The following is a 123,205-nucleotide window of genomic DNA, read 5'->3' on the forward strand; positions in this document are numbered from 1 at the left end:
TTTGACTATACAGACCTTTGGAAGCAAAGTGATGTCTGCATTTTAATATGCTGTCTTGGAGTAAATACACTGTTTAGGGCTTCCCTGGTGGCAGAGACGGTAAAGAATCCACCTGCAATTTGGGAGACCTGGGCTCAATGCCTGGGTTGGAAAGATCCCCTGCAGAAGGGAATGGCTCCCCATTCTAGTGTTCTTGCCTGGAGAATTCCATGAACAGGAGCCCCTGCAAGGCTAGAGTCCATGGGGTCACAAAGAGTTGGACATGACTGAGAGATCTTCACTTCTTTCAGGAGTAGAACTGGGCTTCCCAGGTGGCACTAATGATAAAGAATTTGCCTGCCAATGCAGGAGATGTAAGAGACTCAGGTTTGATTCCTGGGTTGGGAAGATCCCCTGGAGTAACACACACCAGCATCCTTACCTGAAGAATCCCACAGACTGAGGAGCCCCCTGAGGTGGCCACAGTCCATAGGGTCACAAACAATCAGACACGACTGAAGCGACTTAACACACACACACGAGTAAAATTGCAAGATTATAGGGTAGGATACCTTCAACTTCTCACCAACTGACACTCCTCTGAGAATTCACAGTATTCTATAATCTCGGTAACATTCAGCATGTGCTGTATGCTTAGTCGCTCAGTCAAGTCCAACTTCAGGCAAGAATACTGGAGTGGGTTGCCATAGCCCTCCTCCAGGGCATCTTCCCAACCCAGTGATCAAACTCTGGTCTCCCCCATTGCAGGCAGCGGATTCTTTGCCATCTGAGCCACCAGGGAAACCCAACATTCAGCATTGCCAATCTGGTAAGTGTGTAATAGTATCTCACTGGGCTTTTAATTTGCATTTTCTTGATGATTGATGTGTTGCATCTTCTCATGTGTATTGGTTATTTTGGATTTCCTTTCTTTTTTTTTTAATGAAGTGCCAGTTCAAGTCTTTTGTAATTTTCCATTAGGGTTTTTTTTTTTTTTCTTATTGAGTTTTAGGAGTTTTTTAATATACTCTAGATACAAATTGTCAGTTATGCATTACAAATATATTTTCCTTTTCTATGGCTTAATTTTTCACTTCCATATTGGGGTCTTTTGATAAGAACATAGAATATCATATTACTATGGTGATACATATCAAGCTTTTAGAATCTTTTGTGTCTTAAGAAGACTTTCTCTGCCCTGAGGTCATGAAGGTATTCCCCTGCGTTGTATTCCAAAACTTTCTCGCTTTTTCACATTAAAGTCTATAATTCATCTAGAATGTATTGCTGTGTTATTGTAAACTGGGAGGAATTTGATTTCATATTTTTCCTTATGGACACTCAATGATCCCAGAATAATTTATTGAAAAAAGGCCCCTTTCCCACTGCTCTGTTGTACTATATTTATCATAAATCACTGTCCAAGTATGTGTGCACCTGAATCCGGCCTCTCTATTCTGTTCTACTCGTATGCTTGTCTTTCTCTGTCCTAGTACCACACTGTCTTAATTCCTACAGCTTAAGAGTTGATAATAAACTTTAATATTTGATAGTGCTGGTCCTCCCACATCTCATGCCTAGGTATTTTTGAAGCTGGGATCGCCCATACACACAAATCCATTCAAATGTTTAAGCAGTGTGTGCGGTGGGTTGGGGAGGAAGGGTGCTCAGGATGAGAGAAGGGAAGAGCAGAGCGAGTATTCTGTTTCCATGGCATTCTCCCAAGGCGCGCGACCACATAATCACAGTGTCAGCCACCCCGTAGGGAGATCACAAATGCGTCAGCGGGCTCCCTCGTCACTTATTCCCGAGAGACAGACAGCTCTTAAAACCCAGATACCAAGCCAGAAGACAACACTCCATTCCCTTCTCTTCGCGGCTATCTCAGAGGTACAACCTTTCCTGCAAATCACGTGCGCGTGCTCGGCACCCAAATACCGACCCTGGGCAAATTCGCCGAAAAAGATTCGCTCAGCCTTGTGGGTGAATCCCACGGTGATCCCTAGCGTCTGCTTGGGAGAAACAGCCCATCGATACGACGAGAAAGCGCTAGCAGATAGCCTGACCGGCCGAAACGGACTGAAGAACGGATTCCTTGACTTAGGGATTTTTTTTTTTTTTTTCCGACTGAAAGACACAAACCACCTCGAAGTCTGCTCCCCGTGTGGCGGACAATCCAGACAGACAGACTGCAGTATCGGACCGGCTTCCGGGCGGAGCGATCCCCAAACGCCGGTTATTCCCTCACCCTCGGCTCGCTCGGGCCACTTAGTTCCCAGCTACCGAGCAGAATGTTTGGCACGTTAGCCAATGGGAAGAAGGATTCCAGGCAGCTTGCGCGGGCAGGGGGCGTCTCCCAGACCCGAAGCCTGCTGCGGTTCGCCGCCGGAAGCAGGATGCTGGAGACCCTGCGGGCGCCTTTGGCAGTGCCTGTGAGCTAAAGTCCCGCTCCGAGTCCCACAGACACGCTTACTTTTCCGCCCGGGCTCTTGCGCATGCGTGCGGCAACCTTCAGGCCGACCCTGAAATGGAAGCATCTTGAGAAAGACCGAGGGAGCCTAAACCCCGGTCCGACAGGTCACTGGGGAGAAGCCACAGCACGAGATAGGCACTACCGCCGGAGGCCTCCAAAATAGGAATTAAAGAACCAAAAGGCTTGGAGAGGTCCCACCGAGATTTGAACTCGGATCGCTGGATTCAAAGTCCAGAGTGCTAACCATTACACCATGGGACCTGCTGGCTTCTTTAGGCGGCCGGGAGTCTTCTCAAGCCACATAGCGGGCGCGTGAGGCTGCCTTTAGAAAGCAGCAGTAGATGCCTAGTGTCCGCCGGTGCTGAACTGTGGGCTCTCGGCCCCGAGCCGCAGGAGCGGGCCGAAGCGGAGCGGCGAGGGCTTCTGCATCCCCGGCGTCCCATACATTCCCGGTCCCGGGGTGTCATTTCTTGTCGCCTCTCTCTCGGCTGTCCCCCAGGGGTCCTCACCGGGTTTGGGGAAGCACGGAGTGCGCGGGCTGGCGGGATCGGTCTTAGCAATGCTGGACCAGAGAGGGCCGGCTCTGACCTCCAGCTCACGAGCAGGAGGCTCGGCGCTCCCACCCTGGGCTTCTTATTGTTTATTTATTTACACAAAGGGTGCTCTGGAGAGGTTATCTTGGCGGAGCCGGGAGGGAAGCCAACTGGCACGTGGGGCGAATGCGGTTCAAGGCCCTGGTGCCCCGAGCGCGAATCGCTGCCAGGAAGTGCGCCCCACCTGATTCCTTGGCGTTCCACGTGGCTAGAGCGCCAAGAAATTAGCCCAGAACGTCTCACTTCCATTTCCCTCTCCTGCTACTTGGTGGATGGTTCCTTCTAACAAAATTAGAAGCAGATCAGTGAAAGACTGTCGATTTTGGACTTTCTCATAAGTTTTAGTTAAGGTGTAAATGGATAATGTCTCTTAAGGTCGATCTGGCGACAGAGAATTTTATAGGCCATTTGGTTAGCAGTTTCACTTTTGGAACTTTATCCTTAGGGACTACTAGGATGAGTGCCAGTTGGTCAAGAATGGTCTCAGCTGTGTGGTTTATAATAGTAAAGAATAAAAATAAATGTCCATCGTGTGAAAATTGATTAAATAAATATTGACAATATCTATACAATACATACTGTGCAAGAATTTAGGGGGAAAATTATTGTATTGGCATGGAAAGATACACTGTCCTAAACAAACCAAAACAAAAATCTACTTACCAATTAGTGAGTATAATAAAATCTCACTTGCACACAAACAAGAGCTGAATGCATACAGATACAATGAGTATTTTCCCTGGGCCCTATGATTTCTTGAGGGATTCAACACTGGATGGGACTGGGTGACTGCAGAGCTGTGCGACATACTCTCTCTCCAGGCTCTTGGCTGCCATAGTGAAAGCATGTGTCCTTACCCTAGCCAATTGGACTTAGAATCCAGAAGCAGGAACATTTTAGAACTTAGCTGGCTGCTGGTGGTGGCTGTGACGCCGAGTCCCAGAGGCAGTGATGGCAGCCATGCCATGTCCACTGGCAGCAGAGGCGGCATCCTTAGTAGATGGTCTGGGATCCTGACCTTGCCAGGTTCCTGGTTGCCTAGTTTCCCTTCATTCTTGCCCATCTTTCTGAGTTTGCTTTCCCTCTGCTTTTATGAACTATGTAAGATCCTCCTAATAAGCCCCTTTTCTGTGTAAGGTACCTAGAGTCCTTTTCTGTTACATATAGTGAAGAACCTGCTTAGTCCAAATCCAAAAAGGTCTGTTGATGACAGTTATCTCCCGGGAATAAACTTATGAAGGCCTTTTCTTTTCTTTGTTTTGGTATATAACTCTTGTATATTGTTAGAAGAAACATTAACGATTTTCCTTTTTGAAGAAATAACCAAATTCCCATTGAACTTCTATGGTGAGATAAGGATATCCCTCTCTTGAGGCTGGAGTGACGTAAAAATATCAGCTTGACTTAACATCAAATGACTTGGGCAGCTCTGGACCTCAGCCTTCCCTTTCTAGTTTCTTCTTGAAAGGGTTCAGTACAGGCTAAAGTGTATTGCAAGTAATTTTTCAAAAGCTACTGCAGAAACTTCTAAAGGGTGATGATTATATCCTTGGAAAATATACGCATAGTTCCTCTCTCCAGTGTGAAGGAGGATTGACTGCCTTCCTATTCCCACTTCTCCCTGCTCTACTCCCTAGTTCTTCCCCCCGCCTTCTTTCTCAGCTTGAACAAAACCTTACTTCCTCATTCCCCAAGAGATGTAAAAGAATCATCTCGCTTACAACTTTTGTCACGACTCATTGGAATCATAAGAAATTTTGTTCTGTGTCTCGGTCTCTCCCATCTTCCCTCCCTCTCCTCCTCGTTCGGGCTATGAATTCCTTGGGACTTGCTTATCTTTGAGTGTGGCTAGTGCCTTAACAGACATGTTCCCTGAACCCCATTAGAGGGCACAGGGGAACTTAGGAGGAAGAAACGACAATCGAGTTTTATGTTCAGAGACCCTTTAGCATCACACACAGATACACACTATATGTAGATATATTTAATATATCTATTATACACTTAAAAAAATATATATATATATATGATAACAGAGACAACATGTAATCTCCCTGCCCCAGTATAATTCATGTCATCTTTGAGGACGGACTCTCAAGCCTCCACAAGGTGGCTCCTGAGCTAGGGGAGTTCAGGGCTCTGTCGGAGGTGGGGTTAGCGTAGCTTCAGCTGTGGCACCTGTGACTGAGGGCAGACTGTACCCCAGAAAGTACAATGAGGCCAGGGTTTAAGAAAACAGGGGTGAAGTCCAGGATTAGGAACTTTAAAGATGTTCTCCCATTTCTTATGAGCCTGTAAATGAACAGACCATGGAGTAGGGACGATAATGCTTTGAGTAGTTGAGGTGGAAAGTATTCATATTCACTCAAGGCTATGTTCAGTCCGTTTCCTGACCATGTTAGGATGCTCACAGTTAACTGGGATAGAATGAGCCTGGCTCTTTTCTCTGGCCACCCAGGATAGGTGAGATCTGCCACAAGTCACTGTCTTGCCTTGCGAACCCTGATTATGCCAGGGAAGCCACCAGCGTCGACTTGTGCAGGGTGACATGCCCTGAGTCTCCACTAGCCACATCCCATCCCGTCCTGTCCAGCCTCCTGCTCTGAGCCTGGCATTCCCCAGGCTCTGATGAGGAAATCTGAGCTATTTCACTCGTTTTGGCTGCCCTGGGTCTTCATTGCTGCATGCTGGCTTTCTCTAGTTGCAGCAACTGGGGGCTGCTCTAGTTGTGGTGTGCGGACTTCTTTTTGTGGTGGCTTTTGTTGCTTTAGGGCATGTGGGCTTCAGTAGTTGTGGTTCCCTGGCTCCAGAGTACAAGCACAATAGTTGTGGTATGTGGGTTTAGTCACTCCGTGGCGTGTGGGATCTTCCCAGATCAGGGATCGAATACGTGTATCCTGTTTTGGCAGGTGGATTCTTCACCACTGAGCCACCAGGGAAGCCCTCCATCTCACTTTTTAAAAATCATTTTATTGAGATATTATTTATGTTAAGAAAAATGCACATACCTTAACTGAAGAAATCAATTATTGCTTACAAACGTATACATTTGTATGATCGCCGACTAGATCAAGATATAAGGCATTTCCACCACTCCAGAAAGTTCTCTGATCCTTTTTTCCAGTCTTTACTGAAATCACTACTCTGGTTTCTATTGCCAGAAATTAGCTGTGCCTATTATTATAGCATACATATACTGTTTTGCAGTATCTTTTGTGTCTGGCTTCCCTGGTGGCTCAGATAGTAAAGAATCTGCCTGCAATGCAGGAGACCAGGGTTCAATCCCTGGGTTGGGAAGACCCTGGAGGAGGAAATGGCAACCCACTCCAGTATTCTTGCCTGGAGAATCCTATGGACAGAGGAGCCTGGCGGGCTACAGTCCATGGGGTCACAAAGAGTCAGAGACGACTGTGCAATTACCACTTCACTTCACTGTTGTTAAAGATTTTTTCAAGATTCATGCATGTCATTTTATATACTAGCAGTATGTTTTTCAGTGCTGAGTATTCCATTCTATGAGTGGACCACAGTTTGTTCATTCGTTTTTCAGTTGACGGACAGTTGGGTTGTTACCATTTTGAACCTAACGTATCTGGATCCTTTGTCAAATATTTATACTGAAGATATTTTCTTCCAGTCTATGGCTTGTCTTTCTACATTCTTAATAGTGTCTTTTTGGGGATTCCCTGGTGGTCCAGTGGTTAAGACTCTACCTTTTCACTGCTGAATGGCTGGGTTTGATCCCTGATCGAGGAACTAAGATCCCACAAGCCACACAACCAAGGAAAAATAGTGTCTTTTGTTTAGCAGAAGGTTTTAATTTCAATCAAGTCAAAATTATTCTTTTTATTAGTACCTGTGTTCTTGCATGCAGAGATCAGGGTTATTTCCAAGCACATGCGATAGAGGGGCTTGTGCAGTTATACAGACTACTCAATCACATAATGAAAACTTTGATAATATCTTGGTAAAATTTAAAGAGGTTTGAGGGATATAGGTTTTATATAGCAGACTTGTCTGAAGCTGGAACAGGGAGGCTGAAGGACAGAAAGGTAGCTGAAGCATCCAAGCAAAGGATTAAGAAAAAGAGCTGTATATAGACAAGAACACTGTGAAGGTCATTAGGTGTAGGTTTGAGCAGAAAAACTGGGGTTGACAGCAGTGACTTCCTTGGAAGCTGATCCTGAAATTGTTGCTGGGGTCCAGAACAGACTATGGGCCTAGCGAGACTGTAGGATATCAATAATGGCAAATGGTAGGAAAAAACCAGGATGTTGGCATGTGTTTGTGATTTTCATGCCGTCTTCATGACGGTCCTATGAGACAGAGGAGTTTTAGGCTGAGGCAGCCTGTCTTAAAGCAGGTGTATTATGGCTTTGCTAAGAGTGGCTTGCAATCCAAGTTTACTGGATGTCCTATAATGTGGAGCCTTCAGGACTAGAAAAACTGAAATCTCCCACCCAAGAGAAAGCACCAGCAGAGACAGAGGACTTAGCAGCAGACCAACTGGAGCAAAAGCCTAGCCTAGTACATTGCAATCCTTTAAACATTTCCTACCCATGAAGAGGAAAAACCTGGGGGCAAAGAGATTATAGACGGTCTCTCTTGTACCTTTCAGTTCAGTTCAGTTCAGTTCAGTCTCTCAGTTCTGCCTGACTTTTTGTGACCCCATGAATTGCAGCACACCAGGCCTCCCGGAGTTCACAACTCCCGGAGTTCACTCAAACTCATGTCCATCGAGTCGGTGATGCCATCCAGCCATCTCATCCTCTGTCGTCCCCTTCTCCTCCTGCCCCCAATCCCTCCCAGCATCAGAGTCTTTTCCAATGAGTCAACTCTTTGCATGAGGTGGCCAAAATACTGGAGTTTCAGCTTTAGCATCATTCCTTCCAAAGAACACCCAGGACTAATCTCCTTTAGAATGGACTGGTTGGATCTCCTTGCACTCCAAGGGACTCTCAAGAGTCTTCTCCAACAACACAGTTCAAAAGCATCAATTCTTTGGCGCTCAGCTTTCTTCGCAGTCCAACTCTCACATTCATACATGACCACTGGAAAACCATAGCCTTGACTAGACGGACCTTTGTTGGCAAAGTAATGTCTTTGCTTTTGAATATGCTCTCTAGGTTGGTCATAACTTTCATTTCACGGAGTAAGCGTCTTTTAATTTCATGGCTGCAATCACCATCTGCAGTGATTTTGGAGTCCCAAAAATTAAAGTCTGACACGGTTTCCACTGTTTCCCCATCTATTTCCCATGAAGTGATGGGACCAGATACCATGATCTTCGTTTTCTGAATGTTGAGCTTTCCAACTTTTTCACTCCTCTTTCACTTTCATCAAGAGGCTTTTTAGCTCCTCTTCACTTTCTGCCATAAGGGTGGTGTCATCTGCATATCTGAGGTTATTGATATTTCTCCCGGCAATCTTGATTCCAGCTTGTGCTTCTTCCAGCCCAGTGTTTCTCATGATGTATTCTGCATAGAAGTTAAATAAGGAGGGTGAGAATATACAGCCTTGCCGTACTCCTTTTCCTATTTGGAACCAGTCTGTTGTTCCATGTCCAGTTCTAACTGTTGCTTCCTGACCTGCATACAGATTTCCCAAGAGGCAGGTCAGGTGCTCTGTATTCCCATCTCTTTCAGAATTTTCCACAGTTTCTTGTGATCCACACAGTCAAAGGCTTTGGCATAGTCAATTAGATGACTGTAACTTAGATGACAGCATCACAGCAAAGGCCATGTGTGGAGACCTGTGGTTACCAGAATGGGTTTCCTAGTCTCCAAGACTATGTTTAGACAAGATGTCTGGACTGAAATGAAAGGAATTGCCAATGAGATCTCATTGGCAATCAAGTTTCCTTTAAAATCTGATGGATAACAGCTAGTGTGTTTCAACTCCTGTGGCCAATTCTGGGCTTGTGAACAGCACTAGCAGGAAGTAGGCAGTTATGGTTGTGGAGGCCTCAGAAAGGTCACCCTGCCCAATGCTCAATCAGATGGGGAACAGGAAGGTAATGGACAAGGTGGCTCCTCTTAGAAGAATCTGGATTGTCCTGGGTGGTGCTAGATGGGCTAAGCAAGGCACCCCCTCCACTGCCAGGGCTGGGAATCCCTAACGCCTATTCCTATCAGTGACAGGAAACCTGTGGTCTGCTCCACCTCCGGGCTTCAAACTGTATATGAGACAGTTTAAGACAGTTTGGGTCAAGTTTCTGGTACATGCAGACAAATGCATTCCCATAGATACCCTTTATAGTGGCTTGTTCTATTAGTACAAATCACTAGAAGTTTTCAACCATACATAATTTAAAAACATTCAATTTAATGGCTTCTCGTCCTTTAATGTAATCTGATAGATTTATTTTTTCCCCAACAAAAACCAACAGGATTGAGACCAGAGTTTAATTGTGGTGTGATATACATAACATAAAACTTACCATTTTTAATCAGTTTTAAATGTACAGTTTAGTGCAGCATAAGATTTTAAATTCAGTTGTGTTTCCTCTTAGTTATTTGTCTCTGTTATGTTTTCAAGGTGAATTATTTTTTAGCATTTGTGACAAGAGGCGAATAACACTTGTAGGTTTTTTAAGAGGACATTAAGGTGGAAGTCGGAGAAGGCAATGGCACCCCACTCCAGTACTCTTGCCTGGAAAATCCCATGGATGGAGGAGCCTGGTGGGCTGCCATCCATGGGGTCGCGAAGAGTCGGACACGACTGAGCGACTTCAGTTTCACTTTTCACTTTCATGCATTGGAGAAGGAAATGGCAACCCACTCCAGTGTTCTTGCCTGGAGAATCCCAGGGATGGTAGAGCCTGGTGGGCTGCCGTCTATGGCGTCGCACAGAGTCGGACACGACTGAAGCAACTTAGCAGCAGCAGCAGCAGCATAGTGGCTTGTATATATTGTTGGTCAATCGATAATCAAAAAACAGTTGGGGAGATACCTTCTTGAGTCAGGGAGAGTATCCAAAAGGAGGCAAACCCCAGTCCCATGAAATGGACAAACCTCATGTATGCAAGAAAAAGGCCACTAACCCAGTAGCCAACAGGATTCCTCTTTCTGAAACTCATGGAAATTTTCCTTTCCAGTGCTGGGAAATGGACTGGACCTGAGCTCCCCCTGGAGGTCCACACAATTATTTGCACCAATTTGTCCCCAGGCTTTGCAGGTGGGCTAGTGGTAAAGAACCCACCTGCCAATGAATGAGACCTAACAGACACAGGTTCAGTCCCTGGGTCAGGAAGATCCCCTGGAGGAGGTTATGGCAACCCACTCTGGTATTCTTTTTTCTTTTAATATAAATTTATTTATTTTAATTGGAGGTTAATTACTTTACAATATTGTATTGGTTTTGCCGTACATCAACATGAATCCGCCACAGGTATACACGTGTTCCCCATCCTGAACCCCCCTCCCTCCTCCCTCCCCGTACCATCCCTCTGGGTCATCTCAGTTCACCAGCCCCAAGCATCCAGTATCATGCATTGAACCTGGACTGGCGATTCGTTTCATATATGATATTATACATGTTTCAATGCCATTCTCCCAAATCATCCCACCCTCGCCCTCTCCCACAGAGTCCAAAAGACTGTTCTATACATCTGTGTCTCTTTTGCTGTCTCGCATACAGGGTTATTGTTACCATCTTTCTAAATTCCATATATATGCGTTAGTATACTGTATTGGTGTTTTTCTTTCTGGCTTACTTCACTCTGTATAATAGGCTCCAGTTTCATCCACTTCATTAGAACTGATTCAAATGTACACTCTAGTATCCTTGACTAGAGAATCCCATGGACAGAGGAGCTACAGTCCACAGGGTCACAAAGCATCAGATACGACTGAAGCAACTTAGCACGCAAGCATGTCCATCAGTCCAGGAATTTGTAATTTAGCAGGAAGTAGCAGAGGCTCTTCACTGTCCTGAAAGGATACCTTTGTTATTGGTTTGATCCAGGCTGCTCTTGGATCAAATTATGTCTGAAATTTAAGACTGGAGGGAGGCCCATGCAGGGGTTATTCTCTATGACCTGATTTTTGCTTCCAAACTACCCAAAAAGAAAACATTTTATTTATGCCTGTTTTGAAAACACACAGATACACAGGATAGTTGTATTATTTAGGACACTTTGCTTGTAAGTCACAGGAACCAACTCAAGTTAAGGAAAAAGGAAAATTATAAGGATATAGTGTTTCACAAAACCCCAGGGCAGGACCATAGCCAGACCTCAGGAAAGAACCAGAAGGCTGCCAGAAGTCTCTCATTTCAGCTTCTCTTTGTGCTTATGTTGAATTCCTTTTCTCACTGCAGACTAGCCTTTTCTGCTCCCCAGTCCAAATAGCATATGGGAGCACTCTGCTGTCCAGTCACCCACTTGATGGTTTCAGGTCTGATTCACATTCCAAGAGAGACAATTGCCTTGGGTAGCGGTTCAGCTTCTCTTGGTCCAGTATAGTAAGACCATGATGTGGAGTCACACACTCTCTGGGAAGTTGATGTATTCCTAGAGAAATTTTCTTGGAGAACTGGCTCATGGTTTAAGCAAACATCCTCCATTTTAAGAACTCCTCTTGGAGTCTTGGCTGGAGTAGATGGTTCCAGATCTTGGGAACAGGGAAGATTTTCCTGGAACCTACTGATGGTAACTGCAGCACATCACAACAGTCCCTGCTGGAGGATACTGAAAGATGCTACAGTTGCCATGACCTCTATCTCCCTGTATCAAGAATGCAAGAGACCTACCTGGTGGTCCACTGGTTAAGACTCCATGCTTCCACTGCAGGGGACAAAGTTTTGATCCCTGATCAGGGAACTAAGACTCCACATGCCATGCTGCAAGCAATTCATGAGAAAGACAGACTTTTTGCAGGGGGGTGGGGAACCAGGCCTGGGACAAATTAAATATGTCCCAGTATTTAAATATTAAGTATATTTTAATTATTTTTATATATGTAAAAGCTATAATAACTAAAGCTAGCAAACTGTTAAAGTAAATGTTTTCCAGATAGCTCAGCTGGTAAAGAATCTGCCTGCAGGGCAGGAGACCCTGGCTCGATTCCTGGGTCCAGAAGATCTGCTGGAGAAGGGATAGGCTACCCACTCCAGTATTGTCTTCCCTTGTGGCTCAGCTGGTAGAGAATCTGCCTGCAATGTGGGAGTCTTGAGTCTGAGCCCTGGGTTGGGAAGATCTCCTTGAGAAGGGCAAACCATAACTCCAGTATTCTGGCCTGGAGAATTTCATGGACTGTATAGTCCATGGCGTTGCAAAGAGTCAGACATGACTGAGTGACTTTCACTATCCTCTTACTTTGACAAATTTATCTTTAAAAGGCAAAATCCAAAATATTGTAAAGCTGTGGTTTTTATATTTAGATTTAAGTTTTGAAAACTTAACCATGATACAGCTAGAACCACATGTATAAAAATTGAAGAGTAATAAAAATTGCTTACTATTTTCAAATGTTCTGGGCTTCCCTGGTGGCTCAGAGGTTAAAGCGTTCTGCCTGGGATGCAGGAGACCTGGGTTCGATCCCTTGGTCGGGAAGATCCCCTGGAGAAGGAAATGGCAACCCACTCCAGTACTCTTGCCTGGAGAATCCCATGGAGGGAGGAGCCGGGTAGGCTACAGTCCATGGGGTCGCAAAGAGTTGGACGCGATTGAGCAACTTCACTTCACTTCACTTTAAATGTTCTTAAGCCACACATGCAGTTGTGAACAGCACACTAATTTTCTAGTACTTTTGTAACCATGCATTGAAAGGCAAGAAAATACACACTAGGTGGTGAGCAAGACTTTATTGTTATTTATTTTGAGAGGAAGAATTTGACAAATTTTAAAATGTGTCTTTTTCTTTTACCTAAGCACTTTGCTGCTCAAATCGTACCTACGTTTCAAAGTACTGTCCACAGACTTTCAGCGCATTTGGATGCAACTGTCTTTTGTTTTGAGAACACAGGGCAAGAGGAATAGAGAAGCATTTCTCTGGGGCCTGGACAGTGTCTAGTCTCAGAGGAGATGTTTAGGGAAACAGGTTATGCTGTCCTGGTGCTGAGCACTAGATCCCGAGTGACAGAGATGCTCATCTTGAGTAAACACATGTGTTTGTTCTTTTTCCTTCAGCTTTATTGAGATATAACTGACCAACAGCACTGTAATAGTTGAGGAAAGTAGGGAAAACCACTAGGCCATTCAGGTACGACCTAAATCAAATCCTGTACAATTATACAGTGGAAGTGACAAATAGATTCAAGGAATTAGACCTGATAGACAGAGTGCATGAAGAACTATGGCGGAGGTTCATAACATCACGCAGAGGTGGTGATCAAAACCACCCCCAAGAAAAAGAAACACAAAAGGGCAAAATGGTTGTCTGAGGAGGCCTTACAAATAGCTGAGAAAAGAAGAGAAATAAAAGACAAAGGAGAAAAAGATATCCATCTGAATGCAGAGTTCCAAGGAATAGCAAAGAGAGATAAGAAAGCCTTCCTCGGTGAACAACGTAAAGAAATAGAGGGAAACAATAGAATGGGAAAGACTAGAGATCTCTTCAAGAAAATTAGAGATACCAAGAGAACATTTCATGCACAGATGAGCACAATAAAGGACAGAAACGATATGGACCTAAGAGAACCAGAAGATAATAAAAAGAGGTGGCAAGAATACACAGAGGAACTATACAAGTTCATTAAGATCTCTTAATGACCCGGATAACTACAGTAGAATGATCACGCACCTAGAACCAGACATCTTGGAGTGTGAAGTCAAGTGGGCCTTAGGAAGCATCGCTATGATCAAAGCTAGTGGAGGTGATGGAATTCTACCTGAGCTATCTCAAATCCTAAAAGATGATGCTGTTAAAGTGCTGCGCTCAACATGCCAGCAAATTTGGAAAACTCAGCAGTGGCTACAGGATTGGAAAAGGTCAGTTTTCATTCCAATCTCAAAGAAGGACAATGTCAAAGAATGTTCAAACTACCGCACAATTGCATTCATTTCACATGTTAATAAGGTATTGCTCAAAATCCTTCAAGCTAGGCTTCAGTAGTCTGTGAACCCAGAATTTCCAGATGTACAAGCTGGTTTTAGAAAAAGCAAAGGAACCAGAGATCAAATTACCACAATCTGTTGAATCACAGAAAAAGCAATAGAACTCCAGCAAAATATCTACTTCTGTTCCATTGACTACACTAAAGCCTTTGACTGTGTGGGTCATAGCAAACTGTGGAAGATTCTTATAGAGATAGGAATACCAGACCAACTTACCTGCCTCCTGAGAAACCTGTATGCAGGACAAGAAGCAACAGTTAGAACTGGACATGGAACAACGTACTGGTTCCAAATTGGGAAAGGAGTATGTGAAGGCTATATATTGTCACCTTGCATACTTAACTTACATGCAGAGTACATCATGCAAAATGCTGGGCTGGATGAAGCACAAGCTGAAATCCAGATTGCCAAGAGAAATATCAATAACCTCAGATAGGCAGATGACACCACCCTTACGGCAGAAAGTAAAGAGGAACTAAAGAGCCTCCTGATGAAAGTGAGAGGAGAGTGAAAAAGCTGGCTTAAAACTCAACATTCAGAAAACTAAGATCATGGCATCTGGTCCCATCACTTCATGGCAAACAGAAGGGGAAACAATGGAAACAATGACAGACTTTATTTTATTGGGCTCCAAAATCACTGCAGACGGTGACTGCAGTCATGAAATTAGACACTTGCTCCTTGGAAGTAAAGCTATGACAAACATAGACAGGCATATTAAAAAGCAGAGACATTGCTTTGCTGACAAAGATCCACATAGTCAAAGCTATGGTTTTTCTTCTAGTCATGTATGGATGTGAGAGTTGGACCATAAAGAAGGCTGAGTGCCGAAGAATTAATGCTTTTGAGTTGTAGTGCTGGAGAAGACTCTTGAGAGTCTCTTGGACTGCAAGGAGACCAAAATAATCAATCCTAAAGGAAATCGACCTTGAAAATTCATTGAAGGACTGATGCTGAAGCCGAAGCTCCAATACTTTGGCCACCTGATGCGAAGAGCCAAGTCATTGGAAAAGACCCTGATTCTGGGAAAGACTGTAGGCAGGAGGAGAAGGGGACAACAGAGGGCGAGATGATTGGATGGCATCACCAACTCAATGGACATGAATTTGTGCACACTCTGGGAGATGGTAAAGGGCTGGGAAGCCTGGTGTGCTGCAGTTTATGGGGTGGCAAGGAGTTGGACACAACTGAGTGACTGAACAAAAACATCAGCTACAACTGTTTAAGTTTAAAACGTAGAACATAATGACTGGACTCCCATATATCATGAAATGATTATCACCATAAGTTTAGTGAATATCTATCATCTCATATAGATACAAAATTAAAGAAATAGAAAAATAATATTTTTTCTTGTGATGAGAACTCTTAGGATTTACTCTCTTAACTATTTTCATATATAACACACAGTAGAAGGAAATGGAAACCCACTCCAGGGTTCTTGCCTGGAGAATCCCAGGGACGGGGGAACCTGGTGGGCTGCTGTCTATGGGGTCGCACAGAGTCGGACACGACTGAAGTGACTTAGCAGCAGCAGCAGCGTTACTTATATTTATCATGCTGTACACTACAGCCCTCGTACTTATTTATTTTATAACTGGAAATCTATACCTGCTGACCACCTTCATCCAGTTTTCCCTTCCACCACCTGCCTCTGGTAACTACAAATCTGATCTCTTCTGTGAGTTTGTTTGGTTTTTAAAATAAATACATGTGTCTGTGATATGCAGAGTTCTCTAAAGCACAGGCAGGGGCTCATCTTGCCTGGGTCTAAGGACAGTACTGAATAGACCAAGCCAACATTGCCTCCCTTTATAGCTATGATGTTAAACACAAAATAAATATACTATTGTACTAAATGGTTATGCACGTTAATTAAAGTTATAAAACTTTTGCAACAGAGGCATTATGATATATACAATGGAATGAGGTATGTGCTTTATATTCGTGTTTGGGAGAACAAAAAAATGATGGCCAGTCAGTATCCATATCTGAGAAATGCTGAATAGACGTTAAGTCAATTTCTTCACAGCAGGACTCCTCAGAGCCTTGAATATACTAATTTGAATTGTGACTGTCAAAGAGGGAGATAGAGCATGCAGTACTTTTTAAATTTATTTGACTACCAAAACATGTTTCATGAATTAACATCTCACACATTTTTCAGAGATTTTGACCTACCGTGGCTGTCTTTAGTAGGAAAGAGTAGAAGCAAAAAGGCAGCGCAGCAGTGGGAGAATCCACTGGCTCCCAAGGTGACAGAGAAAACCCCCGTCATCATGATGGCTCCATTCTGCAGATGACGGCAGTCTTGAGTAGTAAGCAACTGATCTTAAGGCCCTGGAATTTAGTGGCTTGGCCACTGCGCTTACAAAGTACAAGGTCCAGGTTCAATCCCAGGCATTCTGGAATGTGTCTTTATGGTAGGTATCTGATGCCAGGGAAAGCTTTATCCCAGCACTGAGTGGACTACCCCAGTGATCTCTGCCCTCCACCTTCTTGCATCCCATCCATGTGCTGGACTCCAGGTGAGCTGACTCCACAGAGCCCTCCTCATCTGCCTGGGCCCTTGTGAGTTCTCCCCACGCTCTGATCCTCTAAGCCTGGCTGCCCAGTGCTACTAGTGGAATGAACTGAACCAGACTGCCACTTCCTCAAGGAAAGGACTCTGGGTTATTCACATTATTTGAGTCCACAAAGTAGGACCAAATCAAAATTTGTGGATGACAGTTGATGCTAGAGATGATCTGTGATGTAACACCCACCAAATAACTCTCAAGGACCCAGAGGATACCGATCCTTTTGATCCTTTTGATCAAGGATACCAGTCCATCATGTGCTCTTTTGCATGAGATGATGTGAGACGAAAGTTGGACACGACTTATTGCCTAAACCACCACCACCACCATTATATGTACAGTTCACTTGTACAGTTCAGTCACTCTGTCGTGTCCAGCTCTTTGTGACCCCATGAACCGCAGCAAACTCCCGGAGTTTACCCAAACTCATGTCCATCGAGTCGGTGATGCCATCTAACCATCTCATCCTCTGTCGTCCCCTTCTCCTCCTGCCTTCCATCTTTCCCAGCGTTAGGGTCTTTTCTAATGGGTCAGCTCTTCATATCAGGTGTGTACAGTGATTCCCAAATGGTAAGACACCAAACAATAATTATTATTAATACAATCGCCATTGCCCTGATCAGTGATTGGTCCATTTCTAATGACCTACAGTAACTGAGCCAGACCTAGCACTCTGCCAAAGTCCAAGCATCTTTATGTGGTACATTGGAGATGGTTCTTGAAGTAGTGGAGAGCTAGCTTGAACTGGACCTTATCATTGGTGTTGGCCCGGTATCTGCGGTAGGTCTTCTCCAGGGCTGCCAGCTCTGGGTCCGCCACTGAAGAATGGGGCTGGTGACCTATAATCACATCTGAGCAGGACCCCACGAGCAGACTCCCGAGCCCATCAATAAAGAACTCTGCCAAGAGAGGGGAAGCATGAGAAGGAAATGTGACCTTCAAGCCACAGACCTAGGGCCCTATTGCAGGTCCGGAAGGAAAGTCAGGGGGAAGGGACACGGTTTACATCCTTGGGGTGGTTCCACCCGTGTGGAGCCACCTGCCCAGGCTAATGAGTTGTAAGGACAGACAGACACAGATTAGCTTCCAACTAAACGGAACTGTGGACTCCAGGACTGAGGGCAATTTAAGACAGGAAGTTCACCAGCTGCAGTTACAGAGGAAAGGAAGTCTGGAAATGCAGGTGCAGCAGCAGGTAGGGGCCAGAGCTGTGGGGAGAGGAAGGGGAAGGGTATCTCAGAAAAGTAGGAACAGCCTGACGGAGGCAAGAAGGCAGAGAGAGGGGAAGGAGGCAGGGGAAACTGGGGGCTCCCCAATTTGGGGAGAATGGGCAAGCTGCCTGATCCGTGGCACACGGCCCTTCCTCCCAACCCCCTCGGGGGAGAGCAGACTTCTGAGGTCAGTCCACAGCCCAGCTCCCTCTTCACTCTCCCAGCCTCCCCACCTGAGTGAGCCACTCGATGCAGGCGGGGGTCAAAGCCAACTCTTTGGAGCCGCTCTGTGTGGGCCAGGAAGAAGTTAACGACGCCGCTGGTCACCACGCAGTTGGGGAAGCCGTCCAGGGGCCCGAAAGATCCTGTCCGCCGATGGAGACAGTCCCCATTCTTGCTGTGCTCCAGGAACAGCTTAAACTGGAACACATTTCCAAGCACACTGCCACCTACCTAGCCAATGGACAGAGAAACCTGCATTAGAGAACAGACGATATCCATGTAGCCCCTGCCAGAAAGCCTTACTGAATTGAACCTGTTATGACAAGAATGACTTCCCTGGTGGCTCAGATGGTAAAGCATCTGTCTACAATGCGGGAGACCTGGGTTCAATCCCTGGGTTGGGAAGATCCCCTGGAGAAGGAAATGGCAATCCACTCCAGTACTATTGCCTGGAAAATCCCATGGATGGAGGAGCCTGGAAGGCTACAGTCCATGGGGTCACAAAGAGTCGGACACAACACTTCTTCATGACAAGAATAACACCCTTTCTCTATCTACCCTTCATACTAGGCCTACCCCAAGTCAAAAGGGCAGACAACTCTGCTGTGCTTACCCTCCTGCAAGCTCACTCTTTCCACGTGGCTCACTCCCTTCCGGTATGAGGAGCAGTGTTTGGGTGCAGGTGAGAGGCAGCCTGCCTATGCAAGCGTCCCTATATGGACTTCCTGCAGCCAGCCGTCTGTCTCAAGCTCCTTCCTCCCATTCTCTGTTCTTGGCTCACCTCTCTGCGCTGCCTGTCCCTGCACTCATGGGAGATGAGTGCATCTCTATGTTGGAGCCTAGGCAAAACAGGACAAGCAAGTATATCTGTTCCTGAAACATCATAATCACCCAGAAGGACACAGCAGTCTGCTGTCCCCTGTTCTTTCTCTCCTCCTCTTAGTAAATGGACTGAGTTTTGATGGACTAAATTAAGATCTAGCTACTATCCCACCAAAGTTGAAAATTTCCCACTTCCCTTGCAAGTTTTGACCATGTGTCTAAGTCCTGGCTGAAAGGATGTGATTTAGAACAGATGCTTGCCACTTTTATAAATGTCACACTCTTAAAAGAAAACTGCTTGTCTTTCAATTCCCCTCTTTCCCCATTTCTTCTGACCATACAGCCGAGGACAACAAAAATGGACGAACAACGGGGAATGGAGCTGGTCCAGGATGCCTCTGGAAGGAGAGTCCAGCACCAGCTCTCATTACAGGGGCAGGAACTGCACTCTCTATGTCATTTACGCTACTGTGATTGGGTCTCTAGAGACATCTGAGTCAAGCCAGATGCTTTGGGGACTGTCCACTTGGAGTAAGAGATAACCATGGTCACTGTGGTGCTTCTTATCCATTTTCTTTCTTTTTAGCAGCTTTTTCTTTGACATATTAAAATTGTATATTTTGAGGTTATACATCTTGATGTTTTGATGGATGTATACATTGCGAAAAGATCACCACACTCAAGCGAATGAACAGATCCATCAGCTCTACACAGTATGGTTATCTCTGCAAATTTCAAGATACAACGCAGTATTATTTCCTGTCACATTTTTCTTCTCTTTCCTGTATGTGAATGGATTTTTGATGTTTTTGTTATTTTTTCTAACTCTCATTAAGGCTACATGTGCTTTCGCAGCTTTGTCCCATTTGCATGTTTGTAAGGGTGTGCGACAGAACCAGAGCCCCGCTTGCCTTCTCCCATCACTGCAGGGAGGAAGTCAGAAGGGATGCATAAACACGACATTTCAAAGACGGAACGATGGTGCGTTTGGGGATGGGGGTTGGTGTAATTTGCTCAAAGAAAAGTAAGAATGGCGGCAGAAGCAGAACTTGCACATCTGACTCCCATGTGAAGGTCTCAGCCCCAGCGGCCCCTCATCTCCTCCTGCACTGCCCCCCACCCCGCCTCCCCTGAACACTTGCCTCTCTGCCCTTCTCCTTCCCTTCCCCTCTGGCTTGTCACACAGAGGAGATAGAACCAGCAGCTCCCCCTTACCACATCCAGTTCGGTCTTCTCTAGGACATCCACCAGCACCTCAATCTTGGTCTTGTCATTGAAGAGAAAGTCATCGTCCACCCAGAGAACGTATTTGGTGGTAACCTGAGATATGGCCAGGTTCCTACCAGCAAACCAACCCTGTGAGTAGAGTGAGGTTAGATGGTGGTGGCCTGCCCTGCTACCTATCAGCGTCGCTTGGCAGCTTTCTCAGTTGCCAAGAGCCACGCTGCACTGCACCCCAAACAGTGCTTAGGAACCTCTAGGTTAAAGGGAGTCCATGCCTCAGAGACACTGGGACAAGGCCAGGGGCTCTCTGGGTCAGACTGAGACCAAGAAAGGTGAGAGAGTCCCTCCTTGGCCCTGTGGCCAATATGGACTGATGGAAGTCTCTCTTCACCTGACAGAGTCTCTGGGGCTCTCAAGCCCTTTCCCCTCATGGAGCCTGGAAGCTATTGCGGGGGAAGGGGCACTCTGGTGAGTGTCACGTCCACCTCCTCCTTTGTCTGAAGGAAGGTGAATGGAGGAGATGCGTCAGAGAGGGTGAAATGATAGGGATGAGCGGTTTCTCTGCTCTTGGACCTGCAAGCCAGGAAACTAGACTGTCAGACACTGCAAGTCACTTAGAAGGATCCCAATCAATTTCGAAACCACGCATGAGAAAAGGTGGATTAACCACCCTGTTAATGCAGAAAAGGGAAAGTGACCTGATTTCTCTGTGAATTTGAAGTCAGCAAAAGGATTCAGAGGAGAATCCCACACCCTCCCATGCCAAGATCTTGCTGCCTTGCGAAGTCTACTGAAGCTGGCCCCTCCGGGGTAAGGACCTGACTCTGACTGAGGCCCTCTTGTCCCAGGATTCAGGTGTCTCCCCACCCAGGAGGGACATACCTTGCCGTAGGGCATGGTGTAATACTCCACGTAGCTGTCATTAATTTCCAGGGGCTCCTTGCTGTCATCAGCGACGATCACGGTCAAGTCTGGGTAATACACACGAATGCTCTGGAGCATGGTCTTGAGCTTGTGGGGACGGAGGAAAGTTTTGGTGGCAATGGACACCAGGTTTCTGAGCTTCCTCTCTGAGCAAGAAAGGGTAGACATCAGAGTTCTGTCTTTGGGAAGCCTCACTGTCTTGACTTGCGTCATTCTGAGGGTTTCTCCATATCATGACCTCTCAAGTGTTTGTGGACCTCAGGTCTCTTGTATATAGTTAGTGCTTAATAAGAGTTCGTTAGTTGGATTAGAAAAATATATTTAAACATACCCTATTTGTTTTTCATGGCATCTGGTTCCATCACCTCAAATAGATGGGAGCAAATAGATGGGGGAGAAGTGCGAACAGTCTTGGGCTCCAAAATCACTGCAGACAGTGACTGCATGAAAGTAAAAGACACTTGCTCCTTAGAAGAAAAGCTATGACAAACCTAGACAGTGTATTAAAAAGCAGAGACTTCACTTTGCCAACAAAGATCTGTATAGTCACAGCTGTGGTTTTTCCAGTAGTCATGTACAGATGTGAGAGCTGGACCATAAAGAAGGTTGAGCACCAAAGAACTGATGCTTTCAAACTGTGGTGTTGGAGAAGACTCTTGAGAGTCCTCCCTTGGACTGTAAGGAGATCAAACCAGTCAATCCTAAAAGAAATCAACTCTGAATATTCATTGGAAGGACTGATGCTGAAGCTCCAATACTTTGGCAACGTGATGCTAAGAGCCAAGTCATTGAAAAAGACCCTGATGCTGGGAAAGATTGAGGGCAGGAGGAGAAGGGAATGACAGAGGATGAGATGGTTGGATGGCATCACCAACTCGATGGACGTGAGTTTGAGCGAGGTCCAGGAGATGCTAAAGGACAGGAAAGCCTGGCGTGTTGCAGTTCATGGGGTTGCAAAGTGTCAAACATAACTTAGCAACTGAAAAACAACGATAATGATTTGTTTAAATTTTGTCTGTTTTCTATTCTAAACTCTCTTTCCTGGTTCTGTTGGTTCCATTCTGGTGTTTCCTACTATCTACCTGGACGTTTCATTTTATGCTTGCCTGTCTGTACTGGGCTTGTATCCTGCTTTCATGCTAGGAGCTGAGATGCATAGAGCCTTGCCCATCAAGGGATTCGCTATGTAGAGTCACAGGTCCCAGGAAGAGGAGAAAAGCTCTAAAGGAATTGAGACCTGCTCTGTCATCAGCTGCACTCCTACGGAGAAACTTGCCTGATCTTTATCCTCTGGAAGATGTAAGAGGAAACAGGTCCACTTGGAGATCGGAAGAGGGGTAGACCAGGTTGTATGATTTATAGAAACAGTTAGAGAAAGGACAGCCTTTCTATGGAAATGACCCTTGGGTCAAACAACAGTAGCTGCTGGTGTGTTTAGGAGATCTAGCCACAGAATGGAGCCATGCCAGCTGATAGGCAGGTGGGTCGTCTGGTGGGGTGGGGTCAGCTGGAGTAAACACAAGCTGACCGTCACACCCCACCAACTGTTTGTGCATGAGTGCAACAGAACCCCACTGCAGAGCCACCTTCTCAGAATGACAGAAGTCAGAGGTCATTCTGTTGCACCATTACCCAGCTCCTCCTGAGTCTTTGGGAGTGAGTGAAGTAAGACAGGAAGACAATAGTACAGTCACTTCAGAAAAAGACTGGCCTTGGGCAGAACAAGCCTTGCAAACTAAAGAACAAAGGCCCTTGGGGTCCAAGTCCCGGGGGGGAGAAACCAGGATCACAGAAATAAAAGATTAACATTACTTCTGGTCCACTACTGAGTATACCTAGTTGCCACAAGACAAGAAGCTCAACTGTAAATTTTAACCATATCTGTTCCTGGGCTTTCTTGCAGAAAATTCTCATGCATTTCTTCCCTTGCACAGAAACACTCTCTATTCCTGACAGCCATCATGCAGCCACCTGCTGCTGATCCAAGAAATTTGATGATTTCTGGAAATTATCAGTGATCATGAGACAAACCATCCCTTTTGCTATAAAAGCAACTCACCCATTTTACCCAGGGAGCTGGCATTTTCCCTGCCTTCTCTCTTATGCACAAACTATCTCTGTGAATAAAAGGCTTTGCATGCTGAAGAGTTGTGGAAGTGATATTCATTTCTGTGGGGTGGTATGGTATGGTCTGAGAATCTGGAAAGGGCTCAGTAACAGAAAGAGTCATGTAAATCAGGTTCAAGAGTGTGTCGAATGAAAGCTCTACCTTTTCTCTTCTCAGGCCACGTGACAAGTTTGGTTCTTTCATTACAGTAAAGACAGGATCAGGAGCCTGAGTTACCATCGGAGGTAGTCAAGATGGGAGACTCCTGGCCAGGTGGGTGGTATAGCATTCTACTTTGATATTCTTTATTGATCCAAACACAGAGCAATGATGAAGAAATATGCAAAGACAGAGCCATGTTCAAAAACAAATGACATTTCTTCCAAGGAACAGGAATCAAAAGCAGTGAGCAGAGCTGGAGCTGGGTTTGCTGCTATCTGGGGTCAGAAGATCAGAGGCTGGGAGGCAGAGTTTGATTGTTAATGGAATAAAAGTGTCTCACGAAGTATGTGGGTCCACAACCAGGCTTTTTGCTAGAAACCATGGACTGGAGCCAGGCTGTACTCCCTCCAGCTCTCATGACATATAACCCACTGGGCAAGGAACCTCAAAGAGCCATCATCCCCAAACACATCTCTGGGTTCAGAGATGACACCATCTCACACAGCCATGTCCTGTGCCAAGCCACCCTCAGGCCCAGCAACTGGCTCTTTGGTGATGCCCATATCACTAGGGGACAGGGACTCCAAGACTGTTGTATATAATGATGGGCTGAGAATCTGTGGCAACTGTAAAGCTGTGAGATGGGAAGGAATCAGGAGAGAGAAAGAGGAGAAAACAAAACAAGCTTGTAAAGCCTCGTATTCAAGATGAGCCACCAGCATAAATCCCAAGACATTCAGAGAAAACTAGTTTGAAAGAACAGCCGGCAAATCCACCCTGTGCTAGAAGTATCCACTCTAGACAGATAAACAACAGATGAATCTGAAAGGGACTTAAAGTGAGAATTTAAAATCTTTAAGGTGATAAATTAGAGAATGACATATATGAAAAAGAAAATATGAAACAAAACAGGCATAAAAGAAATGAGAATATTTAGATATGAAACCAACTTAAAATTATTTAAGATATATACAAAAAATCAAAAGAGAGACATGACTTAAGATATTTAAAAAATTTTTAACAAGCATAAGAGAATTCTATGAACAACTTTATGACAAAAAATAGACAATTTACATTAACTTTAAGACAACTTTATAGAAACATTTAAAAAATTGACTCAATGTACATATAGATCAATAACCATTGAAGTGGTAGAACTGTTAGTTTTAAATTTCTTCCCTTTCTCTCACTCTTTCCCATTCACATTCCTGCCCCAACCACCTTCCCCAAAACTTGGACCAAAAAAAAAAAAAAAAAAGACAAAAGGACAGACAAGTTTTAATAAAACCCCAAGAGACATTGCTGCTGCTGCTGCTAAGTCACTTCAGTCGTGTCTGACTCTGTGTGACCCCACAGACGGCAGCCCACCAGGCTCCCGCGCCCCTGGGATTCTCCAGGCAAGAACACTGGAGTAGGTTGCCATTTCCTTCTCCAATTCATGAAAGTGAAAAGTGAAACTGAAGTCGCTCAGTCGTGCCCGACTCTTAGCGACCTCATGGACTGCAGCCTACCAGGCTCCTCCATCCATGGGATTTTCCAGGCAAGAGTACTGGAGTGGGGTGCCATTGCCTTCTCCAAAGAGACACTCCTATTTTATTACAATTCAATTCATTTCAACCAACAGTGAACAAAAGAAAGGTATCTAACTTGTCTTATGAGACTTGTATAATATTGATAACAAAACTGAGCAAGGACATTACAGAAAAAGACAGTCTCAGTTTTGAATACAGATATAAGAATCATCTATAAAAAGAGCAACAAATTCAATTCAGCATTTAATCAAATAACCCACTGCAATCAAGATGGGTTAATCCCCAAAATGCAAGAACAATTTCAACAGCAGAAAATCAATGTGGTGGATTAATGTCAATGTATGGCAAAACCAATACAGTATTGTAAAGTAAAATAAAGTAAAAATAAAAAATTTTTTTAAAATAAATAAATAAAAAGAAAATCAATGTAAGTCACTCCGTGAACCGAGTTAAAGGAGAAAAATTATTTCTGTGGGTGCAGACAATTTCTTTGATAAAATTCAATACTTATTCATATAAATATGAAAACTCTCAGCAAGGAAATAGAAAGTAGAAATAGAAAAATTCTTAGAACAGAAGGAAAGAAGGAAACTTTCTTACCCTGACACCACACTCCTGCCCAGCAAACGAGAAAAGTGGCATAACATTGGAATGGTCTTAGAGTCAGGAACAAGCGAAAGCGTGTGCTACCACTGCTACTAGTCAACACTGTACTGAAGATTTTACCAAAACGCATTAAGACAAGAAAAAGAAACAAATGATGAGAATTGTAAAGGAAGAGATAAAAATCATTATTTGTTTAACAGACTCTATGTGTTAAAAAAAAATCACTACTATGTGTGCAAGAAGGATGCCTATTAAGTCCAACATTCAAAAATCACTAATGTCTTATATACTAACATCAGTTAAAATGTAGAACAAAATCCAATTTATAAAAGTAAAATTAAATATAAACTACCTAAGACCAAATCCAATAAAATGTACAATTCCTTTACAAATAGGACTACAAAATAAATTACTGAAGAACCTGTGAAGAGACTATGACATGGAGAGATACAGCAGATTCATGGTTGTGAATATTCAACCTCATAAAACTGTCAGTTCATCTCTAATTAATCAACAAATTTTAGAAAATTCTAATCAAAATCTCAAGGCATTTTGGAGGATCTTGATGAGCTGATGCTAAAACTCCAATGAAAAAGTAAATGACCAAGAAGAGCTAAGAAAATTTCACTAAATGAAGTACAGTCATCCTGCAACACAGAATTTATCTGCACTAGATAGAAAACCTGCTATAAAGCATATGGAAATGTAAAATGAGCCCCAGGATACAGATCAATGTGCCTCAACAAAGGCTGGTTCAAACTCCTACATGCAAGAAGCTGCGTGTGTGAGGGGCTGGCTGTTCAAGCGGGACAAGGCTGGACCACTTGGTCCATGGTGGCGGGACAGTAGGTGCTCCATGTGTAAAATATTAGGTCCCTATCACATGCCATGCATAAACATAACTTCTAGGTGGATTAAGTATCTAAATGTGAGAATAAAGCATAGGTAACTTTTGAAAAAAAAATACAGGAGAATATCTTTACGGCTTCAATGTAGGGAAGAATTTCTTGAATTAAGGCAAAAGAGCAAAAGCTAGAAAAAAACAATGAATCCATTTTATTAAAGGATAAAGTTTTATAACACAAAAGACCCCAGAAGCAAAACCAAGAGACAAGCCATGGACTAAGGAAAGGCCAGAAACTAGAATTTTATGCCATACAACGTGATAAATTTTATGAAAAGTTCAAAAATGCATGGTACCACACTGTATGCTCTGTGTGTGCACATGTGTGTAGAAATAGAAATCTACATATTAAAATGTACAGAAACCAGGAAAAGAAAGACCATGACTGTTGGAAGGAGAGGGGGAAATAGGACTGTGGAGATTTCCATTTCATGGGTAATACTTCACCTTTAAGATAAATCTGAAGCCAAAAAAGCTTTTCTGTGAACTTCTTGTGCTGATTTATTTTTGAGATAGTTATGATGATATGAAGCACATACTGTAAATTCCTCTCTGTAGATATTTAATCCTATTGCTTTTAAATAAGTTATATTTTTAATAGAATCTATCTGAATACGTTACATTTTGAATATATAGGAAATATCATCAAAAATGCCAATGAGCTCAAAATTCCAAATATACTGAAAGTTATACCATGAAAATACTTCTTCCCATCTCTGTCCTCAACATTTTGGTTCCTCCCCAGGAGATTACCAGGTATTACTAACTTCTTGTTTATTTTTCTGTAATCAAGCAGTTATGTCTTCTTTACCCCTTTCTTTTCACAGAAATAGTAGCTTACTTTTCACTCTTTTCTGTATCTTGCTTACATCTTGGAAAGCATTTTGTATCAGTATAAAAAACACTTGCGGCTCATGTTTTCCTCCTCTGTCCTTCTGAATGTCATTGCGTGGCACTTCATTATACCCATGGACCACACTTGATTTAAGCCCTGGTGACTCAGATGGTAAAGAATCTGCTTGCAATAAGGGAGACTCAGGTTCGATCCCTGGGTCGAGAAGATCCCCTGGAGAAGGGAATGGCAACTCACTCCAGCACTCTTGCCTGGAGAATCCCACGAGGTTGCAAAGGGTCAGACATGTCTGAGCAACTAACACACACAACCATTTTTTAAGGTTTTTGTCATTGCAAATAATGCTGCAATAAACAAACAAATGTCTTTTCACACAGATGCAAGCATCTATAGGATAACTCATACAAGTGGAATCGCTGACCCAACGTGCGTATACGTTTAAAATGTTGACAGACGTTGCTAAGTTGCTCCAGAAGGGTTGTGCCAATTTATATTCCTACTGGCACTTTAAAAGAATGTTTCCTCACTCCTCCTCCAATACTTTTTGATATGGATGTAGTTTTCATTTGCACTTAGTGTGAGACGGAACATATATTTTAATGACTGAAAGTATTCTTGAATTTAACGTTTTGTGAACTGGCTTATTCTTCTCTTATTTGTTCTTTCCTTATTGATTCACAGCATCACCGATTCAGTGAACACGAGTGAGCAAACTCCGGGAGACAGTGAAGAACAGAAAAGCCTGGCATGCCGCAGTCCATGGGGTCACAAACAGTCAGACATGACACAGCGACTAAAAAACAACCTACCTGATAGGACTACAGTGAGAATTTCTTTACATATTTGGCCACACTGTGCAGCATGTGGGATCTTAGTTCCCTGACCAGCGGTCAAACCAGTACCCCCTGCACTGTGAGCATGGAGGCTTAACCGCTGGATAGCCAGGAAAGACCTCACAAGTGCTCTTAAGTAAAATTAGATCTTTGACTTTGTCTTGAAGGTATTTTTCCCTCAGTTTGTCCTTTGACTTTGCATATGGTAGATTTCTGTCCAAAATAAAAAAGGTATTAAAAATTGGGAATACCCTGGCAGTCCAGTGGTTAGGACTCCATGCTGTCACTGCTGAGGGACCAGATTCGATCCCTGATCAGAGAACTGAAATCCCACAAGCCGTGCCAGAGGCCACAAAAAAAGAAAAACAATTAAAAATTGTTATGTATGTTTCCAGTCTTTTATGGCCTTTGGGTTTTGTGTAACATTTAGAAAAATCTTATAATCCAAAGTTATTTTTAAATTCCTTTTTTTTTTTTTCTAGCTATTGTGTAGTTGCTAACTCTTTGGGACCCCATGAACTATAGCCTGCAAGGCTCCTCTGTCCATGGGATTTCCCAGACAAGAATACCGGAGTGGGTTGCCATTTCCTTCTCCAGGGAATCTGCACAACCCAGAGATCAAACCAGGGTCTCCCGCTTGGCAGGTGATTCTGAGCCACCAGGGGAGCCCTTTTTTTGAATACTTATAAAAAATTAGGATTTTCTCTATTGGGAATTTATCTTGATGTGAGCTGTGAGATATATTCAACTTGACATTCTCCATATAGCTACACAGTTATCCCACATGATTTCTTGAATAATCCATCTTTCCCCCACTTTAATTTGAAAAATTACCTTTATCATATGGTAAAATTTCAACTTGTCTATTTCTAGATTTCTAATTTGATGCTTTGATATATCTATTCCTCCTCCAGTACCACTCTGTTTTTATAATTATTCTCCCACTCTGTCTCAGAGAGGATCCCTTCGGAATTTCATCAGTAGTCTATAGGACCCCCTACGGAGCCCCAGGAACAAGGGCCTTACCTGGTCCAGGGTCATATAACTTAGGCATAACAGGAAAGCGGATGGTCACTGGAAACTTGGCCACTGAGGAGTTGGACTCCAGACTCACTGGAGGGAGAAATAAGGTCAGAGTTGTGTACTGTGTGTGGGTCACTCCCTATGCTGCCCAGGAAGCCAGCGAGATGGGGGAATGAGAGATTGGTGGGAGGAGATTGAGGACAGCGTAGAGACTATGGCATTTGAGCTTCTGAAATCACTGTGTGTCCCTGGGGCAACCCACTGACTGCCTCTGAAACTCATATTTCTTCCCCGTGCAGCTCTGTAGGGTGAAGTGGGCTTGGAATCAGAGGGGTGGGTTAAGTTTGACTTTGTTATTTATTATCTGAAATACCTTGCGTAAATCATTCATCTCCTTCACCATCTACAAAACCAGGAAAACTCTACCTGCCTCATTTGACCTCTCAGGGTCATTCTGTGATAAGAAACATTTGAACACCTGAAGATGGAGGGAACTCTCTCCCTAGTCTGTGTTCCTGGGAAATCTGTCCCACAGTTCATTCTGTGTGTGTGTGGGTGTCCTGAGAATGCATCCTGTGGAGCTGCTCAAAATGGGAAACAGTGCCTTTAATTCATCCAGAAAGAAATTGGGGCTGCACTTAGTGTCAGCAATTATTCTCCCAGGAATTCTGGGGCTGGGATGGGAGGAGGAAGACAAAGCTTCTGCCCTCCCCACTGCAGATTTCCTCACGCCCCACTTTCCGGTTAGTGCCCAGGACAAGACGCTGGGGCACAGACTGCACCCTCTCTACTGCAGCTGAAATCTTCAGCTCTGCTCGCTGCCGAGAATGAGGAACAGAGCTGGGCACACAGCAAGAACGATCTGCCTTCATGGAGAGACGAGCGGGCATTTGCCTGTCCTGTGGGGTCAATGGCAATGGGCGGATATTACTGGATACAGTAATTGGAAAGTTCAGTGTTTAGAGTTAGAAATAGAAGCCAGGGAGGCAGGCTTCTGGGAGGAGGAAGACTTTGAGAGCTGGTGGTGTTTTTCTGGGTCCCTAAGCATTTTGTCATCCAAGGAGAGGCTCTCACCCACATCCACCCTGGGGTGCTGGTACTCTGTGCTGGTGTATGTCACGTGCTGGAGGATGAAATTCAAAACCGTCCGGCTACTGGTCAAAATGGTCAGCTCCTTCTGGCCTCTGCCCTGCACCACAGTGTCTGGGGTGTCAGCGAGGGTGTTCAGTGTCCCCAGAGAAGCTTTCAGGGTGACCTAGGGTGGACGAGACGCCAAGACTAAATGCAAAGAATAGCACATACCCAGGATGGCCAGCAGGGGGCAGAGCACATAAGGATGAGAGGATAGATAGTGCCCCTGAAATTTAGGGTCTGTCTCTGCAGGAGTTACTGCCTCAGCTTCAGTAAGGAAGAATCTAGACCTAAGACTTGGTATGTTCAAGGGACACTTCTGAAACATTCTTAACTCTTGCCGTGCAGGATACCATGTTTTTTTTTTTTTAACTAGTTTATTTTTATTGTAATTAAGTATTTTTGCCTGCGCTGGGTCTTTGTTGCTGGGCGTGGGCTTTCTCCAGGTACAGCAAGTGGGGGCTACTCTTCGACGCTGTGGGTGGGCTTCTCACTGCAGTGGCTTCTCTTGTTGTGGAGCACGGGCTCAGTGGTGCACAGGGCTTAGCTGCCCCGAGGCATGTGGGGTCTTCCCAGACCAGGATCAAACCAGTGTCCCCTGTATTGCAAGGCAGATTCTTAACTATTGAGCCACCAGGGAAGCCTCAGGATACCATCCTTAAAGATTTCTTCCTACCCTTGTTGGCAGCTCCTTGAATTCTGCTTGCTAATTCCTCCTCATCCATCAGACCTCCAAAGAGAGTTTTTCAGGGCTTGGTTCTGAGTCCTTTTCCCTTCTTTATCTTTTCCCTTCTTAACTTTTCTCATTTCAGTTGGGCTATTCCAAATTCTAAAAGATGATGCTGTGAAAGTGCTGCACTCAATATGAAAGCAAATTTGGAAAACTCAGCAGTGGCCACAGGACTGGAAAAGGCCAGTTTTCATTCCAATCCCAAAGAAAGGCAATGCCAAAGAATGCTCAAACTACTGCACAATTGCACTCATCTCACATGCTAGTAAAGTAATGCTCAAAATTCTCCAAGCCAGGCTTCAATAGTATGTGAACTGTGAACTTCCAGATGTTCAAGCTGGTTTTAGAAAAGGCAGAGGAACCAGAAATCAAATTGCCAACATACACTGGATCATTGAAAAAGCAAGAGAGTTCCAGAAAAACATCTATTTCTGCTTTATTGACAATGCCAAAGCCTTTGACTGTGTGGATCACAATAAACTGTGGAAAATTCTGAAAGAGATGGGACTATCAGACCATCTGACCTGCCTCTTGAGAAACCTGTTTGCAGCTCAGGAAACAACAGTTAGAATTAGACATGGAACAACAGACTGGTTCCAAATAGGAAAAGGAGTACGTCAAGGCTGTATATTGTCACCCTGCTTATTTAACTTATATGCAGAGTACATCATGAGAAACGCTGGACTGGAAGAAGCACAAGCTTCAGTCAAGATTGCCGAGAGAAATATCAATAACCTCAGATATGCAGCTGACACCACCCTTATGGCAGAAAGTGAAGAGGAACTAAAGAGCCTCTTGATGAAAGTGAAAGAGAAGAGTGAAAAAGTTGGCTTAAGGCTCAACATTCAGAAAACGAAGATCATGACACCTGGTCTCATCACTTCATGGGAAATAGATGGGGAAACAGTGAAAACAATGGCTTACTTTTTTGGTGGGGGCTCCAAAATCACTGCAGATGGTGACCACAGCCATGAAATTGAAAAACGCTTACTCCTTGGAAGAAAAGTTATGACCAACCTAGACAGCATATTAAAAAGCAGAGACATCACTTTGCCAACAAAGGTCCATCTAGTCAAGGCTATGGTTTTTCCAGTAGTCATGTATGGATGTAAGAGTTGGACTATAAAGAAAGCTGAGTGCCAAAGAATTGATGCTTTTGAACTGAGGTGTTGGAGAAGACTCTTGAGAGTCCCTTGGACTGCAAGGAGATCCAACGAGTCCATCCTAAAGGAGATCAGTCCTGGATATTCATTGGAAGGGCTGATGTTGAAGCTGAAACTCCAATACTTTGGGCACCTGATGTGAAGAACTGACATTCGAAAACACCCTGATACCAGAAAAGATTGAGGGCAAGAGGAAAAGGGGACGACAGAGGATGAGATGGTTGGATGGCATCACTAACTCAGTGGACATGAGTTTGAGTAAACTCTGGGAGTTGGTGATGGACAGGGAGGCCTGGGTGCTGCAATCCATGGGGTCGCAGAGAGTTGGACACGACTGAGCGACTGAACTGAATTGAACTGAACCTTTCTCACTAGAGGCGTTGGCTTTAATACCATTCATATGCTGATGCTTTGAAGATGCACACCTTTAGCTCCTATCTCTCTGAGATCCAGCTGCCTGGCTGATTGCTCTGCTAGGAAGTTTCATGATCTTCAAAACTTGAACTAATGATTGTTTTCAATAAACCTGTTTTCCACCCCATCCATGGTTTTCCCTACCTTGTGAATAGCACCTTTACCCACTCAGCTGTTCAAGTCCCCAACAGAAGTCATTCCTGTCCTGCTGTTTCCCTGACACCTGCAGTTTCCCTGACACCTGAAATCTATGCGTGAGTCCTGTCGGGTCCACTTTCAACATGTAGCTAAAATCCATTTGCTTCTCTTCATCCCCACTGCTATTCTCTTCCTTTGCCTCCTTGTTTTCTGCAACAGCCAGTTATCTTTAGGAAAAGTAACCTAGATAACTTATATGCAGAGTACATCATGTGAAATGCCAAGCTGGATGAAGCTCAAGCTGGTATCAAGATTGCCAGGAGAAATATCAACAGCCTCTGATATGCAGATGACACCACCCTAATGGCAGAAAGTGAAGAGGAATTAAAGAGCCTCTTGATGAAAGTGAAAGAGGAGAGTGAAAAACCTGGCTTAAAACTCAACATTCAAAAGATGAAGATCATGGCATCCCATCCCATCCCTTCATGGCAAATAAAAGGGGAAATAATGGAAACAGTGACAGATTTTATTTTCTTGTGCTCCAAAATCACTGCAGATGGTGACTGCAGCCATTAAATTAAAAGACGCTTGCTCCTTGGAAGAAAAGTTATGACAGACCTAGACAGCATATGAAAAGGCAGAGACATCACTTTACCTACAAAGGTCTGTATTTTCAAAGTTATCGTTTTTCCATAGTCATGTACGGATGTGAGAGTTGGACTGTAAAGAATGCTGAATGCTGAAGAATTGATGCTTTTGAGCCGTGGTGTTGGAGAAGACTCTTGAGAGTCCCTTGGACTGCAAGGAGATCCAACCAGTCCATCCTAAAGGAAATCAGTCCTGAATATTCATTGGAAGGACTGATGCTGAAGATGACGCTCCAATACTTTGGCCACCTGATGCGAAGAGCCAAGTCATTGGAAAAGACCCTGATGCTGGGAAAGATTGAAGGCAGGAGGAGAAGGGGACGACAGAGGAAGAGATGGTTGGATTGCATCATCGACTCAATAGACATGAATTCGAGCAAACTCTGGGAGATAGTGAAGAACAGGGAAGCCTGGCGTGCTGCCGTCCACGGGGTCACAAAGAGTGGGACATGACTGAGCCACTGCTCAACAGCAACCTGGATAATGTCATTCCTGCTGAAAATGCTTTAGTCAATCAACAGATACTCTGAGATCCAAACTACAGGTGCTGGGAAAAGAGAAGACTGACTTCCTGCCTTCAAAAAGCTCACGTTCTAGTGGGGAAGAGTGGCAATAAACACATCATGACACATATAAAGTACTCCGAGTATGATAAGAGCCATGAAGAAAATGACACAGTAGAAAGCGACGAAGGTGGGGGAGGGAGGAGGGAGGTGAGGGTACTTGGGAGCGAGGTGGGCAGAGGTGTCTTCTGGAGAACAGAGCAGCTCCATCACCGCCCATTCCGGCCTCTGCCTGGGAAAACTAAAACTACACTTCCCAGACTCCTTTTCAGTTAGGGTTCTGGATGCAATTTGCATCCCACCCCTCAAACATATTTGCAGAGACCTTAATTTGGAGCTATGTTAAGCAGCGAAAGAAGGACAGGCCACAGAGCATCCACCTTGCTGGTGCTGACCCAAACAGAGGCAACACAGCCCAGCTGTGGTAGCAGCTTCCCCTTGGGCTGAAGCCAGCAGGAGCCTTGGTGGTCACTTCTTTGGAAGTCCTCCCTGGAACTTCGACCACCCCATGGCTGGAAAACTCATGACTTCTATAGGTACCCTTCCCCCACTCCCCACCACGGACCCATGTCTTATACTTAATCAGGATAGAGGTTCTGTCAAAATCTGAGACCAGCCACCACTGGGGGAAGAAAGCATAGGTAGTGAGCCGAGGACAGGATGCCAAGAGCTAAAGGAAGCTGGGAAGGGGACTCTTGCCTTATAGATGGGAGCGTCTGGTCCTTCAAACTGGAGACCTGGAGGACACAATGAAAAGGACAATCAACACCATTTGAGAGGATGCCCTCACCTCCTGTCCGACTCCTACATGTCCCTCCAGAGTCATCTCAAGTGTCACCTACCCAGAGTGTTTGCTGGCCACCACCCTTCCCAGGACTCCATTAGATGGTGTCCCATGGTCCTCCTCAAACTCTGGTGGTGCTAAAGCCTCTGCTGCCCACCATCAGTTTTGGATGGGTGCTGTGAATTAATCCAATCCCTTCCAGATATCTCTGATACTGAAGGGAAGAAAGCGATAGATGAATAATGAATCATCCATATATGAGTTTCCCTAAAGAGTCAAATTCAGAGAGACAGAAAATAGAACGGTGGTTGCCAGGGGCTGAGGGGGGAAAAGGGAGTTAATGTTAAATGGATACAGAGTTTCAGTTGGGAAGGTGAAACATTCTAGAGATTGAGGCTGGTTGGAGAACAATGTAAATATACTTAATGCCACAGAACTGGACACTTAAAAATGGGTAAAATGGTAAATTTTATGTTATGGGTATTTACCCACAATAAAAGAAAAAGAACTATACAAAATGGCAAATCCTTTTTAAGTGACTATTCAGACACACTAGCAATTTATCCCAAATGGTTTTCACTTTAGCATCTACCTCTGTTCTTATGACTAATTCAAGTTCTAATTCAAACATATCCTCCCTATGCGCTTTTAGATAACTTACTAAACTCATCTGTGAAGTTGGCAAAATAATATTTGCCTCACAGAGAAGTGATGCTGAGCTAACTAGAAGAGCGTGTAAAAACCACTCGTGGAGGGGAGTTTTAACTGGCATAGACGTCCTTTTCCTACTCACTCCGTGGAGACGCAAAGCGTGGGCTCATGCTTTGATGCTGGAGGACACCAAGCAGTCCATTACGCCCTAAGGTTCCTCAAGGCACCTAGGTTTCTGTCCTCTTCTATGTTATCTCAGATCCCCATGGAGGTCACAGCTACTAAGGGTGATTCCCAGTGATGGAAAGAGTGAGACCAAGATGAAATGAAATCATGTCAAGCTTGGTGCATTGTGCTGGATACACAGCGTGGATGACTGTTGCCTTCTGCTCCCACCTTTTGCTTGAGAAGGAAGAAGAAGAAAGTTGTTTCAGTCTTCCGAATGGAGAGGCACCTACCTGGGATGGGAATTGTGTGCAGGGGCATCACTTCCACCCCGTGGATAGGGTACCCAAAGGGGAGGTTGGCCTGAGCCAGCAGGGGCGGTGGGCGAGGCAGCCCTTCTCTGTAGGGAAACAAAACCATTAGCAGCTGCCTTGACACCTGTCCCTGGTTAGTTCTTAAAGTGATGTCTGTACCCAGAGCTTTGTGCTGCCAATGGGGAGGAATCATTCATAGACGCTCCCAATCTGCCCTCCATTCTCTCGCCTCCTTTATTCCTGCTCCTCTCTCCAACCTCTAACTCCACAAAGAATTGAAGCAGATTAAAACAAAGCTCCTTCAAAATCAAAACCACAACTAGCAGGACTTTCCTGGGGGTAAAGAATCTGCCTGTCAGTGCAGGGGACTCGGATTTAACACCTGGTCCACGTGCCACAGGGCAACGAAGCCCATGTGCCCCAACTACTGATTTCACACTCCCTAGAGCCCATGCCACCACAATAAGAACCCCACACACCGCATGTAGAGAGTAGCCCCGCGCACCGCAACTAGAGAAAACCCCATGTAGAAATGAAGAACCAACACAGCCAAAGCAAAACAAAACAAAGAAAGGTGAAAGGGAATTCCTTGGTGGGCCACTGGTTAGCGCTCTCAAACTGCCGATGGTCCAGGTTCAACCCCTAGTTGGGGAAATAAATTCCACACGCCACCAAGAATGGCATAATAATAATATGAGCACTCAGCATTTGCAGCTATTACTGAGGTATCATCACCGATGCAATGAACACGAACTTGGGCAAACTTCAGGAGATAGTGAGGGACAGGGAGGCCTGGTGTGCTGCAGTCTATGGGGTCGCAAAGAGTTGGACACGACTATGTGACTGAACAACAAAAATTCCTGAGGCAGCAGGCATCCCAGGCAGTATCAGTGGCACCACCAGGCTCCTTTCCCGGGAACTACACACAGCATCTCTGCATCAAGCTGCTGCAGCTTTGGCATCTGTGGTTTATCTCAACTTATTTCGTGCATTCCATTAGCAAGATGTGTCCAGAGGTAGTTGTTTCTTTGCTTTACACCATTTCATTTTATGAAAAATTTCATAGAAACTATCTACATTCAGATAGCAAGGGAAACTTGTATATGTATAGAAGGATATTGTTGTTGTTTAGCCCGTAAGTCATGTCTGACTCTTTTGTGACTTCGTGGACTGTAGCCCACCAGGCTCCTCTCTCCATGGGATTCTCCAGGCAAGAATACTGGAGTGGGCTGCCATTTCCTTCTCCAGGGGATCTTCCCAACCCAACGATCCAACCCAGATCTCCTACATTGCAGGCTGATTCTTTACCGTCTGAGCCACCAGGGAAGACTCCTGAGAAGCCAGGGAAGCCCATAGAGAATGGTACCTTTGGTATAAAAGAAATATTCTCAACCACAGATGAGATTAAGAAAGGAGGGGAGAATTAGGAGTAGATAGAAAGAAAACTAAACAAATGAAAGAATGAGACTGTTAATTCCAGGCAAACCGAAACATTACATACAAAAGGAAATGTAAGAAAGGAAATGCAATTATAGTACAACAACCTCAGATAAGCAGATGATACCACTCTAATGGCAGAAAGTAAGAGAAACTGCATAGTCTCCTGATGAAGGTGAAAGATCAGAAGAGTGAAAAAGCTGGCTTAAAGCTTAACATTCAATTCCTTGAAGGAGGGCATGGCAACTCACTCCAGTATTCTTGCCTAGAGAATCCCCATGGACAGAGGAGCTGGGTGGGCTCCAGTCCATGGGGTCACAAAGAGTCAGACATGACTGAGTGACTAAGCGTGCGTGCACACACACACACACACACTTTTTCCTGTAGTCATATACAGATGTGAGAGTTTGACCATAAAGAAGGCTGAGCGCTGAAGAATTGATTCTTTCAAACTGGTGCCAGAGAAGACTGTTGAGACTCTCTTAAACTTCAAGGATGAAATCAGACCAGTCCATCCTAAAGGAAATCAACCCTGAATATTCACTGCAAGGACTGATGCTGAAGCTCCAATACTTTGGTCATCTGATGTGAGGAGCTGACTCACTGGGAAAGACCTTAATGCTTGGTAAGATTGAAGGCAGGAGGAGAAGGGGACGGCAGAGGATGAGATGGTTAGACAGCATCACCGACTCGACGGACACAAATCTAAGCAAACTCTAGGAGATAGTGAAGGATAGGAGAGCATTCCATGGGGTCACAAAGAGTCTGACGTGACTTAGGACTGAACAGCAAACAGCAACAACATGTGGCTTAACTGGGAGTCCTGGTCATTCAGTCATAAAATGGAAATATTAAATGTTGAATTAACCAAAAATTATGTGGAGTGTGAGAATGTACAAGAGGAGAAATCAAGAACTGAAGGGGGCTCTATGTTCATCTACTATAACAAGTAAAATGGATAATGTCTAATGTTGAGAAATTTGGAGTTAACGGTATAAGCTTTTTACTTAGAAATATGGTGGTAATTCCAGAGGAAACAGCTCAAAATGTTAGATGAGAATAGTGGCCTCTGAGGAGTAGGGCTGGGAAGTAGGGAGCGGGGTTGGGCCTTTTAGTATCATTTGCCTTGAAACAGTATACACATATTATTTGACTTTTAAAAAATGCTTTTTAATTAAAAAAAAAAAAAGGAAAAGGAAAGGAGACTCCATACTAGCAGTAAAAGCTAGCAGAGTGTGAAAAAAATTGGGGAACCCCCTTTTGTTCTCACTTTGTCAAACCACATACTATGACCCTAATTTCATCAAAGACTGCACAGAGGGGAATATTACTGGCAATTATTTGACCACATCCTGAAATGTCTTGGTTTTTTAAAAAAACAGAACAAGGTCTTAGCTGATGGTCCAGTGGCTAAGACTCCTCATTCCCAATGCAGGCGAGGGGTCTGGGTTTGATCCCTGGTCAGGGAATGCTGCAACTAAAAAAAAAAAAGAATCCCACATGTGGCAACTAAGACTCCACGCAGCCAGATAAATAAATATATTTAAAATAAAATAAAAATAAAGCAGAACAAGAACTTAAGTTGGGTTCTCCAGGAAGCAGACGCCGAGCAGCTTTTGAGGACATAGTGTTATTGGGTGACAATTCTAAGAAGCATGGGTAGAGGCAGGGTGAGGGGAGGAAGCCAACAAGGGTGAGTTATGAGCTGATGGGGCTGTTGCGGGCAGTTGGATTCAGTCCTGAACAGAACCCGTCTCAGAGTTCTCCTAACCACGAATGAGACAGCTGGGGTATTTATCCACTAACTCCCACCCACCATCAACTGAGGGCCACCCCCAGATCTGTTCATTCCCAACTGTTGCCCGTTTTTGGCCTGCCCCAAGGAGGCCAGCACGCTTCCACAGCAGAGCCGGTCTCAGTGGGAGGGTGCAGGTGTGTGAGGTAAAGAACTGTCGGTGTGGAAGGGAAGGTCCATGAGGGCAGAGTGGATGTGCAGGGGATACAGGGGAGTGCTGACACTCTCTGCCTCAGGACTGAAAGGAGCAGAACCTGCCTTTTCTTTGTCCAGGGCTGGTTTCTCAAGAAGGGGCTGGGACGCCCTGTACTGTGTGTCCTCCAAGAGGGAAAAGGGGAGAGAATTGAGGGGGCAGAGGAAGCTGAGTGAGAGGCACCGTCCACGTTAAACACCCTCCCGTCTAAGGCCCAGGTCGGGAACACCCTTCCCTTGTATGGTCTGAGGGAACACACAAGACAGGATTACTGCGTGCTTTTTCCCACTCTGCTGCTCTTTCGAGCTCCTTTCTTCATTGTGGCCTGGTGTGTGTTTCGTGAAGGGAAGACAGGACCATCAGCAGACAGGGGTCTTCTGTTGCTCTTGTTTTCAGTCACTCAGTTGTGTCTGACTCTTTGCAGCCCCATGGACTGCAGCAGGCCAGGCTTCCCTGTGCTCCATCATTTCCCAGAGCTTGCTCAAACTCATGTCCACCAAGTCGGTGATGCCATCCAACCATCCCACCCTCTGTCATGCCCTTCTCCTCCTGCCTTCAATCTCTCCCAGCATCAAGGTCTTTTCCAATTAGTCAGCTCTTCTCATCAGGTGGCCAAAGTATTGGAGCTTCAGCTTCAGCATCAGTCCTTCCAATGAATATTCAGGACTGATTTCCTTTAGGATGGATTGGTTGGATCTCCTTGCAGTCCAAGGGACTCTCAAGAGTCTTCTCCAATACCACAGTTCAAAAGCATCAATTCTTCAGCATTCAGCATTCTTTACAGTCCAACTCTCACATCCATACATGATTGCTGGAAAAACCATAGCTTTCACTAAACAGACCTTTGTTGGCAAAGTGATGTCTCTGCTTTTTAATATGCTGTCTAGGTTGGTCAAAACTTTTCTTCCAAGGAACAAGCATCTTTTAATTTAATGGCTGCAGTCACTATCTGCAGTGATTTTGGAGTCCAAGGAAAGAAAGTCTGTCACTGTTTCCATTGTTTCCCCATCTATTTGCCATTAAGTGATGGGACCAGATGCCATGATCTTAGTTTTTTGAATGTTAAGTTTTAAAGCAACTTTTTCTCTCTTTTCTTTCACCTTCATCAAGAGGCTCTTTAATTCCTCCTGGCTTTCTGCCATTAGGGTGGTGTCATATGCCTATCTGAGGTTATTGGTATTTCTCTCAGCAATCTTGATTTCAGCTTGTGCTTCATTTTGCATGATGTACTCTGTCTATAAGTTAAATAAGCAGGGTGATAATATACAGCCTTGACATACTCCTTTCCCAATTTGGAACCAGTCTGTTGTTCCATGTCCGGTTCTAATTGTTGCTTCTTGGCTTGCATACAAGTTTCTTGGGAAGCAGGCAAGGTGGTCTGGTATTTCCATCTCTTTCAGAATTTTCCACAGTTTATTGTGATCCACACAGTCAAAGGCTTTAGTATTCTCAATGAAGCAGAAGTGGATGTTTTTCTGGAATTCTCTTGCTTTTTCTATGATCCAAGAGATGTTGGCAATTTGACGTCTGGTTCTCCTGCTTTTTCTAAATTCAATTTGTTCACATACTGTTGAAGCCCAGCTTGAAGAATTTTGAGCATTACTTTGCTAGCATGTGAAATGAGTGCAGTTGTGTGTTAATTTAAACATTCTTTGACATTGCCCTTCTTTGAGACTAGAATGAAAACTGACATTTTCCAGCCCTGTGGCCACTGCTGAGTTTTCCAAATTTGCTGGCATACTGAGTGCAGCACTTTCACAGCATCGTCTTTCAGGATTTGAAATAGCTCAACTGGAATTCCATCACCTCCACTAGGTTTGTTTGTAGTGATGCTTCCTAAGGCCCACTTGACTTTACACTCCCAAGATGTCTGGCTCTAGGTGAGCGATCACACCATTGTGGTTATCTGGGTCATTAAGATCTTTTTCGTATAGTCCCTCTGTGTGTTCTTGCCACCTCTTCTTAATATCTTCTGCTTCTGTTAGGTCCATACCCATTTCTGTCTTTTATTGTGCCCATCTTTGCATGAAATGTTCCCTTGGTATCTCTAATTTTCTTGAAGAGATCTCTAGTCTTTTCCCGTTCTATTGTTTTCCTCTATTTCTTTGCATTGTTCACTTGAGAAGGCTTTCCTATCTCTCCTTGCTATTCTTTAGAACTGTGCATTCAGATGGGTGTATCTTTTCTCTTCTCCTTTGCCTTTCACTTTTCATCTTTTCTTAGCTATTTGTAAGGCCTCCTCAGACAACCACTTTGCCTTTTTGCATTTCTTTTTTCTTGGAGATGGTTTTGATCACTGCCTCCTGTACAGTGTTGTGAAACTCCATCCTTAGTTCTTCAGGCACCCTGTCAGATCTAATCCCTTGAATCTGTCACTTCCACTGCATAATTGTAAGGGATTTGATTTAGGTCATATCTGAACGGCCTAGTGGTTTTCCCTACTTTCTTCTATTGAAGTCTGAATTTTGCAATAAGGAGTTCATGATCTGAGCTACATCTTCAACTCTGTTAGCCTTTGCCCTGGTTCATTTTGTACTCCAAAGCCAAACCTGCCTGTTACTCTAGATATCTGTTGACTTTGCCTGTTATCCAGGTATCCTACTTTCAAATTCCAGTCCCCTATGATGAAAAGGACATTTTTTGGGGGTGTTAACTCTAGAAGGTCTTGTAGGTTTTCACAGAACTGTTTAACTTCAGCTTCTTCAGCATTAATGGTTGGGGCATAGACTTGGATTGCTGTGATATTGAATGGTTTGCCTTGGAAACAAACAGATCATTCTGTCATTTTTGAGATGGCAACCAAGTACTACATTTCTCTTTTGTTGACTATGAGGGCTACTCCATTTCTTCTAAGGGATTCTTCCCCATGGTAGTAGATATAATGGTCATCTGAATTAAATTCGCCCATTCCTGTCCATTTTAGTTCACTGCATTGCTAAAATGTCGATGTTCACTCTTGCTATCTCCTGTTTGACCACATCCAGTTTACCTTGATTCATGGACATAATATTCCAGGTTCCTATGCAATATTGTTCTTTATAGCATTGGACTTTACTTTCACCAGTAGTTACATCCACAACTGGGACTGTTCCTGCTTTGGCTCAGCCTCTTCATTCCTTCTGGAGCTATTTCTCTGCTCTTTTCCAGTAGCACATTGGACACCTACCAACCTGGGGGGTTCATCTTCCAGTGTCGTATCTTTTTGCCTTTTCATACTGTTCATGGGGTTCTCAAGGCACAAATGCTAAAATGGCTTACCTTTCCCGTCTCCAGTGGACCACATTTTGTCAGAACTCTCCACCATGACCCATCCATTTTGGGTGACCCTGCACGGCGTGGCTCATAGTTTCACTGAGTCAGACAAGGCTGTGATCCGTGTGATCAGTTTGGTTAGTTTTCTGTTTGGTTAGTCTTCTGGTGAGATAGCCAAATTTCTAGGTTGAATACCTGCTAGTTACCCCTTGATAGTGTCAGCTTTGCCTGAGGACTTTCTTCTGTCACGGCCACGAGGCAAGTACAGCAGTTCCAGGCATAAATTCCAACAACAACACCCAGAGTAAGAATGTTTGTTTATCCTTTCGATCCAAGGTGGGGAAGATCCCTTGGAGGAGGAAATGGCAACCTGCTCCAGGCCTGGAGAACTTCATGAACAGACGAGCCTGGTTGGCTACAGTCCACAGGGTCCCCCCAAAAACCAGCTGCCAATGCAGGGGGACACATTTTCCATCCCTGATCTGGGAATTTCCCACATGCCTTGGAGCAACTAAGCCCCTGTGCCGCAACTACTGAGGCCACGTGCCTAGAGCCTGCACTTCACAAGAGAAACCACCACAATGAGAAGCCTGTGCATTGCAACTAGAGCGCATATGCCCCGCCCTCCACAACCAGAGAAAGCCCACATGCAGCCACAAAGACCCAGCACAGCCAAAATTAATAAAAATTTTTTAATTAAAAAAAATCACAACCAATGAAAAAGAAAAAAACGATTAGGTCATATCAGTCAAGCCAGTTTTTTTTTGAAATACCAAAGTCACATCGAATTTCCTGGTAGCCAGGGTACAAAGTAATTGACAATCAATGTGCTGGATTTATTATCAAAATGACAAAGCAGACCAACTGAATGGGGTCAAACGTCCTGGCACCGAACTAAAAAATAAAATATGTCACAAACTTTATCTCAGAGTTGATGATGTCTAAATATGTTCAGAGCAAACACAGTGACAATTTTCAGATGGTTTTGTTGTCAAGGACATAACACAACCTTCAGTCAAGGATATAGGACAGCCCAACGATATTGACTATTTGAGGGACTAAGGTAATACAGTTGAAATGGAGGCTTCAGGGATCCGCTTAAACATGGAAATCATCGAGATTATCTGGAAGAAAGATTAGACTACTTAAGTATTTACGAGAACATGCAAAAGCCAGAATTTAAAAGGTGAAAGAGATAGAAATAGGTAATTAACAGAAGAAGAAATACAAATGGCCAGTAAATATATGGAACACATTCAGCTTTAATATTAGTCACGGAAATGAAACTTTAAGAAAACAACAAGGCAGGCTCCCCTGGTGGCGCAGTAGATAAGAATCTGCCGACCAACACAGGGGACAGAAGGTCCATCCCCGGTCCGGGAAGATTTCACATGCTGCAGGGCAACTGAACCTGTGAGCCGCAACTGCTGAACCTGTCTGAACCTGTACGTCACAACTACACAGCAACACCCGTGCACTGCAACAAAGAGTAGCCCGCACTAGCCATAACTAGAGAAAGCCCCACACAAAGCAACAAAGTCCCAGCACAGCCCTAAATAAATGAATAATTTTTAAAAAAAGAGGACTTCCCTGATGGTCCAGTGGTTAAGAATCTGCAGAGGATATGGGTTCAATCCCTAGTCAGGGAACTAAGAACCCATGCCATGGGGTAACTAAACTCGAAAGCAGCAACTACCGAGCAGGCACATTATGGAGATGGTGAGTCAAATGAATAAATAAAAACCAGTACCTTTTCCTTGAAGTTTTAAAATTTGATAATAACGAGTGTTGATTAGGTAGAAGGTATATATATAAACCGGAGAAGGCAATGGCACCCTACTACCAGTACTCTTGCCTGGAAAATCCCATGGAAGGAGGAGCCTGGAAGGCTGCAGTCCATGGGGTCGCTGAGGGTCGGACACGACCGAGTGACTTCACTTTCATGCATTGGAGAAGGAAATGACAACCCACTCCAGTGTTCTTGCCTTGAGAATCCCAGGGACGGGGAGCCTGGTGGGCTGCCGTATATGGGGTCGCACAGAGTCGGACACGACTGAAGCAACTTAGCAGCAGTAGCAGCAGCAGCATATATATAAACAGGGCTTCACAGGTGGCGCTAGTGGTAAAGAACCCGCCTGCCAATGCATGAGACTTAAGAGACGTGGGTTCCATCCCTGAGCTGGGAAGATCCCCTGAAGGAGGGCATGGCAACCCACTCCAGTATTCTTGCCTAGAGAATCCCATGGACAGAGGTGTCTAGCGGGCTACAGTCCATAGGATCGCAAAGAGTCAGACACGACTGAAGCGATTTAGCCTGCAAGCATGTATATAAACAAGGCACTACATTTACCAACTCTTCATGAAAGTGTCAATTAATATAGGTCCTCTTGAGGGCAATCTGGCCATATTTACTAAAAGCAGAAATAAGCATATCCTGTGGTTGAGCAATTCAGATGCTATAGGTAGCGGGAGAAACCTGCAGTTGTCAACAGCAGGACATGCATAAAAGGAGGTTTGTTTCAGCACTGTCTGAAATGAACATCCTTATACACATCTTAATTAATGAAGGAAAGAATGTAAGTACAATGTAATGTCATAAATTATGAAATTGTATTCATGAAAATTTTATAAAAATCGGAGTCTCTTTCAATAGGGCAATGGCTTAATAAAATTCAATGCATTCATACTCATAGCTGTATAGCAATTAAAAAGAACAAACTAGATGTACAGATAACGCTTAAAAATATATCAGACTCTCCTGGTGCTTCTTACTTCCTCTTTTGTGAAGCAGCAACAGGAGACTCAGAGCTGACCCACAAAAATCCCAAGGAAGGAGTCAAAGCTGAGAACTGGCAATCATGTGGTTTGAAGGAGGCGGGCCGTTTGAGACGAAGAGGCACACACCACTCAGCAAACCAGTGGAAGTTTATGTGACTGGCAGGGTTTGTCCACAAGGCAGATCAGATTCTGATTTGATGGGCAGCCAGTCAATGAGAAAGACGCACACAGCTGGATACAGAGGCTGGAGATACCACTGAAGCGTCCCAGTAGCAGACAGGGGCTGTCCACTAGAAAGGAAACCTGCTGCTTTGTTCCTCCAGACCAAGGAGCCATTGCAGAAATCAGAGAAACTGCAATTTGGTTCTACCACCTCCTGATCACTACAGTACTGTTTTCTTTATTCTTTCATTTTCCCCTTCCCCATTCCTGGTGTGTGTGCTCATGCACACTTACTTATTTGTTTGCTTGTTTGTTTATTGTTGAAATGAGGGGATTGTGGGATCTTAGTTCCCTTACCAGAGATGGCACCTAGGCCACTTTAGTGGAAGTAAGAAGCCCTAACTACTGGACCACCCAAGGAATTCCCCCGTGTTGACTTTTTAAAAACTAAATAGCCAATAGCATGTTTTGATCAACATCAAATGGAGATGGGATGGGGGAATACTGGTTATGAGAAAATATCCCTTTCTCCATTAGCAGCAGGCTCACTCAGCTCTTGTCTTTATATTCAGTAAGTTATTTTGCTTTCGAAGTTTAACACAACAAGATAGAAGTCGTTGCATACTTTGACCTATTAGAGAATTTTATTTTTTAATTTTCATTGATTTGGCTGCGTCGGGTCTCAGTGGTGTCATGCAGGATCTTTGTTGTGGCACGTGGACACGGACTCGCTAGTTGTGGTGCACGGGCTCAGTAATTGCGGCAAGCGAGCTTAGCTTCTCTGCAGCATGTAGGATCTTAGTTCCCTGACCAGGGATTAAACTCATGTCCCCTGCATTGCAAGGTGGATTCTTAACTGCTGGACTACCAGGGAAGTCCTCTATTGGAGAATTTTAATGTTTTCATTTATCATCGTAAAACCAAGGATAATTTTATGATTCTTTTATACATAGCTGTTACAGGTAGAGCAATCTGTATTTAAGGAAGGATGAATCACTAGAAAAGAAGTGAATCTTGGATAGTTTTCCACAAAGTCAAATATCTTGTTGTTTGTTTTTATTTATTTATGGTTGTGCTGGGTCTTTGCTGCATTATGGCGCCTGGGCTTAGTTGCCCCGTGGCATGTGGAATCTACCTAGACCAGGGATCGAATGCATGCCCCCTGCATTGGCAGACAGCTTTTTAACCACTGGACCATCAGGGAAGTCCAGAAATCTTATCATTTAAATAAACTTCCTGTTTAAAATGGAAAAAAAAATCATTAAAGGAAAAAGCAAATTTTAGAGTGATTTGTTCTTATGGTACTAATTACATTAAAAATATACAACTGAGCCCTAGAGCTGCAACTGATGAAGTCTGGGCACCTAGAGCCTATGCTCTGCAACAGAGAAGCCACTGCAGTGAGAAGGCTGCCCACTGCAGCCAAGAGTAGCCCCCACTCACTGCTGCTAGCAAACCTGGAAGACTCGGCAGTGGCCACAGGGCTGGCAAAGGTCAGTCTTCATTCCAATCCCAAAGGCAATGCCAAAGAAAGTTCAAACTACAGCACAGTTGCACTCATCTCACACGTGAGCTGAGTAATGCTCACAATTCTCCAAGCCAGGCTTCAACAGTACATGAATGGAGAACTATCAGATGTTCAAGCTGGAGTAGAAAAGGCAGAGGAACCAGAGATTAAATTGCCAACATCTGTTGGATCATAGAAAAAGCAAGGTAGTTCCAGAAAAACATCTACTTCTGCTTTATTGACTATGCCAAAGCCTTTGACTGCGTGGATCACAACAAACTGGAAAATTCTTCAAGAGATGGGAATATTAGACCACCTTACCTGCCTCCTGAGAAATCTGTATGCAGGTCAAGCAGCAATAGCTAGAACCAGACATGGAATGGACTGGTTCCAAATTGGAAAAGGAATACGTCAAGGATATATATTGTCACCCTGCTTATTTAACTTCTATGCAGAGTACATCATGAGAAACATTGGGCCGGAAGCACAAGCCGGAATCAAGATTGCTGGGAGAAATATCAATAACCTCAGATACACAGATGATACCACCCTTATGGCAGAAAGTGAAGAACTAAAGAGCCTTTTGATGAAAGTAAAAGAGGAGAGTGAAAAAGTTGTCTTACAACTCTACATTCAAGAAACGAAGATCATGGCATGTGGTCCCATCATTTCATGGCAAATAGATGGGGAAACAATGGAAACAGTGACAGACTTTCTTTTCTTGGGCTCCAAAATCACTGCAGATAGTGACTGCAGCCATTAAATTAAACGATGCTTGCTTCTTGGAAGAAAATTTATGACTAACCTGCTGCTGCTAAGTCACTTCAGTCTAGTCCGACTCTGTGCGACGCCATAGATGGCAGCCCACCAGGCTCCCCTGTCCCTGGGATTCTCCAGGCAAGAACACTGGAGTGGGTTGCCATTTCCTTCTCCAATGCATGCAAGTGAAAAGTGAAAGTGAAGTCACTCAGTCGTGTCCGACTCCTAGCTAGACAGCATATTAAAAAGCAGAGACATTACTTTGCCGACAAAGGTCCTTCTAGTCAAAGCTATGGTTTTTCCAGCAGTCGTGTATGCACGTTAAGAGTTGGACCATAAAGAAAGCTGAGCACTGAAAAATTGATGCTTTTGAACTGTGGTGTTGGAGAAGACTCTTGAGAGTCCCTTGAATTGCAAGGAGATCCAACCAATCCATCCTAAAGGAAATCAGTCCTGAATATTCATTGGAAGGACTGATGCTGAAGCTGAAACTCCAATACTTTGGCTACCTGATGCGAAGAACTGACTCATTGGAAAAGACCTTAATGCTGGGAAAGGTTGAAGGCAGGAGGAGAAGGGGATGACAGAGGATGAGATAGTTGGATGGCATCACCAATTCAATGGACCTGAGTCTGAGTAAGCTCTGGGAGCTGGTGATGGACAGGGAAGCCTGGCATGCTGCAGTCCATGTGGTTGCAGAGTCAGACAGGACTGTGCAACTGAACTGAAACGAACTGAACTGCAACTAGAGAAAGCCTGCACAAAGCAACAAAGATCCAGTGCAACTAAAAATGAATAAATATATATATATATATACGGAGGCAAGAATATACAATGGAGTAAAGACAATCTCTTTAACAAGTGGTGCTGGGAAAACTGGTCAACCACTTGTAAAAGAATGAAACTAGATCACTTTCTAACACCGCACACAAAAATAAACTCAAAATGGATTAAAGATCTAAATGTAAGACCAGAAACGATAAAACTCCTAGAGGAGAACATAGGCAAAACACTCTCAGACATAAATCACAGCAGGATCCTCTATGATCCACTTCCCAGAATTCTGGAAATAAAAGCAAAAATAAACAAATGGGATCTAATTAAAATTAAAAGCTTCTGCACAACAAAGGAAAATATAAGCAAGGTGAAAAGACAGCCTTCTGAATGGGAGAAAATAATAGCAAATGAAGCAACTGACAAACAACTAATCTCAAAAATATACAAGCAACTTATGCAGCTCAATTCCAGAAAAATAAACGACCCAATCAAAAAATGGGCCAAAGAACTAAATAGACATTTCTCCAAAGAAGACATACGGATGGCTAACAAACACATGAAAAGATGCTCAACATCACTCATTATTAGAGAAATGCAAATCAAAACCACAATGAGGTACCACTTCACACCAGTCAGAATGTTTGCGATCCAAAAATCTGCAAGCAATAAATGCTGGAGAGGGTGTGGAGAAAAGGGAACCCTCCTACACTGTTGGTGGGAATGCAAACTAGTACAGCCACTATGGAGAACAGTGTGGAGATTCCTTAAAAATTGCAAATAGAACTACCTTATGACCCAGCAATCCCACTGCTGGGCATACACACCAAGGAAACCAGAATGGAAAGAGATACATGTACCCCAATGTTCATTGCAGCACTGTTCATAATAGCCAGGACATGGAAACAACCTAGATGTCTATCAGCAGATGAATGGATAAGAAAGCTGTGGTACATATACACAATGGAGTATTACTCAGCCGTTAAAAAGAATTCATTTGAATCAGTTCTGATGAGATGGATGAAACTGGAGCCGATTATACAGAGTGAAGTAAGCCAGAAAGAAAAACACCAATACAGTGTACTAACACATATATATGGAATTTAGGAAGATGGCAATGACGACCCTGTATGCAAGGCAGGAAAAAAGACACAGATGTGTATAACGGACTTTTGGACTCAGAGGGAGAGGGAGAGGGTGGGATGATTTGGGAGAATGGCATTCTAACATGTATACTATCATGTAAGAATTGAATCACCAGTCTATGTCTGACGCAGGATACAGCATGCTTGGGGCTGGTGCATGGGGATGACCCAGAGAGATGTTATGGGGAGGGAGGTGGGAAGAGGGTTCATGTTTGGGAACGCATGTAAGAATTAAAGATTTTAAAATTTTAAAAATAAAAAACTAAAAAAAAAAAAAAAATATATATATATATATATATATACACACACACAAAACCTGTAGCCTACCAGGCTCCTCTGTCCATGGGATTTTCCAGGCAAGAGTACTGGAGTGGATTGCCATTTCCTTCTCCAGGGGATCTTCCCGACCCAGGGATCGAACCCGGGTCTCCTGCATTGTAGACAGACAGAGTTGGTCTGAGCCACCAGGGAAGTCACAAAACCCCAGTAGTATATATTTATATATGTATACACACACATAAATATGTGATTATGTGTGCTTATCTGTGTAACGATATAAAAATTATATGGAATAACATCTTTTCTATTACCCAGCTCCCCCACAGCACCCCCAGAAAAATCTCTACGTGCTGTTACCAAAGAGCTGTAGAGTCCCCTATTTCCGTCGGTGTGCTGGGACAGAAAGTCTTTGGGGAACCTGACCTTGGGCAGACAAGTTTGTACTTGCTGCATTGAGAGAGACAGGTTTCTAGCCTGAAGATGACAAATGAAACTCAGAGGAAGAGAGTGTGTGAAACAGAGAATGTGAAAGCAATGCTTGCTAACTGATGTGTTTTGCTACAAACAGGGCTAGGAGGATCTGGGTAGGCCCTTAGAGTGTCTTTGTCCAGGCTCCTAGCCTGAGAGTCGGCTGGTCCCACTCAGCTGATATCTACTGGAATGCAGTACCCAAGTTCTGATAGCTTGGCTTACGCCCGTATTGATACATTAAAAACCCGGGACTGAGTCCTATCCATCCCACAAGCTCCAGACGTGCCTCATTCCAGCAAGAAGCCACTGGACTGTCAGCAGTGTGGAAAGGAACAGTGAGACAGCAAGTGCCTCTGCCAGTAGTTTATCCAGAGTGTAATTACAACTGAGGCTGGGGGGGTGGGAATCCCTCAGGCTGGAGGGGAAAACAAGCCCTTGAAGGACTTGGGCGAGGAGAAGGACACTGTTAGCCTCAGGCAGGATCTTTCTTTCTGAGGGGATTGAATAGCAGGAAACTCTTCCCAGAGTTGGGCCTCTTGGATACCCCTAAATTGGTAGCCAGCATACCGGCCACTGAATACGAGTGCCTCAGTGACTTGGCCCAGTCCACTGTCCATCAGGAAGCTTGGAAACTGTGTGTGAAAAGGGCTTGTGAGGCAAAATCACCTGCCTACCACAAAGGGACACCGAGCCATTGATATTCATGTGTAACAGTGGTGTGGGAGAGCCGGCCTGTACCCACACAGTGCAGTCAACTGTTGAATTTTCAGGAATTTTGCAAGCCAGCTTTTAAATGCAGTCATTAACAAAAATTAAATTATGGGAACACAGCTGAAAAGCAGTCAAAACTCACCACTTCCTAATTATTTTACTACATCTTCCTATTATCTCTGCTCTGCAGGTTATTTTCATCTATCGTATCTAAATGGTGGAGATATTTTATAACCAGAATCCAGTGATATCTTGTCCATAGCTTGAAATCAGCCACAGTGTGACTGTTGAACCACAGAAATTAGCAAACGCTACAAGCTACTATCAAAAGCCCACTGTTACACATCATCACTGTTCACCCTTCTCCCTTCAACATATATAAACATGTCTCCGCACACATACAGTCACAGAAACACTCCCTCCTCCTTTAAACACAAATGTAACACACTGTACAAACCGTCTGCATCTTGCTTTTTTGACTAAAGAAATGAAGGGAGCTCTTTTCCCTTTCTCATTTAATGCCTGAAGCTTCATCCTCCAAAGTGCTTTTCTTCCCTCAAGGAGTGAGCCACACTCAAAGCTTGGTCTAGAGTCACACATCACCACTTGCCTCTTATTCATTTCTTCCTTGACTTGCCCAGCCTTGTGCTAAACCCAGGACAAAGATATCAGTAAAGTCCCTTTCTGGGAAGGGTGAGAACCCAGAGCCAAAGTCCAATAACTAGAACACAATGTTATCGGTTCAGTAAAAGAGGGCAGGCCAGCTTGAATGTCACCTTCTTCCTGAATGTTCTTTTTTTTAATTCTCAGACCTCCCTCCTAAACCCTACCACATCCCTCCCTTTGACTGCTATTATCATTGAGCTGGGGATGGAACTCTTGAGTTCCATGCAATTTGCTGAAAACGCTCCCCAGGCCACAGACTGTGCATGTGCACTCAATGCTGTGTTCTTCGCACCCAGATAATGGTGGTGCAGGGAGGCTGAAACTCAGAGAGTAGCCACTTGACCCCAGGGGAGGACACACTCTATAATCCTCTATAATCCTATAACTTCAGTGACAGATGTTAAAGCAGAGACATTACTTTGCTGACTAAGGTCCGTCTAGTCAAGGCTATGGTTTTTCCAGTAGTCGTGTATGGATGTGAGAGTTGGACTGTGAAGAAGGCTGAGCACTGAAGAATTGATGCTTTTGAACTGTGGTGTTGGAGAAGACTCTTGAGAGTCCCTTGGACTGCAAGGAGATCCAACCAGTCCATTCTGAAGATCAGCCCTGGGATTTCTTTGGAAGGAATGATGCTGAAGCTGAAACTCCAGTACTTTGGCCACCTCATGCGAAGAGTTGACTCATTGGAAAAGACTCTGATGCTGGGAGGGATTGGGGGCTGGAGGAGAAGGGGACGACAGAGGATGAGATGGCTGGATGACATCACTGACTCGATGAACACGAGTCTGAGTGAACTCCGGGAGTTGGTAATGGACAGGGAGGCCTGGCGTGCTACGATTCATGGGGTTGCAAAGAGTCGGACTCGACTGAGTGACTGACCTGAACTGAACTAAACTAATCTTTGTACATGACTCAGTGCCTTGCCCTGCGCTGAATCTCCCCACCCAGCTACTTCCTTCCTGGCCTGAGACCCAGTTCACGTCAGTTATCATTATCGGACCATTTTTGTTCATACCTGGATTGCCAGGTATAATCCCAAGAGAGCTGGGCATTTCAAACAGGCAAAGGAGGGGAAGGTGAGAACACAGCCAGTCCTTGCCCTTTCCTGTTTGGAATCTGTTCCTTCTGTGATTCCTTCAGCACTGATTCCTCCAGACGAGCCCACACTCCCAACTAGTACCTCCTCTTATCCCTTCCTGTCCCCATCTTACCGGCTCTGATCTCTTCAAAGTTCCCTTCCTGCTCTCCCTTCCCCCACTATGCACTGTGAGCACCTGGAGCCCTCTCCTGAGGGCTCTGTGACTTCTCCCTCTTTCTCTCTCTGCAGTCCTGTGCCGTCCCAGACAGAGATGGAGCCGTCTTACGTGTTTCCCCTCCCACCATCCACTAATTCTACAGATGCCTGATAGCCTTGCTCTGTGCCAGGAGCTAACAGTCCCTGAGCACAGGGACCTCACAGACAGTGACACTCCCTTACTACCCTATAATTTCACTGCGGTTGTTCAGGCCTTTCATGGATCACCTTACTAAATGTCAACCTGAGGCGCTATCACCATTCCACCCCGTGCCTCTGGCCCCCCCACAGAGGAAGTTAAACTGCTTGCCCATGGTCGCCGATCTGAGACATGGAGGACGCAGCTGGTCTGCCTCCCTTGGCAGCACTGTTAACCACTGAGCCCCACGCTCCTCGCATAGCCGTGGGGGCCCAGGGCTCAAACCCCAGCCAGGATCACCTGCACACTGCACTGGCTTCCTGACCTCCAACACTCCCTTCTGCTGCTCTTCCGTCTTCTGGGGAATTTTCCGTTTGTATGGAGTCTGGGGTAGCGGCTCATTCTAGAAATCAAACCTGCAAGGGCGAGAGTCCCCTTTTCCCTTCCTTAATTCAAGACTTAGGCTCAGTCAACTGAGCAGTAAAGCCTGGGGACTGGTCATTAAAGTGGCACATATAATTGTCGCAGCAGTAGAAAATGTTTAGCTTCTTCCCAGAACCTCAACTGATGTCCCTGCCTTCCCTTTACCTTCCCTCCAGCTTATCCTCCACAGAAAAGCCACAGTGGTATTTTACATATGAAAGTATTTCATAGAATGGGCTGGTGGTGGTAAAGAACCTACCAACACAGGAGATGTAAGAGACACAGGTTCAGTCCCTGAGTCTGGAAGATCCCCTGGAGGAGGCCATGGCAACTCACTCCAGTATTCTTGCCTCGAGAATCCCATGGACAGTGGGGCCTGGCAGGCTACAGTCCATGGGGTCGCAAAGAGTCAGACACAACTCTGAAGCAACTTAGCATGCACCTGTCTCATAGAATAAGTTGCCAGTTTTAAAAACTGTTCAAGGATTTCCCTGGTGGTACAGTGGTTAGGAATCCACCTGCCAGTGCAGGGGACACGGGTTGGATGTCTGGTCCGGGAAGATTCCACAGGCAGCAGTGCAACTAACCCTGTGCACAACTGTTGAGCCTGTGAGCTGCAGCTACTGAAGCCCATGCGCTCTGGAGCCCGCACTCCACAACGAGAAGGCGCCACAAGGAGAAGTCAGAGCAACGAATAGCACCTGCTCACCGGAAATAGAGAGTGCCTACACGCAGCAAGGAAGACCCAGTGCAACCCAAATAAATTATAAGCAAATAAAGAAAAACTGTTCAATTCTTTGCGTTACCCAGAAAGCAAAATGCACACTCCACCTGCTGGCTTACCATGGCTGCCACCAATGGCCTCTCTGGGCTCATACCTCAAGCCTCCCCTTGACATGCTAGGCCATAACGGTCCTGGCATGCTTTCCTGTCATGCAGCCATCAGGAAAGGACTGTTTTCCTGTCATGTAACTCACTCTGGCTTTGGACATTGTTAATTCTTCCTTCTGGAATGCTCTTTTATGGGGGATCGTGATAGACAATAAAAGATAACACAAATCGGAGTTCAAAGTAACCTTCTTTCATTGTCCCATTAAACTTTATGCCATCGACCATAATATTTTAATTTACCTCCCATAGCACTGATAACAATCTACTATTTAGGTTATTTATGTGTTTTGTTTCTTTTTGGCTATACTGCACAACATGTAGGATGTGGTCTTAGTTCCCAAACCAGGGGTCACACATGTGCCCCCTAAAGTGGAAGCGTGGAGTTTTAATCACTGGAGCATCAAGGAAGTCCCTCTTACTATATCCTGTACTGCCCATGAAGAACTGTAAGAATAATAATGTCAATAATAAACCAAGCAAAACAGGTAATATTTTTGCAGAGCTTCTATGCGTCAGGCCCTGTATGAGTTGCTAGCTGCATGTGAACAGTTTTTCTGACAAATAATCTATTACAGTAATAAACTGTTATTACTGTAATAAACTCTGTTATTACTGCAATAAACTGTTACAGTTTTTCATATGAAGATACGGAAGTCTGTGACATTAAGCAACTTGCCATCCAGCCTGTTCCAGAGTTCAAGTCCTTAAATGGTATTATTTATTACAGTACACTTGCCACTGTAACTCACAAATGATTCCTAGGGGAAAAAAAGAGAAAACCTGCCCAGCCATTCTGTGCTCCCCTGGGTCTTGATTTCCCAACCTGGTCATCCTACCACCTATGGATATGGGAAGGTACCAACATCTTTTCTACAGATTCCCTCTTAACATAACCCAGCCAGAATCCATTTCTCCTGTTTTCAACCAACAATCCTGGTCAACACATCCCCAAAGTTTAACTCTGGGCTTTGCACACAGCAGAGGAACAGTACATTCTCAACATATAAATGAATCAGATAGTGCAACGTGGCGAGACTAAAGGCTCTGATGGCCTGGGTGCATGGAGGCTGTGCCACCAACATCGCACTGATGTTTCAGGCTTTTCCTTCCTTTACTCTTTCTTTATTATGAGATGCTTGAGACATGTCAAGTGTCTTGGGGCTTCTTTGGTTTGTGTGCTTGTTATTGGCCTCACAATGTAACTTGTAGCCTCTTCGCTCCCCAGCCAGGGATCAAACCCAGGCCCCAGCAATGAAAGTCCCCCACTAGACTGCCAGGGAATTTCCAAGTTTTATAAATATTCACTGAAGGACTATTTCCCCAGTTCTCTTTACTTGGCTTATTCTTAGGAGTTCCTTCCAGGGACCCTGCAAGAGTGGGAGTGCCTTTCTTCTGTCCCTGGCCCTACACCCTCAGGAGAGAGCAGGGAGAGCTTCCACACCATCTCAGGGCCCAAGAGCCCCCGTGATCTGCATTACCTTCTCTGAAAGTGTTCAAATTCAGCTTGTCTCCTCATTTTCACCGCAGGGAGTTCAGTCTGGCCATAAGCATTTTCAAAGTAATAGCTTTGCTGAAGTTTCCAGGCTTCACATTTGCACTGGTTTTTCGGGAAGAGCCTAAAACAAAATGAGGATTAAGATCGCAGACTGGGTGGGCTGGTAGGTGAGGCAGGCACTTGAAGTCTAACCCACTGTGCTGTTCCCCCCAGACTCTCCTTTCTCACAGCCACCATCCAGGTTGGGTTGAGACTCTAGAATCCCAGCAGTAGCCATTCCCAAAGACACAGTGAGGGGAAGGGATAAGAAGGCCCCCTCTCAAAACCAACTTATAGTGATCAAAGCAGACATGTGGCAGGAGGAGGGATAGGAACTTGGGATTAACATACACACACTACTGTATATAAAACAGATAACCAACAAAGACCTACTGTATGGCATAGGGAAATCTACACAATATTATGTAATAACCCACATGGGCAAAGAATCTAAAAAAGAAAGAATATATGTACATGTATAGCTGAATCGCTTTGCTGTACACCTGAAACTAACCCATCATTGAAGGTCATTATACTCCAATAAATTGTTTTAAATAATAAAAAATAAATTTTGCAATCCAAAAAAAAAAAAAACCACCCCTCTCTTAAATCATCTCCTGCACCAAACTTCTACTTGAGATCCCACAAGCCATGTAGCTTGTGCGATCTTAGTTCTCTGATCAGGGATTGAACGCAGGCTCAGCAGTGAAAGCTCCAAGTCCTAACCACTGGGCTGCCAGGGAATTCCCTAAACTTCTTTATGTGTGTGTGTGTGTGTGTGTGTGTGTTTAATAATTTTCATTTATTTATTTTTGGTTGTTGCTGGGTCTTCATCGCTGTGCAGGCTTTCTCTAGTTGCGGCAAGTGGGAGGTAACTGTAGTTGCGGAGCAGGGGCTTCTCATTGCGGTGGCTTCTCTTGTTGCAGGGCACACGCTCTAGGCGCGTGCGCTCAGTAGTTGTGGCTCGCAGGCTCTAGAGCACTGGCTCAGTAATTGTGGCACAGGCTTAGTTGCTCAGCGGCATGTGGGATCTTTCTAGAATGAGGGATCAAACCCTTGTCTCCTGCATTGGCAAGCAGATTCTTTACCACTGAGCCACCAGGGAAGCCCTCTCCAAACTTCTTTAAACTTGAGAGTCACAATGGCATCTCAGTCCCACCCCCCTGAAGAGGAGGCCAAAGGGACAGAAAGGCAACATCTTTCCTGTAGTTTGGGTTAAATGGGCCCTCCAAAATCACCAGGGACTTTGCTGGGTGTTGTAGGGAATAGAGTCTCTGCCCTGCAGACCGAGAGCTTTTCTGGTCCTGTAGTTTGGAATCACATTCACAATCAGCACAGGTGCAGGAAGGTACGGAACTGGCTGTAAGGTGGGCACAATAGGACACTCAGCCACAGGAGGAGGGAGGGGGAGAGGTCAGACCAAGGGGGAATAACTGGCTGTCTCACCAGATTCCATCGTGGGTAAAGAGGCTCTTGATGTGTTTCTCAGGGAGAAGCTTCAGCATTCCGGCAGCCACACTAGGCTGAAGGAGTGGTGCTTTGTAGATGCTGAATTCTGAATACAGGGACACACTTCTGAACATAAATAATACAATGCCCAGGGCCAAGAATAAGACGGACATCTTGAGGATCCACAGATATCTAGAGCTGTTAGGACACAAAAGAGCAAATGCTGTGTAAATCTTTTTTCCTTGATTACATAGGACCTGATTGTATAATATAGATGGGAACAGTAACTGCAGGGAAAAGGTCAATTAAACCTATATCTTCTACTACTTGCCAAGACTGATTTCTGATAAACAAAAGAGAAAAGAATTAAGTTGCAACAGACACTCAGAAAAATCACAAATAAAAGAATGTGCTAAAGCCCAAGGAGGGAGAGTGGAAGAGTAAGGCTTGCAGTGTTAATGTCGACATAGTTGAATTTGAAGCCAAAAACAAAAAAATTAAATGGGGCTAAAAGGATCACTTACTGTGATGTCATGAGTGATCTACAAAACAGATGTAGATCGTGTAGTGGTCATGAACGGTATCCACTAGAAAACAGCATTATTTAAGCAAAGAAAATGGCAGAATATGGGAGGAGAAAGATTACAAATCCAAAGGTGGTCATGGAGTCTAACATCTCATTCCCTAACAAATCAAGTCTCAGAAATATATAAAGCAAGAAAGCAACTAATTTTTTTTAAATCGATGTATTTTATTTATTTGGGGTTGCACTAGGCCTTCATTGCTGCAGGAAGGCTTTCTCTAGTTGCGGCGAGTGAGGGCTACTCTTCATCGCAGTGTGTGTTTCTCATTGCGGGGGCTTCTCTTGTTTCAGGGTGTGGGCTCTAGAGCTTCGGCTCAGTAGTTGCGGGTCCTGGACTCTACCGCACAGTCTCAACAGTTGTGGTGCACGGGCTTAGCCGCTCCGTGGCATGTGGAATCTTCCTGGACCAGGGGTTGAAACCACATTCTCTGCATTGGCAGGCAGATTCCTATCCACTGTACCACCAGGGGAGTCTGCAGCCAAATTTTAGATCTCATATTCTGTTAAAGAGCTTTTAGGACATTTACAAAAGTTGGCCACTTATTTGAACACAAAGAAAATCATAATAAAGTAGAAGTCATTCAGATTATACACTCCACACACTGACAAGTGCAATCAAAATGTAACTGACAGGGGCTTCCCTGGTGGTTCAGTGGTAAAGAATCTGCCTGCTAATGTAGGAGACACGGGTTCGATCCCTGGTCAGGGAAGATTCCACATGCTGTGGAGCAATTAAGCCCGTGCACCACAACTAGTGAGTCTGCGCTCTAGAATCCAAGAGCCACAACTAGTGAAGCCTGCGTGCCCTAGAGCCTTTGCTCTGCAACAAGAGAAGCCGCCACAATGAGAAGCCCACGCTCTGCAAGGAACGGTGGCCCCTGCTCACTGCAGCTAGAGAAAAGCGAAGCGAAGGAGACTCAGCACAGCCAAATATAAATACATAAATAATTTAAATATAACCCATAAGAATAGTAAGCCCCCTCTTCCACAACTTGGAAAAAACGATTTTAAGCTTTCCAAAGCAACGGTTTGAGTCAAGGACAACATCAGAACAAAATTATAAAGATAATGAAGATACTACATACAAAACTATGGGCAACACTAAAATTATGCTGAGTGGAAATTTACAAATTTCAGATCACAAGACATAAAATTAATAAACAATCAAATAAGTTTGAAAATGGATAGCAAAATGAATCTAAGAAAAGTAGAAACAAGAACCTAATAACAACGCAAATGGAAAGTGGCAAATTAGAAAACATCTGAAATGGAATAATTATTAAACCCAAGCATGGAGGAGACAACTTTTGAGATATCTGCCTACTTAATAACCTCCCTGCTCTAAGACTCTTCTCCTCCCTGACCCACAGAGGTCACACCTATGAGCTGGTTGTATCACATGATTCTCCCCTGATCATTGGCTGATTGGACCAAAGGCGAACACCTCTGAGGTGGGCCAATCAGCCAGAATTTCTTTCCCTGGAATTGGTAAGCAGAGATCAGCTAAATCTGGCCCCTTGAACTGAGAATAGAGGAAAGGAGAGAAGGAAGAGAAGATAGAATAAGGTAAGAGACACAAGGAGAAGCCTAGATCTTGAATACCTAGATGAAAGAGATGATATAAACAGATCTACTAGAGTGAAAAAAAAAAACAAGGAAGTTGTCAAAGGCCTCACAAAATCCGAAATCCCTATTTTATAAGTAAACAATTCCACGCCAATTTACAGAAACCAGTTTTACAGTGATGCAAGTATAAGTACTGAAAATAATGCTGTAAGTATGCTGAACAAATATTAGCAAATAGAGTGTAATGGCATGCTAAGTGAAAGATTCATCACTAACAAATGAAGTTCTTCTAGGAGAGCAAGGATGACTCAGTCCTATGGTGTGGCTGAACCACTCTGACTTTATCCTAGGCCCACAATCCTACCTCTTTTCTTTTTTTTTTTTTTGAAGAATAACAGTGTCCTCAAGTTCATTACACAATTTTCAACCTAACAGAAACAAATCAAGAACAACAGAGGGATGTGGTCTTGGTCTTTTTGAGGGTTTGTGTCTTTTCCTTCTGCTAGCTGGAGAAGGCAATGGCAACCCACTGCCTGGAAAATCCCATGGACGGAGGAGCCTGGTAGGCTGCAGTCCATGGGGTGGCTAGGAGTCGGACACGACTGAGCGACTTCACTTTCACTTTTCACTTGCATGCACTGGAGAAGGAAATGGCAACCCACTCCAGTGTTCTTTCGTGGAGAATCCCAGGGACAGGGGAACCTGGTGGGCTGCCATCTATGGGGTTGCACAGAGTCGGACACGACTGAAGCGACTTAGCAGCAGCAGCAGGAAATGAAACTGTGTGTCATTGAGTGAAAACAAAACAAAATGAGGAGAAAAAAATTCTCTGGGTAAATGACTTTTCTTGTATTCCATATAATTTTTTCTCCTTAAACTGCTACCTGCTCCCCTTTCTGCAAGACGGAGCTTTAGCCTACTCACAAGAAATGTGCCTAAGCCAGGGGAGTTTCCTTAATAGTTTTCCCCTGGCCTTCATCTGACATGAAAACTGGAAGAATGCCTTTCGCTGATGTGAATGGTTAATGGTCTCATGAGAACCTCCCCCTAACATACACAAAGGGAGTGAAAAACACCCGTTTCCCATTGATATGGACGTGATTCTCCCTAGTAGTCAGATGTTATTTTCAGCTTTGGTCTTTTAAATCTTCCGTACCCTTTTCTGCAGCTTTGAATGCCTCTGGATTGTCTCCCAGCTCCTGCCCATGTGCAAGTCACCCACAATAAACTTCAGAATTGTTCTTTATGCAGTTGCCTGTTTTGTTTTTGGGTCTCAAAGTTCCTTCTCAGTTAGGAGGATATTATTCCATATCTCTGCCTTCCAATAATTATACAATTTATTAATAAATTTCACCACGTGGAAATTCAGGTCAGGAGAACACCCAATATGATTATATTGACAGATGATTTTTAAATCATTTAATAAAATTATCCATTCTTTTTTAAAATTGTATTTACTTTTTAATTGAAGGATAATTGATAAGTGATCAGAATTTTGTTGGTTTCTGCCAAACATCAACATGAATCAGCCAGTGCAGGAGACTCAGTTTGATCCCTGGTCGGGGAATTAAGATCCCACGTAGTGCTGGGCAACTAAGCCCACGCGCCACAACTACTGAGCCTGCACGACACAACTAGAGAAAGCCCACATGCTGCAACAAAGGCCCAGCACAGTCAAAAGAAAAAAAAGAAAAAGAAACTAAAAATATAGCTACCATACGATCCAGCAGTCCCACTCCTGGGCATTTAGTCACACAAAACTATAATTCAAAAATATATATGCACCATGTTCACAGTAGCATTATTTACAATACCCAAGACACGGAAGCAACCTAACTGTCCATGAATGGATAAAGGTCTGGTACACCTTTATACAGTGGAATATTACTCAGCCATGAAAAGAAAATAATGCCTTTTGCAGCAAATTGGATGGACCTAGAAATTATCATTGGAGAAGGCAATGGCAACCCACTCCAGTACTCTTGCCTGGAAAATCCCATGGATGGAGGAGCCTGGTGGGCTGCAGTCCATGGGGTTGCTAAGAGTCAGACACGACTGAGCGACTTCACTTTCACTTTTCACTTTCATGCATTGCAGAAGGAAATGGCAACCCATTCCAGTGTTCCTGCCTGGAGAATCCCAGGGACAGGGGAGCCTGGTGGGCTGCTGTCTATGGGGTTGCACAGAGTCGGACACGACTGAAGCGACTTAGCAGCAGCAGCAGCAGCAGAAATTATCATACTAAGCAAAGTCAAAAAGAGAAAGACAAATACCGTATTATATCACTTATATGCATAATCTAAAATACAACAAATGAACATATCTACAAAACAGAAAAAGGCACAGAGAATAAACGTGGTTTCCAAGGGAGGGAGGGTGAGAGAGGGAAGAACTGGGAGTTTGGGATTAGCAGACATACACCATTAAAATGGATAAACAACAAGGTCCTACCCTATAGCACTGGGAACTATATTCCATATCTTGTGACAAACCATAATGGAAAAAATAGGAAAAAGCATATGTATATAAATATGTATAACTGAATCACATTGCTGCACAGCAGAAACTGACACACAGTAAATCAACCATGCTCCAACAAATTTTTTTTAAAAGGGAAGAACCTGGAAGAAATGATACCACACTAATAATTATGAGCCACATCTAACATCTGGATCTTGGTTTACATTCAGCATTCCCCTCTAAAGAAAATCAGAGCCCCTTACAGAAATGGCTGATTCTGGCTTTGGGTAAGGAAAATTCAAAGCAAGTCTAGAATATCCTGTGATGCCAGAAGGGAAGGGGGCGATCTAAGAAGTCCACAGTTATATCCATGAAAGAGGAGCCAGTTTAAAGGGTCTTCTACCAGTCATATTTGAGATAGTTGATACATCAACAAGAACAATGACTATAATTAACTATAACATATTAAATAAAATAAAACCCATAAAGTTAATGATACTCCAAGGGAAAAATGCAAGGGGTGATCAGGGTACTTAAAAAACTTTTTAATTATAGAGAAAAATCCAAAGTACATACAAAAAATAAAAAGAACAATAAAATGAATTTTATTATACCCATTACCTACCTTCTACTCCTGGACAAAATGGATTTATCTGTTTCTTCACCTATTCCCTCACTTCTCAAATCATTTTGAAGAAAATCTTGACATCTTATCATTTCATCAGTAAATATTCTATCTTTGAAGGGTAATGTGGCAGTTTCGTACTCAGATGAACCAAGCTGGAATTCCCTTCCCTGTGTAATGCCACGTTAGGGATGGCCACAGAGAAATTTGCATGAGATTCAGAGGCAGTGCAGACGCTGGCAAGTTCTAGCCACCTGGTCCTCTTTTCCTAAATTCTGTGTCTAGCCCTCCTTCCCAACAACTGGCCCTGCTGACCAACTACCTCAGGTTCACTATAAGAACTTTCTCTGAGAACTCACAGTAGTGGTAACCATGAGGAACAAACAACCTTTCATAGACGTCCCCAGCAACTCTCTTTGTGGCTGTACTCCAGAAAACAGATGTTTCTGAATTCTTCCCAGTTCCAGCTCATTCACCTGTGATGAGTCACCTGACTGGTGACTTTTCTCTAATTTTTTTTTGTTTTTTTGGAATTCATCCCCAAATTGTGTTAATTCCTATAATAAATTTCTTATTGTGCAATCCTCATTGAAGTTCTGCTTCTTGGCTTAAAGCTTGGGGGATTCAGATAAAGTTTCTTACACACACAGAGACACCCAATACCATTATCAGCTAAAAATCTAACAATCAGTCTTTATTACCATCACATGTGCACAGAGTTCCCTTCTGTCTTTTTTTATTTTTTATTTTTGTACAGACTGAAATAAGTCGGAAGGAGAAAAACAAATACCGTATATTAAGGCATATATATGGAACCTAGAAAAATGATGCTGATGAACTTATTTGCTGGAGAGGAAGAGACTCAGACATAGAAAACAGACTTGTGGACACAGAGTGGAAGAAGAGGATGGGACAAACTGAGAGGGTAGCATTTGGCATATATAGAGAACCATACATAAAATAAATAGCTAGTGGGAAGCTGCTGTATAGCACAGAGTTCAGCCTGGTGCTCTGTGACAACCTAGAGGGGTGGAGTGGGTGTGGTGGGGTGGGAGGCAGGCTGAAGAAGGAAGGGATATATGTATACATAGAGCTGATTCACGTGGCTGTACACAGAAACTGACACTACATTGTAAATCAATTATACTCCAATTAAAAACAGAATCAAAGCAGAATCTAAATAAGAGCCACACAATGGTTGATATGTTTCATCAGTTCCTTTTAATACAAACATTCCTCTGTATCTCTTCCTAGCAACATACTTGTTTAAGGAACCACGTTGTTTATCCTACATAATTTGGATTTTCCACATCTGGACTGTGCTGATTTCAGCGCCCTCCCTCCCCTTCCCCCCCCTTCCCCGAGCCATGTTCCTTTGTTCCCTGAAATATCTATAAATCTGTAGTTATATCAAGAGGCTTGATCAGATCCAGGTTTGATTTCTGAGAAAATCCCTTCATAGGTGATGGTGTGCGCCCCTCCATCAGAGAGGCTAGGCACAGCATTTCTTTTGCGGAATATTAGTAGGCATTTGATGACTGCCCAGATCACTGGTTCTGAGTATTCTGGGGCTCAGGATCTGTATTCTTTATAAAAAATTGTTTTTGATGTAGACCATTTTTAAAGTTTTTATTTAATTTGTTACAATATTTCTTCTGCTTTATGTTTTGGGTTTTTAAAGCCATGAAGCATGTGGGATCTTAAAGCCTCCACCAGGGATCACACGCCCTGCACTGAAAGGCCAAATCTTAACCACTGGACCGTCAGGGAAGTCCCTGGACCTCTTCATAATCTTAAAAATTACTGAGGACTCCCAAAGAGCTTTTGTTTTTGTGGGTTATATCTGTCAATGTTTACCATTTTGGAAATTAAATTTGAGAAGTTTTTAAAAGTATAATAAGTTTTAAAAGTCTTGAAACATAATAAGCCCATTAAAAGCTAACACAAATAACATGTTTTTATGAAAAATAATTACATTTTTCCAAACAAAAAGTAGTGAGAAAAATGGCTTCATTTTACATTTTCGCCTATCTCTGTAATATTTAGCTTAATAGATAAAATGAATTCTTATATTGTTTCTGCATTCAATCTGTTACGCTGTTTGGTTGAAACATGTGAGGAAAATACAACCCCACACAGATATACAAGTAGAAAAAAGATAATTGTGGATATTCATCTTTGATACCATGCAAAAAACCAAATAGTAGCAGTTTAAAGGTTAACAGCAATGTGGAATCTGAAACCATATCAATGAACTTTTTTCATTGGTATGATTTGGACTTTGAATGGGTCTTTTACCTACACTTGATTTTATAACACCATGCATCATTCATATGGAAAATATCGGTTCATTGAGCTATGCTGAGCCCCCAAATGCATTCTTAATGCAATACAGAGAATTCATTCATTAATATCAACACCAGTCTCATCAGAAAGGTCTCCAAATAATATGACTTTCACACTCATTGCAGTAGAAATAAGTTTTACAAAGTTCTAATTTTTTGGAAAGCTTGAATTTTATGATTGGTAACAAATACTACCAGTTGTTTTCTTCAAATGGACAAGATCACTTGGTTCATTTTTTAAAAAAGATATCTACCAAAAACAGAAGTCTGAATAACCAGCTTATTCTTCATTTTCATTCATTCTTTAAACAAAAAATATTTCAATTAAAAAGCAGCTAGTTCAACTTGATGGCATAAATCAAAGCAAGATCCTCTGTGATCACCTCCTAGAGTAATGGAAGTAAAAACAAAAATAAACAAGTGGGACCTAATTAAACTTAAAAGTTTTTGAACAGCAAAGGAAACTATAAACAAGGTGAAGACAACTCTCAGAATAGGAGAAAATAACAGCAAATAAAACAACTGACAAAGGATTAATTTCCAAAATATACAAGCAGCCCATACAAGTCAAGACCAGAAAAACAAACAACCCAATCAAAAAGTGGGAAAAAGATCAAACAGACATTTCTCCAAAGACATACAGATGGCTCACAAACGCATGAAAAGACATTCAACGCTGCTCATTATTAGAGAAATGCAAATCAAAACTACAATGAGATAGCACCTCACACCAGTCAGAACTGTTATAATCAAAAAGTCTACAAACAATAAATGAGGGAGAGGGTGTGGAGAAAAGGGAATTCTCTTGCACTGTTGGTGGGAATATAAACTGATACAGCCACTATGGAAGATGGGATGGAGATTACTTTAAAAATCTAAGACTAAAACCACCATTTGACCCAGCAATCCCACCACTAGGCATATACCCTGAGGACACCAAAACTGAAAAAGACAATGTACCCCAGTGTTCATTGCAACGTTATTTACAATAGCTAGAACATGGAAACAACCTAGATGTCCATCAACAAATGAATAGATAAAGAAGCTGTGGTACATATATGCAATGGAATATTCCTCAGCCATAAAAAGGAATGCATTAGTCAGTTCTAATGAGGTGGATGAACCTAGAGCCTATTTATACAAAGTGAAGTATATCAGAAAGAGAAAGATAAATACTGTATACTAACACATATATGTGGAATCTAGAAAAATAGTACTGATGAATTTATTAGAAGGGCAGCAATCGAGGAACAGACAGAGAGAACAGACTTATGGACATGGCGGGGATGGGGAGGAGGGAGTGGGTGAGATATATATAGAGTGTAACATGGAAACTTACATTACCATATGCAAAATGGATAAGCAATGGGAATTTGCTATATGACTCAGAACTCAAACAGGGGCTCTGTAACAACTTAGAGGGCGGGGTGGGGAGGGAGGCTCAACAGAGAGGGGACATACGTATACCTGTGGCTGATTCATATTGATATGTGGCAGAAAACAACAAAATTCTGTAAAGCAATTATCCTTCAGTTAAAAAATAAAATTTTAAAAAGTGGTTATTAAAAAAAAGGCAGTTAGTTCAGCTCCCTGCTCAAATTGCACAAGCACTTTTTCTTGAGGCAACAACTGCACTTCAGTCTGTAGTAGGAATGTTTTACTGTTCATCAAAAAATACATCTTAAGTTGTTTGTTTTTTTCTTCATGCCACATGCAGGATCTTCGTTCCCCCACCAGGGACTGAACCCTCACCCCCTGCAATGGAACTACAAAGCCTTAACCACTGGACTGCCAGGTAAGTCCAAATTGGTATTTTTTTTTTTTAAATCAATTGATTTAACCATTTCATCAAGGATATTCTGAAGTTTCCCCTGGGTGTGGTAGGAAGAATGCAACTCCCACCAGTTCAAGCGAAGGTACCAGCAGCAGTTTTCCATCATTGCCCCTGCATCATCAGTGTCCAAGTCAGCATAGTGAAAAAGGCAACTAGTATCTTAATACTATCATGAAACAGTTCTAACCTTACAGACTCCCTGAGGAGGTCATTGGGGCCCTCAAGAGTCTCTGGCCCACAATTAAAGAAGCCCTGCTCTAGCCTTTTCTTCTACAGGGATGTCAGGGTTCTCTCCCTGATTTTAGGAGCTCTTGATGTTCCTGTAACAGAGCAGGAAGAGCACAGCCCTTAGCAGGTAGCCATTGCTGTGCCTTATTACTCTGCCCCCCCCCCCCCCCCCCGCCCCCCGTGTGACTAGGCATCAGGTGTTGCTCAGCCATTGCTCTGTGCCTCAGTGGGCCCTGCCCACAGCAACCAACCATCAGTGAGTGACCGTTAGTTATCTTGCTCAGCTATTGGTCAGGGCTGCAGTGTGCCCCGCCCACTGGTACCTGTCAATCATTGTGGAGGTGACTGGGTCAACAGCGATGGTGTGGTGGTCGTCTGGTGGAGAGTGACATAAGAGGCAGATTCAGGCCTTCTCCTGGAGGCCCTCCAGCTTACCCAGACTTGGGCCAGAAGGTGAGTTGGACAGCCCAGGGAACAGACTGGGGACTATGTCCTGTAGGGCTCCAGAGCTCTCACTACGGCCCCTTCCACTAGCCTTGGCTCAGCCCTTGAGGCAGCAGTGAACCTCTCCCCCATGTCTGTCTCTGCAACCTAATAGCAGTGGCCATCTGTGTGAGCTGCAGTCTGAGAGACCTGGTATCCCCATTTGGGTGGCCTGAGCAAACTGAGGGCCAATTGGGTTGGATGCCTGGCTCCCTCAGGGGTGACAGCTGGGCAGGATGTGGGAACCTGGCCCTGAAAGAGCTGCCAACTGAGATCTGCCTCCTCTTAGCAAGGACTGGGGCTTTGGGGTGAAAGTTGTGCCTTGGGACTTTGTCCTTTCTTGTCAGGACAGACAATAACATTTATCTGGTAAAGATTTACAGGAACATAGTTACCTGACCATGACTGGGCCTCAAGAGCAAAGGATCTGACAAGGAGAAGTCTGCAACAACTAACCACACCCATCCCTCACCTTTTGCTTTTAAAGGGACTTGCTGAAAGCTTTCAGTAACTTTGGGGATCTTAGGGCATGAGCCACTCATCTCCTACGAATCTGTAATAAACCTTTCTCTATTCCAAACTCTAATGTTGGATATTGATGGGCCTCACTGCGCATCAGGCATATCGACTTGCAATTTCAGTAACAATAGCTTTGACTATATGGACCTTGGTCGGTAAAGTGATGTCTCTTTTTAAAATGCTATCTAGGTTGGAAACAGCTTTTCTTCCAATGAGTAAGTGTCTTTTAGATTCATGACTGCAGTCACAGTCCGAAGTGATTCTGGAGCCCAAGAAAATAAAATCTGTCACTGCTTCCCCACTTTTCCCCCCATCTATTTGCATGAAGTGATGGGACCAGATGCCATGATATTAGTTTTCTGAATGTTGAATTTTAAGCCAACTTTTTCACTTTTCTCTTTCACCCTCATAGGGGGCTCTTTAGTTCCTCTTCACTTTCTGCCATTAGAGTGGTATCATTTGCATATGTGACGTTTTGATATTTCCCCCAGCAATCTTGATTCCAGCTTGTGCTTCACCCAGCCCAGCATTTTGCATGATGTGCTCTACATATAAGTTAAATAAGCGGAGTGACAATATACAGTCTTGAGGCCCATCAATATCCAACATTAGAGTTTGGAATAGAGAAAGGTTTATTACAGATTCATAGGAGATGAGTGGCTCATGCCCTAAGATCCCCAAAGTTACTGAGAGCTTTCCTAATTTTGAACCAGGCTGCTGTTCCATGGACGGTTCTAACTGTTACTTCTTGACCAGCATACAGGTTTCTCAGGAGGCAGGTAATGTGGCCTGGTAGTCCCATCTCTTTAAGAACTTTTCACAGTTTGTTGTGATTCACACAGTCAAAGGATTTAGGGTAGTCAATAAAGCAGAAGTAGTTTTTTTGTGGAATTCCCTTTTTTTCTATGATCCAACAGATGTTCTCAATTTGGTCTCTGGTTCCTTTGCCTTTTCTTTTTTTTCAATATTTATTTATTTTATTTATTTGGCTGTTCCCAGCCTTAGCTGCAGCATGTGGGATCAAGTTCCCTGACATGGGATTGAACCCTGACCTCCTGCATTGGGAGCACAGAGTCTTAGCCGCTGGACCACCAGGGAAGTCCCTCCTTTGCCTTTTCTAACCCCAGCTTGTACATCTGGAAGTTCTCAGTTCATGTACTGCTAAAGCCTAGCTTGAAGGATTTTGAGCATTACCTTGCTAGCATGTAAAATGAGTGCAACTGTGTGGTAGTCTGAACATTCTTTGGTATTGCCTTTCTTTGGGATTGGAATTAAAACTGACCTTTTCCAGTCCTGTGGCCACTGCTGAGTTTTCCAAATTTTCTGACATATTGAGTACAGCACTTTCACAGCATCATCTTTTAGGATTTGAAATAGCTCAACTGGAATTCCATCACCTCCACTAGCTTTGTTTATAGTAATGCTCTCTAAGGCACCCTTGACTTCACACTCCAGGATGTCTGGCTCTAGGGAGTGACCAGACCATCATGATTAGCCAGGTCATTAAGACCTTTTTGTATAGTTCTTCTGTGTATCCTTACCTCCTCCTCTTATTCGCTTCTGCTTCTGTTAGGTCCTTGTTGGTTCTGTCCTTTATTGTGCCCATCTTTGCATGAAATATTCCCTTGTTATCTCCCAGTTTTCTCAAAGAGATCTCCAGTCTTTTCCATTCTATTGTTTTTCTCTATTTCTTTGCACTGTTCACTTAAGAAGGTTTTCTTATATCTTTGCTATTCTCTGGAACTCTGCATTCACTTGGGTATATCCTTCCCTTTCTCCTTTGCCTTTTGCTTCCCAAACAAAAAATTGGAGAATATAAAAAGAAACAGAAATTTTAGAAATAAAAAAAATAACAGTACTGAAAACTTAAGTAGATCAATTTAACAGAGAATTTGACAAGACTGGAAGATAGGTCAGACTATAACTACCAAGGAAGGGGACAGATAAATTAGGAACTGGGATTAATAGATAAACACTGTTATATATAAAATAGGTAAACAGCAAGGATTTACTGTATAGCACAAGGAACTATATTCAGTATCTTGTAATAGCCTATAGTGGAAAAGAATCTGCAAAAGAATAGATACATATGCACGCTAGTGCTAATGCTAAGCTGCTTCAGTCGTGTCTGACTCTTTGCAGCCCCATGGACTATAGCCCGCCAGGCTCCTCTGTCCATGGGATTCTCCAGGCAAGAATACTGGAGTGATTGCCATTTCTTACTCCAGGGGATCTTCCCAACCCAGGGACTGAACCGCATCTCCTGTGTCTTCTGCATTAGCAGCTGGGTTCTTTCCCACTAGAGCCAACTGGGAGGCCCATTACAGGCCCTTCATAACCTAATGCCCAAGCTACCATTTTCTAAGCTAATCTGCATCTACTACCTCCAAACATTCTCACAGAGCTTGCTATGACATTCTTAGGATACCAGTTTATCTACCTTGGGATTTCTCTGATAGCTCAGTTGGTAAAGAATCTGCCTGCAGTGCAGGAGATCCCAGTTTGATCTCTGGGTCAGGAAGATCCGCTGGAAAAGGGATAGGCTACCCACTCCAGTATTCTTGGGCTTCTCTTGTGGCTCAGCCTGTAAAGAATCTGCCTGCAATACAGGAGACCTGGGTTCAGTCTCTGGGTTGGAAAGATCCCCTGGAGAAAGGAAAGGCTACCCAACTCCAGTATTCTGACCTGGAGAATTCCATGAACTGTATAGTCCATGGGGTTGCAAAGAGTCGGTCATGACTGAGTGACTTTCACTTCACTCCACTTATCTACCTTATTGGTTTTCCAGCTCTACTTTTTTATGTATGTATATGTATTCAGTTCAGTTCAGTCGCACAGTCGTGTCTGACTCTTTGCGACCGCATGAATTGCAGCACGCCAGGCCTCCCTGTCCATCGCCAACTCCCAGAGTTCACTCAGACTCATGTCCATCGAGTCCGTGATGCCATCCAGCCATCTCATCCTCTGTCGTCCCCTTCTCCTCCTGCCCCCAATCCCTCCCAGCATCAAAGTCTTTTCCAATGAGTCAACTCTTCGCATGAGGTGGCCAAAGTACTGGAGTTTCAGCTTTAGCATCATTCCTTCCAAAGAAATTCCAGGGCTGACCTCCTTCAGAACGGACTGGTTGGATCTCCTTGCAGTCCAAGGGACTCTCAAGAGTCTTCTCCAACACCACAGTTCAAAAGAATCAATTCTTCGGTGCTCAGCCTTCTTTACATTCCAACTCTCACATCCATACATGACCACAGGAAAAACCATAGCATTGACTAGATGGACCTTAGTCGGCAAAGTAATGTCCATTTTGCTGTATACCTGAAACATTGTAAATCAACTATACTTCAATAAAAAATAAAATAAAATAACTGCCAGAATGGATAATATAGGAACAAAAGATCTCAAATTACTAAAAGAATCAAAGACACAGAGGAAACAGTAAGTATTCGAGTACTGGAGAAGAGAGACCGGGACAGAGGAATACTTGAAGAAAGATGACTGAAAATTTTCAGAATTAATGAAGGAGCTTTTGTGAAGTTCTATTTAAGCCACAAGGAAGAAAATTAAACATAAATACACATCAAAAAGCATTATAGTAAAAATTAAAACACAAGGAGAATCAGGGCTAGAGTCACGCTTGGGTGTCAGTTACTGCCTGAGTGCAGTGGAGTCCTCCAAAAGTAACTGCTGACCTTAGTTACTGGCTGTGGCCCTCATGACACAGTCACCAGGTTAGTGACGTGCATCAGACTGACCTACACAACTATTAGATCCATGCATGTCTGCAAATTAGGGGGAGGTTTAGGAGACCTCTGTTACAGGAGTAACAGCTGTAGAAGCTATCAAGGGACCTGAATTCTAGCCTTGGCACTGCCTCTGATCTTCTCAGTGACTTACTCTGGTTCCATGAAAAAACTAGTCTTTTCCACTTGATAGCTTCAGTGGCTTTTTAGAGATTTGTTTTATTTGAAAAGTGGAATAATTGCTATGTCACTCTTTTGCATGAATGAGCAACTTACACTGTAATGGGGGAGATAGGCTGTGAAGATGATAAACATAGCTTTTTAATCTTAGTGAAGTAATGAAAATGGTTGCCTTCTCTCCCCAGTCACGCAAAATTGGTGAGGCATTATTACTTAAAGAGGAACCAGAGCTTCTGCCCAACTGTCAACCTTGATAAAACGTGGATCTCAGTCAGTGAGCAGACACAGGTAAACGCTGCCAAGAACAAGACTGGGGTGAGTCCTAGCATGGATGCGGTGCAACTGGGCTACTGCCCCCTTCTGGGGAAGGGGAAGTTCCCAAAGCAGCCTGTCATAACGGCCAAATTCTTCAGCAGAAGAGCCAAGGAGATTTAAGATGTGGGTGGGGCTTTTGTCCTGGTAGCTTGAAGCCATATGGTGGGAGAGGCATACAGTTACACAAGTGCTTTTCAAAAAACAAATAAAATACAAGAAGATAATCTTAAAAGCAGCCATAAAAGATTACCTTTAAAAGAAGTTGCTGGTTAATTTTCCAACAGAATATATGGGAAGCCAGAGATACTGAAATATCTTTGATATCACCAGGACTATTCAAAAATGAAGGTGCCCATAAAGGTGTTTCTAGACAAGCAACATTTGAGGGAACTGATCACCAGCATACTTGTACTAAAATAACTACTAAAGGTAGATTTCTCCAGAAGGAAGATCATAAAGAAATAAGGAAGAGAAATAAAACTGAAAAGTGGGTAAGTCTAGATGCTACTGACTATATAAAATAATACTGTTTTGTTTAGTACAAAACAATAAGAAAATAATAAAACACAACAGAACCAAAAAAGGGTAAAGTAATGACACGTAAGTCAGGAAAGGAGTAAGCAGACTAAAAGTGTTCCAAGGTCTTTACATTTCCCTGGGAAGAAGATTAAAAAAAACAAGTGAGGACTTCCCTGGTGGTCCAGCGGTTAAGACTCTGCTCTTAAAATGTAGGCAGCATAAGTTTGATCACTGGTTGGGGAACTAATATCCCACATGCCACACGCCACAGCCGAAAAATGAAAATAAATAAAATAAGAATGAAATAATTTTTAAAAACAACATTTTAGACTTTGATAGGTCAAGAATCTTATAATCTATAGTGTAACTATTGCAGAAATAAAATACAAATAATAAAGCTAATAGACAGGAAAATGGGATAATAAAAAAAAATTCCAAAAGTGCAAGAAGAGAGAAAAGAATATAGACCAGGCAGAACAAATAGAAAGCACTCACTGAGATGTTAGATTTAAACCAACTATATCAATAATTGTTGCTATTCAGTCACTAAGTCGTGTCCAACTCTTTGTGACCCCCATGGACTGCAGCACGCCAGGTTTCTCTGTCCTCCACTACTCCCCAAGTTTGCTCAAATTCATGTTCCTTGAGTCAGTGATGCTATCCAACCATCTCATCCAATAATTACATAAATTGATTAAATGCTCCAATTAAAACCTAAGGTAATCAGACTAGATGGAAAAAAGAAATCCAAATATATGTGATTTGCAAGAGATACATCGAAACGATATAGAAATGTTGAGAGTAAAAAGGAAGTTAAATACACTAACTGTAACCAAGATAAAGTTGCTCTCTATATTAATATTAAAGGAAGTTGACTTAATTAATATCAAGTGAAGCCTACTTCATGTGACATTAATATAGAGATATAAAGCAAAACCACAGATAGAGGAATACCTCAAGTTATAAAATACTCAGCTCACAGAAAGAGATAACAATTCTTTATTCTAATAACATACCCTTAAAATATTTAAGGCAAAATACTGAAAGAATTACAAGGAGAAACAGACGTATTCACAATCATGGTGAGAGAGATTTTAACCTGATCAACAAAGCAATCAAAAAATTAATAAGCATTTAGATGATTTGAAGCAGACAATCAGCAAACTTGATATAAATGGACTATATAAAACCCTACATATAATGACTGCAGAATATGAATTTCTTCCAAACATACACAGAACATTTACAAAAACTGAACATATGCTGGGTCATAAAACAAGTGTCCAAAATTTCAAAGAATTTCAGTAATATAGAGTATATTTTCTAACCCTGATGCAATTAAGTTGGCAGTGAACAATAAAAAGATAACTAGAAAATCCTTGCTTTTAAAAATTCAGAAATGCCCTTCTAAATAACCATGGGTCAAAGAAAACATCACGATGGAAATTAACTTTAATTTGAACTACATGACAGTGAAAATACCACAAATCAACACCACTGGAAAGCAGCTAAAAAGCAATACTCACAAAGAAATTTACGCCTTTGAATATCTCTATTAGAAAAGAAGAAAATCTGAGAGTCAGAAAGTCAAGCATCTACCTCAGAAATTAGAAAAAGATCAGTTAAATTAGGCTCAAAATTAGAAAAATATCAGTAAATTAGGCTCTAAATAAAGTAGGAAGAAGAAAATAATAAATATGAGAGCAGAAAATAATGTAATAGGGAACATATACTTTAAAGTATCAGCGAAGCCAAAAGCTGTTTTACTTTAAAAGTTAAAGTGTTAGTTTGACTCTTTGTGACCCCCATAGACTGTAGCCCACCAGACTCCTCTGTCCATGGGATTCTCCAGGCAAGAATACTGGAGTGGGTTGCCATTCCCTTCTCCAGGGGATCTCCCCTGGATCGAACCTGGGTCTCCTGCACTGCAGGTGGATTCTTTACCATCTAGCCACCAGGGAAGCCTTTATAAAAGGAATAAGCTCATTGGAAGGAATTGAGATAAAAACACAAGCAGGCGCAAATCACCAAAGTCAGGAATGTCAGGAGCATCGCTTGAAACTTAAGACTACTAAGGAAGTAATAAGAGAATATAAATGAGTAATTTTATGACACTAACCTTGAAAATTTAGAGAAAATAAGCAAGTTCTTAGAGAAGAATACAGCTTTTAAAAACTGACACAGGGAAAAATAGGAAATTCTGAATAATTCTATAAGCCAAATTTTCATTTTCAGTTGACTTCCTATTCTTCCAAAGACTAGGGAAAAAACTACAACTTAGGAAACAGCATAAACATTTCACCAAAACCTTACAAAGGTATAAGAAAGAAAGAGGGACTTTCTTGGTGGTCCTGTGGCTAAGACTTTAAGCTCCCAATGCAGGAGACCCAAGTTTGATCCCTGATGGGGGAATGAGATTCCACACGCCACAACTAACAGCACTAATGTCACAACTAAGGCCCAGAGCAGCCAAATAAATAAAAGCAAATATTTTTTAAAAATTTTTAAAGAAAAAAATCACAGGCAGTCTCATTCATGAAAATAAACACCAAAGTCCCGTGGTAGCCAGTCTCCTGGGTGGCCTTTGGATGGTCTCAGCTTCCAAGCAGTCACACCTTTGTGTAGCCCTTTCCACCCTGGCCAAAACAGCACAGAGTGGAAGAAGCCCCTTCTCACACGAGTCTGGGTGGCCAATATGAAAACAACATAGGTCACTTCTGAGACTGCTAATTTGACTATCACCTTGGTGACACATTCTCAGAGGATCTGCTCTGGAAAAGCCCACTGCTATGCTGTGAGTTGCCCATGCAGAACCACGTGGAGAGGAACTAAAGTCCCCAGCCTACAGGCACTTGAGTGAGCTAGGAAGTAGATCCAGCCATCAGCCCCAGCAGAGTCTTCAACTCATCACAGTTGTTTCATCAAAATCTGTTATGTTTCCATTGGATAGGTTTATGATTATTATTTTTAGTGGCTTTATGTATTTTTAGATTTTTCACAGCTTTAATTTTTAATATGGTGATAGGAATAGATACAACCTACCTAAACAAAAGTTCTCTGGGGTCCTCAATAATTTCTAAGCATTGAAAGGGTCCTGAGACCAAAAAGATCAAGAACTGCTGATCTAAGTTCTAAGCAATTACTATGGTTCTTGATAATATAGATGAGCTTTTACAAGGACTTATAGTACAATACAGGGAATACAGCCAATATTTTATAATAAATATAAATGGAATATAATCTTTAAAATTCGTCAGTCACTATAGAAAAGACCCCTGATGCTGGGAAAGATTGAAGAAGCGGATGACAAAGGACAAGATGGTTGGGTGGCATCACCAACTCAATGGACATGAGTCCAGCAAGCTCTGGGAGGTAGTGAAGGACAGGAAAGCCTGGCATGCTTCAGTCCCTGGGGTGCGAAAGAGTCAGACACCACTGAGGAACTGAACAACAAAATGTTGCACACTTGAAACTTACTGTACATCAACTATAGCTCAATAAAAATTTTAGTAAGACAATAATAATACAGATGAGCTTCAAATTAGCACATTACTTATCCCTTAATAAAAGTTATGTTCTATGTGCAGGTTAATCTGAAGAACTCACAGGCACAGGCACAGCTGGTTTCCAACACATACCTGGCTCAGCTACATAGATTCACAGGAGTAAACGTGCAATCAGAATAAGTATTCAGAATTGCTCAAGCCCATTTCTTCATTTAAGCAACAGACATAAAATAGACACTAATAGCACAATGATTTTAAAGACTCAACCAAGCGTCTGGTTACTTCTATCTTTAGTGGTGACCACTTGAGTTTTCCATTTCTGTTTAAAATTTGAAATAGCAAAAACAGTGCAAACTGCCAAGTATATCTTGTTTGGTATGAATTTACCAAAACTAAGATCATGGCATCCGGTCCCATCACTTCATAGGAAATAGATGGGGAAACAGTGGAAACAGTGTCAGATTTTATTTTTGGGGCTCCAAAATCACTGCAGATGGTGATTGCAGCCATGAAATTAAAAGACGCTTACTCCTTGGAAGGAAAGTTATGACCAACCTAAGTAGCATATTAAAAAGCAGAGACATTACTTTGCCAACAAAGGTCCATCTTGTCAAGGCTACGGTTTTTCCTGTGGTCATGTATGGATGTGAGAGTTGGACTGTGAAGAAAGCTGACTGCCGAAGAATTGATGCTTTTGAACTGTGGTGTTGGAGAAGACTCTTGAGAGTCCCTTGGACAGCAAGGAGATCCAACCAGTCCATCCTAAAGGAGATCAGTCCTGGGTGTTCTTTGGGTGCTAAAGCTGAAACTCCATTACTTTGGCCACCTCATGCGAAGAGTTGACTCACTGGAAAAGACTCTGATGCTGGGAGGGATTGGGGGAAGGAGGAGAAGGGGACGACAGAGGATGAGATGACTGGATGGCATCACCGACTCGATGGACATGAGTTTGGGTGAACTCCGGGAGTTGGTGATGGACAGGGAGGCCTGGTGTGCTGCAATTCATGGGGTCACAGAGTCAGACAGGACTGAGCGACTGAACTGAACTGAGTTAATTCATATATAAATTATTTTACCCAATTTGAATATCTTAAAAAATTGTTGTTTATTTTTAATTGTCGGCAAATGAAAAGAAAGCAAGACAATAGTAATTATCATTGGTATTATATATTATTACTGAAGATAATTCTGTAGAGAAGGGTATTAAAAAATGATCAACTGATGATGTCAAATATGCTAGAGTCATAACTTCTCCAAGAGGTCAGGACAATTGTATTCCCCGTACCTGGTATAATGCCTCTCACATGGTAAGATTATCAAACTTTTGTGGAATGAAATGCTATGAATAAATCAAAAAAGTACTGACTATCCTCAGAGTTAAGAGTCCAACCTGCTCCTTTCAATGTAGCCCTTGGACAACCTTTAGTCTCCATTTCCACAACTGTAGTTTGGACATGACACTTCAAAGAGAGCTGAGGTGAACGCTAGTGGTACAATCTAGAACAGAGCCTATTGATAACAAATAAGTGCTCCACAGTGGATGAAAGGAATTTACCGACCCACATTTCCTGAGTTTTACCACAGGCTGCTATAGCAATTGTTTCTTGGGTAGGTAGGGTGTGTTGGAGTGAACTATCCTATCACAGAGGGACAAAAATCAGAAATATCTATTTCAGAATCAGGTCTTTTTTAAGTAAAAAAGAAAAAAAGGCAAAGAAAAGGTTAAAAGAAAGTTTCTTCTGAGGAAGAAACTTAGTTCCCCAAGGCCACACGAGTCAGCAGCCTTACGATTACAGAGATATAAACATAGCAAAAATATCAGGCAAAACCCATACCTTTTGTTCACAATTCCAGCGGTCCATATGTGAAGGGAAAGTCAAGTTTGTTGAGGACTTGCCAGCTTTAAATTTCTTGGCACCAGTTGGGAGCCTGGTGCCAGGGCTCCTTCTCACTCATCAAGGAATGTGGGATGAGGGAATCCTCTGGCTAAGAAAGGGGAGAGGTCTTTCTGCGATGAAAGGGCTACCTCCTCCCCTCGATCAGCCACAAAAGTGAACCTAAAATTGTTAGTCACTCAGTTGTGTCCGATTTCTTGCGACCCCCATGGACGAGGCTCCTCTGTCCGTGTAATTCCCCAGGCAAGAATATCGGAGTGGGTAGCTATTCCTTTCTCCAGGGGGTTTTCCCCACCCAGAGATCGAACCTGGGTCTCCAGCATTGAAAGCGGATACTTTACCATCTGAGCCACCAGGGAAACCCTTACAAACTGTGCTTCATGTTAATGCCAGTAGAACATCATCCCACCAACACGTTTTTGCATTGCCGGGAGACGCCTTCCTTGCTAGCATTAAATGATCGTTTTAGTTTTGAAATATACAAAGAAAGTAAACTTTGGGGATAAAAAGGCACAAATTGTATTTCTGATCCTTCTTCCTGGTTTATAAAAACTAAAGGAGCCCTCCAAGTCTATTTTTTCCCCTGCTAATTATTAGGCTATTCCTTAGAGGATTTAGCACCCGGAGCCACAAAACAAACACTCTGCTTCGAGACTGTCGCCTGGATCTGAGAACCGACTTTTCAAAATCTCCGACTCCTAAACCCCAGGCTGTTTTCTGAAGCTGCGTAAGGGACGCAGCCGCAGTTTCCGACAGCACAGAGCTGGCGCTTTCCGCGCCGGGGACCCACACCTTCAAGCCCTGATCAGAGCCTTCGGGTTTCCAGGCCGCTCCCGCATGCTGGCCAACACCGCGCTACGCACTCCAGGCTCGAGAAGCAACCTCCACGTCAAATTTTCCATTTCCACCTCTAAAACCAGTGTTCCCCAGAGCGCAGCGGTCGAGAACAAGCAAGGGTTCTCATCAGCGTCCCCAGGCACTGTCTCCTAGTCGCCCCGCCTAGGTAGGGGGCGGAATGGACTTAATTTAGAGACCGGCTGCCCCCTCCCTTGACCCTGGCATCCGCGGATCCGGCACTTGGCCGCTCTCCGAAGGCGCGTCTGGCTGGCCAAGACTGCCCTCTGCTCCGGAGACACTCACCCGAACGAAGTCATCACGAATCCCGCCGCCTCGGACGCCCTGGGCTGGTGGAGCCGGGCAGCCTCCCAGCCGATTGTCCAGCCCTAGGCACCAACCCGGGGTAGAGAAAGCCGCGAGAGCTTGGGTCGAACCCGCCCACTTCACCGCCAACCCCCGCCCATCTCCTGGGTCTCGTCCTGAGCACAGCTTGGCGCCAGCATCTTTGGGGGACAACTGAACCTTTTAGGATCTTAGATCCCCGATCAGGGATGGAACTCAATGTCCCTTCCAACGGAAGCTCCAAAGTCCCAAACACTGGCTGCTGTGCTGCCAGTCGCTTCAGTCTTGTCCGACTCTGCGACCCCCTAGACCGCTGCCCACCAGGCTCCCCCATCCCTGGGGATTCTCCAGGCAAGAACACTGGAGTGGGCTGCCATTTCCTTCTCCAATGCACGAAAGTGAGAAGTGAAAGTGAAGTCGCTCAGTCGTGTCCAACTCTTAGCGACCCCACGGACTGAAGCCTACCAGGCTGCTCTGTCCATGCGATTTTCCAGGCAAAAGAGTACTGGAGTGGATGCCATTGCCTTCTCCGCCTAACCACTGGACCACCAAGGAATTTCCGAGGTGACAGTAACGACATAGTCCCTGCCTATGATAGATATTAGGCACAAACGCTTTATTTACGTGGTACCATTTATTTGTCACAACAGCCCTAAGAGACCAGTGCAGTTATTAGCCCCACTTTTAGGACGGGGAAGCTGGGGCGAAGTAGGGCGATCAGTTGAATGGAAGAGCTGGGATTTGAACGGAGTCTGGGTGACTCGGAAGCCCCTGACGAGTGGTGCAGTTTCTGTCCCTTGGACGCGGAGCCCCCAAGCCGGCCAGACTTCATCTTGTTGGCCCGAGTTGATTAAAAAAAGGGGGGGCTCTCCATGGAGAACCGCGTGGACTCAACGATTTTTGCCCGTGGCACCCGCACTCCCCTTCTGCCAAGGTCACCTGCCCCGGGCTGTCGGAGCCGGTCCTCGCACCGCGTCCCTCCCAATCTCTCACTCCCGATCTCTGTGACCCTTCTCGTTGGGTAAACGGAGCTCCGTCTCCACCAGAAAGAATAAAATCCCCGCGCCCACCTCCAGCCTCCCTACGACCGCGGCCTCCCACTTTCCGCCTTGTTGAAACGGCATCCATCCACTCGTCCGCGAGCCTCACAACCTCCCGCGCAGCTCACGTTCGAGTTCGCGGAGATCCGCCTTCCCCCACCTCCACCGCGCTCCGCACTCCACACCCCCGCTCCACCTGAACTGTTCTGGCGAAAGGTCGCGGGAGGAAAACTGCAGTTGGTCAAGTCCCTTTAACACTCTTGTACAGCCACGTAATGCCTGTGTCTGGAAGAGTCTGGTGGATTTCAGGTGAAATTAGCATTTGCCCATCCCTTTTCAGACAGGTGCGGTGCTGGGCGGCTCCTTGTAGTTCACCTCAAGTGTGATTCTCTTTTAGTATGATCCAGTATTTAAATCACGAACGTAACCTTGTTTTAAACTAGACAAAACAATGGCATTAATAATGCCATTGCAAAATGATCGATTTTCTGTCCATGTAAGTTCCCAAAAGGAATTTAAGACAGACATAAAATCAAACACACCCAGACAATCAGTGAAACCCAAAAAGTCTGGGAAGAGATCTACAACCAGAGAGGTCTACAGCCTTGGTGTAGCTGAGTCCCAAAGTCAGCTCAAAGCTTCTCAGCAGCCAGCAAAAAAGAGAAACCCTGCTGGAGGGAGTTCTGGAGGGAGTTCTGGAATGGCTCTTGCAGATAACTTTCCCACCAACGTTGCAGGAAGGGGGCTCCTTCCAGGGCCCGAAAATGGGCTCTTGTCTAACACTTGGAAGTGAATTGTCAGAGGAGACAGTGCATACTGACAAAGCAAGCGACTTTATTGGGAAGGGGCGCCCAGGCGGAGAGCAGTAGGGTAAGGGAACACAGAAGAACTGCTCTGCCTGGCAGCTCAACTCGCAGTGGCTCAGCTTGCAGTCTTGGCTTTTGGTAAGGGGGTTAGTTTCCGGGTTGTCTTTGGCCAATCATTCTGACTCAGAATCCTTCCTATTGGCTCAGGCATTGCTCAGCCAAGATGGGTGCCAGAAAGAAGGCTTCTGGGAGGTGGTAGGGCACATAGTGTCTCCTTTACCTTTGTGGATCTCGTCTGGTTGGTGGTGGCTTATTAGTTCCTCCTTCCTTTCTAGAACCTCCTATCTTAAAATACCTCATGCATATTGTTACTATGGTGCCCAGCCTTGGTGGGCGGTTTCAGTCAGTTTGCTTCAGTTAGAAGAAATAGCTGTAAACCGGAGACAAGAGTAATCAGCAAGACATCGTAGCGCTTGCAGGTACATGAAGTAAAAACACCCCATTGTTTACCAAGGGCTTTCATATACATTGTACTCCTTAATTCTACTCAACTCTCATAATGTACCGCTTTGCGGTTGTGAAGACCCAGCCTGGGAGAGATTTCACGACTTGTTCAAACTTTCGTTGCTAGCATCTGAGTGAAGACTTGCACCCTGGCGTTGTATCTCTAAGGTCAGTGCACCGTACCGCACCTGCCCCCTGGTTGTGTCTAAGAGGAGAGCTCTTCTGACTTAGACATGAAAGTGAAAGTGTTAGTTGCTCAGTCATGTCCGACTTTTTGCGAGCCCATGGACTGTATGTAGTCTGCCGGGCTCCTCTGTCCATAATATTATCCAGGCAAGAATACTGGAGTAGGTTGCCATTTCCTTCTCCAGGGGATCTTCCCAACCTAGGGATCGAATCCAGGTCTCCTGCATTGCAGGCAGATTCTTTACCACCTAAGCCACCAGGGAAGCCCGACTTGGAGATGGGACCAGGTTTATTTAGCCATGACTCTTGCCTCACAGAAATATTATGGAAACTGAGCAGGACCCTGTGGAATCCTCCTGGGCACAAAAGCCTTTTTGGGTCCCCCATTTCTGTCTTTTCTTTTTAATTTGTAATTATTTTATTTTATTGGAGTATAGTTCATCAGGTCCCTTTTTTCTGATTTGCAGGATAAAGTCTTCAGCCTCTTGATCTTCCCTCAGTACCAAAGGACAGATTCAACAAGGAAATAGCGAACGCAAAGACAAAGGAGGGACAATCAGGAAACTATAGTGCTGATGAGCAAGGTCCTGGTTCCTCCTCAGGGAATATACTCAACAATCACCTTTCAGTTCTTCCGGAACTAAGGCCCCACCCAAGTGAAGGTGCAAATGGTGACTGCAGCCGTGAAATAAAAAGACGCTTACTCCTTGGAAGAGAAGTTCTGACCAACCTAGAGGGAATATTAAAAAGCAGAGACATTACTTTGCCAACAAAAGTCCATCTAGTCAAGGCTATGATTTTTCCTGCGGTTATGTATGGATGTGAGAGTTGGACTGTAAAGAAAGCTGAGCACCGAAGAGTCGATGCTTCTGAACTGTGGTGTTGGAGAAGACTCTTGAGAGTCCCTTGAACTGCAAGGAAATCCAACCAGTCCTTCCTAAAGGAGATTAGTTCTGAATGTTCATTGGAAGGACTGATGCTGAAGCTGAAACTCCAGTACTTTGGCCACCTGATGCAAAGAACTGACTCACTGGAAAAGACCCTGATGCTGGGAAAGATTGAAGGCAGGAGGAGAAGGGGTGACAGAGGATGAGATGGTTGGATGGCATCACTGACTCAATGGACATGAGTTTGAGTAAACTCCGGGAGCTGGTGATGGACAGGGAAGCCTGGCATGCTGCAGTCCATGGGGTCGCAAAGAGTCAGACACGACTGAGCAACTGAACTGAACTGAACTGATCAGTGAAGGTGGTAACTTCAGAGTGAACCCAAGATTCTGATGTCCTCCAGGGTTCTTGACCTTCTCCTATCAATAGAAATTGATAAAAGATCAGACAAGAAATTCAGGCAAGGCTTTATTGGGGTCCCTGCCTGCAGTAGGGGAGAATCAAAAACAAATAACAAATTACCTTGTTCCCTCCACATAAGGAACGACCTGGTTCCTTATTTGGGGTGAGGGTAGGGGTGTGTCTAGGCGCAAGCCTGAGGGATGGCGTAGGTGGTTTGCCCACTTCTTTGGCAGTGTTGAGTGCAAGGCATGCACATTACCCTACTTTTGCTTCCAGTTCTTCAGAAGTGGCAGTTGGGGGTTTTGGTTTGCTTTTTTTTCTTTTTGTCTTTTTATGTCTGGTTGTCCATAACCTCCCTCAAGCATGCATGCTGTTAGTTTTATTCTCTTATAATTTAGTTTCTTTGTATTTTGATGCTTGAGACATTTGCCCAGGTGCAAGCCCTGCAGCAAAGGGTCCCAGGTCCCAGGTCCCAAGTCCCAGCCTCTCAATTCCTATAACACCAACCTGTTACTTCACCACCAGCCAATCAGAAGTAAGTCACAAACTCTGCAGCCTTCACTCCAAATTTTGCCTAAAAAAATTTTTCCCTGAACGCCTATAGGAAGTTCAGGGTTTTTGAGCACTAGCTGCTCTTTCTCCTTGCTTGGCCCTGAAATAAACGTTTCTTTTCTCCAAACTCCAAAGTCTCAGTTTGGCCTCATTGTGCATTGAACACAAGAACTTTTGTTCAGTAACATTGCAACCTGTGATTTTGGTTCCAGCGTACATTCTCTGTGGTTGGCAGGAAGGGAAAGTTACCTAAGTAAGGATGTTTGCTTTTTTTCAGCTTAATTTAGCCAGAGGCTTAAACACCAGTTCCCCATGGCAAAGTCTGGCTGTGGTCCCTTGGGTGTCTAGACCCAGAGCCAAGCAGTGTTTCCTGCTTCCCTGAGAGGTGAAGAAAGAGCTCCTCCAGTCTACCTGGAGCCCTGACAGGTGACCAGGTCTGAGCACATTTTACTCCACGCTGTCTGGGCTAGCCTGAGGGTAGCCTCTCCCAAGATGACATGAGGCTTTCTCATGGTGGCGGGGGTTGCTATTTTACCACCATGACAAGACCTCCACTTCTCCATATCTGTAGGCCCATTTCTGGCAGTCACCTTGATAAATTAGCAAGTTCTTAAGTCATTTGGCCCTCCTCTGTGCTTGGTTATTCCAGCCACTTCCAGTGCCCAATCTATGCACCACCATCACTGGTGACACTGGGCCAAAGGCCAAACGTTTTTGTTTTTTTTTTTCTTTTTTTAGTGAAATGTGGGTGATTTATAATCTTGTGATAATCACTGTTGTACAGAAAATTGGCACAGTTATATACACAAACTCTTTCTCTTTGACAATCGAGCTCTTATCTATTTGGGTCTGAGATGCATCCAGAAGTGCCATATCTAAGCCTCCGGAAAAGTGTTCTTGGAAGGTTGATTAAACCAACTCTGCATCCTGGTCCAGTGAGTCAGCCAAGAGGAGGGGTGCTCAGGGGAGAAGTCAAATGATTTCTTTTTCCCAGTTGAAATATAGTTGATGTACAGTATTATGTTAGTTTCAGATGCACCACTTCAGAGTGATTTGACAGCTGCATACATTATGAAATGCTCACCGCAGTAAGTGTAGAAATTATCTGTCCCGCATACAAGGATATTACAGTGTTATTGGCCACATTCCTTTTACTGTGTATTACATTCCCTGGCTTATTTATTTATAACTGGAGATTCTCTGTTCACCTATTTCACACACACCCCTGAAACCCTCCCCTCTGGCAATCACCCATTTGTTCTCTGTATCTAGGACTGTTTTTGTTTTCCTTGCCTGTTCGTTTTATTTTTTAGATTCTAGATATTAGTGAGATCATATGGTGTGTGTAGTTATCTGTAGTCCTGAGTAGGTATCTGAGATCTCCCAGGGGCTCACAGGTATGTTGAGTGTCCTCATCTGCTTTCTTTCACAACTTGACTCATTAGTAGTGAATCCAGGAGTCAGGCCCTGGTACCTTGACTGCTGTGGGGGTAGAAAGTATTACAGGGTAGAGGCGCTTCCATGTGGGCTGGAGTTGAGCCTTTGGGGACCCATCTTTCCAGACCTTAATTAGGACTTGAGTCCCTGGAGCATATAGTGGTGGCCCTTTAGACTCTTTTGGATCCTTGTTGACACCCCACAAGCATATTTCTTCTTGGAATTGCCCAATGGCCATGGTGTAAGATTGGAGGTTCTGAGCCTCTGGATCTAGGCAGAGGTCATTGATATAAACAAAAGGTCTCCCATATAGCATCTCATAATGGCTAAGACTGACCTGTTCCTTAGGGGCACTACGGGTGTGGAGGAGAGCTATTGTTGAAGCCTCCTTGCACCAGAGGGAGATCTCCTTGGTTATCTTTTTTATCTCTGATTTTAAGATTTGGTTGGTTCTTTCTACTTTTTCTGAAGACTGAGGCCTCCAGGCACAATGGAGCTAATAAGTAATGCCCAGCGCTTTAGAGACCCTGTGGGTGACTTTAGAAGTAAATGATGTCCCATTATCACTTTGTAGTGACCTGGGCAGGCCGAATCTTGGAATGATTTCATGGAGCAGTGTTTTTACCACCTCATTGACCTTCTCAGTCCTGGTGGGAAAGCCTTCAGTCCATCCTGTGAAGGTATCTATCATGACTGGTAGGTATTCATACCCTTGAGAAACTGGCATCTGGGTGAAGTCCATCTGCCAGTCCTCTCCTGGGTAGGTCCCATTCGATTGGATGGGCTGGGCCAGCTGGGGTCTCCAAGCTCCTTGGGGTTGTTTAATTGGCAAGTGAGAGAAGAGGAGACCACTTGCCTTATAGTCGTTGGGAGGCCTGTTCCTCTGAAGGACCTTTCTAGTAATCTTTGGAAGTCTTTGTCACCCAAATGAGTGGTGGTGTATAAGGAGTTAACCAACTTCCATTGGAGGTTCCCAGGCAGAAAAAGGAGTCCCTCCTTTTGGAACCTCCCCGTATGATCTTCTTGAAGCCCTCACTCTTAGCTTTAAGAGTCTCACCTTCAGTACATGACGGAGTTTCTGGGAAATTAGTCTGCAGAACTAGGGTGGTAACCCCTATTAGGTCATTGTTCTGTAATGTTGCCCTCTTAGTTGCCTGATCGGTTGTCTGGTTCCCTCATGCCACTTCTGTGCTCCCTTCTTGCTGTCCTTTACAGTGGGAGACTGAAACCTCAGCAGGCAAATGGACTGCCTCCAAGAGCCTAAGGATTTGATCACCATACTTAATTGGGAACTCTCAGGTGGTCAAGTGGCCTCTTTCTTTCCAAATAGCAGCATGTGCCATGTAGCACCAGAAAGGCATACTTGGAGTCCGTGTAAATGGCTACTCTTTTTCCTTTTCCCAGCTCTAAAGCTCAAGTCAGGGTTATAAGCTCAGCTAATTGGGCTGAAGTACCTGGTGGTAAAGGTTTAGCCTCTATGGTCTTGAAGTTAGAGACCGCTGCATATCCTGCTCTCCTTTTTCCATCTAAGACAAAGCTGCTCCCATCAGTGTACCAGATTTCCTCAGGATTGGTCAGAGGATCTTCTGACAATCCCTCTTGGGGTTTTGTCCAATGGTCCAAAGTTTCTAAGCAAGAGTGAAGAAGAGAGAGCCCTCTGGGGTAGGCAGGAGGGTAGCTGGGTTAAGAAGCTCACAAGGGGATACAGTCAAGCCTGGATTTTTTGAGGATTCTTTGATCAGACTTGATATCTGAGGATTCTTTGATCAGACATCCATTAATGGCCTCTCCCATTCAGGAGTTGTTTCACTTGGTGACTGGTAAAAATAGTCTGTCCTCAAGAGAAAGTCGTAAAGCATCTTCTATCAGGACTGCAATAGCTGCAACTCTTCGAAGGCAGGGAGGCTAGCCTTGGGCAGTTGGATCAAGCTTCTTGGGTAAGTAACCTACTGACTGGGGCATGGGTCTCAACCTTTGAGTTAACACTCCCAAGACTATTCCTTCCTTTTCATGGACATATAGTTGGAATGCGTTTTCTGGGTCTGGCAAGCTTAAGGCAAGTGCTTGGGTTAAGGATTGTTTTAGTGTAGTCTCTGTCTCCTTTTGAGGAGATCCCCATATCAGTGGGATTGAATCATCCCATCTCTTTAAGCTTTCATATAATGGCTGGGTGATTAGGCCATAGTTGGGTACCCAGATTCTACAAACCCAGTTAGCCCCAGGAAAGCTCACAATTGTTTTTGAGTCATGGGGGAAGGCAACTTGACATATCCATATATACCAGTTTGCATCTGCTAATCTCAGACTCCCAATCCAACCCTCTTCCACCCCCTTCCCCCTTGGCAACTACCTGTCTATTCTCTGATTCTATTTCTGTTTCATAGATAAATTCATTTGTGTCATATTTTAGCTTCCACGTGTAAGTGATATCATATGGTATTTGCCTTTCTCTTTCTGACCAAGTTAATATTTAATTTAGTGGACTCACAAGTACAAGCTCCATATTCAAGGAACAAATCTTATTTTTTGGGGGTGGAATGAATTATGAGTTCCAATACTTTACTCCCCTGTACTAGAGTTTTACATCACGTGCTTGCCATGGCCACAAGGTGAGCCAAGCTGAAACTTGGGTTCAGCCAAAACATTCGCTTTACCCTGGGGGATATAAACAGAAGCTGAAATATGCATGGATTGCCTTTTTCTCCCTAGTTCCAGCAAACTCTCCTTAGAAGAACATGCCCCAGGTAGCAGATGGCCTTTCAGCCTTGACTCCAGAAGAAACTCCAGGAAGGGGATTCAAACTGAACCCATGGCTGACAAGCAGTCTAAAGCTTGCTGAGCCCAGTCTAGGTCTGCTGAAATCTAGTTTATCTTTGGACCCACAAGCATGAGAATAAATGCTTGTAAGCATTGCTGGGATGGCTTTTACACAGCAGTATTACAACAAAAGTCAACTAAGACATATTTTTTATTAATAAATCCAGTATATTTGAATCCTAAGCTTTAAGAGAAACTCTGATTAATATTTAAACTCCTTATGCTGAGGGACAACTAAGCCTGTAGGCAGTAACCACAGAGCCCACGCTCTAGAGCCCAGGTGCCTCAACTACTGAAGCTTGCATGCTCTAGATCCTGTACTCTGCAACAAGAAGTCACCACAACGAGAAGCGCATGCAGTGCCACTAGAGAGTAGCCCTTGCTTGCCACAATTAGAGAAAGCCACCCCCCCCCCACCCATGCAGCAATAAGACCAGAAGAAGTAAGGCCATTGGTCATCTCTTTGCCAGAAGCCAGGGGAATCTGCTCCTCAGTCAAAAATAAATAAATAAAAATTATTTAAACTTCCTTAAACAATCGTATGCATCGATCCATGTCAGCTTCACTGTTGACTCAGTCCAAAGGGTTTGACTGGAGAATTATTTACAGAGATGTGGGTAGGGTTAAGAAATCAAAATGAGATGGTAAAACCCTTGGGCAGTTAGCAGCAGCGAGAAGTTGTTACCATCTTAGGCTGAGGGGCACGAGGTGGGAAGAGGGATATCTGAAGTACCTCCCACTCCAAAGGATATCTGATGGCATTGTCCACCTGTAATCGGACTCCCCTGGAAAAACTGCTTATTTGTATCCGTCCTGTAGTTAACTCAGAGGCCCCCATGGAGACCCAAATGGCCAGGCCAGAGTGGGTAGAGCTTGTTTGCAGTTTTTTATGAGCACTTTACAAAGGTGCTTCACTCAACCAGGTGAAACTGCATAAGCCTCTGGTTACCTGTAATATCACAGGGTTTATTGGGTACCTGATAGCAAACCCAGGCATGGGAGCAGCATACACACCAAACGAAGCGGTGAACTGGGCCTGTCATCTGGTAGACCAGCTACACCACCACCACCACCACCACCACCACCACCACCAACAACAACAACAACAACAACAACAACAACATATGAGCTACACCTGTCATCTCTGAGGGCTTCCCTGGTGGCTCAGATGGTAAAGAATCCACCTGCAGTGTGGGAGACCTGCGTTCAACCCCTGGGTTGGAAGATCCCCTGGAGGAGGGCGTGGCAACCCACTCCAGTATTCTTCCCTAGAGAATCCCCCTAGACAGAGGAGCCTGGCGGGCTGCAGTCCATGAGGTAGCAAAGAGTCTGACACAACTGAGTGACTGAACACACTTTTCTTTGAATCACCTGCAAAATAATATTCTTCCCTTAGCCTGATTCTGGCTATTGGTAGAAGAAGGTGGAGAATTCAAGAGTCTCTATATATCACAGGGACAAGATGGGGCAAAAGAAATTAAGACCCAGAAAGGTGACCTGACCTTCTCAAGGACACACAGGGGAGGGCACGGCTGGAGCTTTAGTCAGAACTGGATCTCTTGCATCTTGGATTAGGTTTCTGTCACCTCCACGCTGCTGATGCTGATAGCCCCAGTGATCACTGTGGAGTCTTATAAGTGCCTCTTTGTCCTTCATTCCACATCCAGTGTGTCACCTATGGGTGTGAATCTAATAGCTGGGCAAACTCCAGGGTCCTATCAAGATTAAGATTGTGACTTTTTTTTCAGCCTCAGGTAACACCTGGCTAAAAGGGCTTAAGAAGCAAGGTCATTGGTCATATCTTTGCCAGAAGCCAGGAGAGCCTGCTTCTCAGAATTTTCAGTGATTCACCAATGTCACAGAAGTCCCAAACGCATGCTCCTCCACTGTTCCTACGAGTACTGTCTTCATGGTGGAAAGACTAAAGCAGCAGCTCCTCTAATGGGGAGAGTGGAGCAGGTGCCCCCCACTTACATTACTCTCACACCAGAGGCCCCAGCATCCTCCCCGTAAGCTTCTTCCCAGCCCCAGGCCAAGCCTTTTTCCTAAGAGGGGATGTTCCAAGGATTTTGTATTAGTCAGAGTTCTCCAGAGAAACAAAACAAAAAGACCCCTAGGGTATCTACATATCTTTATCTAAATAGACAGATTTATTATGAGGGATTGGCTCATGTGATTATGGAGACTAAGATGTCCCAAGATCTGTAATCAGAAAGCTGGAGATTCAAGAGGGCTGATGGAATAGTTCAGGTCAGTGACTGAGTCTGAAAGACCAAGAAAAAGGATTTCCCAAGTGTGAAGACAGTCAGAGAGAGAATTCTCTCTCACTCAGCCTTTTTGTTCTATTCTGGATTTGAACAGATCAGATGGGGCCCCACCCACATTGGGGAGGGCAATCTGTTTTTTTTTTTACCTACTGATTCAGTGTTAATCTTGTACAGAAACACCTCCACAGACACAGGCAGAATAATGCTTTAACCAAATATCTGGGCAACCCATGGCTTAGTCATGCTGATGCAAAAAAGTCAACCAGTACAGTCTCCAAACAATTCCGGACCTTCTGATCCAAGACTAGAACTGGTGGTACTTGCTTTCACAGCAACAATGTTGAGGGAATCTAGTGACGACTGAGTTGATTCAGGTGAAATGTGTGGGACTAAATATCCAAGGGGCACACAGATCCAAAATACTGATGCTCCATGGCAGGAAAAGGAACTCAGAGGAGCACACTACACCTGCTGTGGAAAAGATAGGGGAGTCAGTTTCTTCTCTAAGTTTATTATGAGTCAAGAGTGGGACCTGGTGTCCCACCTGGTGTCCCTCCTCCTCCCTATAATGCAAGTCTCCCCTGTTTCCTGAGTCCCTCCATGTCCCCTTTTCCAGGCCTTACCCTATCGGTCACCTCCTCTACCTCTTATATCTCCAACTTCTCCCTCTCTACTGGACGCTTATAGGCAACATTTAACATACTTGTGCCTCTTTCATTAAAAAAGAAGAATCCTCCTCAGGCTGGTCTTCAGCTACTAGTCTCCTTCCTCCCTTCTCAGCTAGATCTCTGAAATGTTGTGTATACTCACTACCACCATTATTCCACCTGCCACACATGCCTCAATCTCCCCGTTGTGGATTCCGCTCCACAATATCGCAAAATTAGCTTTTGTTAATATCACCAGTGGCCTTCATGTTGCTAAGCCTAATGTATGCTTTTCAGCTTTCATCTTTCTTGATCTCCCAGCAGTGTCCTCACAATTCTAGTCTAGAGAATTGGGTTATTTACACCTCCTTTTTTCAACTGCTGATGAACATACCATATATAGTAGATGCATTATTGTTCCCAATTATTCACCCTTCCTTATGCCTTTTGTAGTGTGACTTTGCATTTCCTCTGTGCCACTGCCATCACTATGGGAGGAAAAATGCCCTGGTTCCAGAAAAATGAAACATACATGAGAAGAGCATTTCCAGATGATCCACCGACCCATAAGCATGAGTGTGATGGCTAATATGCACTGCTGCGTGCCACTGGATGCAATCTCAAAAACGACAGAATGATCTCTGTTCGTTTCCAAGGCAAACCATTCAATATCACGGTAATCCAAGTCTATGCCCCAACCAGTAACGCTGAAGAAGCTGGAGTTGAATGGTTCTATGAAGACCTACAAGACCTTTTAGAATTAACACCCAAAAAAGATGTCCTTTTCATTATAGGGGACTGGAATGCAAAAGTAGGAAGTCAAGAAACACCTGGAGTAGCAGGCAAATTCAGCCTTGGAATACGGAATGAAGCAGAGCAAAGACTAATAGAGTTTTGCCAAGAAAATGCACTGATCATAGCAAACACCCTCTTCCAACAACACAAGAGAAGGCTCTACACATGGACATCACCAGATGGTCAACACTGAAATCAGATTGATTATATTCTTTGCAGCCAAAGATGGAGAAGCTCTATACAGTCAGCAAAACAAGACTAGGAGCTGACTGTGGCTCAGATCATGAACTCCTTATTGCCAAATTCAGACTTAAATTGAAGAAAGTAGGGAAAACCACTAGACCATTCAGGTATGACCTAAATCAAATCCCTTATGATTACACAGTGGAAGTGAGAAATAGATTTAAGGGACTAGATCTGATAGAGTGCCTGATGAACTATGGACAGAGGTTCATGACATTGTACAGGAGACAGGGATCAAGACCATCCCCATGGAAAAGAAATGCAAAAAAGCAAAATGGCTGTCTGAGGAGGCCTTACAAATAGCTGTGAAAAGAAGAGAAGCAAAAAGCAAAGGAGAAAAGGAAAGATACAAGTATCTGAATGCAGAGTTCCAAAGAATAGCAAGAAGAGATAAGAAAGCCTTCCTCAGCAATCAATGCAAAGAAATAGAGGAAAACAACAGAATGGGAAAAACTAGAGATCTCTTCAAGAAAATTAGGGACATCAAGGGAACATTTCATGCAAAGATGGGCTTGATAAAGGACAGACATGGTATGGACCTAACATAAGCAGAAGATATTAAGAAGAGGTGGCAAGAATACACAGAAGAACTATACAAAAAAGAGCTTCACGACCCAGATAATCACGATGGTGTGATCACTCACCTAGAGCCAGACATCCTGGAATGTGAAGTCAAGTGGACCTTAGAAAGCATCACTATGAACAAAGCTAGTGGAGATGATGGAATTCCAGTTGAGCTATTTCAAATCCTGAAAGATGATGCTGTGAAAGTGCTGCACTCAATATGCCAGCAAATTTGGACAACTCAGCAGTGACCACAGGACTGGAAAAGGTCCGTTTTCATTCCAATCCCAAAGAAAGGCAATGCAAAAGAATGCTCAAACTACTGCACAATTGCACTCATCTCACATGCTAGTAAAGTAATGCTCAAAATTCTCCAAGCCAAGCTTCAGCAATATGTGAACCGTGAACTTCCAGATGTTCAAGCTGGTTTTAGAAAAGGCAGAGGAACCAGAGATCAAATTGACAACATCCACTGGATCATCGAAAAAGCAAGACAGTTCCAGAAAAACACCTACTTCTGCTTTACTGACTATGCCAAAGCCTTTGACTGTGTGGATCACAAGAAACTGTGGAAAATTCTGAAAGAGATGGGAATACAGAGCACCTGACCTGCCTCTTGAGAAATCTGTATGCAGGTCAGGAAGCAACAGTTAGAACTGGACATGGAACAACAGACTGGTTCCAAATAGGTAAAGGAGTACGTCAAGGCTGTGTATTGTCACCCTGCTTATTTAACTTCTATGCAGAATACATCATGAGAAACGCTGGACTGGAAGAAACACAAGCTGGAATCAAGATTGCTGGGAGAAATATCAATAACCTCAGGTATGCAGATGACACCACCCTTATGGCAGAAAGTGAAGAGGAACTAAAAAGCCTCTTGATGAAAGTGAAAGAGGAGAGTGAAAAAGTTGGCTTAAAGCTCAACATTCAGAAAATGAAGATCATGGCATCCAGTCCCATCACTTCATGGGAAATAGATGGGGAAACAGTGGAAACAGTGTCAGACTTTAATTTTGGGGGGCTCCAAAATCGCTGCAGGTGGTGATTGCAGCCATGAAATTAAAAGACACTTACTCCTTGGAAGGAAAGTTATGACCAACCTAGATAGCATATTGAAAAGCAGAGACATTACTTTGCCAACAAAGGTCCATCTAGTCAAGGCTATGGTTTTCCAGTGGTCATGTATGGATGTGAGATTTGGACTGTGAAGAAAGCTGAGCACCAAAGAATTGATGCTTTTGAACTGTGGTGTTGGAGGAGACTCTTGAGAGTCCCTTGGACTGCAAGGAGATCCATTCTGAAGATCAGCCCTGGGATTTCTTTGGAGGGAATGATGCTAAAGCTGAAACTCCAGTACTTTGGCCACCTCATGTGAAGAGTTGACTCACTGGAAAAGGCTCTGATGCTGGGAGGGATTGGGGGCAGGAGGAGAAGGGGATGACAGAGGATGAGATGGCTGGATGGCATCACTGACTCGACGGACGTGAATCTGTGTGAACTCCAGGAGTTGGTGATAGACAGGGAGGCCTGGCGTGCTGTGATTCATGGAGTTGCAAAGAGTCAGACACGACTGAGTGACTGAACTGAACTGCATCCCACTGGGTTTGGGACTGTTTGTTACACAGCACTGCTGTAGCAGTTGCAGCTTGATAATGCTGTGCCTTCCCCACAAAAAAGTCATGGGCCTCTAAATTGGTCAATCTAGAAATCAAAGCTGTTCACCAGAGTCTGTCTTAAGGCTCTTCTTCCATTTCTCTTCTTTCTTTGAAGTGAAAGAAGAATGAAAGTTTCTAGGAAGAAGACATGTCAGCTCTTGGAATTTTTATGAGGATCTCATATTTCCATGTCAGAATTTGGAATGGGATCTGTTAGTTTGGACCTTGTGGGAGCTCTTCAAATATTATCAAAGGAATTTGGTCTAGGAACTGCTATGTGGAACTTAAAGTAACAAAATTTTGTTTCAATTTTGTATGAATGCTGCTGCTAAGTCACTTCAGTCGTGTCCGACTCTGTATGACCCCATAGACGGCAGCCCACCAGGCTCCCCCGTCCCTGGGATTCTCCAGGCAAGAACACTGGAGTGGGTTGCCATTTCCCTCTCCAATGCATGAAAGGGAAAAGTGAAAGTGAAGTCGCTCAGTCGTGTCCGACCCTCAGCGACCCCATGGGCTGCAGCCTTCCAGGCTCCTCTGTCCATGGGATTTTCCAGGCAAGAGTACTGGAGTGGGGTGCCATTCTATGAATGGGTATCCATTTATTCTTTTGGTTTCTATTTATGATCTTAGATTCCTAATGTTCAATGTTTATGGCCATAAATATTAACAGAGTTTCCTATACCTCCAAAAATAGTAAAATGCTCTTTATTAAATTCTAAAATGCCTTCCAACAATTTCTATTTTTTTCTGAGTTATGTATCTCTTTGACACTGTCCCTAAAGGTACATCAGCAGCAGTAGTTTTAGCCATATTTCATAGCTAAGTCATCTATAATTTGTTATTTCTATATTATTCTATATTTGTAATGCCAAGCTAGTACAGTTTCTTAATGATCTTTCTCTAATCTCTGTGGCACATCCATGAAAAACTGTGAAGGAGAATTGAATTGGCTCCATAAATATTAATAGGTACCCTTTCTAGGCATTAACTTAAAGTGTCCAGCTCTGAAGGGGGCTGGATGAATTTAAAAACCAACTTGGGTTATAATCCTTGTGTCAGAGATCATGAGTGCACATCAGTATCAGCGTTTTCCTCTTCTTCCTGACACACAACTCAATAATAATGTCCCAGCTGTAGTAGGAAGCTGCACACGTTTTATGATGGGGTTACCCCCGTGAACTCTTCTGTTTGGCTCAATTACCCACTGTAACTGATGCTTCAGCAAGTGCCCACAGCTCCCTCCCACCTCCAGGTGTATTATGGGACCACAGAGTCTTTATGCCATCATGCCCACAAATTCCAGACCATTGCCCAGATTTGGAAAGTCCATTAAATACCCACATTATTCATAAATCCTTAACTCTCCACATATCAATGACTCCAGGTTCTGCTTGTATCACCCACACACGTTAAGGAAATATCTTGGTTTCTTAGAGCTGAGATTCACTTAGGTTCTCTGTTCTGCCCTGTGCACAAGCTCGGACAGAAAGCAAGGGCAGAGATGTTTTAGGCATACTGTTTTGTATCACCTGGAACCAGCATTCTCTTTCTAGAGCAAATACAGAGAACATGGCATGAGGTGAACCAGTCACAGTTACCACTGAAGCTTCATAGGAGGCTCTTGTTCGTGGTTGGAACCATGCACTCATTGCTCTGCGTATCCCCACAGGCTCTCAACTTGTCCAGACTTGTGCGAGCAGGATGATTTCCCACTCCAAAAAACAACTGATGACATTTTCCACCTGTAATCCTTGGGAGAGCTGCTTATTTGCATCATCCTGCAGTCAACTCAGAAGGCCCTTGGAGACCCAAATGGCCAGGTGAGGAGTGGGTGGAGATTGTTTGCAGTTTTTTATGAGCACTTTACATAGGTGCCTCACTCAACCAGATGGCATCGTGTAAGCCTCAGGTTACCATAGAGTTTAGTTGGGTACCTTGTGGCAGTCCCAGACCTGGAAGCAGTGTGTGTGTGTGTGTGTGTGTGTGTGTGTGTGTGTGCGCTTAGTTGCTCAGTCATGTCCAACTCTTCACAACCCCATGGACTGTAGCCTGCCAGGCACCTCTGTTCATGGGATTCTCCAGGCAAGAACACTGGAGAGGGTTGCCAAGCCCTTCTCCAGGGGATCTTCCTAACCCAGGGATTGAACCCAGGTCTCCTGCATTGCAGGCAGATTCTTTAAGGGAGCAGTGGAAATACCAAACAGGGGTAGTAAGCCAGAGGGGAGATTTGCCTTAGTCTTCCAATCTAAGCATAGGAAGAGTTCTGGGCACTTCTGACCATACCCCTTTATCTGTAAGTGATTACCAAACCAGGGTTCAGCTATCCAATTACTCAGTGTTTTATATACTTTCTCTTAGCTTACACACATATTCTCCAGATCTTAAGCCCCTTCTGGCATTCAGTTACTTACAAGAAAACTGCTGGAGCCCCAGTCAAGCTGTCCATATACCAGGCAGCAGGCAGGAAATACATTGAATCGTTGGGAATTGAAATCTTCTGCAAGAAATAGAGACTCTCAAAAGTGTGGCTTGAACAAAATAAAAGTTTTATTTACCTTATATAATAAGAAATCCTTTTCTCCTTTGTTTTTCGCCTCTCTTCTTTTCACAGCTATTTGTAAGGCCTCCCCAGACAGCCATTTTGCTTTTTTGCATTTCTTTTCCATGGGGATGGTCTTGATCCCTGTCTCCTGTACAATGTCACAAACCTCATTCCATAGTTCATCAGACACTCTATCAAATCTAGGCCCTTAAATCAATTTCTCACTTCCACTGTGTAATCATAAGGGATTTGATTTAGGTCATACCTGAATGGTCTAGCGGTTTTCCTTACTTTCTTCAATTTAAGTCTGAATTTGGCAATAAGGAGTTCATGATCTGAGCCACAGTCAGCTCCTGGTCTTGTTTTTGTTGATTGTATAGAGCTTCTCCATCTTTGGCTGCAGAGAACATAATCAATCTGATTTCAGTGTTGACCATCTGGTGATGTCCATGTGTAGAGTCTTCTGTTGTGTCGTTGGAAGAGGGTGTTTGCTATGACCAATGCATTTTCTTGGCAAAACTCTATTAGTCTTTGCCCTGCTTCATTCCGCATTCCAAGGCCGATTTGCCTGCTACTCCAGGTGTTTCTTGACTTCCTACTTTTGCATTCCAGTCCCCTATAATGAAAAGGACATCTTTTTTGGGTTAATTCTAAAAGGTCTTGTAGGTCTTCATAGCACCGTTCAACTTCAGCTTCTTCAGTGTTACTGGTTGGGGCATAGACTTGGATTACCGTGATATTGAATGGTTTGCCTTGGAAACGAACAGAGATCATTCTGTCGTTTTTGAGATTGCATCCAAGCACTGCATTTTGGACTCTTTTGTTGACCATGATGGCTACTCTATTTCTTCTGAGGGATTCCTGCCCGCAGTAGTAGATATAATGGTCATCTGAGTTAAATTCACCCATTCCAGTCCATTTTAGTTCACTAATTCCTAGAATGTCAACGTTCACTCTTGCCATCTCTTGTTTGACCACTTCCTATTTGCCTTGATTCATGGGCCTGACATTCCAGGTTCCTATGCAATATTGCTCTCTACAGCATTGGACCTTGCTTCTATCAGCAGTCACATCCACAGCTGGGTAATGTTTTTGCTTTGGCTCCATCCCTTCATTCTTTCTGGAGTTATTTCTCCACTGATCTCCAATAGCGTGTTGGACATCTACTGACCTGGGGAGTTCCTCTTTCAGTATCCTATCATTTTGCCTTTTCATACTGTTCATGGGGTTCTCAAGAAAAGAATACTAAAGTGGTTTGCCATTCCCTTCTCCAGTGGACCATATTCTGTCAGACCATGACCCAGCCATCTTGGGTTGCTCCGCGGGCATGGCTTAGTTTCATTGAGTTAGACAGGCTGGGACTGAAATGCAAAAGTATGAAGTCAAGAAACACCTGGAGTAACAGGCAAATTTGGCCTTGGAATGCAGAATGAAGCAGGGCAAAGACTAATAGAGTTTTGCCAAGAAAATGCACTGGTCATAGCAAATACCCTCTTCCAACGACACAAGAGAAGACTCTACACATGGACATCACCAGATGGTCAACACTGAAATCAGATAGATTATGTTCTCTGCAGCCAAAGATGGAGAAGCTCTATACAGTCAGCAAAACAAGACCAGGAGCTGACTGTGATTCAGATCATGAATTCCTTACTGTCAAATTCAGACTTAAATTGAAGAAAGTAGGGAAAACCACTAGACCATTCAGGTATGACCTAAATCAAATCCCTTATGATTACACAGTGGAAGTGAGAAATAGATTTAAGGGCCTAGATCTGATAGATAGAGTGCCTGATGAACTATGGAATGAGGTTTGTGACATTGTACAGGAGACAGGGATCAAGACCATCCCCATAGAAAAGAAATGCAAAAAAGCAAAATGGCTGTCTGGGGAGGCCTTACAAATAGCTGTGAAAAGAAGAGAAGTGAAAAGCAAAGGAGAAAAGGAAATATATAAGCATCTGAATGCAGAGTTCCAAAGAATAGCAAGAAGAGATAAGAAAGCCTTCTTCAGCGATCAGTGCAAAGAAATAGAGGAAAACAACAGAATGGGAAAGACTAGAGATCCCTTCAAGAAAATTAGGGACATCAAGGGAACATTTCATGCAAAGATGGGCTCAATAAAGGACAGACATGGTATGGACCTAACATAAGCAGAAGATATTAAGAAGAGATGGCAAGAATACACAGAAGAACTATACAAAAAGGATCTTCATGACCCGGATAACCACAATGGTGTGATCATTCATCTAGAGCCAGACATCCTGGAATGTGAAGTCAAGTGGACCTTAGAAAGCATCACTACGAACAAAGCTAGTGGAGGTGATGGAATTCCAGTGAAGCTATTCAAATCCTGAAAGATGATGCTGTGAAAGTGCTGCACTCAATATGCCAGCAAATTTGGACAACTCAGCAGTGACCACAGGACTGGAAAAGGTCCGTTTTCATTCCAATCCCAAAGAAAGGCAATGCAAAAGAATGCTCAAACTACTGCACAATTGCACTCATCTCACACGCTAGTAAAGTAATGCTCAAAACTCTCCATGCCAGGCTTCAGCATTATATGAACCGTGAACTTCCAGATGTTCAAGCTGGTTTTAGAAAAGGCAGAGGAACCAGAGATCAAATTGACAACATCCACTGGATCATCGAAAAAGCAAGACAGTTCCAGAAAAACATCTACTTCTGCTTTATTGACTATGCCAAAGCCTTTGACTGTGTGGATCACACTAAACTGTAGAAAATTCTGAAAGAGATGGAAATACAGAGCACCTGACCTGCCTCTTGAGAAATCTGTATGCAGGTCAGGAAGCAACAGTTAGAACTGGACATGGAACAACAGACTGGTTCCAAATAGGAAAAGAAGTATGTCAAGGCTGTATATTGTCACCCTGCTTATTTAACTTCTATGCAGAGTAGATCATGAGAGACGCTGGACTGGAAGAAACACAAGCTGGAATCAAAATTGTTGGGAGAAATATCAACAACCTCAGATATGCAGATGACACCACCCTTATGGCAGAAAGTGAAGAGGAACTAAAAAGCCTCTTGATGAAAGTGAAAGAAGAGAGTGAAAAAGTTGGCTTAAAGCTCAACATTCAGAAAATGAAGATCATGGCATCCGGTCCCATCACTTCATGGGAAATAGATGGAGAAACAGTGGAAACAGTGTCAGACTTTAATTTTGGGGGGCTCCAAAATCACTGCAGATGGTGATTACAGCCATGAAATTAAAAGACGCTTACTCCTTGGAAGGAAAGTTATGACCAACCTAGATAGCATATTCAAAAGCAGAGACAATACTTTGCTGACTAAGGTCTGTCTAGTCAAGACTATGGTTTTTCCTGTGGTCATGAATGGATGTGAGAGGTGGACCGTGAAGAAGGCTGAGTGCCGAAGAATTGATGCTTTTGAACTGTGGTGTTGGAGAGGACTCTTGAGAGTCCCTTGGACTGCAAGGAGATCCAACCAGTCCATTCTAAAGGAGATCAGCCCTGGGATTTCTTGGGGAGGAATGATGCTAAAGCTGAAACTCCAGTACTTTGGCCACCTCATGCAAAGAGTTGACTCATTGGCAAAGACTCTGATGCTGTGAGGAATTGGGGGCAGGAGGAGAAGGGGACGACAGAGGATGAAATGGCTGGATGGCATCACTGACTTGATGAACGCGAGTCTGAGTGAACTCCAGGAGTTGGTGCTGGACAGGGAGGCCTGGCGTGCTGCGATTCATGGGGTCACAAAGAGTCAAACCGGACTGAGCGACTGAAATGAACTGAACTGAATAAGAAATCCAGAGAAAGGTAATCCAGAACTGGAATGATGGCTTTACATCACCAGGAACCCAGATTCCTCTGGTGCCCAGTCTGCTATTCCTAGGGTGAGTTTTCATCCTTCTGCTCACGTAATGGCTGCTAAGGTTGGAGCCATCAATTCCACATTCCTGGGATTGGGGAAGGAAGGACCAAGTATACAAAGAGGAAACTACCAGTGGAGTTTGCCCCCCTTAATAAGCCAGAGTCTTCCACTGACATCTTATTGGCCAAAATTGTGTCACATGACCACCCCTAACTTTAAGACAGGCTGGAAAATGTGGAGTTTTTTTTTCAGCGGAACTTATTGACATCCTGAATACAACTGAGGTTCTACTATGAAGAAAAAAGGGGTGGAATGGATATTGGAAAGCACCCCGCAGTTCCTATCACACCCAGAGAAGGCTGCCATTTGAACTTGGATATGCATGCAACACCCAAGAGGAACCTACCCTAATTCCCCTAATGGAAGAGGTCTATTTTTAGTTCAAGGCAGGGCTTGAATTTGAGCCATTTATTGAACCTCCTCCTTTTTCTATAAAGCCAACTAAGTAAATTTCTTTGATTAATAGCTGTCACTGACTGTTTGTACTGCTTACCCGTGGAAACTCCCAGGTGACAAATTAATGTAAACCTGATTCAGAACAAGTGTTTGTCTCTCTATTTTTACTGGAGTATAGTTGATTTACAATGTTGTGTTAGTTTCTGCTGAACATCAAAGTAAATCGGTTATGCTGTTGTTCAGTTGCTAAGTCATGTCTGACTCTTTGGGTCCCCATGGACTGTAGCACACAAGGCTCCTCTGTCCTCTACTGTCTCATGGAGTTTGCTCAGATCATGTCCATTGAGTCCATGATGCTATCCAACCATCTCATCCTCTGCTGCTCCCTTCTCCTCCTCCTTTCACCTTCATCTTTCCCAGCATCAGAGTGTTTTCCAGTGAGTTGGCTCTTCACATCAGGTGGTCAAAGTATTGAAGCTTCAGCTGCAGCAACAGTCCTTCCAAGGAATATTCAGGACTGATTTCCTTTAGGATTGACTGGTTGGATCTCCTTGCAGTCCAAGGACTCTCAAGAGTCTTCTCCAGCACCACAACTCAAAAGCATCAATTCTTTAGCACTCAGCCTTCTTTATGGTCCAACTCTCACATTCATGCATGACTACTGGAAAAACCATAGCTCTGACTATACAGTCCTTTGTCAACAAAGTGATGTCTCTGCTTTTAATATACTGTCTAGGTTTGTCAGCTTTCCTTCCAAGGAACAAGCATCTTTTAATTTCATGGCCACAGTCACCATCTGCAGTGATTTTGGAGCCCAGGAAAATAAAATCTGTCACTGCTTCCACTTTTCCCCTTCTATTAGCCATAGAGTGATGGGACCAGATGCCATGATCTTAGTTTTCTGAATGTTGAGTTTTAAGCCAGCTTTTCACCCTCCTTTTTCACCCTCATCAAGAGGCTCTTTAGGTCCTCTTCACTTTCTGCCATTAGGGTGTTATCATCTGCATATCTGTGGTTGTTGATATTTCTCCTGGCAGTCTTGATTCCAGCTTCTGATTCATCCAGAATGAATTTTACTTAGTTGGCTTTATAGAAAAAGGAGGAGGTTCAATAAATGGCTCAAATTCAAGCCCTGCCTTGAACTGAAAATAGACATCTTCCATTAGGGGAATTAGGATAGGTCCTCTTCTTGGGTGTTGCATGCATATCCAAGTTCAAATGGCAGCCTTCTCTGGGTGTGATAGGAACTGCGGGGTGCTTTCCAATATCCATTCCACCCCTTTTTTCTTCATAGTAGAACCTCAGTTGTATTCAGGATGTCAATAAGTTCCGCTGAAAAAAAAACTCCACATTTTCCAGCCTGTCTTAAAGTTAGGGGTGGTCATGTGACACAATTTTGGCCAATAAGATGTCAGTGGAAGACTCTGGCTTATTAAGGGGGGCAAACTCCACTGGTAGTTTCCTCTTTGTATACTTGGTCCTTCCTTCCCCAATCCCAGGAATGTGGAATTGATGGCTCCAACCTTAGCAGCCATTATGTGAGCAGAAGGATGAAAACTCACCCTAGGAATAGCAGACTGGGCACCAGAGGAATCTGGGTTCCTGGTGATGTAAAGCCATCATTCCAGTTCTGGATTACCTTTCTCTGGATTTCTTATTCAGTTCAGTTCATTTCAGTCGCTCAGTCCGGTTTGACTCTTTGTGACCCCATGAATCACAGCACGCCAGGCCTCCCTGTCCATCACCAACTCCTGGAGTTCACTCAGACTCGCGTTCATCAAGTCAGTGATGCCATCCAGCCATTTCATCCTTTGTCGTCCCCTTCTCCTCCTGCCCCCAATTCCTCACAGCATCAGAGTCTTTGCCAATGAGTCAACTCTTCACATGAGGTGGCCAAAGTACTGGAGTTTCAGCTTTAGCATCATTCCTCCCCAAGAAATCCCAGGGCTGATCTCCTTCAGAATGGATTGGTTGGATCTCCTTGCAGTCCAAGGGACTCTCAAGAGTCCTCTCCAACACCACAGTTCAAAAGCATCAATTCTTCGGCACTCAGCCTTCTTCACAGTCCACCTCTCACATCCATTCATGACCACAGGAAAAACCATAGCCTTGACTAGACAGACCTTAGTCAGCAAAGTATTGTCTCTGCTTTTGAATATGCTATCTAGGTTGGTCATAACTTTCCTTCCAAGGAGCAAGCATCTTTTAATTTCATGGCTGTAATCACCATCTGCAGTGATTTTGGAGCCCCCCAAAATTAAAGTCTGACACTGTTTCCACTGTTTCTCCATCTATTTCCCATGAAGTGATGGGACCGGATGCCATGATCTTCATTTTCTGAATGTTGAGCTTTAAGCCAACTTTTTCACTCTCTTCTTTCACTTTCATCAAGAGGCTTTTTAGTTCCTCTTCACTTTCTGCCATAAGGGTGGTGTCATCTGCATATCTGAGGTTATTGATATTTCTCCCAACAATCTTGATTCCAGCTTGTGTTTCTTCCAGTCCAGCGTTTCTCATGATCTACTCTGCATAGAAGTTAAATAAGCAGGGTGACAATATACAGCCTTGACATACTCCTTTTCCTATTTGGAACCAGTCTGTTGTTCCATGTCCAGTTCTAACTGTTGCTTCCTGACCTGCATACAGATTTCTCAAGAGGCAGGTCAGGTGCTCTGGTATTCCCATCTCTTTCAGAATTTTCTACAGTTTAGTGTGATCCACACAGTCAAAGGCTTTGGCATAGTCAATAAAGCAGAAGTAGATGTTTTTCTGGAACTGTCTTGCTTTTCGATGATCCAGTGGATGTTGTCAATTTGATCTCTGGTTCCTCTGCCTTTTCTAAAACCAGCTTGAACATCTGGAAGTTCACGGTTCACGTATTGCTGAAGCCTGGCTTGGAGAATTTTAAGCATTACTTTACTAGCGTGTGAGATGAGTGCAATTGTGCAGTAGTTTGAGCACTCTTTGGCATTGCCTTTCTTTGGGATTGGAATGAAAACAGACCTTTTCCAGTCCTGTGGCCACTGCTGAGTTGTCCAAATTTGCTGGCATGTTGAGTGTAGCACTTTCACAGCATCATCTTTCAGGATTTGAAATAGCTCAACTGGAATTCCATCACCCCCACTAGGTTTGTTTGTAGTGATGCTTCCTAAGGCCCACTTGACTTTACACTCTCAAGATGTCTGGCTCTAGGTGAGCGATCACACCATTGTGGTTATCTGCGTCATTAAGATCTTTTTTGTATAGTTCTTCTGTGTATTCTTGCCATCTCTTCCTAATGTCTTCTGCTTCTGTTAGGTCCATACCATGTCTGTCCTTTATCGAGCCCATCTTTGCATGAAATGTTCCCTTGATGTCTCTAATTTTCTTGAAGAGATCTCCAGTCTTTCCCATTCTGTTCTTTTCCTCTATTTCTTTGCACTGATCACTGAGGAAGGCTTTCTTATCGCTTGTTGCTATTCTTTGGAACTCTGCATTCAGATGCTTATATCTTTCCTTTTCTCCTTTGTTTTCACCTTAGGGGCGGCGGTCGGGAGGAGCCACCCCACGCCTGAGATCAGGGGCGGCGCCCAGGAGGAGCCACCGCTCCTTGGAAAGATGGGAAAGATGAAGGCAAAAGGAGGAGGAGAAGGGAGCAGCAGAGGATGAGATGATTGGATAGCATCATGGATTCAAAGGACATGATCTGAACAAACTCCATGAATGAGACAGTGGAGGACAGAGGAGCCTTGTGTGCTACAGTCCTTGGGGACCCAAAGAGTCAGACACGACTTAGCAACTGAACAACAATTCCACTGTATGTAATAACACATCTTTATCTATTCATCTGTTGATAGGTACTTAGGTTGCTTTCATCTTTAGGCTGCTGTAAATAAGGTTGCAATTAACATATGGATGCATGTATCTTTTTGAATTAATGTTTCTGCTTTGAGTGGAGATGCTTTCACTTTCTTCTTCCACTTCCCAGATGTGAAACTGTTGTATCATGATTGTCTTATTTTTAACCTTTTTGAAGAACTTCTATACTGTTGTCCCATAGTAGCTGTACCAGTTTACATTCCCACCAGCAGTATATTAGTGTTGTAATGTACAGCACAAGCAATATAGTCAATACTTTGCAATAACTTTATATTAAGTTGCCATGTTATACACCTTAAGCTAATACAATGCTATATGTTAACCATATTTCAATAAAAATAGTACTAAATAGAGAAAAGAGAATCAATGCGCTAAAAACTTGAGTTTCTAATTCATTATGAAGGTGTGTTTGTTAACGTAGGGGGGCAGAACATATTATATTTGACTATTAACCTCATTTGTAACTTAAAATACGTCTGCCTCTACTTATATTCTTGCCTCAGCCTCACAGTTGGGCCCATGTACTGTGTGCAAGACAGAACCCCAAAGGCACAGGTGTTGTCTCACAGCTAGTGTGTGACTGTGTCTTCAGCAAACCTTCCTACTGTTCTGTTAAGCCATTGCTTCTGTGACAGGACCACTTGTTAAGACCAGGAATTCTGTGAGCATGAGCTCATTGTCATACCTAGTCAGTCAATTCAGTTGCTCAGTCATGTCCAACTCTTTGTGACCCCATGGACTGCAGCACACCAGGCCTCCCTGTCCATCACCAACTCCCAGAGCTTACTCAAACTCATGTCCATTGAGTCAGTGATGCCATCCAACCATCTCATCCTCTGTTGTCCCTTTCTCCTCCTGCCTTCAGTCTTTCCCAGCATCAGGGTCTTTTCCAGTGAGTCAACTCTTCGCATCAGGTGGCCAAAGTATTAGAGTTGCAGCTTCAACATCAGTCCTATCAATGAAAATCCAGGACTGATCTCCTTTAGGATGGACTGGTAGGATTTCCTTGCAGTCCAAGGGACTCTCAAGAGTCTTCTCCAACACCACAGTTCAAAAGCATCAATCCTTCGGCATTCAGCTTTCTTTATAGTCCAACTCTCATATCCATATATGACTATGGAAAAACCATAGCTTTGACTAGACGGACCTTTGTTGGCAAAATAATGTCTTTGCTTTTTAATATGCTGTCTAGTTTGGTCATAGCTTTTCTTCCAAGGAGCAAGCATCTTTTAATTTCATGGCTGCAATCACCATCTGCAGTGATTTTGGAGCCCAGAATAATAAAGTCTGTCACTGTTTCCATTGTTTCCCCATCTATCCACCATGAAGTGATGGGACTGGATGCTATGATCTTAGTTTTCTGAATGTTGAGTTTTAAGCCAACTTTTTCACTCTCTTCTTTCACTTTCATCAAGAGGCTCTTTAGTTCTTCTTCACTTTCTGCTATAAGGGTGGTGTTATCTGTGTATCTGAGTTTATTGCTATTTCTCCCAGCAGTCTTGATTCCAGGTTGTGCTTCATCCAGCCTGGCATTTCTCTTGATTTACTCTGCATATAAGTGAAATAAGCAGGGTGATAATATAAAGCCTTGACGTACTCCTTTCCCAATTTCCTGACATGCAGGATGACGGAGGAGAAGGACGTGCGCTCATCTTCTCCTGCAAGAACTCCAACGTTGCAACTCACTGCTGAATAACCATCAACCGGAGAATGTGGGTCCCACCAAAAATATATATATATATATATATATATATATATATAGTCATACTTACTTCACCACAAAAAGTGTCCCCTGATTGCCATTCCACATTTTATAAGAGGCATCATGGTAATGTATGATGCATTCTATGCAGGGGATTCTGGCAGGAGTGCTGAGGGCAGGCAGGCAGGCAAATTTGTACCCAAATGTATCTTACCCCCATGTGGACAAAGCACTGTCCTCCATTATGGGGAAGGGTTGAGTGAAGTCCATCCACCTTGCCTCTAGGTAGCCATCTGATTCCCAGGGAATTTGGGGAGGTTAGTATAGTCTGCTTTGGCAGGTTGGGCACTCAGCAGTGGCAGAAGCCAATTCACCCTTGGGAAGGGAGGAATATGTCTCCATTATGGCTGCTTTGTACCTGGGCCCACTAAGCAAGCACTAAGGTGGCTAGGCAGGGAAAACAACCTCATGCCGGCTATTTACATTGATCCTAGTTAGGACCTTCCAGAGCAGAAAGGGTCTGCTGTAATCAACCTGCCTCTGAGTGGCAAGTTGGTCTCCTAGAAATGGGAGACAGCTTAGCCATTGTTTCTGCTGCTGACCAGTCAGACACTCAAAGGCAGCAGCAGAAAGTAGATGAGCCTTAAAGTTGGGAGCCCACGTACAGGGCCATGCTTAGCTGCACCTCTGCCGTTATAGCTATACTGCTCATGGGCATATAGGCATGCACTGGGCAGGGCTGGAGGGTGGGGAAGGAGAGGCTGGCTGACATCCATTGAATGAGTTAGCATATCCAGCTGGCTGTTGAGCACCTCTGAGATGGATGCCCTTTTAAGGTTACTGATGGAAAACATAAATATACGCACACTGATGCCCACTCCCATGTCCGTTCACACATATCTCTAGACCTCCTCTCTCTAGTCTTTCAATTTTTCTCCTTCCAGACCATCCACCCAAGCTATTCTTTATCATCTGGATTTTCAGTGAGAGGGCAGACCCTTCCCAAGCCTCTGGTTTCGTCACTTTTGCTAATGTACCATTGCACAAAGCAAACCACCTGGCCCAAGCTAGATTAAAGGGTGAAACACAGGATCTGTTTTTTCATGGAAAGATTGGCAGTCACAGTGAAAGGGGTGTGAATATGGCAATTTGTGGCCATAACTGCAATCTACCACGGGGCTTTAGGACAAAGAAAAATCAAGGGTGTGGCTACCACACCCTTTTTAAAAGAACTTTGAGGGGATAAAGGCAGGGCCTACAAATTCATTCAGCTAGACAAAAGTGTTCCTGGAATGATTAACTACAAACCAACAGAAGCCTGATATGTCTGTTCTTAAATATTTGATATTAAGACAGAGCATAAAAGAAATGTTTGCATGGCTTTTAGCCCATAAAGTTGTTGGAAATAAAATACATAGGAAACATTCATTTGTGGTAGAATTGTTGGCAAGGTGCCCCCAACTTGGACTGAAAGAGACAGGAGATGTAAAAGGATTCTGATGCCCCCACGTTTCTACTGTGAAAGGAAAATCAAAATGGACTGTGTACTGCTGAGAGCACTCTCCACAACTGAGCCAGGAAGCCACTAGGGAAGTGCGATGTGCACATCTCAGCCTGGATGGAATCTGGCCTTTCGACCTGATGAAGTCATGCTGAACATGTGCCAGAAGCTCAAGATAATTATCAGACCCTTACCCTAAAATGACTTCTGATTCCTTGAGGACAAATATTTTCATCAAATATTTGCATCAGAGTCCATCACAATTCTTGCCAGGTAACTTTTAACAACCCAGGGGCTTGGAACTTTCTTTTGGAGTTACTCAAATCTGCGCCTCTCCGGTTGCAATTCTTAGGATCCCAAATAAATAAATAAATTCTTTGCTCATTTGCAGCTTCTGCATTATTATGATTATTATTTTAGTTGACACTGAGGACAAGGAGAAGGGTAACAAATCTTCTCCACCAACACAGAGGGCATATTTTTAATGCCTGCTTCCAAAGTGACCAAGGAGGAGAATCAGAAAGGAAGGATCTTGTGGATACTGAGGTAGATCTTAACCAGAAGGTTGCTAAGGTGGTAAACAGCCTGCTGAGAATGTCATGGCGCCATGATGGTCCCATCTCTGTACTCACACTATTTGTCTTCTTGGGAACTGTGAGCACAGTTGGCCACTCCCTCTTTCTGGGTACCCATTCTTTTTTTGGTTTCCACCCTACTACATCTTTCAGGTTTCCCTCCTACATCCTGACAGCTGCTTTCCAGTCTCTTGTACTGGCTCTCTCTCTGCTCAAACTCAAAACGTTGGAGTAATCCAAGGTCATTTCTGAGAGTCCTTTCTCCAACTATACAATATCCCTAGGAAATTTCACTCAGACCCTGACATTAGATACCAACCCCATGCCAATGACCATTAAATCTCTATATCTATCATTTTCTTAAATCCAGACTCGCTGCAATACTGCAATCCAGTTCTGACACTAACTACTCAGAGTTAGCACAGACATTACAGGTTTAAGGGCACAATCTCCCCCAACTGCCCTTACTTCACATGCCAAGTTTAGGGGTGTCATCCCCCTCACATTCAATAATTTGCTGGAATAACTCATAGAACTCAGGAAACTTTATACTTACTATACAGTTTTATTATAAAGGATATAAATCAGGACCAGCCACATGGAGAAATACATAGTGGAAGGTTTTGGAATGAAATTAGATGAGCTATTCTTACTCAGCTGAAGGCTGAGCTAGTTTGCCCTGCATTTCCTGGTTCTGGAACAACTTGATTGTATATGTTAGCCAGCTGGGGCCACTGTGACAAAATACCATAAAATGGGTGGCTTAACCAAAAGGAAGTTCTTTTCTCATAGTTTCAGAGGCTGGAAATCTGGGATCAGGGTACCAGCATGGTCAGGCTCTGGTGAGAGCTCTCTGCCTGGTCTGCAGACTGCCACGTCCTTGCTATGTGCTCATATGGAGGAGAGAGAGACTAGAAGTTCTCTTATGTATCTTTTTTTTTTTTGACTCATCCCATGGCATGTGATGTGTGATCTTAGTTTCCCAACCAGGGATGAACCCATCCCTTCTGCAGTGGAAGCTCTGATTCTTAACCATTTCCCTAGACTGCCAGGGGAGTCTTGTGTATCTTCTTGTAAGAGCACTAATTCATTCTTTAGGGTCCCCATCCTCATGAACTCATCTAAAGCTAATTACCTCCCAAAGGACTCATCTCTAATACCATTACACTATGGGTTCAGTGCATGAATTTTGAGAGGACACAATTCTTCCATTGTTCTTGTTGTTCAGCCACTAAGTTTCTTTGATTCAGGCTTCCCTGTCATTCACTATCTCCCAGAGTTTGCTCCAAGTCATGTCCACTGAGTCAGTGATGCCATCTAACCATCTCATCCTGTGTTGCTCGCTTCTCCTCCTGCCTTCAATCTTTCCCAGCATCAGGGTCCTTTCCAATGAGTCAGCTCTTCACATCAGGTGACCAAAAACACTGGAGCTTCATCTTCAGCAGTAGTCCTTCCAATGAATATTCAGAACTTTACTTTCACCACAAGCCACATGCACAACTGAGTGTCGTTTCTTCTTTGGCCCAGCCACTTCATTCTCTCTAGAGCTATTTTTCCGCTCTTCCCCAGTAGCATATTGGATACCTGCCAACCTGGGGGGCTCATCTTCCTGCGTCATGCCATTTTGCCTTTTCATACTGATCATGGGGTTCTCGAGGCAAGGATATTGAAGCAGTTCGTAGCACTGCAGTTTTTCTGTTATCTTATTTTTTTGTTTGTGAATCCCCCCTAAAGCTTGTCCTGCTGCTGCTGCTAAGTCACTTCAGTCGTGTCCGACTCTGTGGACCCCATAGACGGCAGCCCACCAGGCTCCCCCATCCCTGGGATTCTCCAGGCAAGAACACTGGAGTGGGTTGCCATTTCCTTCTCCAATGCATGAAAGTGAAAAGTAAAAGTGAAGTCGCTCAGTTGTGTCCGACTCTTTAGCAACCCCATGGACTGCAGCCCACCAGGCTCCTCCATCCACGGGATTTTCCAGGCGAGAGTGCTGGAGTGGGGTGCCATTGCCTTCTCCGAAAGCCTGTCCTAGGTGACTGCAAAATGAGCTGTGTCTTTGACCTCTTTAATGTTTGCTTGGGTTCTCTTTCTTCTACAGTATTGTACCCTTTGTTGTTTCCAGTATATTTTGCTAAGTCTCATGAGCCTTTTAATCATCTGATTGTGTGTAATTGCTGCATCTTCTTCCTTCTGAGCCCCCTACTTGGCTTCCACCGCTTCTGTGAACTTCCCAAAGGTCAGATGCCTCTAAATGGAGAGAGTGAGAGTGAGATGAGGCATTGTAATTGCTTCCACAGCGCTGCTGCAGAGCCCCCATGGTGACTGGAGGAAGAGGCCAGGGATGGCTCTAGCAGCTAGAGACAAGGCAAGGCCAGAACACCCTTCCACCTCATCTGTGTCCAAACTGAGTTCACAGCCCAGAATCCTCAGCTGCCCAAGCGCTCCTGTTCATCACTGCCCTCAGGTAGGAAGCAGCCATGGGCCCCAGAAGGTGTCTGCTCAGCTGACCACCTCCCCAGGGGGGAGAACAGTGGCTTCCAGGACCCCCAGCAGTGACAAGTGCTCTGCCAAGGCCCTTTGATGGCCTGTTTAAAGCCCCCAGAGAGACTAGATGGAACTCCCTGAGAGTGAGGCATGCAGCTGGTTCTCAGGGATTCAAGAGTGTGAGGCTCTCTGCTCATGGATTAACCAGTCCACTGCTTTCTCACAGCATCTCCATCACAAAACAGGAGGAGGATGGATGAGACTTTCAAATCATGATTTTGCAAATCACAGTATTCCTTACACGCAAGTGTTTCTGATAAAAAATTTAAAAGAAAGAGGAAGCAGATAAAGATATTGCTTAGGATGAAGGTTTAAAACTCTTATTATGTATAGGCCTTCCCTAATAACATAAATACTTAAGAGACTTGGCTGAAATAAATGTCCCTAATGAGAGCCAGGCAGTGAGAATAGATCTCAGGACACCTGATGCACATGCTTTATACCTAGAACAATTTACCAACTAATCCAATTTTTTTATTAAAAAGGAAGTAAAGGGGAAAACAGCTTTTGTTGTCCTATCAAATTCTACTTATTTCATTTCTTCCTCCAGTCTCCTAACATCTGCTTTTTCAAATATAAACAGTTCAAAACTTCTACTGAAGACTACATCCTGGCCCACTTTCTTCCAGAAATTTTAACACACTAAACTCCCAAACTCTGCCTGCTCTGTCTGCTGTTTCTATTCTTGCCCAAAGTTTGAGGAAGAAAACCCAATCCTGAGAAATGATAAGTGAAATATATAATTGGAAAATAAAATTTCTCTCTAGAAGGGCCAGTTGAAGGCAGTAAAATTTCCCATAAAATCTAATTTTAACCTTTTGCTTCTTAGATATGGTTTCTTGTGGTCAGCCAAAATTTCCCCATCCAGAATGAAAAAAGCTTGCCAAACAATCTTAGCTGTTCTGAGAACAGTTTGAGACAAACCATGTCCTAGAAGTAAACCTACACACATTCTAGGGATAAAGTAAAAAAATAAACTCACTCTGCATGCATGCTAAGTCGCTTCAGTTGTGTCCGACTCTTTGAAACAATATAGATGGTAGACCACCAGGCCCCTTTGTCCTATTCATGTCCATGGGATTCTCTAGGCAATAATACTGGATTGGGTTGCCTTGCCCTCCTCCAGGGGATCATCCCACCCAGGGATCGAACCCATGTCTTTTGTGTCTCCTGCATTTGCAAGTGGGTTCTTTACCACTAGCGCCACCCGGCAAGCCCAAACTTACTCTAATAAAGCCTAAAACCAAACATCAACCAGACAGGGGTAAAAGTGAAAGCTGCTCAGTCATGTCAGACCCTTTTGAGACCCCATGGACTGTAGCCTACCAGGCTCCTCTGTCCATGGGATTCTCCAGGCCAGAATACTGAAGTGGGTAGCTGTTCTCTTCTCCAGGGGATCTTCCCAACCCAGGAATCAAACCGGGTCTCCTACATTGCAGGCAGATTCTTTACCAGTTGAGCTACCAGAGAAGCCTTATTAAGGTTACCTATTGGTAATTTAACTGCTTGCCAAAACCATATGTTATACTACATAATAAAAAATTACTGGACATGAGAAGGAAATAAGTAAATAACCTGCAGCTAGGGACTCCATGGTGGTCCAGTGACTAAGACTCTGCACTCCCAATGCAGGGGGCTTGGGTTTGATCCCTAGTCAGGGAACTAGATCCCACATGCCACAACTAAGAATTCGCACACTGCAACTAAAAGATCCTGCAAGCCATAACTAAAGATCTCAAGTGCTGCAACTAAGACCCAATGCAGCCAAGTGCATCAATATTAAAAAAAAAAACCCTGCAGCTAAAACAGTCAACTGAAGCGACGTCTTCATTTTATTTGTAGCTACTTCACACAATTTCTCACTCCATGATACCCTAGACTTCTCTTCTTACACTTTACCTCCTTAACCACTGTACCCCGAGCTAACCTAGTTTACAATTCTTTTCTTTCCATATTTGAGGTATAATTGACATATAGCAAGACGAGGTGTTGACATAACAGCTGATATATTAGTTTCAGATGTGCAACACAATTCAGTGTTTACATATATTGCAAATGATCACAATAAGTCTAGTTAATATCTGTTACCATACACAATCACATTTTTTATGAGAACTTTAAAAATTTACTCTCTTAGCAACTTTCAAGAATGTGATACAATATTATTAACTGTAGTCACTACGCTGTACATTACATCCCCATGACTTATTCATTTTATAACTGGAAGTTTGTACCCTCTGACTCCTTTCACCTATTTTGACCACCGCCCATCCCCCACCTCTGGCAACCACCAATCTGAATCTATGAATTTGTTTTTTGGTTCTTGGTTTTTTGGCTTTTTGAAGATTCTATATATAAGTGAGATCATTTGTATTTGCCTTTCTGTGTCTTACTTCACTTAGCATAATGCTCTCAATGTCCATCCTTGTTGTCACAAATGGCAAGATTTCCTTCTTTTTGATGGCTGAATAATATTACATTTTGTGTGTGTGTGTGTGTGTGTGTGTGTGTGTGTGTGCACGCGCGCCCCACATTTTCTCTATCCTTTCATCCACTGATTGGCACTCAGGTTGTTTCCGTGTCTTGGCTATTATAAATAATGATGCAATGAATGTAAGAGTGCATGAAAACAATTCTTAATAGCAATTATATCAAATTAGATCTTTTCAAATAATGGATACGGTTCCTGTCTCCTCACTGAACCAGCAGCAAAAAGAATAACAGCAGCAATGAGCTGAAACACATCAATTATGGTAAAATTCATGAATTCGTAATTCTTAGGAAAAAACAAAACAAAAACTTTGGCTTTGGAGAATGCTTAGAAACCAAGCTGTTATTCAGAAAACAGGTAAATAAAGGTGGAACTTTCACACATTTATCTTGACTTTCCTGTATGAAGTGTTCCTAAGAGCAACCAAATGATTGATGAGGGAAAAGCTTTTATGATATAAATATTCCAGTTAACAAAGAAGGAATTTTAGAATTAGAAAATAGCTAATAAAATAAAGAAACTAGGCAGTGATTGTAAGCAGCTGCTAAAAGCGCTAAGTGAAAAGCTGCATATTTTCACTCTTATGTGTGCATAAGAGTAATATGATTTTTTTTTTAATGTCTAAATAAGTCAAAAGATTCTTCTAATAAAATAAAATTCCCTTTAAAAAAAGAGAACACTGAAGGGTTCTGGGGGGAATTTGCTTTTGTTTTTATTTGGCTGTGCCCGACCTTAGGTGCAGCACTCAAATCTTTTGATCTTCTTTGTGGTACATGAGTACTTTAGTGGCAGCATGCAGACTCTTAGTTTCAGCATGGAGGATCCAGTTCCCCAACCACGGATGGAACCTGGTCCCTCACCTTGGGAGAGAGGAGTCTTAGTCCCTGGACCACCAGAGAAGTCCCAAAACAAAATTTCTAAGTGAAAAGAAGCAATGGCAAAATGTTCAACATCAGCCATCACAGAAATACAAACCAAAACCACACTGAGATACCACTTCACATCCACTAGGATGCCTATGGTTTTTCCAGTAGTCATGTACGGACGTGAGAGTTGAACATAAAGAAGCCTGAGTGCCGAAAAATTAATCCTTTTAAATAGTGGTGTGGGAGAGGACTCTTGAGAGTCCTTTGGACAACAAGTAGATCAAACCAGTCAATCTTAAAGGAAATCAAGCCTGAATATTTACTGGAAGGACTGATGCTGAAGCTGAGGCTTTAGCACCTGATGCAAAGAGCCGACTCATTGGAAAAGACACTGATGCTGTGAAAGATTGAAGGCACGAGCAGAAGGGGGTGACAGAGGATGAGATAGTTGGATAGCATCACCGACTCATTGGGCATGAATCAGAGCAAACTCTAAGCGATACTGAAAGGCAGGGAGGCCTGGCATGCTGCAGTTCATGGGATCGCAGAATCAAACATGACAGAGACTGAACGACAACAAGGGTGACTATAACCAAAAAGACAGACAAGGATAACAGGTATTGGTGAGGGTGTGGAAAAAACTGGAAGCCTCATACATTACTGGTGGGAGAATAAAACAACACAGCTACTTTAGAAAACAGTTTGGCACTTCCTCAAAAAGTTAAACATGAAAAGTTACCATAACCCAGCAATTCTATTCATAGGTATATACTCAAAGAAAGTATTGTACAGACACTTGCACAGAAAGATTTACAGCAGCCTTATTCATAATAACCAAGAAGTAGACACAACCCAAACATCCATCAGCTTATGAATAAACAAAATGTGGCATGTCCATACAGTGCAATAACCTGCAACATGAAGGAACCTTGAAAATATTTTGTTAAGTGAAAGAAACCAGTCATAAAGACCACATATTATATGATTCCATTTTTATGAAATGTCCAAAATAGGCAAATCTATGGAGATAGGAAGTAAACTATGGCTAGGGACTGGAGGATGTGACTTCTAATGCGGTTTCTTTAGAGGGAGGGAGGAAAATGTTCTAAAATTAGATTGTGGTAATAGATGCTCAACTGTATGAATGTACAAACACCACGGAATTGTATACTTAAATGGGTGAATTTTATGATATGGAATTATATGGATATATGCTTCCCAGGAGAAATATCAATAACCTCAGATATGCAGATGACACCACCCTTATGGCAGAAAGTGAAGAGGAACTAAAAGGCCTCTTGATGAAAGTGAAAGAGGAGAGTGAAAAAGTTGGCTTAAAGCTCAACATTCAGAAAATGAAGATCATGGCATCCGGTCCCATCACTTCATGGGAAATAGATGGGTAAACAGTGGAAACAGTGTCAGACTTCATTTTGGGGGGCTCCAAAATCACTGCAGATGGTGATTGCAGCCATGAAATTAAAAGACGCTTACTCCTTGGAAGAAAAGTTATGACCAACATAGACAGCATATTCAAAAGCAGAGACATTACTTTGCCAACTAAGGTCCGTCTAGTCAAGGCTGTGGTTTTTCCAGTAGTCATGTATGGATGTGAGAGTTGGACTGTGAAGAAGGCTGAGTGCCGAAGAACTGATGGTTTTGAACTGTGGTGTTGGAGAGGACTCTTGAGAGTCCCTTGGACTGCAAGGAGATCCAACCAGTCCATTCTGAAGGAGATCAGCCCTGGGATTTCTTTGGAAGGAATGATGCTAAAGCTGAAACTCCATTACTTTGGCCACCTCATGCGAAGAGTTGGCTCATTGGAAAAGACTCTGATGCTGGGAGGGATTGAGGGCAGGAGGAGAAGGGGACGACAGAGGATGAGATGGCTGGATGGCATCCCTGACTCGATGGATGTGAGTCTGAGTGAGTTGGTGATGGACAGGGAGGCCTGGCGTGCTGCGATTCATGGGGTTGCAAAGAGTCAGACACGACTGAGCGACTGAACTGAACTGATGCTTCCCAGGTGGCTCAGTGGTTAAGAATCTACCTGCCAATGCAGAAGATGTGAGTTCGACCCCTGGATCACGAAGATCCCCTCCAGTATTCTTGCCTGGAAAATCCCATAGACAGAGGAGCGTGACAGGCTACAGTCCATGGGGTTGCAAATAGTTGGACATGACTTAGTGACTCAGCACATGGGACTATATTGTTAAAGAGAAGCTGCTGGCGACGGAATGACACACCAACACCGCAGAGTGGTTTAAATCTTTATATTTTAACAGTTGCTTCTTACAGCTGCTTAATTTTATATCCCTTGTACAACAACTTACAGGGCAAGCTGCCAAGCACTACAATTCAGAGACTATACAGTGCGCAGGCGCAGGGCGAGATAACCTTTACCTTGGCTTATTTACTGCAGCTAAGACTTTGTTTTGGGGAACGTCCTTATCAACTTAGAATCTGTTTTGTCCCAAGGTCTGTTCCTTTTGAGGAATCAGAGAAACATCCTTGTGTGCAAGCAATGTTCTTTCCCCATGGGAACAAACAGGATTTTTAGCTGAACATCTCGTTTGCAAGAATGTTCAGCCCTGGTTGAGAGTCTCCTTTGCAAGTACTTCTCAACCTTCTTTATACCTTGTTCCCTACATCTCCCCCTTTCTTTTCTTGTAGATGCTGAATAAGCGCTTGAATACCCAAAGCTTCTTTTTTCAATTGTTTCCCTTTTCGCCAGCGCTGGTAGACTATAAAAGCAATAAAACATAAAGCAACAATTAACAAAGTATTTACAAAGGATGTTGTTAACAATGTAGATACATGCCCTAAAGGATTAAGGTTGTCTAATCCTTCTTGAAGACTTTTTAGTATATCAGAACCAAGAATATCAGGCAGCGTCTTACTAAAAGTTGACAATATAGTTTGTTTCAATTCCATAATTTCAGCAGTTAAATTTTGGTGTCCCACTAAAGACCTTTTCACCTTTTCTTAACCCTCACTCATATTAAAGGGAACAGGGGTTACACATAGGTGAGATGAGTTCCAATCACATTTTAACACACTCTTTGTAGCTAACACAGTCACTTGATCTCCTAACCAGGAAACTGTGTGTTGTAAATTTAATACATCAGTAGCCAATTGAGCGTCCAAATCATGCTGTTGTTGCCACAATAAATGAGCATCTTTATGCCATTTCCTGACAAAATCAGCAGTCTGTATGCCTTGATGCAAAGCAAGACTTGCTACAGTTGCTGTTGCTGTTACTGAAGCCACGGCGAGAATTGATGCGATGACAATGCCAAGCATTTTTTGAGATCGATGGAGAAGAGTTTGTACAGCATTCACAAGATGAGTGACAGCAAGAGTCTGACCAAGGTCGAGTAAGATTAACAGGCAACCAAAGTTCAGTCCATGCTTTCACAATGACCAAAGAATAATTACTGGAATGGACCATCTTATTTTTAACATTTTCCCACCAAGAACGATTTATACATTGAGTCAAGTTACAATCAGAACATGATATAAGTCCCAAAATTTTATTCCAAATCCATTGCCCATGCAGTAAAGAATAAGGAAATTTTACGCATGCTATAGCAGAGTAAGATTTATTAATATGCAAATGAACTTGAAATGGCCCCTTAGTGATATCACACCTTTGTCCCCCTTTCTTATTTTTTCAATGTATTCTCGAAGAGTCCGATTAGCTCTTTCAATTATAGCTTGTCCTTGACTATTATAAGGAATACCAAAAGTGTGCTTAATATGATATTGTTCTAAAAATTGAGATAATTTAGAGGATTGATATGTGGGAGCATTATCAGTTTTTAATTCTATAGGTATGCCCATAATAGCAAAACAAAATAATAAATGAGTAATAACAGAATCTGCCTTTTTTGAACTTAAAGCTGTAGCCCATTGAAAATGAGAATAAGTATCTATAGTATGATGAACATATTTTTGCTTACCGAATGAAGAAATAAAAACAACATCTATTTGCCAGATTTGGTTAGATTGTAGTCCTCTGGGATTTACTCCAGGAGGGGCAAAGGGCAAAATAAACGGTGCACATATGGAACAAGAACGAACAATGCGTTGAGCTTGTTTTCGTGTTAACGAATGAGTTTTTTGTAACCCTTTAGAATTAGTATGATGTAAGCAATGTTCTTGTGTTGCAGACTGTAAAGGATAAAGTAAGGCATCAATATTTGCATTTCCTTGAGATAATGGTCCGGGGAGAGAAGAATGAGCTCGTATATGAGTAAAAAAGACAGGGTTAGTTCGCCTAATTAATAATTGTTGAACCTGAAAAAATAATTTATCAATATTAGTTTTTAAAATTACCAGTAGAGTGGCTTCAGGAAGATAAATACATGAAAAGACTGCATATTTAGAATCAGAAACAATATTAATAGGAATATCGAAAAAATCCTGTAATGCCAAACAAATAGGCCCAAAGTTCAGCAGGCTGCACAGAAGAAAAGGAATGTGGAACAACTTTAGAAGTAGTATCAGTCCAATAGCCAGCAGTATTTTTATTGGCATCTGTAAAAATAGTTTTTCCTTCAACTGGAATATTAGATATAGGAGATTTACAAACCATTGATGTATGTCGAAGAAAATCTATCATTTTAGATTGAGGATATAGATTAGAAAAAGTCCCTGAATAAGATGCAAGAGCTATCTGCCAATTTTCATTAAACTGTAAGCAATTAGAAATTTGGGTGGAAGTTGAGTAATAATTGTTTGAGGGTCACTTCCAATTAACTGAGTAATATGGCCTCAACCTTTCAAAATAAGGAAAACAATTCTATCCATATAAGTAGTAAGCTTTTTTGTATAGTTATTGGGTAAAAATACCCACTCAATCAACCCTGCAGATTGAGCAATAACTCCAGTAGGAGAATAGGGAGTATGGAACACTATGAAATATATAGGTTGATCCTGTTGTAGATAAGTAAGAAACCCTTCATTCAACTGTTGCTCTACAAAGTGTAATTCCTCTTTTGCTTGAGAAGTAAGAGATCGAGGACTGTTACGAGCAGTATCACCCTCTAAAGTAGAAAATAAATGACGCAATTGATGTGTAGGAATCCCTAACATGGGATGTAACCAGTTAATATCACCCAAAAGCTTCTGAAAATCATTAAGAGTTTTCAAATTATCTCGTCTAATTTGGACTTTTTGAGGTTTTATTCTTTGTCGTTCCAAAATAACACCTAAATATGAAATAGGAAATTCAGTTTGAATTTTTTTAGGAGCAATTTGAAGATTAAAATCACTTAAAGCTTTCTTCACATGAATAAAAAATTTATCTTGTTCCTCTTTACTAGGAGCTGCCAATAGAAGATCATCCATATAATGATAGAGAAGACAATTAGAAAATTGTTGTCTCACAGTAATAAGAGCACGATCAACAAACTCCTGACAAAGTGTAGGGCTATTAATCATTCCTTGAGGCAACACTGTCCATTGATAACGTTTTACGGGCTGCCCATGATTATACACTGGAATAGTAAAAGCAAATTTATTTCTATCTTTTATTTGCAAAGGAATATTAAAAAAGCAATCCTTCAAATCTAAAACCATCAAAGACCAATCTTGTGGAATCAAAGCAGGAGAAGGGAGACCTAATTGCAAAGCTCCCATAGGTTCTATACATTTGTTAACTGCCCTTAAATCAGTCAACATTCTCCATTTACCAGATTTTTTCTTAATGACAAAAACAGGAGAATTCCAAGGAGACGTAGAAGGTTTAATATGGCCAGATTGAAGCTGTTCTTTTACTAATTGTTCTAAAGCCTCGAGCTTCACTTTTGGAAGCGGCCACTGCTCAACCCATTTAGGGACATCAGTTAACCATTTCAATGGGAGAGCTCGAGGAATCTGAGCAGTGGCTACAAGTTTTCCGACGACATGGTGAGTGTTGTTCCTAAAGAAAATAAAAGATCTCTTCCTCAGATATTAATAGGTATATTAACAATGTAAAAAGAAATAGATACTTTCTTTCCATTAGACAATTGGCATGACAAAGGTTGAGTGCTTCTCCACACATCTGCTATTGATCCTAAGCCTGTTAAAACAAGAGGAATTTTTTTCTTTTTTCCAGTCATTAGGCCACTGCTGGAGAGAAATAACCGAAACATCTGCTTCTGTATCTATTAATCTTTTAAACTGTTTACCTTCAATAATCAGTGACATTAAAGGATGAGAGTCATTAATAAGCATTTTCCAAAATATACTTTTTCCCGTACTTCCAAAACTATTGACTCTCTCTCCCTACCTCAGCCTTGTCGGCAGCTCCTAGAAATAGGGATGCATAAAGTGGTGCAGAAGGGTTAACAGCCTTGGAAGTTCATTTTTTATTTAATAAAACCTTTCAAAAGGCAGCAGTCATTGCTTTTACAGAATCTGAATCCTCCCCAGAACTCACATCTCTATCTGGCTCAGTGGATGAATCTGTACTATCATCCGGAGGTTTGGGCGGAGGCCGAGGTGAAGCCCCCTCCTCAAGATAACATGAGACGGCCTCACTATTAGCAGCCATTAATTTTAAAGCCTGCGTTATAGCGCTACATAGAGTCCACAGCCTTAAAGGAATCACATTTCCTTTTTGATGCTGCCTTCTTAACTCTTTTTGCACCACTTTCCATTCCTTCAAATTCAGCTGTACTTCTGTTTGATATTGAAACCAATAACAATGCTGCTCTATAAGACAGAATAACTCACTCAAGCGGCGAGTAGACGTTTTAATTCCTGTAGAATGCAGGAGCCCCTTAACCAGCTCCATATATTGTGACTTTAAAGACGGGGAATTCCCCATAGTTTTTTCTTTTTCTTTTTCTCTTTTCTCTGTTCTTTTTCTCTTCTTTTTCTTTTTTTTTTTTCGAAAGTCCCCCTTTCAGCCTTTTGCTCCAGGGTGTTTTCCCTTTCGGATTTTTATTATTTTCTCTTTTTCTCTATTTTTCGAAAGTCCCCCTTTTAGCCTTTTGCCCCGGGGTGCTTACCCTTTCGGTTCCGTTGAGCCCCGCGTTGGGCGCCAGATGCCGGCGACGGAATGACACACCAACACCGCAGAGTGGTTTAAATCTTTATATTTTAACAGTTGCTTCTTACAGCTGCTTAATTTTATATCCCTTGTACAACAACCTACAGGGCAAGCTGCCAAGCACTACGATTCAGAGACTATACAGTGCGCAGGCGCAGGGCGAGATAACCTTTACCTTGGCTTATTTACTGCAGCTAAGACTTTGTTTTGGGGAACGTCCTTATCAACTTAGAATCTGTTTTGTCCCAAGGTCTGTTCCTTTTGAGGAATCAGAGAAACATCCTTGTGTGCAAGCAATGTTCTTTCCCCATGGGAACAAACAGGATTTTTAGCTGAACATCTCGTTTGCAAGAATGCTCAGCCCTGGTTGAGAGTCTCCTTTGCAAGCACTTCTCAATCTTCCTTAAACCTAGTTCCCTACACTGGGCAGAACATCTTGTTTGCAAGAATGTTCAGCCCTGGTTGAGAGTCTCGTTTGCAAGCACTTCTCAACCTTCTTTATACTTTGTTCCCTACAGAAGCAATGAGGGCCTTTCCTTTCAGGGTGGCTAATCCTACATCTTATCAATACAATTGATGTTGTCTTGGCACTGATTAAATATGGTAGTTTGCTTTCTATTTTTTAATTGAAGGATAATTCCTTTACAATGTTGTGCTGGTTTCTGCCATACAACAACATGAGTCAGCCATAATTATATATATGATCCTTCCCTCTTGAGCCAAGCAGTCTGCTTTCTTCATTATCAAAGCAACCCTGAAACTTAAATATTAATAACCCTATCTTGCAGATGAGTAAACAGCTCTTTTCCTGAGTTTGAGGTTAAGTCTATATGGTTCCGGCACTCTGCCTGAGAAGAGCGATTGCAAACCCAGGGTTAGTGCACAGCAGGAAAGAACTGTGGTCTGAAGGAGCCAAGGTCAAGGCTGAGCCTACAGGGAAAGTAGAGCTGATTTTGACTCTGGGAGTCCAGGTGGAGGATAATTACACAGGTGCCGATTTCTTCTAGGCTAATCAAGAAGGTACATTCCTGGGGACTTCCCCAGTGATTCACTGGTTAAGAATCTGCCTGCCCGTGCTAAGGCTGCAGGTTGGATCCCTAGTCTGGGAACTAAGATTCCCACATATGGCATGGCAACTAAGCCCACGTGCCTCAACTTCTGAGCCCACTCCAGAGGCCAAGCTCCACAACAAAAGAAGACTCTGCCATGAGAAGACCACGCATGGCTAGTAGAGAGTAGCCCAGGGTTGCTGCAACTAGAAAGAGCTCACACAGCAATGAAGACCCAGCAGAGCCAAAAATAAGTAAGTAAATATCTTTTTTTAAAGAAAGAGAAAGAAGGCAGTTCCTGGCTTTGGGACATGAAAAAAAAATGGGGCTAGTGACAGAAATAATTACTCTACACCCAGTAATCTCCTCAGGTCCATGCCCAGTGCTAACTCTGAGTAAACACTATGGGCTCTGCCCTTGACCTCAGTGCCAGGATATCTTAGTTCTTCCCCCGGGGTTGGTGTGGGGGTTGCACCAGCTCTGGCT

At 43.5% G+C, this 123,205-nt stretch overlaps 1 protein-coding gene, 1 long non-coding RNA gene and 2 other non-coding genes across 10 annotated transcripts; 2 read left to right on the forward strand and 2 right to left on the reverse strand.

The window, feature by feature from the left end:
• Positions 1-2,641: 2,641 nt before the first annotated feature.
• Positions 2,642-2,713, reverse strand: TRNAQ-UUG (transfer RNA glutamine (anticodon UUG)). Its single transcript has one exon. It is a non-coding gene; the product is annotated as a tRNA-Gln (tRNA).
• A 10,121-nt stretch (positions 2,714-12,834) lies between these two features.
• Positions 12,835-89,674, reverse strand: B4GALNT2 (beta-1,4-N-acetyl-galactosaminyltransferase 2). 7 transcript variants are annotated; one of them, XM_042255209.2, is made up of 11 exons: positions 80,673-80,753; positions 57,460-57,660; positions 55,958-56,095; positions 35,783-35,889; positions 34,589-34,626; positions 30,178-30,358; positions 29,107-29,193; positions 21,042-21,229; positions 20,151-20,291; positions 18,125-18,344; positions 12,835-17,579 (listed from the first exon to the last, which is right to left on the reverse strand). In XM_042255209.2, exons 2-11 carry the CDS (start codon positions 57,633-57,635, stop codon positions 17,374-17,376), a joined length of 1,482 nt encoding a protein of 493 aa, XP_042111143.1. In that variant the 5' UTR covers positions 57,636-57,660; positions 80,673-80,753; the 3' UTR covers positions 12,835-17,373. The 7 variants fall into 7 exon arrangements, with proteins under 7 accessions (XP_042111143.1, XP_060250678.1, XP_060250681.1 ...); XM_060394695.1 differs by lacking the exon at positions 80,673-80,753 and adding exons at positions 78,198-78,348; positions 79,398-79,476 and having other exon boundaries at positions 12,835-18,344; NM_001318076.1 differs by lacking the exon at positions 80,673-80,753 and adding an exon at positions 79,398-79,480 and having other exon boundaries at positions 16,830-17,579.
• On the forward strand, positions 23,364-35,191 carry LOC132657345 (uncharacterized). The gene is made up of 2 exons (XR_009595343.1): positions 23,364-23,463; positions 27,929-35,191. It is a non-coding gene; the product is annotated as an uncharacterized LOC132657345 (long non-coding RNA).
• Positions 71,718-71,843, forward strand: LOC114117068 (small nucleolar RNA SNORA3/SNORA45 family). The gene has a single exon (XR_003590860.1). It is a non-coding gene; the product is annotated as a small nucleolar RNA SNORA3/SNORA45 family (small nucleolar RNA).
• Positions 89,675-123,205: the final 33,531 nt, after the last annotated feature.

This window comes from Ovis aries, chromosome 11 (genome assembly GCF_016772045.2).
Source record: "Ovis aries strain OAR_USU_Benz2616 breed Rambouillet chromosome 11, ARS-UI_Ramb_v3.0, whole genome shotgun sequence".
NCBI lineage: Eukaryota > Metazoa > Chordata > Mammalia > Artiodactyla > Bovidae > Ovis > Ovis aries.

Coding starts and splice junctions, on each gene's coding strand:
- B4GALNT2 (XM_060394693.1), bottom strand. Junction 30,359..34,588: donor CAGACGCTCCCATCTATAAG/GCAAGAGTCCCC, acceptor CGTCCACCCTAG/GTCACCCTGAAAGCTTCTCT. Junction 21,230..29,106: donor GTTATATGACCCTGGACCAG/GTAAGGCCCTTG, acceptor TTTCTTGCTCAG/AGAGGAAGCTCAGAAACCTG.